The 144,179-nt window shown below is 39.9% G+C and overlaps 3 protein-coding genes across 4 annotated transcripts in view; 1 reads left to right on the forward strand and 2 right to left on the reverse strand.

Moving 5' to 3' along the window:
- Window positions 1-648: 648 nt before the first annotated feature.
- On the reverse strand, window positions 649-38,187 carry LOC127572208 (glyoxylate reductase/hydroxypyruvate reductase-like). The gene is made up of 9 exons (XM_052019142.1): window positions 37,904-38,187; window positions 21,095-21,225; window positions 18,238-18,310; window positions 15,632-15,748; window positions 11,314-11,402; window positions 7,118-7,222; window positions 4,245-4,380; window positions 1,060-1,190; window positions 649-914 (listed from the first exon to the last, which is right to left on the reverse strand). The coding sequence occupies exons 1-9, from the start codon at window positions 38,074-38,076 to the stop codon at window positions 793-795; spliced, it is 1,077 nt and encodes a 358-aa protein (XP_051875102.1). The 5' UTR covers window positions 38,077-38,187; the 3' UTR covers window positions 649-792.
- A 14,757-nt stretch (window positions 38,188-52,944) lies between these two features.
- Window positions 52,945-68,745, forward strand: LOC127572657 (zinc finger protein 69-like). Its single transcript, XM_052020150.1, has 6 exons — window positions 52,945-53,081; window positions 55,101-56,384; window positions 59,650-59,819; window positions 64,231-64,357; window positions 65,277-65,385; window positions 67,553-68,745. The coding sequence occupies exons 2-6, from the start codon at window positions 55,816-55,818 to the stop codon at window positions 68,021-68,023; spliced, it is 1,446 nt and encodes a 481-aa protein (XP_051876110.1). The 5' UTR covers window positions 52,945-53,081; window positions 55,101-55,815; the 3' UTR covers window positions 68,024-68,745.
- A 13,060-nt stretch (window positions 68,746-81,805) lies between these two features.
- Window positions 81,806-144,179, reverse strand: part of zcchc7 (zinc finger, CCHC domain containing 7) — a 187,213-nt gene continuing 124,839 nt past the window's right edge. For both annotated transcript variants that reach the window (XM_052020061.1, XM_052020063.1), the window contains exons 5-9: window positions 136,079-136,249; window positions 132,874-132,909; window positions 85,262-85,357; window positions 84,284-84,401; window positions 81,806-82,900 (exon numbers count right to left, since the gene is read on the reverse strand). In XM_052020061.1, the coding sequence (XP_051876021.1) occupies window positions 82,323-82,900; window positions 84,284-84,401; window positions 85,262-85,357; window positions 132,874-132,909; window positions 136,079-136,249 (999 nt within the window). In that variant the 3' untranslated portion in view covers window positions 81,806-82,322. The remainder of the gene's footprint in view (window positions 82,901-84,283; window positions 84,402-85,261; window positions 85,358-132,873; window positions 132,910-136,078; window positions 136,250-144,179) is intronic.

Genomic DNA, 144,179 nt, shown 5'->3' on the forward strand with positions numbered 1-144,179 from the left:
ACTCCCGTGGAAGGCATACTTAAGAAGAAGTGAACACAAGGTACCTTCCTAAATCATGATGCCCATTCCCCCTTCCTGTTTACATGTTGTCTTATTATGTAATGCAGTAAATGTAATATAAAGAAATCTGGGACAGGTTTAAAAAGCAATGGGAGATTTAGAACCAATGTTACCAAGAGTGATTAGCCCTTAATCAACTTCCCAGTGGATTAATTGAGATTAAATATGTCTCAAATTTTAAGAGAGAGATTGGTAGAGAAATGTTAAAGGCAGAGAGATTGACCTTGGGGTGGTACAAGATGAGGTGATTAACTTTTTCTTTCATTCCTTATTTGCCTTGGGAAAGTCATGTCATCTTTACTTAACAAAGGACCATGATTTAAAATTTTGAAAAATGTACTTCCAACAATCTCAACAGGATTCGAACAAAAAGAAAAAAGGAAACATTCCACATATTAAATGTGACTTGCACTTCAGGCTACTCACTGTCACTCTGCACCAATAACTTGACAACTGCAAGATCACAACAGGTTGTAGATCAGTTTCAGAATGGCTGCTTCAGGATATTTAGCCTTGCCTTTAAAATATTTGGAAAAGAATTAAATTGCATAAAATATGAATTTTAATGACTTGAAATAAGTGACTTGCTATGAGGACTTCCATTTTATTGGATACAAGATTGTTTCTTCAAAGCAGCTGAACAGACTTTTACAATTATACAATGGGAGTCAAAGATTCAGGGCACAGGTCAGACACAGAAGAACTCCTTGCAGCCACAAGATGCCTTGCACATTACAGGATCAGCTCTTTCGGCATTGGTTCATCTTTGATACCAGCCAGGAGGTTATTAGCTGTCAGCACAGCCATGGCAGTGCGAGTGGTGATTGTGGCACTTGCAACATGTGGTAGAATAACTGGAACATAAAATAAACAATTTTTAGACATTACCCATAATTCACTTCAAGCAATTTAGAAATTGTGCAGAAACCAGAGAATATAACAAAGCAAAATCAAAACAACACAGAACATTAATGAACCCAATGTTTTCCAGTAACTTACCACAGTTTTTCAGTGACAATAGAGGATGGTCAGTGGGCAATGGCTCAGGAACTGTGACGTCCATCCCTGCTGCAGCGATCTGACCAGTGGTCAGAGCCTTATAAAGGTCATCCTGGTTTACCACTGCTCCCCTGTGGAAGACAAGATGACTTAAAAATTCAGTGGATCTGACATGTTTTCCAAAGCACTGAAGAAGTGATTTGAATTAGACCATTATTTTATTTTACAATTTGCAGGTTGAAACTCAGGCTAATGCAAAGACGATGTCAGACTTGTTCAAAGCTTTGTAATTGCTGGTTAGAGCTTGCTCAAAAACAACCCAGGGTCCAGCACTGAAGTTCTCACAAATATGCAATTTCTCTTGTACTTTCAAATACAGTTGGTTTTCTTTATGATTCTATTTATACTCACAGGGGATTATGTATTTCAATCACTTGATCCCGCTATTCATTCACACCCTTCAGCATCTTTGTCATTGTATATTCCCATTCCTTGCTTTTCCTTCCAAAATGCTTACCTCACATTTATCCACTTTAAATTCATGCTTGTCTCCCTGTTGGGCCAACCAGCCTATTTTATGTTGTTTTCACTGTTGGCCAGATCTATAATTTTGTGTTGATAGCAAATGTTCTGCCCTCATACAAATCATCTTGCTTATATAACTCTTGGGATATGCCACTTCTAAATATTTATCCTAGAAACACCCATCTGCCCTTACCAACCAATGCTGCTATATTTCTCCTTGCACAATGGATCTTAAAGGAGACCTGAGAGGCAAGTTTTTCACACGGAGGATGGTGGGTATATGGAATGAACTGCCAGAGGAACAACACAGATAATTCATTTAAATAACGTCTATTATATTCTCTTCTGTTTCCAATCAGCTATTTCTTTAAAAATTCACAACTTGGCTTTAACAAATGTATGCTGGTTCCCCTGTAACAGAACAAATGCATACAAGTTTTACCTGACATGGTTTCTAAGAGTTTTCCCATAATACATGTTAGACCAACTGATCTGGAGCAGTCTTTATCCAATAAAATTTTAAATATAAAATGCCTTTCAAACAAATCAAGTAAATCTGCTTTACACTCAACAAACACAGTAAACAACAACCAAAAACACTTGCACAACCAAAAACACTCGCACACTCTGTTTCTCATCTTGTGAAGAAATGCACAAAAATGTTCAAGTTCCACATTCATATACAATGCAAATAGATTACTTAGACCACTGAGTGAAATTGTCCAATACTTTTTAGTAGCAATTAATCACACCCAGGTTCCTGATCACATCAGGAAAATAATCTGGTATCACTTGGCTCAATCTCATAGAGTGAAAATGGAAAGAAATCCAAGATTGTATAATCCAATTATTTCAAAAGGATGATTGTTGTGGGAAGTTAAGAGAGAGAGAACAAGATTATTTACTAATATAGATTAGAGGAAATGTTATATTGCAAAACACTGATCGTAAGTGACCTGAAATATCCATTGTTGTCACGGAGCAGAAAAAAAATTGAGGAAATGCTATAGCTTCATCCTGAGATCCCACATGTTGATGATATGTAAACTCATACACAGAGTCTACCTGAAGCCAGAATCCACTTTATATACAGAATGCAAGAATAGCCTTGGGGATTATATTCACTCACAGAGGGAAGTACATCTTGATACCTTTATAATTTGTCAATAGAATTAAAGAACAGCTCTGGAGAAAGAACATTCTCTGGTAAGGAAGATCTGTATTCATGGCAATGCTAGTTCATAACTGGTGAAAAGCACCATAGTAGTAATACTTGGACTTTTGTTTAAAAGACGAGAATTAAGGTAAATTTTTAGCCAGTCTACTGAATTCATAGAGCTTTAAAAAATGCATCTGAAAACTCCTCAATAAGCCATTGCATCAGTGTTTCAGCTGAAAACACCTCAGTACACTCCTGCATTCACATCTCATATATTCATAGAGTTAAATAGCATGGAAACAGGCCATTCAGCCCAACTTGTCCATGCTGACCAAGGTGCCTTCCTGAGCTAGTTCCATTTGCTGGCATTTGGCCCATATCCCTCTAAACCTTTCCTATGCATGAACCTGTCTAAATGTCTTTTAAACATTGTAATTGTAGCCTCCTCTACCACTTCCTCTGGCAGCTTATTCCATATAGCCATACCCTCTGTGTGAAAAACTTGCCTCCCAGGTCTCCTTTAAATCTTTCCCCTCTCACATTAAACCTATGCTCTCAAGTTTTAAACTCTCCGACCCTGGGAAAATGACTGTGACCATCCATCTTATCTGCACCTCATGAATTCATAAACATCTGTTAAGTCATCCCTTAGCCTCCTTTGCCCCGGGGAATACAGTCCCAGCCGATCCATCTCTCCTCATAACTTAAGCCCTCCAGATCTGGCAACATCTTTGTGAATCTTTTCTGCACCCTCTCTATCTTAAACACATCCTTCCTATTGTATGGCGACCAGAACTGCACACAGTATTCCACGTGCGGTCTCAGTAATGTCCTATACAGTTGTAACATGATGTCCCAACTCTTGTACTCAACACCCCATCCTATGAAGGCAAGCATGCCAAATGCCTTCTTTACCACTTTGCCTACCTGTGTTGCCACTTTCAGGGAACTATGTACTTGTACCCCTAGGTTTCTCTGTTCTACATCACACCCCAGGGCCCTGTTATTTACTGTGTAAGTCCTGTCCTGGTTTAACTTACCAAAATGCATCGCTATCCACTTGTCTGAGTTAAATTCCATCTGCCATTCCTTTGCCCACTTTCCCAGTTGATCTAGATCCCGTTGTAACCTTAGACAACATTTTTTGCTGTCCACCACACCACCAACCTTGGTGTCATCCACAAACACGCCACCAAATTCTCATTCAAATTGTTAATATATATGACAAACAACAAGGGACCCAGCACTGATCCCTGAAGCACGCCACTGATCATAGGCCTCCAATCTGAAAATCAACCATTCACTATCATCCTCTGACTCTTTCTATCAACCAAATTTTGTACCCAACTGGCTAACTCACCCTGGATCCCATGTGATCTCACCTTCCCGACCTTGTCAAAAGCCTTGCTGAAGTCCATCTCACCTGAAAACACCTCAGTCAACTGCTGCGTTTGTGATTTACTTGAAAATAACTTAATAAATTGCTGCATTCACTTCTTACCTGCTTGTGTTGATAAATATTGATGTCTTTTTCATTTTTGAAAACAAATTTTTGTTGCACATGGCTTTTGTCTCAGGTGTCAAAGCACAGTGCACTGTCACGAAGTCTGATTCCTCTGCTAGTTTATCCAAAGGCACTGCGATGAAAGAGCCAACATTAGTATTTTTATTAGCTGAAAAGAATTAACCTAGAATTTTCAACACCTTCCTTTGCCTATTAGACTCTTCACCTTGTCTTTCAGTGTAGCCATGCAGCTGTCAGAATTACTTTGCATAGTAAGTGGGATATTGATTCAATAGCACAATGAATGGAAAAGAAGACATTTTCTGATTTTATTGTATTTTCTGTATATATTTTTTATGAATAAACTATATTTTTGAAATAAAGAAGTATCAGAATGACTTTGTCTGTTAGTTCCAATTTAAGTTATTTACCTTCCTGCCACTGTGCAAATGCAAAACTATGAAATACATTTTTTGCTCCTTTGCTATAATTTAGCTTGCCCACAATGAGCCAAGCACCTTATCAGTAATGGAGTCTTCCAATGCAATTTGTAACCAGCCAATACATCCACTGGAGTGTTGCCTGGGCTGACTAACCTTCAAAACTTTACACCAAACATCTGAAAAGATCATTTACCCAGCCAAAGTAGCTCATGCTGTCTTGTGAGAATTTAGTGGCTTAAATCTACAATGAAAAAATGGCTTACTATTCCACACCTTTGTAGAAAATTGCTCAAGCATGTTCAGTCCACAAAAAAACAGAATAAATCCAATCAGATCATATCACCGTCTTAACCTACTCCCAATCAATGAAGTGATATTGTAACCTCCAGCAAACAGAACATTCTCTGATAAGGAACTTCTTTATTTATGAGAGTACTAGACAGCCATTCACAGTTGGCCACAAACATCACTGTAAATGCTTTGTAATGATGACCAGTGTATTAGTAATGCCCATCTATCAATAATGCAGAAGCAAGAAAATTCTTTATACAACTGAATAACTGTATTTAATTCTAGCCACCAACAAACAAGGAAACACGAAGGCACTGAGGGGGGTGAAAACTCATGTAGGACATAAGTAGACATAACACTGGGGAGAGGGGGGAGGGGGAGAGATTGAAGGATTGTTCTGGCCAGTAAAATAAGTTGGATGTATGGAAGTGGTCAGAATACGGAGTAATATAGAGCACAGTTGTTATATTTATTTGCTAATCTGGCCTTTGGGCCTTGGAATGTGGCTTTTAAAAGAAGAATCCACATCACTGTAGTCCCTTCCAAATTACTGAGGCTAATCAGAAAGTGGCTTTGACTGAGTCATGGTTTCAGACTGGAGGTCAATGACTGGTCTTTTTTTTAATCTGCACAAAATATGGTGTCTTGCATTGGTGTACGCGTGTTATAAACAACACATTCATATGGTGCACACATTTCTTCATTCTCAAACAAAGCATCTTCTCACAGTGTTACTCAGAATGCAATAAATCCACAAAAGGGTGTTAGACTTAAATAAAGGAGACAGAAGGATTATAATCCTGGAATTGCGCATTTTCAATTATTAATGGGTTTGCTGGATATTGGTTTGCATTTGCTGCTGCCCATTTGCAGAGCACCTGATCTCAGCAATGTTCATTGAAGGGGCCACCATTATGATGACAATGTAATGGCATAGAGCAAAGGAAGGGGAAAGGATGCACACAAGGCCTGCAGTTCTAGTCTACTGCATTAAAAACTCAGTGTCGCTCTATCAGAAAGGTCCTCTGTATAGAGCAGCTGCTCAGTTTGGCTCATTAACTCAGTAAGGAGAAATTTGATAAAATTGGAAATTTAAAGTATACGAAATTGAAAAAACAAACATTTAGTTGTCACTTAACAATGTTACAAATAGCAAGATTTAAAAACTAATAACATTGTATAGGCACTGTGCCCTCTGTTGGTGAATGTGCCACAGTTCAGAAGAATTAAGAGGGAAATTTACTAAAAATATTAAGTATGGATGAAAATCTTAATTCAACTTAAATATAAATTTCTTGTGATGGTTCAATGGTATGCACTGGAAAATCCCAGGTTCAGTTCCTGGTCTGTGATGATTAGCAATTCCCATAAAGATGCTGTTTCACTTTTGATAAAGCCATATAGAAGAAAACCATATTGGCTGAGGGCAGGATTGGCAATGGCTAACCTTGGTTAAGCAGCCCATGGCTGAGACTCGCACAGGAATAGCTACTTGAGCAAAGTATTGGAGGGTGGCCTCTGTGCAATGAAACTTTTTCAAGGTATCAACTCAGCAGCATCAAGCAAAAAGGGCACGTGGGAGAGGTAGAAAACAAAAGGATTTGATGCAAAATAAAACATTTCTGTTTAAATATATAATTTATTTTAATTATTAGCTGTGAATTATGGTTCTAATAATGGATCATGAGACAAGGAACTTTAAATAATTTCAATTTGGAATTCAATAGAACCTTGGTTTGGAATGAGATCAAGGCTAATAGAAGTCCAAAAGTCGATGTTTGACTTAGAGTGATTAAAGATCTTTTGCTGCTTGAAACTATTGCAATTTTTAAATAAAAATAATTTTCAATTTGTGGGAACTTCTGATAATGCAAGTATTTAGTGCCCATTCCACATTGCTTTTGATGAGAAAGTGTGGGTTGTTTTCTTGAACTGCAGGTCAAGTGGGTTGCAAGGATTCGATGCAAGACTGGAGTCACAAAGGCCAGGAGGAGGCCAGTTTCCTTCCCTAAAGCATATTCAGTGAATCAGCTCGATTTTTACTACAAACCCAATTGATTACTGTAATCTGATTCACCCACATCCACCAACATTCTCTCATTATTATCATTATTACCCACTGTCACTTGTCCTCACCATATTCAGCCTGTATCTCGGCAGCAACCTCTGGCTTTGGCTCAAAATCCGAGTATAGAAATTTCTTCACACCAAATGACTTCAATCGCTGTGCGACGGCTAAACCTTTGAGACAGACAAAAAAAGCACAAATATTCACCCTTCTTTCCATTAAACCTCTCTCAAACATGGGCTGACCTTTTATGTTGTTGCTCGCAGAGCTGTCAAACTTTTCCACTACTGTGTAAAATTTTGTCCCCATTTTATAGTTAGACTGTTTATCTTTTACTTTAGATCTTTAAGGTTGTAATCATAAATCTATTTTCTCCCCTATCCTTACGCAAACCCAACACTGTCCATTTTCATTTCAGAAATCCATATACAGAAAAAGAAAGTTAACAACATCTCTTCATCCCAATCTTACAGTTGCAACCATCAATTCAGCTATTAAAACATAGAACAGTACAGCACAGGAACAGATCCTTTGGGCCACAATGTCTGCACCAAACTTGATGCCAAAGCACTGACATATTTTAGGGGCAGCATAAAGGAAGCATCTGCATTTGCAATAACCAGGTGGTATAGCGTAGCTGCCAGTTTACCAGAGGACAAGGTTGCATATTAGTTCCTTTACAGAGCAGCCAGCCCATGAAGGGGCAGCCGACAGCTGGCAGCTAATCAAATACTTGATGAATTTGAAAACCTGCTAGAAAGCCTGCACATAATGTCTAAGATCACTGAGAAGTCCAATTTTAATGTGGCCCAGTTTTTTTCATAATTTTTATTTTAAATTTATTATTAAAATTAAAATAACCACCATCAACATACCTGTGGAATTCATGATGATACAATATATACTGTCCAATATCAATCCTTCCAAGGGCAGTATAAACTCCTTCCAAATATCTCATTACCTTACATGTTCAACTGGTGCGATTATGGCTCTGGAGACCATTCTCCAAAGGACCTTTCAGGGTATCCTAGCAGTCCTCAATTTATTCTCTAATGGATCAGCAGGCCTGTTGGGACTTGGGACAGTGGCAGTGATTCCATGAATCACAAACCTGCTGTTCTTTCACAATACCAGCGTCGTTGCTCCCACCCTGCCACTCCCCCAGTCCCCCTACTGTTGCCTGTCAGCAGCCCACCTAGACTTCTGTAATACACATTAAATGGTGTCTCAAGACAAATTCCCTGGGCCCACAGGTTACTTTCCAACAGTACTTGCAGGTTCCACAATTAATGGTCATCCGGACTGCAAAACAGCTATGGGAGCAGCGGAAAACATGAAGACACACAAGGCAAGCTCCAAGGGAATACAGAAGAGTGATTAAAATATGTTTATAAACATTGTGAAATGATCGAAATTATGAGATTGGATCAGAATGTGAATTTGCTGATGATATTTAATACGTTGTCAGTGAGAGGATGATATGGTGGTTGATGACAGAAGAGGGGTAAGGAATGTAGAACTGTTGGTAAATGGGGTGGTGTAGTTGAGGTTACTGGTATAACTCATCAATCTTATGATAAAACGCCCATGTGGAAAGGGGCTGTATATATCATGGTCTCTCCTAGTTTTCCTCTGCTTTCTGATCAAGGCACTGGAAGGATTGCTTGACCAGGCCAATGATGTACTCTTTAATGTTTCGAACAGCAGCATAATTTTCATTATAAGCTTGCTCTGTTCTTGGAAATGGGAAACCTTGTTCCTCAGTAGCCAGTCTTGCTCTGCTGGGTCAAATGCAGGCAGTATGGGGAGTTGCTGCATATTTTCATAAGGAAAAGACTATTCACCCGCATGATGCACTACACGGATGGTCTCAGACCATCTGCACATGTAAATCGGTTCATGAAAATGGTAGAGTTTAAGAAGTATATGCCAGGCAACGAGCCTGGAGCCAATGACACCCTCAATCATGGTGAAGCCTACAACCCTTACACATTTGTTCTCACTCTGCCTGCCTGCCTCTGAAAAGAGAAAATGAAATGAAATTATCTCTTTGTAGAGGGCCCCAGTGACACCTCTCCACTGCAGACTGTAAGGTGTTGCTATATTCCCAGCAGCAGCCAGGAAGCAGCAGTGTCACTTTGGCTGCTCAGTGTCGTCTATGTCCCGTTTTGAGAATTACAGTTGTGGCTACGGCAGTTGGTGGATTTCAGTTATGATCTCCTTTGGGATGAAGATATCTCATATATGTGGTCACTGAAACTGAGGCAAAAGCATGGCTCCTTCAGCATTCTTATAGCTTTCGCTCAAAAACATCTTTCATTGTTACTGTCCTCTCTCCCTCTCCTCTTCCTGCAGCTTGCTTTGTCCTCTGTGGGTTTGCTTCATTCTCCAGGCCATCCTCGACTTCTCAAGGAGACCTTAAAAGGTCATTACTGTCTGGAAGCAATTTGTTTCAGTACAACCTTTTAAGTGAACAGAAGTGTATTTCAGCACCAACTAGATCACTCCTTATGGATGGCTCAAGCTTTTGCCAAGTATAGGAGAGTTCCAAGACATGGAAAATTGCATCATCAGTAGGAAGAAAAGAAATCAGCAACTAACCAGTAAATAGTTCATAATCCCTGAAAATGGAGCTTCTGCTGTGGGAGTAAGGGCCCTTTGTGTTCAGCTAGGCAAGGTTAAGACAACCTAGATCATAGAGTTCAAACCTGTAGGGGTGGCAGCATATTATAACTGCACATTGATCTATGCACACTCTGCTTGTTCTGTATGCTGCAGATGATCATTAATTCTTATCAGAACGGAATGCATTTTGGACTAGATTTGTGAGTGTGACCTTACAGCCAGGCACAACTCACACCAGTTTAGCCACTGCACCAACAAAAATTATTAGTAAAATCAAGTAATTAAAGCAACTCGATCTGAAAATCTGTCAGCATCATATTGGCACAGAGCACAAAAGAGTGCTGACTCAGCACAATGTTGTAGCCTCTGAAGTGACAATCAACTTGTATATTGATTTGAATGTGGAGAAATCAAAGTGAAGTGTGGACAAGAAGAGATTTAAGTTTGAGAGATTTATGTTTGGGCCTGAATATTCATCTACGCCTGCAGAGGAGAGTAAATCAATTGCTAGACATTGCTTGGAAGTTCAGTAGTACCCAAAGTGTGAGGTGCCAGGCATTACTGAACTGGTCTTGCACCTTTTATGCCTTGTGACAGTGAAAAGCACACAAAAGAAATCAGATAAGGTGGGGTCTGTGATCCAGGGGAAAAAAAGTCAGAGATAGGTCAGTACGGTGGGAAGGAGAGGCAATGAAAAAGCAGATCAACCTAAGTTACAGCACCAGGCTGGGACCTACTCGGGGAGGTGCCCGTTAAACTGAGCTGCTGGAGAGCAACTGGTGCTATTGAAACAGTTGTGCTGGAAGCACCATATAACAGGCACAGTTGAGAATAACATGTGGTAAGTTCTCTAAGCATTGATATAAATATATGCTACACACAGAATGATAACAAATGTATACATCCAAAGTGAAAATGGCTGACCTGCAGAAGCATGATTCATAACAGGAAGAGCATGGTCAAATTTCCTGACTGCTGTCACTCACCCAGAAAACAATCGTGATCGTACTCCATTCCGGGACACATTGATTTTCATATGTGTGGTGCTGGGACAGGGAATGCTACGTGACTGAGTTTCTAGACCACACACTTTCCAAAGGCTTTTTTAAACAAAATGCTCCCTTTTCCACCTTAAAGGCTATGTAAAAATCACTAACATTAGTACCATCAGCTTTGTTAATTTTTTTGTACATATAAAATTAACAATATATATATCTATTGTGTGTTGAATTTCTAGTGGGTCTGGTTTTCAGTTTGAGCAACAAACAATCTGCTGATCTGCTGGAGGAACTCAACGGGTCAAGCAGCATCTGTGGAGAATCTTCCCACAGATGCCGCTCAATCTGCTGAGTTCCTCCAGCACATTGTTTGTTGCTCCAGATTCCAGCATCTGCAGTCCCTTATGTTTTCATTTTGAGGGTTGTTCTTCAAAGTGTACTTGTATTTTTTCTCTGTGCCATACACTATGCTTGCCCAGAGAATGAGACCTATATCCACCTGCTCATGTCCAATCAAAAGCTCAAGGTGACTCACCTTCCCTTCTTTCCCTGTCGAAGAGGATCTCTGGGAGGACAGATTAAAGTTGGTTCAAATGGCCTTTCAATCCACAATTATTTTGAGACCTTAATCAATGACTCACCTATTCTTCCCAGCCCCACAATCCCCACAGTGCTGTCAGACAGTCCAAAGCCACAAAGCCACAAGGGTTTCCATGTGCCCCAGCCGCCACTGGAAGTAGAAAGGTTTCGGGTTACAGGATGACCACAACTTAAACTAAAGCAACTTGAATCCATTATTAAAATTGGATATTTTAAAACAAAGATGAAAGAACAATTCTAATGCATAAACCTGCTGAGCTCTTAAAAATTATTTCCAGAAGTTGATTGCAGACATTGTTTGACTCAACCAAGTGGCTTGTGGACAGTTTATGCTCAGGCCTTAGACCTCATTTACACCATTTGGACAAAATGCCAAATAATCAAACATCCATGATAGTGCAGCAGTTAGTGCTGCTGTCTCATAGTTCCAGGGACCTGAGCTTGTTCCTGACCTCGAATGCTGCCTATGTGGAGTTTGCACATTCTCCATGTAATTGTATGGGTTTCCACTGGGGCCTCCAGTTTTCTCCCACATCCCAAAAACATTCTGACAGGTTAATTATCAACTGTAAAATTTACCCCTTAGTATAGATAAGTACCAAGTAGAATCAAAGATGACTTGATGAGCATGTGAGAGGGAATAAGTTGCAGAGCTATGGGGAAATAAGGAGAGGAGGAATGGGAGTTGATGGGGCAAATTACCTCCTTCAGAGTCATAATAATTAGGCAAGTACCTAGCTCATTGACAGCAGCTTCAGAATGGGTTCTGGGTGCTTCTGTAGCAACAGCAAAGGAGGCCCAATTATGAAAACTACAGAGCTAAATGGGAGCAATTGCTTCTTCTCTTGGCCCCACAGCAATGTATTCTAATCCAGGCAGAACTGCCCTGATCTGGGTTGTGATAGCTAATTTAAAAAACAAGTGTTAATTAAGCAAAAATGGGCACAGCAACATTGAGTTTCAATCCCACAGTTTTCTTTTGCATGCACACCCATGCATCAATGGTTCATATCTAAATCTTGATATTTCCTAGCCAGAATTAATAAAGAATTATCCTTCAGATGAACAGTAACTTGAGGTGAAATACATGGAGATAGATTTTAACTGATTTCTTTGGTGGGAAGCTGCACTATGAGGGGCTGAGCCTTGTCACAGGCTATGAGGTACGAAACAGCACCATGTTGTAGCTTGCCAGCACAATATCATGTACTAGGCAGACTGATCTCTTGTGTTGGATAGTGGGTAGAGTGAGGGTGTTGCTGTTTATGTAGGGCCTGGTTCTGCTATGTTATTTTTGTGAAGCTCAGAGGATCACTCCAGACCTTCCCAACTTCCCAAATTGTTTAAAACACCTCTGCTGATTACGGCCATGTAAAATTAAATATGAGATCAACAATGGGCCACCCACCACCTTGCAGCCAAATTTGTTCATTAGTGAGGGCATGGGATCTTCAACAGCTTAGCAGAAGGTTCCTATCAAAATAAATGTGGCCAGTGTTCTAATGTAAGTTCAACCTTTGTCAACCTGTAATTTGGCAGCCTGACTTAGGATTCACACTGAGGCTTCATTATTCAACATCCACTGAATTTAAAAGGGTACACTCAGTGTGCCAGCTCTCTGTGGCAAGGATGAAGGAGATGTGTTTGCAGAGCAAGGAAATTAAAAGCAAACACTATAGCCTTGAGATTCACTATTGCTACTGAAAGGGTGTATTCACAATGTGCTACTGAGTCTAGCTCTGAGGAGTTGGGAGAAATCTGGGGAGGAGAATTGGGATGGTTCTTTTGAGTCGGGTTACAGGGAAGATTGTGTTGAGATGGGATGGTGAAGGGAACAGATATTGTAGCACCTATCGTGGGCCTCAGTCAATGGAGAAGCAGGGGTCCGGAGAATGAAATCACAGCAGGAGAAAAGAATGGTGAGGTTTGTAAGGGAAGGGGGCTAAAGACAAAAGAAGTCTGGGTCTGGGTTGCTTGGGGTGGAGTGGGGGTTAGGGAGAGGATAAAAGAGAGAGATTTGATCAGTGCAATGTGAAGAAGCGGGCTGTAGTAGACTTGCCCCAATGGAGTCCCACTCCAGAAATGCATTAAGATGGTCCAGTTCTACTGTGATGGTGGTTCCCAGGAGAATGCTCTAATTTTCTCTGCAATGCTCTTCAAGTGGTAAGATTTGATCTAGAAATGGGCACAATCACATTCTATTGAGGGGAAAAATATTTTTGGAAGCATGAAACAAAAAAAAGTATTACATGTCCAAATTTCTCATCTTCCTGTTTTCTCTGCCCAGACTGGCAGTAATCTCTATGTGAGACACAGAGAGTTGTGGACACAGCCCAGTGCATCACGGACACCAGCCTCCCCTCCTTGGACTCTGTCTTTACCTCTCGTTGTCTTGGTGTAGCAGCCAGCATAATCAAAGACCCCACCCACCCGAGACATTCTCTCTTCTCTCCTCTTCCATCGGGTAGAAGATACAGGAGCCTGAGGGCACATACCACCAGATTTAAGGACAGCTTCTACGCTACTGTGATAAGACTATTGAACGGTTCCCTTATGCAATGAGATGGAATATGACCTCATGATTTACCTTGTTGTGACCTTGCACCTTATTGCACTGCACTTTCTCTGTAGCTGTGACACTTTACTCTGTACTGTTATTGTTTTTTACCTGTACTACATCAATGCACTCTGTACTAACTCAATGTAACTGCACTGTGTAATGAATTGACCTGTACGATCGGTTTGTAAGACAAGCTTTTCACTGTACCTCAGTACAAGTGACAATAATAAACCAATACCAATACTGTACCTATGTCCTGTTGTCCCTGAACTGAGGTTGTGGGGAATCAACCACATTGCTGGGTCTGGGATTGTACGGAGATCATACTGAGTAAGAACTACAATTTTTTAACATGGACACTAATGAACTAGGTTTTTATGACAATCTCAGTAGTTTCATGATTATCATTCATAACAAATTCATTTCGGGTTTAATTACTTTAATTTAAAATCCTCAGCTGCCATGTTAGGATGGTCCAGGCCTCTGGATACTAGTCTCAAAACTTAGTATTTTAATCATTAGTTACTAACATTTACTGAAAGAACTGTGCAGTTCCAAAACCAATGGTATTATCAGGCTGCCCCTTTGTCAGACCCTGTCTTCTGGCAGTAAACCAAATAGGAGTAAAAAACATATGAAAAAGAGGAGAACCGAAAAATGAGAAATAAAATGAGGCACACATAATTCAGAAGCATTTATCTTAGAGAGATCTAGGAGAAAGTTATAAGCCGTGTACTATGAACACAGACACTTTGCAATTATGAAAGATTCTGGACCATCTGAACACCGGCTGCTCTTCCAATTGATACACTTCAACCATTCTCATAATTTGAGAGGAGGCTTCACAAGCTGACTTCAAATTTTGGAAAAACTTCACTCAGGATTGAATTTTTAATATTTCTGCAAGGCATCTATTTGAAGTTGTTCAAAAACGAAATTGTATGTAAGTCTTTACAAGAAAATTAGGAGAGAAGGGAACAGCGGTAGGTACATTTTATATACATTCTGGGGATGTGGACATGACTCCCAAAGCAGGGTTTTATTCCTCATTCACAGTTGCCCATAAAATGAGTTGGTGAACAGTCTTCTTAAACCATTCCAATCAGTGTAATGTAATGAGAGTGCTCCCATTATACTGTTGTTGGGCAGGGAGTTCCACGACTTTGACCTGGCAACAATGAAAGAATAGTGATATATGTCCAAATTAGATTTTACTTTCAAATCTGTATTCATCATTCAGAGGTGAAAACTCAGCCTGTGCCCAAGTCCTAAATAAATGTAAATCCCTTTGCTGAAGGCAATACTTCAATGCACTCAAGTCTTCACGTATTCCAAAAATCACAAAGTTTAATATTCAGAGTGTTTATCTCTCTAAAAACTAAATACAGGTGACCCCCACGTTACAGCCATTCGGGTAACAGAAATTTGCTCTTACAGAATTCACAGATCACTACCCAAAAATTTGAGATACTGAATAAAATTCGCTCACACAGAATTTATGTGAACAAATAAGTAAATAAATAAACACAATTATTTTCAACTTGCAATTCCTGGCACATGCGCAGATAACACTACATTATGGAAAATTGCAATATGGACCATTTTCTAGGAATGCAAAGCCCTGTAACGTGGGGATCGCCTGTACACTGAAAGACAGGACAAAGTAAATCTGAATTTGATAGATGTTGTCTTAGATACAGCTGACATGTAACAGACATGGCTGAATATAATCACATTTACTTTCGATAAAAATGAAACATTTTAGGAAATATCCATTCTTTAAAAAAAAGCAAGCTTACTTTTTGACTTCAGCTACTGCTTCCATCAGTCGACGAGATGTAGCCAGGAGCAAGGCTACAGTGAGTTCAGCAGTGGCATTGGTCAGGACATCAGGAGTGTAGCCCACTCGAATTCCCCTTCAAACAGAGTATGGAAGTCAGTTTTCTTCGTTACAACAGTCTCAGTGGTCAAAATTAAAACAAGTATGTTTTAAATATCATTGTAAAAGTAAAGGCAGGGGTAGTCTTCATGCCTGTAAAGTCAAGACGGCCAGCAATCAGCACTGCAGCACATCCTTTGTTTTTATCCTTAGTCTGCTTTGGCATTCCCAACTGTGAGAAACATCTAACCTGCACTACATCTTTGACTAGATTTTACCTGAAAGAAAGCTGAATTGCAGACAGAAAAATTCAGACTTTGACCCACAGTGAACTCATAAAAATATCTGGACTTTGGTGCTAAAGAGAAAAAGGAGATATATATACACACACACAGGGATGATTTGGGGGGAGGGGAGTGCTGCTTGAACGAACCATGGAGAAAGAGACCAGGTGGAGATTTTCCTGGTTTAGTCATAAATGAGAAACTGATTTATGGGAAAAAAGACTTCATACTGTTGAAGGCACAGAGTGCATCATTATTAAAATTGTGCTTTATATGTGCTTTAGTTTGTACAAATTGACTTGAATGTGTGGTGTTGGTATTAATATCATCTGGAACAACCAGGAATAAAGTCTGAGATTTGGCATGGGAAAGAAAGTTCAGGGGAACCCAAAAGGCCCATACTTTTTGCAGAAATCTGATAAGATGCAGCTTCGGAATTGAAGAGGTTGCATGGTGAACAGTGATAATATAAAAACACAATTAGAAGTAGCACCAAAGTAAGTTGTTAAAATGCAGTTTGTATGTTGCTAACAAAAAATTTTAAATCTCTCAATTTACTTAAAAATGTCAAAAATGAAACAAAGTTGTATAGGGAGTTCCAATTATTTTTCCATTTAATAATTATCAGTTTTGTTTGAACACAGAGAAATAACTGATCCTGACAGTCAGAATGAGTAAATTTGCCGTATAACTGAATAGCCCAGGCTGCATGCAGGTCAGTTTGTTCTTGACTGCCTTGCCCACACATTGCAATGGGAAGTAAGAAATGCATCTGAACTTCCACTCTGCTGCTGGACTTATTGAGTCCAGGGGCAGAGCACAAACATACTGAGCTGAAGTATTGGATGAAGTTTGCAGATATTTGATTTTATTCTTTCATTTACTTAATGCTATCAATTACTTTCTAGCTGTCAAAGGCCATTAGATCAGTCTAAGGTCAGCCGCAAGATCTACCACCTGAGGCCTAGTCACAATGGATTTCTTCACTCAGGACAGCCACAGCAGCAAGGCCTCATTTGGACCTAGGGGACTGGAGAAAATGCAGTTAAACGTAAAGCACGGGGAGTGAGCATTAGCTGAGTTGAGCATGATGCATCCCATAACCTGGTTTCATGCTGATCACTAAATCCGTGGTGATAATTGCTGAATGTTTGATGATGTTCACTGAGCACTCATAGTTTGATGACACACTCATGCTAATTTCTCTCCCATACATGCCGGATCCCTCAGTTTCTCAGTACCAAACATCAGAGTTCTCCAATAAAGCAAGGACATTCAGTAAAGAGAAAAAACAGACAGGAAAAAAAAATCACCATGGTTTGTAACTCCTTAGTTTTTAAAAAGGCTTATGATGGAGAAAATCATCTGGAAGATCATTTTCCAGAGCAACACGACAGAAAATAAGCGATATACCAACTGGATAATTTATTGAAATCAATATTTTACATTGATTGCAACAGACCCAGTGGTCAAGTTTCTTTATAAAATTAAAATGCATATCTTTTATGTATTAACTTAACATTGAAAGAAGTGTTCATCTTCATGGCTGGAAATTCAAGATGTTCATTTTGAATTTTTAATCTCATTATTTGCTTTATCAATAAGGAAGCAGCTTGTTCGCCTCTTCCAATTCCAGGCAACCAGTATTAAACACCTCCAGGTACATCACATGTTAGATACAGAGTAAAGACCTCAATGTGCTGTCCCACCAGATGCTCCCAGGACAGATGCAGCACAGATTAGATATAGACCACTGTCTCAAAACTTCCATGTACAGCCTAGTTAGATGCAGAGGAAAACTAACAACATACTTGGAACAGAAGTATATCACTTGCTCCACAAATCTAACATTTTTTTCTTTTTCCCATACCAGCCATTTTGAACTTTGTCAGTGTACCAAATCAGGGCAGTTTGTGCCCGTGTCCTCCTGGATTCTTACAGGGGACAGACAGAACGGTTTTCTTCTTATTGGTTTGTGGTGAATTTGAACTATGGTTCCAGAGGTGAAAGTCTGGCATCTAATCCTCTGTGTCACCTCGTTCAAGATTATATTTGTTAAGAATGAAGGTATCAGATACCATACTTACAATTAAGTAAATTGTCTAGAGACAAAAACATTGCACAACTTTCACTTCTTAGTTATTAAACTCTGCAACGTTTATCCTGTCACTAATTTAAATAACATCGTACCACAGAGACTCTCAACTGCAAAATCTGTAATATTGATATTAAAATATTTTACCTTTTTTTGATTTCTTCCAGAGAGAGATGATCAAACCCCACAGACATGGTGCTGATAACTTTCAGGTTAGGTCCTTTATCAAGAACAATGTTAAAATATAACATTAACTTAGCATTTCTGTAGAATATTGACTTTAACCTCAGAATTAAAGAGTTTTCATCTTCTATTGTATAGAATTTTACTAAAAACAATGTGAGTTGTTATTACATTTCAAGCTTCGAACTGAAGGACAGACTGAGCAGTGGTCCATAAAAATAACTTCCATCTCAGAGTTGGAAAGCAATGGGATTCACATATTGAACTGATATCCAGTAGGGTATTTGCATCTAACAGCAACAGTGTGGCCCATCTCGTCACCTCTAGCCATTTTCCAGGTTAATTAGTGGGATGGAAGTGATTGTCCAATGAGGAGAGATTAAGCAGATGGAAAGAGAGGTGATCATAATGATATAAAATTCTCATGGGCATTGAGAGAGTAGATTCAGGGTTGAAGTATCTCTTGGCTGGGTGTGTCCAGAACCAGGGATCAGTTGCAAAGTAAAGGATCAGCTAAGGAATTTCTTCACCCAGAGGCTAGTAAGTTTTTGGAATTGTCTGTGGCGTCTCTATGTGAGGTACCTGGCTATATTCAAGACAGATTGAATTTTTATAATGTTTATGTTACAAAGGGATGTGCAGTTATTACATGAGTGACAGCAAGGTAATGGATCAGACATAACCTTACTGAATGACACAGCAGGTACAAAGGGCCAGATGGCCTATTCTTGCTTTTATTTCTTATTTTCTTACATTCTTCTGATGGTAAGTTGGGGATCAGGGTAATACCTGTTAGATATTTAATTCAGGTGCAATCTGTTGGATGTAAAAGGACTGGAGAAAATAGTTGCCTCATGCATCATTAAACACTGAGAAGAGCTAAAGGAAAGCAAGGTCACATTCAGTGACATCCCATTTTGATGACAACAGATTACTAGAACTACACTGTGTTTACTCGAATCAATAACTTTCCCCAATTGGTGAAGCCTGTGTAACTGAAGAATACAGACTATATAGTTCTGGCGCCCATCTGCAGTAGCTAATCTCAGTCTGGCAATATAGGAGTCCTCAGTGGGAAATGCGGACAAAGTCAACTGCTAAGCTCCATCCAGTGAGATGTACTGAAAGTTGCAGGTGGTGTAGTCATTGGGGAAGGATGAGATCTGGCTCAAAATACTGCAGATGCAGGAAATCTAAAATAAAATAGAAATTGCTGGAAATATTCATCATGTTAGATAGCATCTGTGGAGAGAAAAACAGTTAATATTTCAAGCAATGATCATTCATCAGAATTAGCAATATCTGTTTTATTTTAAGATCTAACTGCTGAATTGTCTGCTAATGTTGAAGTCACTGGAGAGAGACAAATGTAAATGTGGGAATCTTTGTTTTGGGGAGGGCATAAGAGGGAAAGCGTGACACTAACTGAATCCTCCTGGTGGACAGGCAATGTAAAATGACTACAAATTTTATATTTTAAAATAATTCTTCATTATTAAGAACAGCTAACAGTAAAACAAAAAACCTCACAATTTTGCATACTTCAAAAGCTATCATAAGTTATCATAATATCATACTATCAAAAAGCCATCATACTATCAAAAGCAGAATTTAGCTTAATTTACTCAAGACAAAGCAATATTCCTAATTAAAGTAACTTGATGGTTAAAGTACTGAACAAACAATCTCTAGCAAGCTGGATTTAATAAATTGGTAATCTGTGTATGGGAACCAGGGTTATTGAGCTGGATGATGCTGGAAACCATCAGATTGTTGTAAAAACTTAATTGGTTCACTAAGTGAATATGCACTTCTCACATCCGATCCAATCTGTTGTACCATGCGATTAACTTAATTGGCAATAAACACTGATAATAGTCTAGTAATTATGCTATTGGACTAGTAATCCAGAGAAAACCAGTTCAATTCCTACCATGATAAGATCACAAAATCTTAAAATCTTACAGATGAGGTTATTCAAGCCATTATGTCTACGTCATCTCTTTGAAAGAAGTATCCAATTAGCTTGATACGGCCATTCTTTCCCCATAGGCTCAAGTATTGAATTCAAAATTTTGTTTTTAAAGTAGAAAAACCTGACAAATAAAAACATATGTGACCATGAAACTGAGAGAGTATAGTCAAAATCTAACTGGTTCATTATTGTCTCCTGGGACAATAAAATCTTCCATTCCTAACAGGTCTGGCCAATACATGAAACCATTCCCACATCAACATGATTGATTCTTAACTGGCATTTGAAATACTGGGTAATTCCTTGATTTAAAACACAATACCTAAGAGCAAATAGGGATGGAAACCATTGATCACACTCTATTGTTACCCACATCCTAAAATTAAAAAAAAATCAGTTCAGGAGCACATTTATGCATCATGGGACCAGTGGTTTATGCTGACAATGAAAAATACACTAGAATCATAGAAAATAAAAAATTCTACTTAATTTATTTTGTCAGCACAAACCTTGACATCTTGTGAAGTTTCATTGAAAAATGAGGATAATGAACAAAAAAGGACTTGCTGAATTGATCTAATAAATTGGTAAATTGGTTTATTATTGTCACAGGTACCGAGGTACAGTGAAAAACTTTGTTTCTCATGCCATTCATACAAACCATTTCATTACAACAGTGCATTGAAGTAGTACAAGGGAAAACAATAACAGAATGCAGAATAAAGTGCTACAGAGAAAGTGGAGTGCAGGCAGACAAAAAGGTACAAAACCATAATGCGGTAAAGAGTACAGCTCAAGTTTTCAAATTTTCAAATTTTAAACAACTGTGAAGCACCTTAATCATACCTGCAACATCTAACAGTTCTTTGTCTATTTTCTCAGTCAATAAACAATACAGTCCATGTGCTCCAGCAACTCCTTTGAGCAACTCTGAACGAGGAACAGGGTCATCAGAATCCCACTGCTTAATATCACAGCTGAAACAAAAGAAAACAAAGATGGATTTGGACCAATTTAGCTATATCACTTCTGCTTGAATGTCAGAAGATCATGGGTTCAAGCCTTTCAATTCTATCAAATCTTCTTAGCATTCTATCCTTAAGGAAAGCAACCGTAACTTCCCCAAGGAACCAAACCAGGTTTTCCATTATCTCCACATATCTCCCGTTTTTCATCCCTGGTACTAGTAAGTTTCCCCTGCACACTAACCAAGGTCTTGAGATATTTCCTAAAAGGTGATACCCAAAATTGGGGAAATTACTCCAAGGCCTAGATTTAGCATTAACTTCCTTTCCTTTATATGCCAGACTACTGTTTATAAAGCCAAGGTTCCTGTATGTCTTTTTAAACAGTTTTCTTGACTTAGATTTCCACATTCAAAAATTATTTATGTAAAACCCTTATGCATTTATACTCGGACCAATCTTAAAATTGAGCCATTTGGTTTAAATTGTCTCTCCTACATTGAAAATGCATCACGTTACACATAACTACATTTAATATCATCTACCGTGTGTCTGTCCATTTTATCAGTCCATATCTATTTAGTCCTCATTTATCCATGTTTATTAGTTCTGACCAAAGATACCTGACCTGGAACACTAATTCTGTTTCTCTTTGCATAAATGCTGCATGATCTGCTGATTATTTCCAGCATTTTCCATTTTTATTTCAGTTTTCCAGTATCTGCATTTTGATTTTCTTTAGCTGTTGTATTATTATTCCCCTTACTCTTATCTAAGTTTTGCATCATTTGAATATTTTGAAATAATGTTCAGTAAATCCAAGTTCAGCATTAATATTTAGCAAAAGAGCACTAATAATAATATTGATCCCCATGGAACACAACTTTTGTATCCAGGCAGCATTTGTTCCTTTAAACCCAATGGGGCATATGGATGCTATCTTGGGGTATTTTGTTATAATCCATTTTAAGTCTACAGGTACTACGTCAGCTGTTTTACTCTCAAACAACTCAGTTAAATTAGTAAAACATGACTTGTCTTTAACAAATCCATGCTGACGTTCATTAACCCATATTTTTCCAAGTAGCAATTAATTTTGTCCTATATATTACTGTTTATAGAAGTATAAAAGTATTGCTTCTAAAATGTTTCCCTATTACAACCATCAGGTTGATCAGCATATAGTTGACAAATTTATTCCTCGCCTCTTTTTTTGAACAGGGGTTTAACATTTGCAGTCCTCCAAGCCATTTCCACCATCCACAGAACTGAAGAAGGACTGAAAAGTTATGGCCAGAAAGTCCACAATTTCCATCTTTACTTCATTCAACAATTAGGATCGGATAACCTTTCTACTTTGAGCACTGCAATCTTTTAATTGCAATCTTACGCAATTTTCTCACCAACTTTCAAATTTACTGTAGCATTAACATTAGTGAGGATAAGCGCAGAGTAGTCATTTAATATTTAAACCATGCCCTCTGCCTCCACAAGAACATGTCCTTATAGTCCCTGATCAGGGCAACTCTTCCTTTGACAATTCGTTTTGAGAACAAAAAATAGCAGCAGGACTAGGTCATTCATCCCCTCAAGCCTTCTCCACCATTCAACAACATTATGGCTGATCCTCTACCTCTGAGGCAATTTTCCTGCCCTGTCTCCTTATCCCTTGATTCCTTTAACATCCAGAACCCTAACAATGTGTTTTGAATGACTGAACATTGACTTTTTCTATTTTTCCTACTTAAGTTGATAACCTCATATTTTTTCACATGGTATTCCATCAATCATGTTGTTGCCCACTCACTTATCTTGTCTACATCCTTTGAAACTTCTTTGCATCTTCATTACTAATCCCCATTCCCATTTAGTTTCCTTGTCATCAGCAAACATAAAAATATTACATTTGGTCCCCTCAGTCAGAGCTTCTAAAGGTATGTAAAAAGATCAGCAAAGGCAAATGTGGGTCCTTACAGACAAAATTCAGAGAAATTATAATGGTAAATAAGGAAATAGCAGAGCAGTTAAACGAACACTTTGTATCTGTCTTCACGGAAAAAGACTCAAAAACTTCCAGAAACACCATAAAACCAAGGGCCCATTGAGAATGAGGAACTGAAGGAAATTAGTCTTAGTAAAAAAATTACTGGAGAAGTTGTTGAGTCCGAAGGTTGACAAATCCCAAGGCCTAATGATCAATGTCCCAGAGTTTTGAAAGAGGTGGATAGAGAGTTAATGGATGCATTGGCAATTCAAAATTCTAGATTCTGGAATGATTCCTATAGAAAGTAGCAAACGTGCACACATTATGTAAGAAGAGAGGGGGTAGAAGGAATTACCAACCTGTTAACCTAACATCAGTAGTTGGGAAATGATAAAATCTATAATAATAGAAGTAATAACAAAATATCTAGAAAAGAAAAAAAAGACAAATGTTGGAGATAAACCTATTTTTATTTCAGATTTCCAGTAGTTGTGATTTTTAGCTTTTCAGTTTCAAAAAATAATAAGATTGAGCAGGGTTGAGATGGATTTATGAAAGGAAAATCATGGTTGATTGAGTTCATTGAGGATATCACTAGTAGAATACAAAAGGAGAACCAGTGAATATGGTATATTTTCAGGTTTTCCCACATAAGAGATTGGTAAACAAAGTTAAAGCACACAACTTGGGATGATATACAAGCATTCATTGAGAATTATGTTAACAGACAGAAAGCAAAGAGTAGGAATACATGTACCTTTCCAGGTTGCCATGATCGGTGAATTACCACAGAGATCTGTGTTTGGGTCCCAGGCATACAGAATCTATAATGATTTGGCTGAGGAGAACAAATGTCATATTTGCAAGTTTGCTGTCGATACATAACTAGGTGTGGTAGTGAGATCAGAGAAGGATGTAAAGAGGGGATAGAGGCAAGCTAATAAAGTGGCTGAGGATATGGAAAATGGAATATAATGTGGAAAAATGTGAGGTTATCCAGAAAAGGAGAGTACTTTTTAAATGCTGAGAGATTGGGAAATGAATATGTTCAAAGTGGCTTGGGTATCTTTGTACAAAAGTCACTGACAGCCAATATGTAACTGCAGCAAACAATTAGGAAGGCAACTGGGATATTGGCCTTTATCACAAGGTGATTTGAGCACAGAAATAAACATGTCTTACTGCAATTATATATGGTCTTGGCAAGACCACACCTAGAGTTATTCTATACTGTTTTGGTCGCATTACCTAAAAAAGATACAATGAAAATTCACCAGACTGCTTCCTTGGAATGTTGGTTTGATCTGTGATGAGAGATAGCGCAGACTCGGCCTGTAGACTCTGGAGTTCAGAAGAATGAAACATTTTCTCTTTTAAACTTACGAAGTTCTTATAGGGCTCAGCAGCCTGAATACAGAGTGAATTCTTCACTCAGAGTGTGGTGAACCTTTGGAATTCTCTACCACAGAGGGCGATGGAGGCTTTGTCATTGAGTTCATTCAAAATGGAGATTATTAGAGGCTTCAGGAGAATCTAAAAAAGTTAAGTGAGTGAACAATATGGAAGAACGTGCAATTGTCCACCTCAGTAGACAAAAGGAAACGTGAATGTTTTTTAAATGGTAAGAGATTCAGAAATGTTGATGTTCAAAGGGACATGAGACAATGAAAGCTAATGTGCAGGCAATTAGGAAGGCACATTGTATGTTGGCCTTTATTGCTATAGGATTTGAGTACAAGAGTAAATTTCACTAAAATTATTTAGGCCTTGGTGAAACCAGACCTGGAGTATTGTGTACAATTTTGATCTCCTTACCTATTGGAGGAGTGTTTGGATATTAAAGGAATCAAGGGATATGGGGAAAGTGCAGAAAGATGGGAGGTGAAATGGAAGACCAGCTATGATTTGGATGAATGATGGAGCAGGTTCATGGGACTAAGTGGCCTATTTCTGCTCCTATTTTTTATATTCTTATGCAGATTTTGAATAGTTGGGATTGAAGTGGTGTCTGAGCAGTCAGTCTGAGAAGGATCTGTTCATTCCTACTCTTGTCTACTCTTGTTTTCTACTTGCTAACCAACTCTAAATCCACACTAGTACAGTATATTACCACCAATTCCATGTGCTCTAGCATTATTCACCAACCTCCTCTGGGAGACCCTATCAAAAGCCTTATGAAAATCCAAATACTCCACCTCTGCTGGTTCCCCCTCACGTACTCTACCAGATACATAGAACAGAGAACATTACAGCACACTACGGCCCCTTCAGTCCATGATGTTGTGCCGACATTTTATCCTGCTCTAATATCTATCGAACCCTTCCCTTCCACATACCCCTCCATTTTTCCATCATTCATGTGGCTATCCTCAAAGAATTCCAACAAATTAGTCAAATATGATTTCCTTTCTTAAATTCATCTTGATTCTCATCATTCATATTAATATTTTCTGTGTTTTAATATCATATCCATTCTTCTAGATTCCAGCATCTTCCCTCCTGCCAATGTCAAGCTAACCAGTTGGTAGTTCCATGTTTTCTCTGTCCTTCCTTTCTTAAATAGTGATGTCACATGTTTTCAATTTCCAATTTGCAGGAACCATTCTGGAATCTATGGAATTTTGGAAGATGATACCCAGAGCAACCGCTATCCACATAGCCACCTCTGCAGCTCAGGTCCTTGGGATTTAACAGCCTTTAGTCTCATTGACTTTCCTGGTGATACTTCCTTATTACTACTTTTTTTTATTTCCACATCTGCACTGCGCCCTGGTTCTCCAATATTTCTGGGAAGATTTTGATTTCCTTCATGAAGACAGACCTTGTTAGTCTTTTCCCTTACACTTACCTAGAGAAGATTTTACAGTTTGTTTTTATGTTCCTTGTTGGCTTACTCTTATGTTCTGTTTTCTATTTCTTTAACAATTTCTTTGTCGATCTTTACTGAATTATAAAATGCTCCCAATCCTCAAGCATGCTGCTCTTTCTAGTAACTTTGTTAGCCCTTTCCTTAGATTTAACATTATCTTCAATTTTTCCTGTAATCCATGGTTTGACCTCTTCCTATTGTGTTTTTTGTGCCTTCAAGGAATGTATATTTGTTGGAAATCACTTATCATTTCTTTAATTCTAGACATTGCCTGTCCACAGTCATACCCTTTAAGGTAGTTTCCTCAACTTTCTTAGCCAACCTTGCACTGATATCTTCATAGTTTCCTTTTTATCATTTATAAGTTTATATCAAAACATTGGACTCCCTTTTATGTTAGCAGCAAACCTACTCTCCTTGGTTCATACATCTTTTATTTTTCATTTCCTGCTTTACTTTTTGTATTTAGTTTGGTTCTATAATGAATCATAAACTTCCCTAAAATGTAGCGGCTGCTATTGCGATGCGAGAATAAAGACACGAGTCTGCAAGCTGTGGAACAAGACTGATTTATTTACCTGCTTTGCACGGGCCTTTTAAGCCGTGTGGTTCCGGCCTTCCGAAAACGGAAATGACGTACGTGCTATGTCATTGAAATCTTTTCGCGCACGTGGGTTCTCCCCCGTCACTCGGGGAAGACAAAGGCCCAGTGCCATCTTGGGCCCCACCACTCTGAGGACGTGCGCCCCGACCGCCGAGCCGGTTTGCCTGCGCGGACGATGAGTCGCCACACAACCACGCCCCCCCCCGAACTGGCAGAACCGGCGATACGGTCCCCAAAGTTCGCTGGCTGTGCTAGCCGTTGCTTAGGTGGAAACGTTCTACCAACCCATTTGACTGAGGGTGGTAGGCCGTGGTGGTGTGCAGCTGCGTTCCTAGCATGTTTGCTAATGCAGACCATAGGCTGGAGGTAAACTGGGCGCCTCTGTCTGAAGTGATGTGGGCCGGAACACCAAAGCGCGAGACCCAAGTTGTGAGCAGCGCCCGGGCGCAGGAATTGGTCGTGATGTCTGAGAGAGGGGTTGCCTCTGGCCACCTCGTGAACCAGTCCACGATGGTAAGGAGGTACTGCACTCCTCTTGAAACTGGCAGGGGACCAACAAGGTCGACATGAATGTGGTCGAACCTTCTACGGGTAGGCTCGAACTGCTGCGGCGGGACCTTGGTGTGTCGTTGGATTTTAGATGTCTGGCAGTGCGGACAAGTCTTGGCACACTCACTGACCTGTTTGCGCAGGCCGTGCCAGACGAACTTGCTGGCGACTGGTCGGACAGTTGATCTGATGGATGGGTGCGCCAACCCGTGTACCAAGTCGAAAACGCGTTTCCGCCAGGCTGCGGGAACTATAGGGCGGGGTTGACCTGTTGCGATGTCGCACAGGAGGGTCCACTGACCTGGGCTAACTACAAAATCTTGGAGCTGCAGGCCTGAGACTGCAGTTCTGTAGCTGGGCAGCTCGTCGTCGGCTTGCTGTGCGTCAGTCAGGGCCGTGTAGTCTACACCCAGGGACAGGCTGTGGATGGTCGGTCTGGAGAACGCGTCAGCAACGACATTGTCCTTTCCGGAGACATGTTGGATATCCGTTGAGAACTCGGAAATGTAGGACAAATGTCGCTGCTGGCGGGCTGCCCATGGATCGGAGATCTTAGAGAAGGCAAAAGACAATGGCTTGTTGTCAGTGAATGTGGTGAAAGGCCTGCCTTCTAAAAAGTACCGGAAATGCCAGATTGCCAGGTACAGCGCTAGTAGTTCTCGATCAAAAGCGCTGTATTTGAGTTCAGGTGGCCTAAGGTGCCTGCTGAAAAACACCAAGGGTTGCCAATGGCCTTCGATTACTTGTTCCAGTACCCCACCAATCACGGTGTTGGATGCATCCACCGTGAGGGCGGTTGGGACGTCTGTCCTGGGGTGTACCAGCATCGCGGCGTCTGCTAGGGCTTCTTTGGCCTTAACGAAGGCAGCCGTGGCCTCATCGTCTCAGGCGATGTCCTTGCCCTTGCCAGACATCAGCGAGAACAAAGGGCACATGACACAGGCTGCTGCAGGGATGAAACGATGGTAAAAGTTGACCATCCCAATGAACTCCTGCAGGCCTTTGACTGTGTTGGGACGGGCAAAATGGCAGATAGCGTCTACCTTGGCGGGTAGGGGTGTTGCTCCCTCGTTGGTGATTCTGTGGCCGAGAAAATTGATAGAGTCGAGGCCGAATTGGCACTTGGCTGGGTTGATAGTGAGGCCGAAATCACTGAGGTGGGAGTACAGTTGGAAGAGGTGGGAAAGGTGGTCTTGGCGGTTACGGCTGGCGATGAGAATGTCATCTAAGTAAATGAACACGAAGTCCAGGTTGCGGCCTACCGTGTTTATCAGCCGCTGGAAGGTCTGCGCGGCGTTCTTAAGGCCAAACAGCATTCGAAGGAATTCGAAGAGGTCGAACGGAGTGATGAGCGCAGTTCTGGGGACGTCGTCAGGGTGGACCGGGATTTGGTGGTATCCCCGGAGGAGGTCCACCTTGGAGAAGATGTGGGCCCCATGTAGGTTTGCCACGAAGTCCCAAATGAATAGGAGGCTGTGTTGGTGGCCAGCTGCTGTAGCCATCAGCAGCGGCTGGCCCTGGCATTTCCCTGAAACTTGCAGGGTGGGCAGCATTGACGGGACTCCGCGCCCCACCTCTGATGGTAGAAACACAGCTGGTCGTCAGTGTCATCGTCTGTTTTTCTGGGGTGTGGTCGCCCGGCTGCTGGGACTGGATTAGGTAGGCCTTGGGCACTCGGTCTGGTGATTTGGCCGACGGATGAACTGCTCTCGCGTTTGGCCTTCCACAGGACATCTGCCCAGGCGGCTACCTCACGTGGGTTGCTGAAGTCGGCGTCGGCCAACAGCAGGTGAATGTCATCGGGCAGCTGTTCGAGGAAGGCCTGCTCAAACATCAGGCAGGGCTTGTGTCCCTCAGCCAAGGCCAACATCTCGTTCATCAGGGCCGATGGAGATCTGTCCTCCAGGCCATCGAGATGAAGCAGGTGGGTGGCGCACTCACGACGGGAGAGGCCAAAGGTCCGAATGAGAAGGGCCTTGAAAGCCAGGTACTTGCCTTCCTCTGGAGGAGACTGGATGAAGTCTCTGACCTGGGTGGCTGTCTCCTGGTCCAGGGAGCTGACCACGTGGTAGTACTGTGTGGAGTCGGAGGTGATCTGTCGAAGTTAGAACTGGGCTTCGGCCTGGTCGAACCACACGCGGGGCCAAAGCATCCAAAAGATGGGCAGCTTGAGCGCCACTGCATTGGCTGCTGCGTTGTCATTCATTGTGTGGGTCCAAAATCCATTTGGACCGTCGGGGTCACCAATGTAGCAGCTGCTACCGCGATGCGAGAATAAAGACACAAGTCTGCAAGCTGTGGAACAAGACTGATTTATTTACCCGCCTTGTGCGGGCCTTTTAAGCTGCGTGGTTCCGGCCTTCTGAAAATGGAAATGACGTACGTGCTACATCATCGAAATCTTTTCACGCGCACGGGTTCTCCCCTGTCACTCGGGGAAGACAAAGGCCCAGCGCCATCTTGGGCCCCGCCGCTCCAACGACGCGTGCCCCGACCGCCGAGCTGGTTCGCCTACGCAGACGATGAGTCGCCACAAAAACACCAATAATCTGGCACGCTCAGGACTTTCAATATGTTACACAGTCTCATAATAACTTTTCTATCGAACCCAGTAAGTTTATAAGCAGCGTGGGAACCTAGGACCCCAGGGAGTGTCTGGGACAGGGCAGTGAACCCGGGATCCAGTGAGTATCTGGGTGGGACAGGGATCCTGGACCTTGGGGAGTGTCAAGGGAGCCCGGGAAACATTCCCTGTGAGCTGGGTGCTGAGTAGTCAGGATTTCCAAATACTCAGATACTAGATTATTGCAGTTTTACTGTATTTATGGCGGCCATAATTTTTTTTCATTTTAATCTCCATATTTTTTTAACTGATCTTAGTGTTGGCTGCCTTTCCTTTTTCCTCCTGTCAAAAATGTGTCAAGCATTTGTTTATACCATCTCATCTTTTATCAGAGCTATAAGAACAGGTCATTTTGGCCCTTTAAGTTTGCTCCACCATTCAGAGATGATATCTGATCTTCTACCTCAATGCCCTTTTCCTGCATTATCCGCACATCACTTGATTCCCTTATAATCCAGAAACCTACTGATCTCTGTTTTGAATAAACTGAGACTCCACAGCGTTCTGGGTTAGAGGATTCCAAAGACTCACCACCTTCTGCATGAATAAGTTTCTCCTTATCTCAGTCCCAGATGGTCAACCCTTATTCTGAGACTGTGACCCCTGGTTCCAGACTTCTCCACCATGAGAAATATCCTCCTTTCTTCTAGGTTTCCAAGCCCTAAAAGAATTATGAACTTTCAGAGAGAACTGCTTTCATTCAAAAATGGGTGGTTGATGGTTGGTGTAGACTCTTTGGGCTGAAGGGCTTGTGTCCATACTGTTTCTTTCAATGACTCTATGACTCTTCTTAACTCTAGAGAATACAGGTTAGTCTACTCAAGCTCTCCTAATACAGCACACCTGCTATCCCTGGAACCAGTCATCTGAATCTTCACTGCATTCTATGGCAAGTAGATATTTTTTAGATAAGGAGACCAAAACCATGAACAATACCCCTGGTGCAGTATCTCCAAAACCTTTATAAACACAGGAAGACATCTTTGCTCCTGTATTCAAACCCTCTCGTAATAAAGACCAACATCCCATTCACATTCCTAATCACTTGCTGCAACTACGCCTATAATTCTATATCTATAAATTCACCGATGACACCATTGCTGTTGGTAAAATCTCAGATGGTGATGAGGGGGTGTATAGGAGCGAGAAAGATCGGTTGGTTGAGTGGTGTCGCAACAACAACCTTGCACTCAACGTCAGCAAGACCAAGGAATTGATTGTGGACTTCAGGAAGGGGAAGCCAGGAGAACACACACCAGTCTTCATTGAGGGGTCAGCAGTGGAAAGGGTGAGCAGCTTTAAGTTCCTGGGCATCAACATCTCAGATGATCTATCCTGGGCCCAACACATCGATGTAATCATGAAGAAGGCATGGCAACAGCTCTACTTCATTAGAAATTTGAGGTGATTCGGTATGTCATCAAAGACTCTTAAAAATTCCAATAGATGTATGGTGGAGAGCATACTGACTGGTTGCATCACCGCCTGGTATGGAGACTCCAATGCACAGGATCGCAAGAGGCTGCAGAGGGTTGTAGACTCAGCCAGCTCCATCATGGGCACAACCCTCCCCACGATCGAGGGTATCTTCAAGGCACGGTGCCTCAAGAAGGCAGCATCCATCACTAAAGACCCACACCATCCAGGACATGCCCTCTTCTCATTATTACCATCGGGGAGGAGGTACAGGAGCCTGAAGACCCACACTCAATGATTCAGAAACAGCTTCTTCTCCTCCGCCATCAGATACCTGAACGGTTCATGAACCCATGAACACTACCTCGTTATTCCTTCTTTTTGCTCTATTTATATATTTTTGTAATTTATAGCAATTTTCCCTGTTTGCACTGTACTACTGCTGCAAAACAACAAATTTCACATCATTTATGTCAGTGATAATAAATCTGATTCTGATGTTTGCTTTCAGTGAATTGCATGCCTTTGTACGTCAACCTTACCCAGTTTCCCGCCATTTAAAAAGTACTTTGCTTTTCTGTTTTATCCACCAAAATGGATACATGGTGTTGCCCACTCACTCAACTTATCTTTATCCTCTTGAAGCTTCTTTATTTTCTCTCCCCTACTCAAAAAGTATTATTCATTTCAATATATTCTGTTTCTATATCATTCATTATAGATTTCAGCAAAGGCTAACAGTGGTTCCCTGCTTTCTCTCTTCCTCCTACCTTAAATGGTGGGTCACATTAGTTACCTTCCTATTTATGTGAACAATTCCAGAATCTATAACATTTTGAAAGATGGTAAGCAGAATATTTATTATTTCTATAGCCACCAGTAATCCAACAGAAATAATTGACAAGCAACTTGTATTGCTATAGAGGTGCTGCTATAATCACTGCATGATTTTAGTAAAGGACACTGTACAATTACATAATTATGTATTGCTTTTTATGGTTAAAGTTCAGATGCATAAACTATATTACATTAAGCATTGAGCTTAGGTGCTCAGAGACACAATTAACCTCTTGCATGGTGGTTAATGAATAGAACATGTAGGTTTATGTTTATTAAGAGGTTTAATATCTCATTCAAAAGATGGAATCTTTAACTCAGCAGCAAAGTCCACTTTGGGAAGAAGTTCAAAGTTCACCCAAAATTCCTTGAAAAAAGTAATTGTCAAACAAACTGTATCACTGATTATGATGATAATGAGAGTGGGAAATTATTTATGAAAACTAGGAGCACATTTTCAAAAAGGTGTCAACACTCTCATAACATTTCAGGGTTGTGTGGATTTTAATGTGATATTTTATTTTTTTGAATCAGAATCAGGTTTATTATCACTGACATATGTCATGAAATTTGTTATTTTGCAGCAGCAGTACAGTGCAAGACATAAAGACATAAAAATTACTATAAGTTACAAAAACAGAAAATATTTCACCTCCGTCAGTGTGTCCAGGTTAACCACACAAAGAGGACAATTGCTGTATGTGACATATGCGATGTGTAAAATGGCTGTTGCACTTCCTCACAAACAACACTGAACATAAAGATAATTCATTGAGTTTGAAACACTTGGAGATAATTGAGAGATCTAATATGGCTCTGTATGAATGTGTAATTTTATAAAAAATCGTCACATATAATTCTATATAGTGGAAATTCAGCTTCCCATGAAGTAAGCATTTTATACATACTGTATATACATTGCATCTTGCATGTTCAGGACATACAAACTCTGTACAGTTCACAGACTATGCACACTCCCTCTATACCAATGTATTATGACAACAGTGTGTACAATCTATGGGATACAGTGACTCACTACCTTCTTCTTAGGCACTCACCCAGGATTGAGGATGATTTACTTCCATTCTGGTTTTGTGGGTTCTGAGATGGCTAATGAGGTGAATGTGGGAATTACAGACTCTTCCACAGATGGAGCAGATGGTGTGCAAAAGCAGAGTTTGAGAGGTATTCCGCTCTTTCCACCACTTATGCAGAGCCTCTGTATGCTCCCGAGATATGGGCTCGAGGTTCTCAATACTATCCTGAATGCACCTTCTCCACTGTGACCATTTGCATTTGCATTTCTTCAAGGAGACTTTGAGCATATTCTTGAAAATTTTCCTCTATCCACCATGTAATCTCTTCCAGTGACAGAGCTCAGAATAGAATATATATTTCAGAGGTCTGGTGCTAGGCGTGTGAATGTTGTGACCCGCCTAGTGAGCCCACTGAGTGTAACTAGGGCCTCAGTACAGTGGATGTTGACCTGGGATGGAGCATTGATGTTGGTTCACTTGCCCTGCCCATGAATTTTGAAGATTCTGTGGAGACTGAGGTTGGTGGTAATTTCCCAGTGCATTGAGATGCCAGCTGGAGTTAATATTGGCCTTGTGAGTTACCAGAGTTTCTTTGACAGTACCAAATTTACTGGTACTAACAGTTTCATGGGCAGGGAGGACTGAATCGGAGAGGTTGGCCCTGATTACACAAACTCAAGACTGTCTTCTATGCCTCTACATTTATATCGTTCCAGAGAACATCCAGTGATTTGTGTCATGTTAACTCACTTCTGCAGCTGGAGAGCCACTTCAAGAGAGCTGAATAGATCACAACCTTCACAATGGAACCAGAGAAACAAAGACAGAAAGCACTCCTGTTCATTGGATGCATAGTGGTTTACCAGAGCGACAGGAAGAAATCAACGGAACTTGTGCTGTTTAAAGAACTCTTGAAAACCTCTGCTTTTTGAATGAAAAGGGTTTCCATTCCAGCATTACGTGGTTAATGTATGATAGTATTTATTTAAGCCCACATCAGGCTGGATATCCAGGAAGATGTTTTGGCTCATTCGTCGTAGAGTCCACCAATTCAGCTCCAAGACTACTTAAATAGCCCATGCAACAAGTATGTAAGAGCATATAATAGACATGGAAAGAACAGGCAAAGCAAGCACAGTTCAACTGAGAAACCACAGATTTCAATGAATAAAGACTGACTCCAAATAAAGTTATTCCATATCTGTCTATTTGTCCATCTAAAGCCAAGTCCCTCACCATCAAGCTTTCACTGAAACAGTCAATGATAGCTCAGTAGTATGTACCACCAATACCTCTGACAAGAGGTCATGGGTTAAAACCTCCCTTCAAGGTTCTGAGCACATAATGTAGGTAGGATTTTCACTGCAGCACTGAGAGAATGATGTAAGGCGAATGAAGGATCTTTTCAAAAGGACTATCTGACATTGTGTCACATTTGGGAAAAGATCCTCTTGGGATTCTGAATAGTGAAGGCTATGCAATTGTTTTCCATAATTTTCTGTAGTGGCGCAATTGAAACAGATAAGAAATTTAGATTTGTGATTACAATGTGGGCTTATGTCGGGAGTGATTCGAGTCTGTAAACAGCTGCTCGTCGAAGGCTTGATAAGAGTTTGGAGATAACAAAGAGGGAATGGTTTGTATTAAAATTCATTTGTACAGCATGAAGGATTTTGTGATGGCCTTCAGCTAAAGTGTTTTGGGATCTTGATTCTCTTATCATGGCCAGATTTTTAATCTGTTGTTGGTGAATGTTTTGTAGGAATTATTTACATTTCCTAAAGAGCAAAGTCTGAACCCATCTCCAAACATGCTTCCTCACATGCCTTCTCTGCTGTGTTGAAAATGCCACTCACATTGTTTCCTAATCTAACCGACTTACTCTCAGAGCACAACTACTCACGTTACTCTTTATCTCCCTCAGTCTTGCCTTCTTCATACTATATTAAGGCTTTTAAAACTACCTACCCAATTTGCTTCACTTTTTTTCATATCTTTTCACTCCAAACCTCGGTCCTACATCTTACTTTCCTCATTAATTAAAAAAAAAGAACAATGAAGAAGTTAAGCAATAGTAAATCAAGTTACAAACCAAGCTGAGGAGAGTTCACCAACATATCAACCACTCCCAAATCCCACTCCTCCCTTCCCTAACTCCAAAATAGCTACATGGTTCTCAGGGTTTCCTGTTCCCTTATAGCTTTAAAAGTAAAAACAAATAATTACATCTATTTTTAAACTGTATAATTATAATGACATTGTTGTCACAACTACATGACCAGCTCAATACCTTGTAAATGTGAGATGTGATCACAACTAAATTCTTCTAATATTTTAATGTAAGCACAGTTCTGCAAGAAATCTTTACAGCAGTTAATGTAGCAATGGTCACTGCATCACAAAATAATTTATCCCCCAGGTGTATTTTTTTTTATGATGAGTTATGGAGAAAGCATTTAAAAAGTGTGCTTTTAGTCATCTAGTGGATGAGGGGAAAAATGTAAGTGGGGAGGAGTGAATTTCTTTGAAGTTTCTCCCATTCCACTAACAAAACTTCACAGTAAGTTCAATAAAGAAACCTACACACTGGGAAATCTGAATTTCCAAGGTTTTGGTGATCACCCCACCCCCTCTACTCCACAAGTGGTCAAAATCTGATCTGTAGCTGAAACCAACATAGGCCATATTGAAGGCGAATGAGTGGCATTAAATACTGTCTTCTAATGAACCAAATTTCTGATTCTTCAAACACATGCCAGGAATTCCCATGGCACTTTTTCTCCCCCAAGACTTCACTACTTGTTAACAGGGTTTCTATTGATTGTGCCACAAACCTTGAGGGAGGGACTTATTAAATTCCTTGAAATGTAACACATATTAATCATAATTTTAACATACAAATCTTAACATTGTGACTTTAGCTAGCAGAGGGCTCCTTTTCGTAGGAAGTATAATGGGACCATCCCCTACACAGCTCTCTGCTTATCCACAAACTAGTATATAAATGACAACTCCTTAAAGCAGCTCTACATAATGCTGTCCAGTAATAAGACCTACACTGGACAAGATTAAAGCTATATTGCTGTTTATTTTTTAATGAACTAGGAGCAATTAGAAGTTGTTATCTTTTACATGGAATTGATTACTTTTTTCCTTCAAAGTTTAAACTTCCTCCACATAGTACCTTCTCATATCAATCAGAAACACACCAAAGCATTTCTAATACAATGAAGGTATTATGTAGGCAAATCTGGATTTGCCCTTAGTACATAATGGTCATTGTGTTGTGAATTAAGAAATGCACAGATCAGAGCTGATGTATTTCAATCATCTTCAGCACACAGCAATGGAAAACAGCATTCAATATTTGGCCCTGAACAATACATTTAGGAGCACTAATTGATTCTACATCATATTATTTTAAAATTACAAATAAATAATTAGAACTTACTTGCTCTTTTTTCATCTTTGAGAATCAATGGATATTAAACTAATTAGATAGAATAAATCAAGTAAGGGCTTTCAAAGTAACCAAAAAGCCTTTCTTCATTCCCCAAACCTTTTACAGATAGAGCAAGGTCATGACTGGCTAGCTGAAACTCTACATTAAATCAGCAGTTACTACTTTTCTTTATACTACAGAGTCTCAGAAAGATTTGTGATCCTCCCTCACTGCTGAAGGCATTAACTCTCCTCACGGGAGTCTAGCTTCCCTGACAAGTTTCTGATATCTGCCAGACTGACCTTTCTTCATATATGAACATGCAATATCAAAGACGAGTTCAAACAAAAAACAGAAAATGCTGGAAGCACTCAAGTAACATCTGGGGAAAGATAGAGAAGTCAGAGACCCTTCATCAGATTTCCAGCATCAGCAGTTTTTAATGATTTTCAAAGACTACTCAATCCTAACTTCACCCCATAATCACACATGCTTAATTCCAGCAATTATCCCTGGATGGACACCATGAGAATTTAATTTTCTCCCATATATAACAGTGATGCATTCATCAATTGCAGAATACCTTGGATGACAGGCTGTTCTGCATGGCTCAGGTAGCAATAAAGTTTAATTAACATAGATCCCTGCCAAAAAGGCAAGTGTATATGCCTGTTTGTGTATACACATGCGTGTGTGTTTTGGGAGGGGGAACTATGTTGGGATGTAATGTTTCTTTGCTCTGTCAGCGTTCCTCTGAAGTTTGCACATGGTCAAGTGAATACGGTACTGAGAAAGCTTTTAGCGCTAAACATCATCATTCTTTTTCACATCTGTTGCTAACTGATCTGCTGTCTGTTTCCAGCGTTTGTTATTTTTCTTTTCTGAAACTGCATCCACACGGGGAACATTGAGTCAAAGGCAACCCCGGGGAAAGCGGAGATCCGGGGGTGAAAATGGGGGGTAAATGTTATAACGGAAAAAGTACAGAAATCAACGAATTTTTTCAACGGGTTGAAAATGCAGAAAATCTTTAAGCTCTGAAGACTTCATTAACAGGATCAGTGTCTCTCCGTGTTGTTTCCTGAATCTGCATGGCTGTTCTCCATGCACTGTCCAACTGATCAAATGCCTCCAGTACAAAGTTTATTTTAAACTACAAGTCCTTCCCCTTTCGCAGCCTTTGGGTGATTATAGGCCACAGAAGGATTATTCCGACAAGTGAAATTTAGAAAATCAATGTTTCCCCCCCCCAGCAGCGGAATACGACAGGAATATAGACACTGACACCTGCTCCATCACCTGACTTTTAGTCCACTATTCCTTACTCACATGCCCGAGTCCCGCAGCACCTGCAAGCCCTTCTGTGGGACCCGCCGGGTCACGTACACCCGCGCCAGCTGCTGATTGCTCTGCATGTCCTGTCCCGCTTCACTGGTCACAGCTCGGCTCAGCTCTGACAGCACACGGCAGCTTAAACCCCTCGCATTGCTCCTCAGCCACATCCTGCCAACGCGTATCGCCAATGCAAACAGGGACTTTGAGACCTTCTCTCCTGACTGAGTTCATTCAAACAAGGGGAGTCTCGCGAACTGACCAATATTTGATGGAGCCCATGTCGTCACTGGACGGGTTAGTGGATTTGTAAAGGACTTTGGTTTCCCGGGGTCAAACATAAGCGCCTGGGTATTCCTGTCTACCTCATCCGCCCCGCAAAAACTTCCACTCTGCATTACTCTCTTATATTAACTCTGTAGAAACCAAAAGATAAACCTTCTACTGATTGGCTTTTACAATTGGGGGAGGGAGGGCGAACATATTTGGCGTGACGGAAAATAACAGCCTTTCTTTATATACCACCTTCATGGTAGCAAAAGTGGTCCCAAGGCTTCACCACGGGTGGCAGGGCTCTCAAATACAACTGTATCTTTCTCGCACTTTTACCCTCATCCCCTCTGCTCCCAAATGGAGCAATGATAAAGTTCTCCACACTTTCCATCCCAACAGCTTCCACATTCAAAGGCTTATCGTTCCAAGTTTCCAACACCTCCAATGTGATGCAACTGGAACATCTTCCCCTTCCCTTCCCTTTCAGCACTCCAAAGGGACTATTAGTTGAATCTTGAATGCGGACTGTCCTTCCCACAGCACTTTTCACTGCAATTGCACTGAATGACTCCTGACCAGGAAGTGGAGGAAATTTTCTATTTCTATTTCAGATTTCCACCATCTTCCTCTAGCAGCACTGATATTTTGATCTTTGGGATTTATTATAATAACCCTGCCTACTTCCTATCTGAAACATTGGGACATAGATGGGAAAGGGATTTTAGTCTCACAAAATTACAGCTTGTGTCTGTCCCCAGCTAAGAGGAAGGGGGAATGGGAAAAACTAGTCCAGGACAAAAGAGGGGCTGTGGGATGCAGAGAAGTTCTTCTAGCCCTACTCCTAGTCCCCCTAAAGGAAAATAAGAAAACAAACTTTTCTGGCTCTCTACAGGTCCCAGTCACCCCAACTTGTGTCACCCTGCTGAGATCCAACTTTAAATGTCAAACAGATACTCATTGTTATAATAAATTCTCTGAGATCTCCCGACATATCTTCTTCCAAGATGTGGACAATGAGATTGCGGATTTAGACTGAAGCTCTTCACCACCAATTTTAGGATGTCAGGAGAGATACATTTTGCTTCTGAAGCCTTGTTGTTTTTGAGTAGAGATATGGACTTCTTGTCATTCAGGAATGGCAGCAAGGCAAGCCTGAATAGATAACTATGGGAGGAGTCCAGGACATTCACATTGTGGACAGAGTCCTGATTAAATCCTTTAAGGGTTCTTTCCAGTGGGCAATGGTTGCCTCCCTGTCTCTAATGAGTTCATCCCATTCTTGGCTCTTGGGGGTGGGTGTTGCTGTTGAAAATATCTATGATGGTCCTGACATTCCAGGTCTCAAACTTCATATTTTGGAGTGGACGTTACTTGTGTGCAGTTTCTTTTAACATTGGGTAGCCATTGCACACAAGGGCTTCACAGCCTAAGGTCTTGATCCAATGGCAAAGGGGACCTGGACAACTGGAGACCAGGCTCTGCTGCATGCTTATTAATGTTTATATACAACAGTGGGCTTGTGCACACTTGCTCACACACACAAATCTGGGCTTGGGCACAGCAGCCCTTGCCCAATGTCTCCCTCCTGGAACCCATTCCCAGTCCCTGGTTCTGGCCATAAACCTACCTATGCTTCCATCCCTGGCTTAAGCTGCACATCCACTCATGATCCCACCCCTCAGCTCCAGCACACACCTCTTGCATGTTCCTAAACCCCTGCTCCAACTGCACACCTGGCCCATGTTCCCAACTGAGAAATCTTCCTGCTGACTGCCATAGGGAAAGCCATTGCCAGAGTTCTCCTCAACCATCTCCTCCCAGTGGCTGAAAATAAGCTCCCCAAGTCACAGTGTGTACTCCATTCCATTTAGGAGTGGACATGATCTTCACCTTGCAGCAACTCTCAAGAAAAATGCAGGGAGCAGCAGTAGCCTTCTGCGACCTCACAAAAGGCTTTGACTTCATCAGTTGGGAGGGACTGAGGAACACTCTTCTCAAATTCAGCTGACCACAAAATTTGCCTCTATCTTACACTTGCTGCACAACAACGTGCAAGGCATGATATGAACCAACAGGTCTACAACAAAACTAATCTCAACAAAAACAAAGAAGACTTCAACATTCTTCTCAATCTTTCCTGTTGCAATGTTACACCTCACCTATAACAAATTTCCCATGGGAATGAAGTTAATCTTCAGAACTAATGGAAAGCTGTAATTACACTTCAGAACAAAGGTCACCCAACTCTCAGTCGTCAAGCAGCAGTATGCAAACAATGTATCTGTGCATGCTTGGAGGCCAAGGTCTGGAATATTGATGACTTATTCATCAAAGCATATGAGAGGATGGTCCTCTACCAACTGCTCTCACTGCACCTCCGACAATAAAGATTTATGGTGAGATCCTGGAAAACGTGAACCACTTCCCATATCTTGGGAGCCACTTCTCATTGAAACCACACATCTCTGATGAAATTCACCATTGCAATCAAGGTGCCAGTGCTGCCAATGGTCAATTGAACAAAAGGGTATTTGAAGCTCAAGACCTCAAACCTGGCACAAAACTCATGGATATCAGACAGCAGTAATTCCTGTGCTCCTATATGCTTTGGAGCACATCTCAAGTCACTGGAAAAATATCACCAACATTGTCTCCACAAAACCCTCCAAATTCACTGGAAAGGTCAGTGAAACAATATTAGCATCCTCTCTCAGGTCAATATCCCCAGCATTGGTACTCTAGTTATTTTCAGTTGGCCAAGATATTCATATCCTGACACCTGAAACTGACACTATATTGGAACCTCTGGTTGTGGGAGGAGATTACAGGAAAACAGAGAAAAAGGCTGAAAGATGTGCTCAAAACTTCCTTCAAGAAGTGCAGCACCTCTATGGACTCCTAGCAGCCCATGACTGCTCAAAGTGGAGAAGATTCATTCAGCATGATATTGAGAACCTCAAGACCATGCATCAGCACCACAAAGAAACCTGTGGAAGCGGCAGAAAGAGCTCACCACTCACAAACTATCCACCCACCTGCCATCAGCCACCTCCTGCCTCATCTGTGGAAGAATTTGCAATTCCTACATTGGCCTCATTAGGCACCTTAGACCCCACAAAACCAGAGTGAAAGTCACCCTTGATCCCAAGGGACAGCCTAAAAAGAAGTATATAATAAAGGCATATTAACACCTCTGATGTTAGTCAAAGAGTTATAAAGCATAGAAACATGCCCTTCAGCCCATCACATCCATGCCATCCTTTTTGTCCATCTACACTAATCCCACTAAAATTCGAATGTTCAGGAACGATGGAAGCTGCAGAGAATAACGGACTCAGCCCAATATATCACAGGCACATCATCGGTAGTATTTACAGGAGGCCCTGCCTCAAGAGGGTGACATCTATCAACAAAGGTCCCCACCATCTGGGTCATGCCATCTTCTTGCAGCTACTATTGGGCAGGAGGTACAGAAGCCTGTAGTCCCACACCACCAGGTTCACAAACAGCTACTGCCCTTCAACCATGCTGTTTTTGAACCAACCTACACAACCCCAATCACTACCTCAGTATAGCTACACTATGATCACTTTGCACTGCAATGGACTTTATTTTTTGTTCTAATTGTGTTCATTCTTGTAAAACCTGTGCAAAATTTATACTTAAGTTATGTTTTTCTTGTGAATGATGCCTATCTGATGCTATGTGCCTGTGATGCTGATGCAAGCAAGTTCTTCATTGCACCTGTTCATACATGCAATTGTGCATATGACAATAAACTTGAGTTTGATTTGCCCGCATTATCTTTCTATGCCTTGCCTATTTAAGTGTCTGTTTAAATGCCTCTACCATAATAATTGTATCTGATTCTACCACCTCCTCTGGCAGTGCAGTCCAGATATCAACCACTCTCTGTGTAAAAAAACTTGCCTCTCAGATCATCTTTAAAATTCCTTCCTCTTACCTTAAATCTATTCTGCCTTGTTTTTGATACCTCTATCATGGGAAAAAGGTTACTCTCACCCATGCCTCTCGTAATCTTATATATTTCTATCAGGTCACTCCTCAGCCTCCTTTATTCCAGGGAAAACAATCTCAGCCTACGCAATCTCTCCCCATAACTACTGTGTTAACCCAGTAGCTTTGACAAGTTCTCATGAGGAGTTAAAAATCAGGATCTATCAGCATCTGTACAGGAAATTGCTAAGTCTCCCAGTCCATTTTACTTAGTCACCTTTATCAGGCAGCTCACTCCCCACATTCCTTTCCTTTCCTACTCCCACAAGTCTCTATCCCTATTCTATCCTGCCCCCCCCACCTCATTATCCAGACTCACCATCCTCCCCACCTAGTTACATTTGCCCATCATCCACATACCTGTTTACCTGGGTTTCATCTCCATTGGTTCACCTCCTTTTTTTCATCCTCCATTTGGTTCCACCTTGCCCATCATCCCTCCCTTATCTGGTTCTACCTATCACCTACCAGCCTCTATCTTTACTTTCCCCCTCCCTTCCCCCAATTGGCTCCATCTGCCAATTTTCTTTTTCTTTTCTAATGTTTCCGCCTATCACCTTTCAGCCTCTGTTACAACATTCCCCTCATCTGGCTCCAACTGCCTATCATCCACTTCATCTGATTCTACAATGACCTACCAGCCTCTGTCTCACCCCTCCCTCTCACATTTATATATTGGCTATTTTCCCACTACATTTTCAGTCCTGATGCAGGGTCTCAGCCTGTTTGACTGATTGACCTACCGAGTTCTTCCAGCAGTTTATTTTTTACTCGCCCATCTACCAGGTTTCGATCACACTGGGAGGGTTGAATTTCCACCTAGCTCCAGAGCTTTTTCCATGGCTGAAGATAACTTGATACTATGATTATTAAGTGGGATATTAGAATGTGAAAAAGATATATCGATATATCACAGCAGTTCTTAATTTCTGCCTGTGCACATGTTGTGCCTGAGTATATCTCAGTGATATCAGAGCAATATAGCAGGATAATAAGTTTCATGATGGTTCTAGTTTTCCAGGTGATGAAATTTTGTATATCATCTGTTCTCAGATTGAAAGATATGATAGTATTTGAAAAAGCTGCAATTTATGACCATTGCTTATTTGGCACAACGTACTTACAGTTAAATCTACTTGCCAACTAACATTGCATCAGATCCAAACCTCCAATTTTGGAGGTTCAAATTCACTCCCTTGAGTCCATTTCTGCCTTATGACATATTCAGCACACCAAAAATAAATAAATAAATAAATAAATAGACAAATAGCGGTAAACAGGAGGTTAAGTTAACAGTTTGATTGATAAACAAAACATATGTTAAATCTTGCACTTAGCATGCCTTCCCTCAGTTACATGGTGATGTCCTTCTGTTTCTCTACATTAGCCTGGGGTTATGTAAACATGTAGTCTTTCCAAATTTGACTTTGTTTAATCAGTAACTTTATTGTAAATAGAGTGTTGGCTTTCTGCCTTGTAACATTATGGCTGTATTGTACAGAATACTTAAATCACACTTTGAATATTTTAAAAAATATAGTAAATGTTGCCTGATTTTTTTCCTGTATGTTCTTTCTTGCATCTTAACTTTGGTCTGTAGCGATGTTCAGAGATTTCCACTTTATGATCAGCTTGCTGAAGGTGCAATTTAAGTGTGACAAACTACACAATGTCCTTTTTCCTTCATCTCAAATGGAACATTTGACTGCTACTCAGGGTTCAAGCCAACATTTTGATGACATTGAAGCAGATCAGTGTGAATGACAGCCAGCCCCAAGAATTGATCTGACAACCTTTTAGTTGTGAGTCAAGAACTTAGCTGCTTGAGTTATCAGGCCACCCCTATTCCATTGTTACAAGTGCAACAAGACTTCCAAGCTTAATTCCTCTTCCAAATATCACACACATATTCAGGACACGGCACTGAAAAACTCAGCAACCTCTAATCCTCTGGGAGCTCCTGCAGCATTTTTGACATTGAAATCAAAAGTCACTTTTGTTTTCAAAAGTTTATTTCCTGGCTACTCTGAATTAAAGAATTACTACCACTTCAGCTCAACACTCCACCATAAATATCATGTAATTTTCAAATAATTTTAATGTCTTTTTAATTTGTAGTAATTTTAATGGGAACAATTACCAGAGCAGAAAATGCTTAACATCTCCACTTGGATTGTCTCTCTTCAACTTAGGAACCAGGCCAATGAAGAAACAAACATTATATTTGTCAGGCTGATTCAAAAGTCTACCTCCAAGCTAAGTAGGGAAAAACAAATAAAATCCCTATGCAAGTAATATTATTAGTGTTCTGGATACTTACAAACTCTGCTAAAGTTTTCTTGCATGATTACTTGATTGTCTATAGTGAAAGGAATGCACACAATTCTAACCGAACCTGTGTTCTCTTATGAAGAAGTCTAGATGGCATAGCAGTTAGTGCTGCTGCCTCACAGGCTCCAAGGACCTGGGATCAGTCCTCACCATGGGTGTTGTCTGCATGGAGCTTGCATGTGACTGTGTGGGTTTCTACTAGGTGCTCCAGTTTTTTTCCCCACATCCTGAAGATGCGCTGGTATATTAATCAGCTGTAGTAAACTCCCCTTAGTTTAGGTAAGTGTCAAAGGAATCAAAAGGGAGTTGGTGGGTGTATGACAGAAAATAAGTTCCAGGGAGATGAGTAAAAGGGGAATTGCTCTTGCTAGGAGCTGGCATGGACCTGATGAGCTGAATGGCCTCCTTTTGAATTGAAATAAGTAATTATGCTGTTTAATGACTTTGTCAGGTGGAATGAAGATGATTGGGATACATCCTCAATAAAACACACTATGCATACTACTGAAGGTGGGTTGGGATGATTTATACAACTGATGTAAATATAACTAACCTCCACCTACTGCAATTTTCTGGGGAAGTGCCCTGCTTTTATAAGAGGAGTGTGATGTAATTTCTGTTTTCTCTACATTTTAAAGAAGCTGGGCTAAAAATCTGTCTGCACAAGAGCAAAAAAAATATGGAGTTGCAATGTTGAAAATTAATGTGGAGTGATGCAATTATGTTCTTGGGTGCCACTGACATCATCTTGTCAGGAGATGCAGTCCTTCCAAGTGAAGCAGAGATTCACATGCACCCCCTCCAACCTCAACCATTGCATTCAGTGCTCTCAATATGGCCTCCTCTACATCGACAACACCAAGCTTAGATTAGGTGACCATTTTCCAGAGCACCTGCAGTCTATCCACAATGACCATCTTGAGCTTCCAGTTGCATGATATTTCAATTCCCCTTCCCATTCCCACACTGACCCGTCATCAGCCTTCTCCACTGCCACAGTGAGGGCGAACGCAAACTAGGTGAACAGCACTAATATTCCATTTGGGTAACCTACAACCCAATGGTATGAACATTGAATTTCCCAATTTCATGTAATCCACACCCCCTGTGTTCCTTTCCCACTCTTACCGGTCCTCCTAGGTTCCCTTACCCTTTATTCAGCTTTTCCATCCCCCTCCCCCCTTTACCTAGATTTGTTAACCTTTCCCACCTGATTTCACCTACCCATCACCCACACACCTATCAACTTGGGTTTCTTCTCCCTTGGCCTATCTCTCCTATCCCATCCCCCATCTAATTCCATCTGGCTACCACCCCTCCCTTATTTGGTTCCACATCACCTTCCATCCTCTATTTCTACCTTCCCCTCCCCTCCCCCCAAGCTCGCTCCATCTGCACATTTTTTTTCCCTTACCCATTTCCACCCACCAGCCACAGTCTCAACTATGTCCCCTCCCCCACCTGGATCTATCTGCCCATCATCCCCCACCTCACCTGATTCCACCTATCGCCTATCAGTCCCTGTTTCATCCCTCCCTCCCACCTCTTAATATGAACTATCTCCTTTCTCTACTCCTAGTCCTGATGCCAAGTCTCGGCCCAAACATTGACCATTCCTTTGCCTCCACAGATGCTGCTTGACCTGCTGAGTTCCTCCAGCGGTTTGTTTTTTTGGATCATATTGTCATTTTGGTTGAAATTTTCTTGTTTGATATCAAGTTCACTCAATTGACATCAACAGTAGTGCAATACCCAAAAGTTGTCTCACTATTTTCTGCCACATTGGTCCAAATAACAACAGTTGATGTTAATTCACAGATGAAACAGCTCTTACTAACACTGAAGGCTCAAAGGTGTTATTTAAAGAGACAACTACACTCGACCTGCATTCATAGCCAACTTGCTGCACACCACACTACGTACTCTCCGCTTAGTCTGTATACAGTTCACACATAAGACCAAGCCTTCCTTGCAGCTTCAAATACTTTGCTGCAACGAAAAGAGATTTATATGCTGATTTATCAAGATCCAAGACTTTCCTTCATGGATGACATAATGTCTCGCAGGCACCACTGGCATGAGGCATGCAAGGGCTCAGCATCCATAACTTATCCACTCAGCCTTCATAGGGAGCTATGTTTTTACCTACACTTCTTGCAGGCCACACTTACACACTCACATGCCTGAAACTCACATATATGCCCTAGATTTTCTGACAGTCATAACAAGATCACCCTCTTTGTCAACTTCCATGTCTCAGGATTATTTCCGCCCCATAAGCTGGTATATACCCATATATCAGTTTGCTGATCACTGCCTGCATTGGGGAGGTCATTCATATTCTACTCCACAAAGTTCTTCTATTTCCCTGTCAGGATCAGGAGGACTAGCTGTAGGCATTTGCTTGCCATTGCAAGTTTCCTGAAATGCAGGATTTCTTAAACAGTCTTTTTTACAAATACCACCTGGTAATTTCCTGCTGGAGTGCTGAGATATGGACTGTGTCTCTGTGGCCAGCTTGAATAAAGAACATCCCTCTGGTGAGGGATGTGATCTACTTGCCTCTTCCCAGTAAACTTTGGAAAATGTTCACTGCTATCTGCAAGTAAGCATTCACTATCCAGTAACTGGAAGAGCGCAAATGGTGTTGTCCTTGTGTACCTTTAAGGTTGATAAGCTGTCAGGTATACATTTAAGCACTGCAATTGGGAGAAAATTTGATTAGAGCTTTCCAGTAACGCCTGTTGTTTCCAAGCAGCATGACATATAACAAGGGAGCCTCAATAAGTTTATTTTATAATGATGCTGTTGAATATCACAAAGAGCCTATTAAAACTGCATTGTGGAGACATGCAACAAAGCCAAAATATGATACAAATGAATCTCTAGGCCACTCTGTTTGCTCGAGCAAGTTGACTTGTTTGGTGCATCATAGACTGCTTGCTGTGAGTCGTATATTTCACCACCTCTAACTAATGAGCTATCATGGAATTAATAAATATTCTGTGTGAAAGAAGCCTTTGAGCTATATGAATACAATACAGAAACAGACCATTGGCCCTAATGCCACTATATTGTTATTTATAGCCCAAAGAAGTCTTCTTCCATTATCCAGCCCAAACATGCTGCGTCCTCTAATACAACAGAAAATGCTGGAAATACTCAGCCTCAAATGTTAACTTTGTTTCCCTTCCCACAGATGCAGCCTGACTGGCAGAGAAATTCAACATTTTCTGGTTTTTATTTTTAGATTTCCACCATTTGCAGTTTTTTTTTTATTTTCCCTCTGGGTCCTGATTGTCTCCATCAGGACACATGGCTTTTCTACTTCAGATGAGGCATCTTTGATCAATTTCTTGTAACTGCACGATTTATTTATCCCAGCCCAACAACTACCCCATTTCTGGAAAAGCCTAGAAAGTTCTCCCTGTATCAATTACAAGTATACATTTAAGCAACTTGTTTTCTAGCCTTGGTGTTCTATTCACAATAAAGCCATTGACTCGGATCAACCACACAATTCTTCCTTGGCTCCAGCAAAGCCCTTACTTCCCTCCCATCATAAAATTACAGAAAACATAGCTAAAAGGCTGTTCAGTCCGTCATATCTGTGTTGGTTCTTTGAAACAATTATATAATTAATCTACTCTCCTGCTTTTCTCCACAGTTCTTCAAATGTATTTCCTTCAAGTAGTTATCCGATTTTCTTTTGAAAATTGAGCATTATACTGACTTTCTATCACCCTTTTTTAGTGAGTGCATTCCAGATCATAACAATTTATTGAATGAAAATATTTCCCATGGTACCTCTAGTGCTTTTGCCAATTACTTTAAATCTACGTCCTTTGGTTACCCTTTGTAAGTGAAAGTAGTTTCTCCCTATTTACTCCATCCAAACACTCATGATTTTGAATAGCTTGACCAAATATTCCTCATTTTATTCTGAACAAGCCCAGTTCTGGGTTCTTCTTGCATCTGAAGTCTTCCACATCTGATACTGTTCCTGCAAATATCCTCTGCACTTTCTGTAAGGCCTTGGTACACTTTTCATAAAATAATGCCCAGAGTTAGTCACACTATTCCTGCTAGTGCCAATATTTTATAAAAGTTTTGAGTAATTATCTGTTTATAAGGCCACAAGTCCATAATACTTCCTACAGCCTTCTCACCCTTGCTCTACCGCCTTTGTGTACCCTGCGTCCCTCTGTTCCTGCATTCCCCTTTAAAATTTTACAATTTAATTTATATAATTTTCCCCCAATCTTTGTACCAAAATGTATCACGTTGGACGTTTGGTCATTTTCCCCCTCTCTTCCCCCCTCCCCCACCCCATTTAGTTCTTCAAATCCTAAGAGTGGCAAACTTGAGCATGTCTGGCATACAAATGGTTTCACCATCCATCATTGGATCTGAAGGATTACATCAATACTATTGGGTCAAAGTTTCCTCCATCAAAATCACCTATCCTCCAAATCATCATGGAGAACAAAAATAGACCACTGCTACATCTTTTTCCCACAACCAATCACCTTCAACTATTTACATCCACACTATTCACTAACAACTCCAGAAACAAATGCAAAGAGCCCATGTCCTCTTTTGTTACAAGATCAAGACCATCTATTACTTCAGCTACCTCTTCTACATCCCCTCATCCTTGCCCACCAACTGAAGTTTCTTCCAAGATTTTATTCCAGCTCTGTCCCTTGTCTTTGTGTCTTTCTATAACTTCTTTACTCGTCATTTTACTTTTAAAAACCAATTTTGTCATGGGACTTGCATCTTGTACCTCCGACTCAATTACCACCAAATTACTAACACACCCTGTTCAATAACTAAATGATTTATCTAAATAGTTGTTTCTCCTCACGCACTGTTGCCCTCCCTATCAAAGGCTCTATCACAAGCTCCAAAAGAGACCTATCAATCCCTGAGTCCTGCCAAACTAGTAAAACTAGTAAACCATCCTTCCTTTTAATTTCTGAGATCTTGACTGTATTATCACTACCAAAGTTCATATTTATCTCTCTGTTATTCCACATCTCTAATCAGGTTTCTGCCCCAATACAGCCCTTAAATAGTTTTAATCAGTCAGTTATATTGGGTAGACCAGGTTGTTCTGACCTGATTCCTGAAAAAGAAACTCTACTCCACGAACTTTTGAGGGAGGAGATTACCAGGGGTATGGAGGAAAAAAGTTAAGGACATGCTCAAAGCTTCCTTCAAGCATTGCAGCATCTCCTGGGAATGTCTGGTCCATAACCACTGAAAGTGGGAAAGGAATATTCAGGAAGATATTAATGAGAACTTCAAGACCATGCATGGAGAACAAACAAAAGTCCTGTGTAAGCAGTGGATGGAATGCACCACCTCACAAACTATTCACCTGCCCATCCTGCCCCATTTGCGGAAGAGTCTGCAGTTCCCTCATTGGTTTCATAAGCCACTTCGGAACACACAAAACTAAGGACTGGATTTTTGCTGCCACTTCCATGTGCTTTATACACAAGCACATGAAAGATGCTGGCATCCACAATGTAATGGAGTACAATGCTCAAACATTCTATTGTACACACACATCCCACAAGAATGTTATTTCAGATCTTAACTAGAGGGCAGTGGTTAAAGTGCCCTACCATACCTGGGTTGCCATTGGAACATCTAAAGCATCAATCTTCTTCCAAATACAGGAGAAGATCACTGGGGTTAGTGATTGCATTATTAGTGATTCAAATATTCTTCAACTCCTTGCAGCCAGTATCCTAATAGACACTCATTAACTTCCTAATACCCCCTGTCATCTGCCCACCACAGGATTATCTGCCATACTCAACATTCAAGTTTTTTTCCCGATCCCTTCACCCCAGTGGTCCTTTTTCCAACTCACATTCTCTGCTCCCTCCATTCTCTGCAATGATGGGGTTTGCTGAGGAAGGACTTATTTTACCATGTTGTTGGTGGGCCATAGTTTTGGTTTCCCTGGTCGAGGCACCTTGGTGTAAAATTCATTTCCTAAACTCTTCTCCCTCTCTATCCTCAAATAGGATGCTGGTTAAAACCCATCCATTTAACAGATAATATGGTTATCTGTCCTTGACTTTCCATATTTATCCAATTATGCTTGGTGTGGTGACAATTTGACATTAAAGGTGTTTATCAGCGTTAAAGGTGCTTGATCAGCCATGATTGAGTGGCGGGGTGGACTCAAAGGGCCAAATGGCCTAATTCTGCTCCTATGTCTTATGGTCTAATAAATGCAAGTTGTTGCTTTTGTTTGAAAATTAAATAGGAAACTACAGAACAAATAATTTATCTTTAATTACAGTGTTTCCAAGATTGTTCCTACTTGCATCCTTAGGTCCATACATGGAGTCTCAAGGGTCATAGCTTAAGTCCCAGTTTTAGTTAATGTTGAATTGCCTGAAGTTCAGGATACTAACAGATCTGAGAATTTATCAGTCAATGAAGCAACAGCACTCACATATCTTTCCAAGCATACAGGTCCACTTGACAGCCAATGAGTGTAAAACTACTAAACACGAAGAATAAGACTTTAGGAGAAACATTATGAGATCATATGTCCTTCTCTGGCTTATAGTTGTACATTCTGGCCTTATGTCAGAGTCTTATATACCAGACAAACCCAGAATCCCATTGGTGAGTAAAATTAACTTGGTCTTATTGTGCAACTCATATCAAAATCATTCACCACAGGTTAAATAAGTGAACACACATGCATTTTTTCACCAGAAAGAAATATTATTGGGATACTTCAATTTCCACAGTTAGTTTCATTGTTCCAGTATGTCTGGAGTGTTTTAGAGTTTCCATGATCAGAATGCTGGTTGTAGTTGCCGGGTAGTACATGCATAAAATGTCCACATGCACTCAAGAATGAATAAACAAAGGCATAGTCTTATCTCTGAAGTTAGCTTCTCTCTTTGAGGGGATTACACATTGGTACCTCACAAAAGCAATAGAAAGCAATTATGAGAAACAAGTTTATGTATGCAGTAGTTCCAGATGTATATATTTTATTTTAGTCCATAGATTCCTTAGCTTGGAGAAAAGATGAGAAACTTTGATTTAATTATAGTGCTTGCATCAAATTGCATATTGAGATATAATATATTCGAGGCATCATTTGGAGTGGCACTAGTTGTGACTGTCCAGTCCTTGCTAATAGACTGATCTCAAAGAAAAATTGCAGGATTTTAGATATTAAGGGAATTAAAGGATGTGAGGTTAGTACAGGAAAGTGGCACTGAGGTAAAAGAGCATACATGATCTTATTGAATAGCAAAGCAGACAAGAAGACAGGAAGGCACAAATGGTCAACTCCTATTTCTATTTCTTATGTTCTGAGCTTGGCTCGATTTGTAGTAAGCTTTCCTTTGAGCCAGTGGATCATGGATTCATTCTCCTCCTTCAGCATGTTCATAATCTGTTGGTACTTTGATGCAATATTTAGAGGCAGTGGTGCACTCTCATTAATGTTTCTTTTGTATAAGATTTTGAACTGACCCCCCCACCCCCCCAGCATACAGTTACACCTCATTATGAAACTTGTGAATTCTCCTGATTTCTGGTTGACTTTTCCCCTCAATAACATACTAAAACATACTTGGCTCTGTTGAAGGCTAATTGATATACTTATTTGCAGAGACTAATCCAACATAGTCACTGTTTTATCTGAAGTGGTCAAAAGTGAACCAATATTGGTCTTGCTCTTTCTCTTCCACGTCTTTGTCCTTTACCTGATCCCATCAACATCTCACAAAGATGCTTGAGCTGAGTGTTACAGAAACTCATCAGTCAACCACAGTTTGCTGGGAAGAACCTCACTGTAGATAGGTCATATAGCATTTTCTCAGGAGTCAGTTTGCGGTGCCCTCCTTGTGTATCCAGTCACAAGCGATCACCCCTTCTCCTGAGGGCCGTCATCTGTCCCCCATCACACCTAGCAAATTCAGTGTCCTGCCTACCACCCATAGCAGATCCAGCCATCTATACACTGCTCCATGTTCCTACCCAATCCAATCGCCCATCAATGCCACCCTTATGAACCCATAAGCGACCCCTTCTTGCTGCGGGTCCTATTACTGGCAGCTATCCTCCCCCTTGCCAACACACCGAACCCACCAACTACCACCCTTCGTGAATCCAATCACACAGCAACTGCCCTCTGACCTCAATGGATCCTGTCGCCGTGCAACCATCACCCATCGTGAGTCTAGTGCCCAAGCAGCAGCCAAATTTTAGCAACCGCTCTTCCTTCCCAACATCCACCCCCTCTGCCAACCCCAGTCACCCCCGCGACTGCCAGTCTGGCGAATCCGCTTCCTCCCCCCGCGAGTCTGATGGCCGAGCAAAGTTTTCCTTCACGTCAATACGCCCGGTTTCCTAGCAACCGCTGCCTCCGAAATCTCCTAGCAACCCCCCACCGTACCGCGGACCCGGCCTTTCAGTCACCTCCCCTCCGGCGAACCTCACCACTGCCCCCGGGATTGGAGGGGGGAGCGGCCTGTGGCCGGTGGAAACGACCGATGAGGAGGTGAGTGGGGAAATCGGGGACGGGCGAAAGTGGAGGCGTGAGTGTCCAACCCTGAGGGTGGAAGTTGCGGCCTGTGGGTCTGCTTCGGGGAGAGCGTCGGCTCGCCGCCGGGCTGCTGCGAGGGAAGGCCGCCGTCATGCCGCACCTCAAGGCGCGGCGGCGGAGGGTGGTTGGCAGAACCCACTTCAGACGCGCTTGAACCCACGGCCAGACTAAGACCCATGGGGTCCGCTCAGTTGCACCCTCGCTGCAGTTTTGTAGCCCTCATTCAAAGTGTCGTTCCTCAGGAAAACGTGTGAAATTTGCTGCACGGAATAGGTTGAAACACTGTGTTCTACTTAATAAAATGTAATTTAACGAGAACAAGGGAATCTCATTTGACGAGTAGTTTTTAATAGTTGTATTTTACAAAACAAAGCTAGAATTGAAATATAATTGTAGCATCCAGGATGCCCTCCAGACCTTGTAGGCGTGACGGTCGCAGATCTCTTAGCATAATGGTAGTTCGAATTAGCTGAAAGGTGGTCAGATGGACGGACTTCTCTTCAGCTCAGCTTGGACTTGTGGATGGTCACTTTGGCAGCCCAAGAGTAGTCTGATGAGTAAGTCCCACGGTCACTCCACGTTTGTTCTTCACCGTTACCCAAAGATCAGGAGTCTGGGACTCCAGCCAAAACGTGAGCATCAGCCCCTCTGGAAGAGGAGCAGCAACTTCTCCCATCGCTATTAATTTATGAAATATTCCAGGCCTCAGAAATTATTTACTGAAATGAGGTAGGAAGAAGCTTTGCCCCCTGAATTAATGTATTGATTAAAAACAACCACCTCACTTGTTAAAATACTTTTTGCCACTGTAGAGAATTAGAGAAAGTTTTGAAACTTGCTTGATCCAATATCTTTTATAATTTGAAAGAAAAAAATAGACTGCATTATCCTGTAAAGATAATACGTGACCATGTCCATACATGCACGAGTTTTCTAAGTGAAAACACCATGCAAACTCGAATTTCTGGATTACCATGGAGATGGTATGATTGCAACACTGCAATTTAGGAGTGGTGTTTTCTGGGAACCATTGGAAATGCACTTGCATCTATAATGCGGCAAACCTGACTCCCAAATATGACCCCCAGTCTGGTTTTATAAACCTATATTGGTCCATGAACCCATGAACACGACTTCGTTATTCCTTTTTTTTGCACTTTATTTATTTTGTAATTTATAGTAATTTTTATGTCTCTTGCACTATACTGCTGCTGCTAAACAACAAATTTCACAACATTTAAGTCAGTGATAACAAACTGATTCTGATGCTTGTGCCCTGTTGGTAAACTAGTTTCTAAACATCTAGAAGATGCCTTATTTTTGGGGGGATTAATTGGGTAGACTACATATCTCAACCAGCAAGCTGAAAATTCCCCAAGCTTAAAGTTTTACAGTCGAATCAAGGAAAACCTGACAATAAATGGTTGAATGAAACATTGAGGCTGAAACCCTAGTGGCGCCAGTGTGCAGTAGTCATTTAAGGTACTTGGTGCATATGCACATGTACTTGTGTATGGCACAGTGCAGCAGCAGGTAATGCTGCTGTCTTGCAGCTCCAGGGACCCAGGTTCAATCCTGACCTCAGGGCTATCTATGCTGAATTTATGCATTCTTTTTTGTGCTCATGTGAGTTTCTTCCAGCTGCTCTGGTTTCTTCTCCCAGCACAAAGATATACATACAAATTAATTGGCTACCATGAATTAGTATAGGTTAATGGCAAAAAGGATTAAAGGGCAGCTGATGTGTTTATGAGAGATAGAATATGTTTCAAGGATGCAGGGAATAAGGAGAGGAGGAATTGCTCCCCTGGGAGCAGGCGTGGACCTGATGGGTTGTATAGCCTCCTGCGTCATTATAAGTAAATAAGATGGAGATGCATAACTAAGACTCTAGATGTTGTTTGTCCATGGGAATTTAAAGTAATGAATGTTACTTATAATTATTTGTTGCTATTTTACATGGTTTACTTTCAGAACTTTGGTTATGGACGAACAACATCCTCTGAGGAATGGTGTGCACAGTGGAACATGGATAAACAATAAAAATTAAACTTTTGAAGTATTAAATGCCTGACTGTGGTCCAACTTTAGTGATGTGTCTTAATAAGACTTGATGAAGGTCCAGATCCATTGAATGTCTTTGGGGAAAATGGATAATCCAACCTGTATCAAGGAACGTTACAATCACTGTCAAGCTATTCTTCAAAAACTTTACGAACAGCGAAACATGGGCTTGTTTTGTGACATTGCTGTTGTGGTAGAGGGAAAGACTTTTCATGCTCACAAAAATATTCTGTCTGCATGTAGCAGTTACTTTTACACAACCTTGAGCAAGAACAATCAGGAATGCACAGTATTTTTGGATACAGTCAGCTTGGATGGTTTAGTCATTTGTTAGAGTTTTTTTTATACTTCTCAGGTCCCAGGTTGTCACATGAATGACTTCCTTTCAGCTGCTCAGAGTCTGAATGTTTGTTATACCAGCAAAGCTTCACTTTGATACTGATGATATAAACGGGACATGGATTAGGATCAAGCCAAGAAGCCTGTAAAATACAGAATATTTCTATAAGCAACCATGAAGTGGAGTTAGATTTAGAAGATCTTGAACTGTTAACAGAACAAAGAAGGAGAACCCTGTAGAGACAACAAGTCTGCAGTGTACAGATGACGTGAAAATGGATCAGTCATGAGCAGAAAGGTACGTGGTGCTTGCCTGGCCAAAATCAAAACTCGACTGCAGACTGCCAGATTATCTGGAGCAATCAATTCTAGTAGAAAATTGCCCCATCCTCAGACCAGGCTAGTTCATGTAAATGGGAGGAAGAAGAGGCAAGAGAATGATGCAAAGTCTGATCATTGCACAACTCCATGTCAGTGGACTAAAGTTAAAACAAATGGATCTCAGCAAAAGTCTGCATCTGGAACATCAAACGTTCCCCTGGAGGCAATAGACCTGAGCTATGACATTCACAATAATGCCAGGAATAGCAGCAATCTTTTAACATCTTTAAATGTGGAATATTCACCAGCACCAGAGAGTAGCCAACCAAACAAATCAAGGAAGGAGTCAAGGGAAGCCTCTGTATTGATAACCCAAGACCTTGCTGGAGCTGGAGATAACATTCTGGATGGGAAACGAGTAAGGTGTGAAGGCTGTAAGAAGTTGCTGACTTATACTCGCTTCCTTTCCCATCAAGTTTCTGCTGGTGAGGAGTCTTTCAACTGTGATGTCTGTGAGAAATTATTCAATTACAGGTGAGTTTTTTTGCCTCTAAGGAATTCAGGATCACTATGGGGATGTATCTCATTTTGCAGCCAGTTAGCTATCTTTCAGTTCACACAGTATACTGGGATGTATTGTTAGGATGTTATAGGACAACCTCCTTGAAGCGGATTGTTACAATTGATTGACCAAAAGACAATTAGAAGTTCACCATATGGTATAATAGGCAAGAATGGCAAAAGACAACAAAACTGGATTTTATAATTATCCTGCAACTTAATTTGTACTTTTACCAATAAAGCTTTTTAGAGTCAGAAAGTCATCAAGTTGTACAACACAGAAATGGTTCCTGCAGCCCACCACATCCATGCCAACTGTCTTGCCTAACTATACTAATTCCATTTGCCTGCATTATGTCTGCATCCTTGCCTGTTCAACTGCTTGTCTGAAAGCCTCTTAAATGTAGTGATCGTATAAGCCTCCACCACCACCTCTGGCAGTGAGTTCCAGATATCAAGTACTCTCTGTGTGGAAAAATTTACCCTCAGATCCCTTTTAAATCTCCTTCCTCTTGCCTTAAACCTGTTCCCTCTTGTTTATGACACCCCTGCCACGGGAAAAAGATTCTGACTTTTACCCTATCTATGCCTATCATAATTTTACATACTTCCATGTGGTCACACTTCAGTCTTTTTCACTCCAGGGAAAGCAAACCCAGCCCATCTTATTTCTCCCAGTAACTAAAGTCCTTCAATCAGAACACATCCTGATGAATCTCCTTTTGCATCCTCTCCAGCACAATTACATCCTTTCTATAGTGTGATGAACAGAACTTCACACAACACTCTAAATGCAGCCTAACCAGTGTTTTCTAAAGTAGCAACATGATGTCCCAACTCTTATCTTGTATGCTTTGAGCTATGAAGGCAAGTGTGCCGTATGCCTTCTTCACCACCCTATCTACCTGTGTTGCCGCTTTCAGGGAACTCTGGACTTATACCCCAATGTCCCTCTGTTCACCAACATTCCTTTGGGTCCTACCATTTACTACTTATGTCCTACCCTTATTTGACTTCCCAAAATACATCACCTTGCACCTGTTGAGATTAAATTCCATCTGCCATTGCTCTGCACAACTTTCCCTTGGATCTATATCCTGCTGTGGCCTTAGACAACTTTCTTCAAAATCCACTACACCACCAATTTTTGTGTCCTCCACAGATTTACTAATCCTGTGTCCTACATCCAAGTTGTTCCACCTAAGTAAAGCCCTGCACTAAAGTATTCACAGTCAATATTGCTCAAGTTAAGGGCGGCATGGTAGTGTAGTGGTTAGCACGACGCTATTACAGCACCAGCGATTGGGGTTCGATTCCCGTCGCTGTCTGTAAGGAGTTTGTACGTCCTCCTGTGTCTGCGTGGGTTTCCTCCGGGTGCTCTGGTTTCCTCCCACATTGCAAAGACGTACGGGTAGGTTAATTTGTGTTTAAAATGGGCGGCGCAGACTCGTTGGGCCGGAAGGGCCTGTTACTATGCTGTAATTAAAATTTAAAAAATTTTTTTTTTAAATTTAAGATCCCCCGCTACCATAACCCTTTTGCTCTTACCCCTTTCTGCAATTTGTTTACATATCTGTTTCTCTAATTCCCATTGATTATTAGGACATCTGTAGTACAGCCCCTCTCTTCATCCTAAGTTCTACCCATTTGGCCTTGTTTGATGATCCCTCCAGGATATGCCCTCTGGGTACTGCTGTGTTGTTTTAATATTTCTGAAAAAAAAAGAATTTAGATTCTCAAAGTTTGAATATGTTTTCTGAATGAATTATCCAATAATAAAATCACTACATTGGTGTCTTAGTGAAACACAAGTTTTTCTTTTTATTTCCTTCTAATCTCTTTCAGGCTATGTGCAGTATTAAGCTCTCAATATTTAACAAAAGCTTCCCTCTTTTGCTTTACGTTATTGTCTTTGCAACTCGTATCCAAGCGGGCTCTAGATTTGGCTGTCCCACCCTTTATCTTTGTGGGAGCATATTTACCCAATCTTGAACCTTGAATCTAATTTTAAATGCTTCGCCTTTTTAACATTTCAAGTAGCAGTCTCCAGTCCACTTTTGAGGAATCGCTTCTTGGCCTTGTAAAGTTTTGGCCTTATCCCAGTTTAAAAATTTTATTCATATTTTTGCTAAATTTACTTGAGTTAAATTTAACTGAGTTAAATTTCCCTCTGATACTTCTTTCTTGATCCCATTTCCGTTACCTAAAATAAATCCAGAAATCCCTCTATATTTTTTGGGTTTGATGAGCATTGGTTAAAAATAGTTCTGAATGCAATTTAGGAATTCTGTGCCTACTATACCTTGTTGATTTTCCCAGATCATGTTAGGGTAACTGAGTTGTCCATCTAGCCAGGTAGACCACCAAAGATGGTGGCAAAGTTGGATTTGGATGGGAGGGACTCCACATTGAGTCTGGATTCCATGATGTCTCACTGCATTGGGTCAAACGTAGGCAAGCAAACCCAGTGAATTAATGTTTCCTATTATATAATGTATATAATTTGGAGAAAACAGTAAGGGATTAAATGTACTCTGCGGGCCATCAATTTCCATGGTAGTCTGAGAGCACTGTGGACTGGGCCAGGAGAGTTTTAATCGACACAGCTGCCAGACTTTGGTAGGTGATGGGAGAACTAACACAAGGAGAAAACCTACTTGACCATGTATTGATAGGAGTGATACAGTTCTCAGTCCTGTGCATTTGTCACATACAATTTTGCTGACCTGCTTATTTCTGGATAAAAGCAAGTTGTTGAAAAAAATATTTTAAGGTAGTGTCCAAATAAGTCTGAACAGAACAATTTAAATTGGTTGTAACATTTCTGGACTTTTTTATAATAGTAGTAACAAAGTAAGTATGGAGAGGAATTGAGAATTGGTGCCAAATGGTAAGTAAATTGGATTTTTTTATTTTAAAAGGGAACCTCAAATTGTCAAAGGATTTAATGTTCTTGAAGCTTTCTGGCTATTTAATATGAGTTGTCATCTTTCAGGTGATTTGCCTTCAAACCTAATTAGGTTGCAGTCAGGTCTGAGTTTTCTAGCAACTTTGAGACCAAATTTCCTCCCATTCTCTTCATACACAACTTAGTTGCCTCTGAATGAAAGAATTGTTGATCTTGCATAGCCATGCCACTGTCTCCTTGAGTACCCTGAGCAAATGTAATGATATTTTGTTACTAGGGGCTATTCTATTGTTTGATAAAGTGGCTAATTGAAAGATACCATTTCTCTAGTTGCCAGCTAAGCCAGCACCAGAAAACCCACCACAGCAAGAAGTTATATCAATGTGACCAGTGTGGCAAACAGCTCAGATCTATGGAGAAACTGCGTGACCATGTGGCCTACCATGGAGAAGCTAGGCCTCATCAATGCAACCTGTGTGACAAGGCGTACAAGGTAAAAAGTAAGTACGAGTGGCTGGCAGCTCATTTATCTTTCAGGTGAATCTGTACTGGTGTACTTACAATTATATTTCACAACATAGTGCATTATTGCAGTGAAGATCCATCTATTGACTATTCCCTATCTTCCCCCTGAAATGAGTGATTTGCTAAGCCATTTCAGAGGCCAGTTAAGGGTTAGCCACATCGATCAGTTTGGAATCTTAATAAAGGCCAGAGCAGATAAAGGCGTTAGAATAAGGTACATTTCTACTTGAATTTAAATTCCCCAGCTGCTTTAATGTGATTTGAGTTTGTATCAACTTGGCCATAAGGTCAAGGATGACTTGCTTCCACATGAGTTCTTGGGAGTCCAGAGATGGCTGGTGAGATCTACAGACTCTGCCACAGGGAGGGAAGGTGGTGCTTCACATGATAAGTAGGTGGTGGTTTGAGCTGCTGTGAGCTCCTTTGCTCAGATCGAAGAATTTTGAAGTACTTAGTTCCTTTCCAACTTCTCCCCCCAATCCCAGTTTGAACAGTTTGGAATAGAGACTCTTCTGAATTAATGTTGACATTGAATAATTTCAGGGAGGTTTTGAGAACATTCTTGTAGTATTTTCTCTGTTCTGGAGATCTCTGCCATAACAAGTGTTCTGAAAAGAGGTCTTGATTTGAGGGTTTGGCACATGGATAATGTGGCCCACTTAGTGGAGCTGATTGAATTTATTCTCTGCGTTATTGGCCTGAGAGAGGACAGTTTAGAGGATTTCTTGGAGATGGCCTTGGAGTGCCCTCTTCAGTGCTTTGAGGTGCTTGCTATACAAATGCCTAATGCCTGTGTCTCCAAGGCCTGAGGGAGGGTTGCCAAAGCCAGGTGTTAGTTTTCTAATTTTCCTTTCTCGACTTTCTTAAACAGCAGTGCCACCTTCAAATCTGCTGGACAGTTCAAAAATCTGGGGAATTTAGGAAGATCATTACAATTGCATCATAGATTCTTAGAGACTCATACAGCATGGAAGCAGGCCCTTTGGCCCAATTTATTCACAATGACCAAGATGCCTATCGACATTAATCCCATTTGCCTGTGTTTAGCCCGTATCCCGCTAAACCTTTCCTCTCCATGTACCTGTCCAAATATCTTTTAAACATCATAATTTTTCCTGATTTTATCACCTCATCTGGCAACTTGCCCCTCAAATCCCCTTTAAATCTTTCCCCTCTTACTTTAAATCTTTGCCCTCTAGTTTTAGACTCCCTTGCCCTGGGAAAAAGACAGCGACTGTCTACCCTATCTATGCCTCTCATAATTTTATACACCTTTATCATGCCACCTGTCAGCCTCCTTTGCTCCAGGGAAAACAGTCCCTGCCTATCCAATTTCTCAAGCCCTTCAGTCCAGGGAACATCCTTGTGAATCTTCTTTGTACCCACTGTAGCTGAATCACATCCTTCCTATAGCGTCGTGACCAGAATTACACACAATACACCAACTGCAGCCTAAGCAACAATTTATACAATTGCAACATGACACCCCAACCCCAATACTCAAAGCCTCAATGGATGAAGGCAAGCATATAATATGCCTTCTTCACCACCCTGTCTACCTGTGTTTCTACTTTCAGGGAACTATGTCCTTGTACCCCGAGGTGTCACTGTTCAACGACACCCCCAAGGGCCCTGCCATTCACTGTGTATGTCCTGGTCTGGTTTAACTTCCCAAAATGCATCACTTCACACTTGTCTGAGTTAAATTCCATCAGCCGTTCCCTCACCCTCTTCCCCAGTTGATCTAGATCCAGTTGTAACCTTAGCTTAATTCATTATACACTATACCACTAATTTTGATGTCATTTGCAAACTTGCTGATCATGCCATCTACATTCTCTTTCAAATCATTAGTATATATGATGAATAATAAAGGACCCCACACCAATTTCTGCAGCACACCACTGGTTATAGGTCTCCAATCTGAAAAGCAACCCTCCACTACCACCTTTTGTCTCCTACCACCAAGCAAATTTCGTATCTAGTTTGCTATCTCACCCTGGATCCCATGCATTCTAATCTTCTAGGCTAGTCTACCATGTGGAACTTTGTCAATGGCCTTGCTAAAGTCCATACCCACCGCCTTGCCCTCATCAATCGTCTTGCACATCTCTTCAAAAAAAACTCCATTAAATTTGTAAGACATGATCTCCCACAAACAAAGCCATGCTGACTATCCGTAATCAGGCAGTCCTTGCCTTTCCAAACGCAAGTAAGTCCTGACTCTCAGAATCCCTTCCAGTAACCTTCCCACTACTGATGTAAGACTCACCGGCCTGCAGTTCCCTGACTTGTTCTTGCAGCCCTTCTTAAATAAACATGCAATATTAATCATCATCCAGTCTTCTAGTATGCCACTTGTAGCTAACAAAGACACAAAAATCTCTCTTGGGGCCCCATCAATCTCCTCTCTTTCTTCCCACAATGTCCTGTGATACACCAACGTCTCCTGCTCCATAATGTTCATATGATTCAGGATATCACTGTTTGCTTCCCTGAACATGCTAGCTTCCATGTCCTTCTCCATAATAAATACAGATGAGAAGTATTAATTTAAGACCTAGTCCACCTCCCATGGTTCCACACATAAAGTACCACACTAATCCTTAAGGGGACCTACTCTCCCTGGTATCCCTTTTGCTCTTAATATACTTGTAGAATCTTTTGGGATTCCCCTTTACCTTATCTGCCAGGGACATATCATATCCCCATTTTACCCTCCTAATTTCATTCGTAAGTGTACTCCTATATCCCTTATACTCCTCAAGGGACTCACTTGATCCCAGCTGCCTATACCTGATATATTCCTCCTTTTTCCTGACCAGATCCTCAATTCCCTCATCAGCCAGTGATCCCTAATCTTGCCAGCCTTGACCTTCACTCTAACAGGAATATGCTGGCCCTGAGCTCTTCCTATCTCACCTTTAAAAGCTTCCCACTTGCCAGACATCCCTTTACTTGCAAATAGCTTCTCCTAATCAAACTTTGCAAGTTCCTGTCTAATGCCTTGCCCCAAATTAGGACTTCAATTTGTGGAATCATACTATTTTTTATTATAATTATCTTGAAACTAATGGAATTATGGTCACTGGTTCCAAAGTGCTCCATCACTGAGACATCAGCCACATGTTCAGCTTCATTTCCTAAAAGGAGACTGAGTGTAACCCCTTCTCTAATGGGACCATCTACATATTGCTTCAGAAAACGATCCTTGACTCACTTAAGAAATTGTGCCCCATCTAATCCTTGAGCATTCCCAGTCAATATTAGGGAAGTCGAAATCATCTACGATTACAACCCTAATATACCTACACCTATCTGCGATTACCTTGTGTATTTGCTCCCCTAATTCCTGCTGACTATTGCAGGGGTGGGGGCTATAGTATAATCCCATCAAAGTGATCTTCCTCTTTTTTATTTCTAAGTTCTACTCATATGGCCTTGCTGGATGTTCTTCCCAAGATATCGTCTCTAAGTACTGCTATGATGTTCTCTCTAATCAATAGTGCAACTCCCCCTCCTCTCTTACCTTCACCTCTGTTATGCTGAAAGCATCAGTAACCCAGAACATTGAGCTGCCAGTCCTGCCTATCCCTGAACTACGTAGGTTTCTGTAATGGCTATAATTCACCATTCCTTGTGCCGATCCATGCCGAGTTAATTTGTGTTATCCATCAGGCTTCTTGCATTAAAATAAATGCAGTTTAGCTTATCAGACTTTCCTTGTTCCCTGCTTTTGAGATGGGGAGTGAATTCTGGCTTTGGAATGAATAATTAATATTCATTCCAAATATTAATTGTTTATGAAGGATAACCCTTTGCTCTAATGCCCCTTTCCCTAGCTAAAGAGCATGGCATTGTTAACTCTCACAAATCACTCTCGAAAAATGTCAAGAGCCATGCGTGAGATTTAAATGTAACTGCTTTATGACACTTCAAATGGATGTTTAACATTCACAGGTTTGCATCCAAATTGGGTTTGATGATTATGGTGGGGGGCGGTTCCTATGCCCCTGCTGCCTGCTTCCCCCCCACCCCCGCCCCACAGCACCATTCAGGGTGCTGTCTGTGTGGAGTTTGCATGTTCTTGTGACCGTGTGGGTTTCCTCCAGGTGCTCCGGTTACCTCCAACAATCCAAAGACATGGGTTGGTAGGCCACTGTGATTTGCTCCGAATATATATAGTTGTATGGTAGAATCTGGAGGTAGTTGATGAGAATGTGGGGGGATTAAAAAGAAGGATTAATGTAGGATTAGTGTAAATGAGTGGTGTATGGTTGGTGCAGACTTGGTAGATCAAAGGGCCAATTTCTGTGCTGTATGTCCGTATGAAATATAATTTGTTACACCACAGCAAGTTGACAGGAGTTTAAAATATCTTTGCAGATGACCTCACGCAGCACATCCGTGTCAAACACATGGAAGCATCAAAGGGGAAGCCACCTCTGGTACAACTGTGTGAATTTTGTGGTCAGGCTGTGAAACATTACAAGAGCCATAAGATTTTCTGCAGGTAAAAACTGATTTAAGAAGTGACACTGCTGGGAGTGACTGTTAATCTGCAGTTGGCTTTAGGTTTGGCCTCTGGATATTCCAAATAGTGTGCAAGCATAGTGTTTGTAATGTAGATAAATGTGGAAACTGGTTAGTGTATAGAAAGATTTATTTTTAGTAACGATGGTTTAAAATACATATTGACTAACAGAAATAACCTGCTCTCTTCCAACTAACACTTTAGAATTTTTTTGTTTTTACTTGAAAAGGCAGAAGGAGCCTTGGGTTAGCATTTCAAGTGATAACTTTGACAGTGCAGCATTCTCTCAGCTTTGTACTGAAGTGTCGGGCTGGAGTTTGTGCTTGCATCTTGAGGTTACTTAAAAAAACAAACTAGAATTCTGCAACCAAGGCCACAAGTTACACCCACTGTGATAAATTATGATGACAGATTGTATAAATGTGGCTTGTATTTCCTTGACTGTTGAGGGTTTAAGTGTGACCAAGTTAGCATCTAGAAAATGATAGACATTAGTATGAATAGATAGAGAATATTTCCTCTATTGTGGATCTAGAACAACAGCACACAAACTTTATGTTAGACTTGAATAATTTAGCAGTGAAATCAGGAAGCACATTTTTACATTAAAGGTAGTAGAAATCAGGAATTCACTTCCTTTTGGATGCAGAGATAATTGACATTTTTGTTACTGAGGATCTTGTATTTTTGTTGGAAGAGGGAATTGAGGGATATACAAGACTGGCAAAGGGAGTTCAAGGCATAATCCAACAAAGACCTAATTGAACAAGCAAGTTTGAGAGGCCGTATAGCCTGTTGCTGATGATTTGATGGAGTTTTTTTACACCTGTGATATCACTCTGCAGAAGTCCATTGTATAACGTGCTGCTGTCATTTCTTTACTATTCTTTGTTTACAGTGGCATTAAGAAGTTCCAGTGTAAGTTCTGTCTGCAAGCATTCTATCGCTTGTCTGAGCTGAAGAGGCATACATGGACCCATACAGGGGAGTTACCTTATCAGTGCCGGGTAATTGCTTGTTATAAACAATCAGATTTGTAAAGGTGATATAGGCTACAACAACCAGAGTTTGTGTAAAGGTGAAAGGTATATTACACTGAGCTGCAGGGAGGGTTTATGTAAAACTAAGCTGCAGATGGTTTTATGTAATGGTGATGTTCACCTTGATCCTCAGTAGTTTTAGGTTCTGAGGCACCCAGTGCCATCACTGGATCAGCTGGAACACATGGATTCAACTTGTGGTTGCCCTCTTTCTCAGATTACTCTAGTATGTATTTTTTCCTCTGTCTTTCAAGCTGATGTCCAGTGGTTTGGATTTTGGAGATTTTTGGTTTGATCTGAACTAATGCACAAATTATATGAATATCTGCACATTTAATAATAGTGTTGAGGTTCAGCTGAATTGCCAATCTGGGCTGGCACACACCAGCATATGTCTTCTATGATTTAGAATTTCTGACTTCCGACACAAAAGATTTCCTGATTTGTGAGGGACTAAAAGTGAGTTGGAGTCATTCTAAAAAGTTGAAATAACCTGATGAAATTTATTTGTACTTGGTGGTACACTTTTCAACACACACACATACACACGTTTTGTACCAAGAACAGAACGCTGTTAGAACTCAGCCAGTCAAACAGCATATGTAGAGGCAAAAGGTGTATGCGCCGTTTCAGGTCGAGACCCTGCATCAGGACACAGAGGGAAGAGGAAAATTTGCCAGTATTTAGCAGTACAAGGGAGAGGTGGGACAGAGGCTGGTAGGTGGAACCAGATGGGGATGGAACCAGGTGGGGGGAGGGGGGAGGAGATGGGAAAGGTGAACAAAAGGAGAAGAAAACTGGGTGGACAAATGAGTGTGTGTGGGAGGAGAGCACTGGGTGTGTGGGGGTTGCTTGAAATACAATGTTTGTACCATTGGGTTGTAAGCTATCCAAGCAGAATATAAGATATTGTTCTTCTAATTTGTGTTTGGCTTCTCTATTGGTTTTACCAATGTAGAGGAATCCACACTGTGAGCACTGAATGCTCTTGACTAGGTTAGAAGAATTGCAGATGATCCTCTGCCTCACTTGGAAGGGTTGTGTTTGTGGTGAGGGAGGAGGTGAAGGGACAGGTGTTTGACTTATGGTTGCAGGGCAAGGTGCCAGGGGACACAGAGGGGTGGGTGGGGAACGATGAGCAGAGCAGGGAGTCACAAATAGTGTGATCCTGGTGGAAAGCATAATGGGGGGAGGGTAAGATGTGATTAGTGGTGAGATCACATTGGAGCTAGTGTCATTTCCTCTCCCTTCTCAGTCTTGATGGAGGGTTTCAACTGAAGTATCAACATATGCCTTTTGCCTCCGCAGATGCTGCTTAACCTGCTGAATTCTTCCAACATTCTGTTTTCTTTTGCTTGAGATTCCAGCATCTGCAATCTCTTTTGGTTTTGCATTACACTGAGAAACTTAACTCTGAAGAAAAAATTAACGATTTTTTTTATAAATCCAAGAGATTGATAGATGAATTGTTGGTAGACAAGGCTGCAGAAGGTTATCAAAGTTAGTAGGTAAGGAATTCTGTGACCCTTGTAATTGTTCAAGTTCCTTAAAATCAAAAAAAACATAGTTAAGTTGTTAACTATTGTTTCCTGGAGTTTGCTTTTTGCCACACGGAGTTGAGTTGGCATTTTCAGACTAGTCCTGGCATTCCCCTTTTTTTATTTGCTTTCTTCATATTCTTGAGGACTGGTGAATATGGAGCATAAAACTGCAGATTAGACAGGGTTAAGATTCTAGGGCTGATGGGCTTTCCTGTCTTGTCTTTTCATAAACAAATATCAAATCTCCACTTGCTTTGTTATATGTGGCACTGGTGCTTAGTCACCTGTAATTTGGCAGGAAAAGGAGTCTTCCATAAAACTTTCATTGTTAAGATTTAGGACTTGGAATTTCTTACAAATCCAATTATAGGAAAGGGACATTTTGATAAGAGTTACCAACTTTGTACTGATAAGAAGTGAAATACTAATTAAATAAAATTAATTTGTTAAGCTAGTCTTGCATTTCCACTGCAGTAATTTTAATTTCACCACATGGCTTCCTGTACCACTTCTTGTTTTCCTGTACTGCTTGCGTAATTTTTGCTTGTCTACAGTGTTACTGCATTAACCCTGGTATTCTGCTTTTACACTAGGTATGTGGAAAACGCTGCCGCCATCCCAGTAACCTAAAGAAGCACATCAGAACAGTTCATAAAGAGGAGATCAGAGTGCAGATCGACAAGGAGCACGCTTCCCCTAAACTTCTGAAGGACTTTCTACCTCAAGAAATAGAGAGTAATCAGCTGATTATGGGAAAAATGGAATTGGGGAATGGCAGTTTTTTGAATATAACTGAATCCAGTGCTCAGTTGGGTGGCTCAGCCCCCTCTACAAAATCCACTTTCACAACTGCTGTAGCAGTCCATGGCACAGTACCTAGCATGTCACATGCACTCTGCACTACTCCTGTTAATTCCAATGCTATCATCCCATCTATGCACACAAGTTTGCCTACTGCTTTACAACAGCATCACAAAGTGGCAAGTCCACTCCCATCTTTCAAGTCTCTCCTGACCAGTCCCCATGTGGATATGCTGCAGAATTCCTTTCATCAGAAAACATGAGAATAGAAGCTCCAGTAACTGTACTTTGACCCATAGTTCTGTGGGAAACACATTGCACAAGGTGAAATTATACAGCTGCTCTAGACTAGCTAATGTATTTTACTTACAATAATACAATGCTGTTCTGCTCACATACAGCTGACATGCTGTCGGAGCAATTGGCTTGATGGAGTCTTCAAATGGACCTGATACATTATATTTTTCTGTTTTAAATATTTCTTATTTGTAACAGCTTGCAATTTTCCTTCTGCGTCTGTTACAGTATGAATTTGTCATGCTAGTTAATGATACAGGAATTAATTTAAGAGACAAAAAGGCAGATTTAGTGATGAATTTGTCAATGACTGGTCTTTCATCTGCCTCAACCACATCATCCCCAGCCCATCTCTATTCCACCCATCTCAATACCTCCGGTAAGAAACTTTGTTAAAATTTATGTTGATATGATTCAATGAACCTTGGTATTTTTGAATATATAAATTCTCTGAAACAACATAAAACAAAAAAAGTTGTTCCACAATGTTCCCAAAAAACACATGCTGATTGATAGTTCTCTGGAATCCCTTTTTTTCCCTTTTGTGTAAGAGATGTGATAGTGAATTTATTATTTTTAGCCCTTATTTTTATCAGCCACTGTAACGAGTCAAACATAATTGACCTTGAATGCCTGGCAGACATGGTGTATATTATGTGATCCAAAAACATTAAAACTATTAAACTACAAAATCTGCTTTGTTTTTCTGCAACTCCTACCCCTCTTCACCATGAGTTGGATTTCAAAAATGCCTCTTCACAAGATGCGGTTACTGCATGTACTTCCTTTGAGGGTTGGTATTGCTTGTTGGTCCTCCTTCCCCACAGCCCTAAACAAAGAATGTGCCTTGATTGCTAATCTACAGTGGATCTGGCTGATTTCTGTACGGTGGGGGAGGTGCAGTATTGCTGCATGTGAGATAACTTGTTTTTTTAAAAGATTTTGTTTTGATTAAGTGTAGATTTTTTTTCGTTACATAGAAAATACAAATTTTGAGTAGGTTTTATCTCCAATTTTTTTTGTGGAAAAAAAGGGCAAATATATTAGATCATTAGAAATAAAATGCTGTAACATTTTTTTATTAGATGAATTCGGTAGAGAATGGTTGCTATTAATTAATAACAGAGGAATATAGGAAAAAGCAGGATTACTCCATCTGGCCCCTGGAGCTTGCTCTGCCTCTCAATAAGATCATGGCTGATCTAATCTTAGCCTTAAGCTGCACGCTCCTGCCTGTTCCCATAACTGTTGACTGTCCTAGATACCAAAATTCTGTCTTTCTGGCCTTGAATATTCTTAGTGCTTCAGTCTCCTGAGTGTTCTAGGATAGAGAATTCCAGTGAGTCGTGAGCCAAGAAAAAAGTGTTTTGGTCTCCTTACTTTGCACCGGAGGCAATGAAGAGCATGACTCCTGGGATGAAGGGGTTCATTTATGAGGAAAGGTTGAACAAGTAAGCCTACACTCATTTGAGGGGGCTTTAATGGGTAGGTACAGGGCAGATGAATGTAGCTTTTATTTGCTCAGTCTTTCCTTTTAAGAGGTCCCATCAACCCCAGAATCAACCGAATGAACATTCTTAATACTGCCTCCAATGCAAGTATGGAGACCAAAACTGTACACAATATTCAGTTGTAATATCACATTTGTAGTAAGATTTCCCTATTTGTATACTCCAGCCCCTTGGCAATAGAATCTAGCATTCAGTTTGTTTTCATGATTACTTGTACCTGCATGCCAACTTTGTATTTCATGTACAAGAACACACATCTTTCTGTGCTACAACACCTTGTTGATGTTCTCCATTTAATCAATATTGTGCTTTCTGTTCTTCCCACTGGAGAAGAAAACCTCACATTTTCTTAAATTATCCTTCATCTGCCAGATATTTACTCATTGAGTTAACATATCTATTTATTTGAAGACTCTTTGTATCTTCCTCAAAATTTGTTTTCCCACCCATCTTTGTGTTGTCAGTAAATTTGGCTACATAGAGTCCCTAAATCTAAATAATTAATATGTACAGTACTTGAGATCCTGGCTTTTATCCCTTTTATCCCAATCCTCCATTAGTTACAGCTTGCCAAACTGAACGTGACCCATTTATCTCAACTCTTGTCTGATAGTTAGCTAATCCTCTCTCCATGTTAATGTACATTATAAAGCGATGAGCTCTTAGATTGTGCAGTAACCTTTTATATGGCACCTATCAAATGGCATTTGGAAATGCAAGTACATTAAATCTACTACTTCCCTTTAACCTTTCCTTTTACTATGTCCTCAAAAAAACTAATAAATTTGTCAAACACTATTTTCCCCCGTAACTATGTTGACTCTGTTTACTTGTATTATGATTTTTAAATGTTCTGGGATGATCTTAATCCATTCCAGGATTTTCCCAATTATAGATGTTGCCGAACTGATCTTTAGTTTCTTGCTTTCAGTCTTCATGTTTTCTTTGAATTTTTTCATCACATTTGCAATTTTTCAATTTGCTGGGACCTTTCCAGAATCTAGGGAATGTCACAACCAATGCATCAACTTTTTCTGCAGCCACTGCTTTTAAGACCCTTGGATGCATGCCAACAGGTCAAGGGAACTTGTCAACATTAGAGTGCTTTGATTCCCCTCTCCCCTTCCCTATGGATTTTATATTATTATGGGATGCTTTTAATGTCTTCTACAGTGAAGAAGAAACAGAATTGTTGTTCAAGTCTCTGTCACTTTATTTTCCATTATTAATTTGCAGTCTCGTGCTCTAAGTTTACCTTTGCTTCTCTCTTTTTGTATATACTTATCCAAGCTCTTACAGTTTGTTTTAATAATTCTTGTTTGCTTATTCTAATAATCTATCTAAGCCTTTTTATATATTTTTCTTCCAATCAGTCTTTGCTGGTTTCTAAACATTCCTCAACCTTCTGGTCTACCACTTATTCTCGCAACGCTGCAAGCCATTTTCAATATAACTCCACCCTGAATTTCCTTAGCCATGATGGATCATCCCTCCTGCTGAATCTTTATTTCTCAGTGGAAAAGATCTTTGATGAGACTTGAAATACCTCCATAAATCAGAATCAGGTTTATTATCATGTCATGAAATGTGTTGTTTTGCAGCAGCAGTACAGTGCAAAGACATAAAATTACTATAAATTACAAAATAAATAAATAGTGCAAGAAAAAAAGGAATAACGAGTAGTGTTCATGGATTCATGGTGGTGGAGAGGAAGAAGCTGTTCCTAAATCACTGAGTGTAGCCACTGTTTATCTACCATCTTACCAGTTCACTTTACCATTGTAATTGCCTTTATTTAGGTTCATGACACTGGTTTCAGACTTAGAATTTAATGTTCTGTTTAACAGTGAGAAACTTATCATGATCATTCAGTCCCAGAGGATCCTTTACCATAATTATTAATTAATTCTATCACACATGAGCCAGAACCAAAATCACTTTTTTCTTGGTTGGTTCCACAATGTATCCTAACAAACTGTCCCAAATACATTTCATGAGCTTAAGTTCCAGACAACCTTTACTAATGCATTTGTCCAATCATCATGAAGATTAAAGTCACCCAAGATTATTGCAATATCTTTCCTGCAAGCCTCCATTATTTTTTGATTTACATTTTGTCCAACAGTGCAGTTGCTGTTGGGGATGGTGGGGGAGGGGGGGGGGAGGCGGCGAAGCGGTATCTCCTTTGCTATTTTCCACTCACGGGTATACTGCTTCATGTCCAATCCAGATTAATGAATTGACCAAAACATATTACAGTTTCCTAAAATTAAAATGTGTACATTGTTAATAGATCTCTGTTTTAAACTGCAACTTGTAAAACATGAAGATAAATCTCTGTAGCAGTGTAACATTGTAAAATTTTCAATGATGTATCACAGATGTATAATAAGAAAGAAAATTTGACACCAAGCTCCTTGAGATATTAGGACGAGCCACCAAAGGTTTGATTGAAAGGGGAAATTTTAAGGAGCATCTTGAAAGGGATTAATGGAAGAGCAGGGGGTCTTAGCAACCAGTGGTGGAGTGATTTTAAAATAGTGGATGCTGAAAAGGTCAAAATTATTGGAAAGCAGAGTTTATAGAGTCATAGAGTTGTACTTCATGGAAACAGGCCCTTTGGTCCAACTTGACCATACTGAACAAGTTGTCTACTTAAGCTAGTCCCACTTGCCTGTGTTTGGTCCGCATCCCTCTAAACCTTTTCTATCCATATATCTTTCCAAATGCCTTTTAAACATTGTAAACCTGCCTTTAGCACCTCTGCTGTCAGCTTGTTCCACATGCCCACCACCCTCTGGAAAAAGTTTCCCTTCCAGTCCCCTTTAAATCTTTCCCTGCTCACATTAAATCCATGCCCTCTAGTTTTAGACTCCTCTATCCTGGGAAAAAGACTATGCCCATTCACCTTGTTTATGCCCCTCATGATTTTATAAACCTCTATGAGGTCACCGCTCAGCCTCCTATGCTCCAGAGGAAAAGCCCCAGCCTACCCAGTCTCTCCTTGGAACTCTAGCCTTCCAGTCCCAGTAACACCCTTGTGAATATTTTCTGTACCCTATCCAGTTTAAAGACATACTTCCCACAGCTAGGTGACCAGCATATCACGCAGTACTCCAAGTATGTTCTCACCAACACCTTATGCACTTGTAACATGATGTCCCAATTCTTGTACTCAGTGCCCTGACCAATGAAGGCAAACATGCCAAATGCCTTCTTCACCACCCCGTTGACCTGTGTTGCCACTTTCAGGGTAACATGTACTTGTATCCCTAGGTCTCTCTGTTCTCAAATACTTTCAATGGCCCAACCCTTTACTGTGAAAGTCCTGCCCTGGTTTAACTTATCAAAATAAAACACTTCCCACTTGTCTGAGTTAAATTCCAACTGCCATTCCTTGGCTCACTTTCCCAGTTGATCTTGTTCCCATTGTCATCCTGGATGACCTTCTTCACTGTCAACTATACTACCAATTTTGGTGTCATCCACAAACTTACAAACCATGCCACCTACATTCTCATCCAAATCATTAATATAGATGACAAACAACAGGGGACCCAGCACCTGGCCTCCAAATTGAAAAACAATCCCATATTACCACCCTCTTGACTCCTACCACCAAGCCAGTTTTGTATCCAATAGGCTAGCTCACCCTGGATCCCATGTGATCTAACCTTCCGGATCAGCCTACCATGCAGGACCTTGTCAAAGGCCTTGCTGAAGTCCATATAGACAATGTCTACCACCCTGGCCCCATCCATCCTCTTGGCCAACTCTTCAAAAAGCTCAGTCAAATTTGTGACATGATTTCTCAAGCACAAAACCATGCTGACTATCCCTAGTCAGTCCTTGCCTTTCCAAATGCAGGTAGAACCTGCCTCTCAGAATCCTGTCCAGTAACTTTCCCACCACTGATACCAGGCTCAATGGCCGGCAGTTCCCTGGCTTGTCCTTGCATCCCTTCTCAAATGAAGGCACAACCTTAGCTGCCCTCCAGTCTTCCAGCACCTCACATGTGGCTAGTGATGATACAAATAACTCTGCCAGGGCACCAGCAATTTCTTTCCCTACTTTCCCATAATGGCTTGCTTGGTCAGGCCATGGGGATTTCTTTATGCAGTTTAAGACTGCCATCACCTCCTCTTTTGTAATGTGGACATGTTTCAAGACATCACTATAACCTCCTCCACTTTAAATACTGACAAGAAATATTCACTTAAGCTCTTGGCCATCCGTTGTGAAACAGATTCAGGGTCTCAGAAGGCAAGGACTCTGAACACAGTCTGGAGATAAATGATTTATTTACAAAAGACAAACGTGGGAAAATGGTAACGGGGATAACACACCCACACACACAGTTTATAGCGAGCGTGGGAAAATCACAACGGGGGTAAAATACACACACACACACACACACACACACACACAAACAAAACAAACTAGGTACAGACAATCAAGGAAAGACAATACGATACCCGCCACCCCTTGACTCAGTGCAGGCACAGCTCTATGCTACTAGGGACACTAACTAAGATGCTCCCAACCCTTTAACAGTGCACACCTCACCAATGATTCCTCCAGTGCCGTTTCATGGTGCTCGGCCTGGAGTGAAGCAGGGTGATCCCTCGAAGCAGACAGAGGAAGAGCTGAGCACATGTGGCACTCTTTATAGTGCTGGAGGGCTGGGGGGGTCCAGCCCAGGTAATTTGCAAAGGCCAATGGCCCGGTGCCAGCAAGGACTAATTGATTACAAAGGCCAATGGTCAGGTGTGCGCTGATGGGTGGGGTGAGGCCAAACCTTGATTGGCAGTGGTGTGTCTTCCGACCAGGTAGGGAGTAGTGCTGTCACGTGACAGCCACGATCCTCCACAATACACCATTTCCTGTGGCTTCAAACATGGATGACCACATTGACCCTTAAGAGGCCCTGTTCTCTCCCTAGTTACCCTATTGCTCTTAATATACCTATAGAATCTAATAGAATTCTCTCTTATCTACCAAAGCTATCATGTCCTCCTTTTCCCCTCCTGATTTTCCTCCTACGTCCCTTATATGTCCCTTGTACTCTTAGATCCTTTATACGCTTCAAGGGGTTTGTTTTGATCCCAGCTGCCTATACCTGACTTATACCTCCTTTTTCTTGACTGGACCTCAATATCCCGCGTCAACCAGAGTTCCCTAATCCTGCCAGACTTGCCCTTCACTCCAACAGTAGTATGCTGGCCCTAAGCTCTTCTGATCTCACTTTTAAAAGCTTCCCAATTGCCGGATGTCCCTTTATGTGCAAACAGCCTCTCCCAATCAACCTTTACAAGTTCCAGCCTAATGTCATGAAAATTAGCCATGCCCTAATTTAGGATTTTAACTTGTGGACCAGTCCTATTTTAAAACTGATAGAATTATGGTCACTGGTCCCAAAGTGCTCCCCCACTGACACTTCAGTCATTTGCCCTACCTCATTTCCCAATTGGAGATCCAGTGTTGCCCCCTCTCTAGTGGGGCCATCTGCATATTGCTTGAGAAAATATTCCTGAATGCACTCAACAAATTCAGCCCCATCCAAGCCCTTAGCACTACAGCAGTCGCAGTCAATATTATGGAAGTTAAAATTACTTACTATCACAACGCTATTATTCTTATAGCTTTCTGCAATCTCCTCTATTTCCTGCTGACCATTGAAAGTCTAAAGTACAATCCCATCAAACTGCTTACCCCCTTCTTATTTTTGAGTTCCACCCATATAGCCTCACTGGACAGTCCCCCAGGAATATCCTAAGTACTGCCATGATGTTCTCCCTAATCAAAAAAGCAACTACCCCTCTTCTCTTACCCCCACCTCCATCACACCTGTAGCATCTGTACTCTGGGACACTGAGCCGCCAGTTCTGCCCATCTATCAACCATGTTTCTGTAATAGCTATAATATCCCAGTCCCATGTAACTACCTCCCCCAACCCTTTTATTCTGGCTTCTGCCCTCTTCCTTTCCACACCCAATGAAGGGCCTTGGCCCAATATGTTGACTGTTCATTTTCCTCCATAGATGCTGCCTGACCCACTGAGTTCCTCCAGCATTTTGTGTTTGTTGCCCATGTAATATCCACGCCCTGAACTCATCTGTTTTACTAGTCAGACTTTTTGCATTACAATAAAATACATTTCAGCCTATCAGACCTTTCACACTCCCTGTCCTGCTCCTGCATGTCCTGCCTACCGAAGTTCTCAGAGGAGTGGAGGGAATTGTGTAATTGGGGGGGGGGGGGCAAAACCATGTAGGGATTTTAAAACAAATGACATTTTCAAAAACTTAGCTCCTGCTGGAATAGATGAAGGGCAAATGTGAAGGTGTGAGTTAGGATGTGAGCAGCAGAGGTTTGGATGCACTCACATTCTTGAAAAATTGAGTGGTGTGCAGGAGACCATTTGAATAGTTGAGTTTATAACAAATAAAGTTAAGGATGAGCTGATGAAAAAGTGGAGTCAAGCAATGGGGCAAGAGAGTGGATTAAATAAAAAGGAATTAAAAGGAGTGCTAATTTAAGTCCAAATACCTGAATGGTGTTAATAAGTGCAAAGCACAACTCTTTGTTAGAAAGAAAAAATCATTAAGGTTTTAGAGTGACTCTTGGTTGGGGGATTCACACACTTTGAATTCTACACAATAGGGATTATTGTAGTTCTTCAAGTAAGAGTACAGTGAGTGAGATGCTTTTCCAAGATATGGGGATGGAATTCGTCACTTAGACCTTTTCTCAAGTATTTTTAGTAATGCATCCTTCATGCAATTTGGATGCACACTTCTAAAATTCAGATGCAAGTAATAATTGCACTTTTCAAGCATTTGTGTGAACTGATTTACTGAGCAATGTATATTACTTGTCCAATGGCCCTCACAAAGGTCAATTTGAAAGATATCCCACAGTTGCATTTCTCCTTATTATAAGATCCTGCCCAATTTTGTTGTACCTGGGAGGTCAGGATTGGTAAAAACATCTTAAAACTAAAGTCTCATTAATGATAAAAAGCTTTACTTCCATCAAATGTAACTTCCGTGAGGATGCTTTGCATGGCCATCACTTCACCAGTCTGGCCATATTTAAAAGCTAAAATAAAATCAAATTGCTGGAAATATTCATCAGGTCAGGCAGCATTCTGTATGGAAAGAAACAGAGCTAATGCTTCAGATCAATGAATCTCCACCAGAACTGGAGAGGTGAGGAAACAAATGGGTTTTAAATTGCAGGGAGGGACAAGGGTGGAAAGAACAAAGGGAATGTCTGCAATAGAGCCCAGACCAAGGGTTGACAGAAGACACATTGGGTTTTGGATGTGAACTACCTGGATATGTGATTTAATTAGTTCATTCTTCCATCTCCACCAACCATTCCCTTCTCATGGACTTCCCTATGCAACCACAGGAGTCACAACACCAGTCCTTTCACATCCAGGAACTCAAACATCTTTCTAGATGAAGCAATGATTCACTTGCACTTCTTCCTCTTGTGTATTGCATTTAGTGCTTATGATGCAGTCTCCCCTACACTGAAAAGACCAAACACAGTAGAGTAACTGAGAGTACCTCTGTTCAGTCTGCCAGGGTGACCCTAAGTTTCTTGTTGCTGTCAACTCCCACTTCTGTTGTTGGTCTCCTGCACTGTTCCAGCAAACCTTAGGTAAGCTCAAACAACAGCACCCTGTCTTCCATCTAGGCACATTGCAGCCTTGAGGATTCACTATTGAATTCAATTATTTCAGATAACCACGTTTGTATCAGAACCAGCCAGTTCTGATGTACAGTTATCCATCATAACTCAGTTTTTCCTGTCTGCATAAATGCTCTGGGTATTTTCAGCATTCTAGAAAATTGGAAAACACAAGTTTCATAATTCTAGCCATAACTGTGGTCTATCTCTTGCTATTATAGCATGTGCTTTTGTGTTTTATTCTCTAACTGCCCTCATTCATCTGTTAATTAGATGGCTTCAAAGGCACTGGGTTAGCTGCACAACCTCAATCCACATTCCTGTTGCTCTCCCTACTCCTCCTGTCTCTGCAACTTAAACACACTTGTTCTCCCACTTCTCTGGTTCTGACGAAAGGTCATTTAACATTTCAGGTCACTTTGTTTCTGTATCCACAGAATGATGTCTTATGGGCTATTTCCAGCACTTCGTTTTTACTTCCGATTTCTAGTCTTTGCAGTTTTTTGATACTTATATTTAAAGGCTAACTATTCTTCTTACCATCCAACCATGAGGGAACACCCCAATTAATATCAAAGGGAATGCCTCCAAAATGAATGAGCTTTTGGATTGCAATGCCTATTCCAAATATTTCTGATTATATCAAGCCAAATTCAAGGAGCAACTTGGTGCACACACCCCTTTCAATTACATCCAAATCAGTGCAAATGAAAAAGCTGAAGCATTTGAAAGAATCTTCAGCCAGAGGTGCCAAGTGGATGATCCATCTCGGCCTCCTCCAGTAATGGCTAAAGGCATTGGATACGGCCAAAGCTATGGGCCCTGATGACATTCCAGCAATAGCACTGAAGACTTGTGCTCCAGAACTTGCCATGGGCTCTTGGTCAAGCTGTTCTAGCACAGTTCCATCACTGGCATCTACCTGACAACGTGGCAAGTTGTCCAGGTGGGTTCTGTCCTCAACAAGCAGGACAAATCCAACCCGGCCAATTACTGCCCCCATTACTCTACTCTCGATCATCTGCAAAGCGATTGGAGAGGTAATAGTACTATCAAGCAGCACTTGCTTAGCAACAACCTGCTCACAGAAGCTCAGTTTGAGTTCTGCCAAGTTCATTCAGCTTCTGACCTCATTAAAGCCTTGATGCAAACATGGACAAAAGAGCTGAACACGAGAGGTAAAGTAAGGGCAACTACCCTTAACATCTACCAGCTAGAAGGACAAGGGCAGCAAAAGCATTGGAACACCACCATCTGGAAGTTGGTCTCCAAGCCCCCACACACCATCCTGACTCAGAAATATATCACCATTTCTTTGCTGCTAGGTCAAAATCCTGGAACTCTCTCCTAAACAGCATTGTGGGTATACCCACAGCTCAAGGACAGCAACAGTTCAAGAAGGCAGCTCACCACCCCTTCTCAAGGGAACTAGAATGGGCAATTAAGTGCTGGCTCAGTCCGTGAAGCCCACATTCCTTGAGTGAATATATAAAAAAGTCTCAAACGCTTTTGCTTAATTAGGGAAATAACAAAGATGGCAGGTGTGCAGGTTCTAGTCAGGGGGAAATGAAGATTTACTAGAATGGATCTAGGGATAATGGATTTCAGCTACAGTATTATGCTGGAATAACTGGAATGATTCTCCTTGGATTAATGGTGGTTGAGGAGAGATTTAAGGAAATGTACAAGTTTGTGATGGGCTTGGACAGGCTGAATAGAAGCTATTTCCATTAGTGTATGGTTTAGGGACCAGGGAGCACATAATCAAAATGATGGGAAAAAGAACAGGGAGGATGATTTTATGCAATGAGGTATTATGATCTGGAACTCAATGCCTTAGAAACAAGAGTCAGTCAGGGATTGTAAAAGAGAACTGAACAAAAGAATCATTTGCAGAACTGTGGGGAAAAATCCAGGGACTGGGGATAATTGAATTGGTCTACAGCAAGCTGGTACTTATTGCATTGCTCTAAAGACAGGAAGCATTGACTGAATGGTCTTCTTCAGTGATGTAATGACTCTATATAAGCTAATTCATATAAGCTAATTTTCCTAATTTAAAAGTTAATAAGGGTATGAAAGCAACCTGACAGGAATTGTGTAAGCCACTGGCATTTTGCCAAGGAAGTGGATAGGGCTCCACAACAAAATCTTTTATAAGGAACATTTTACTTCAGACGAAATTTTTACACAAAAGTTGCCATCTCTAAAGAACCTGTCCACTCCAAATGGTCAACAAATTCCAGAAGGAATTTGTTGACTAATGGGGACTCCATACAAGAGATCCTTTTGTTCTCAGAGCTCCATATAAGATCGCCGTTTTCCAGATATCTTCTCCATTCTTGCAACAGTCTGTATCTAGACCATTTACAAACTTGGTGCCATTTCTGAACCCTGCATCCCACCCCTTCCTGGTGACCATCTACTTCTGGCCCCATGCTAACCTCAGCTCTCTGTGGCTGTAATCATTAGCCTTTGCTACCTCTTCCACAACCCACCCTCAATCTCGAGCTCATCCAAAACTGCTGCCCATATAACACGCATCATCTCATTCACTCATATCCCTGTACTTGCTGACTTACATTGATTCCTGATCTGGCAGTACCTCAGTGTTTAACTTCTTATTCTTCCCTTCAAATCACCATTTCTGGGTTGCTCCACACAAGTTGGAGGATTCAACTGGGTACTTCCTGGCAGCAGGGGAGGGCATGATTACATCATTCTGTGTTTAACATTCTTTTTGTTGGGGAACCTGGGACTATCACTGGGCACTCATAGGATAACCTATGTTGGCAAATCACCCCCATTCCCCCCCCCCCAACAATGTGCCAGTCTTTACACCCCCAATCCTCTCCCAGATCCAAGTAGTAATCTTTGCCCAATCATTGTAGTATTTTAATGCACCAAAATGGATGCAAAAGAATTTTTGGTTCCGCTACCTGCAGCAACTCCTAAAATCTGCAACCCAATCCCCACCCTCATTCTCCCAACTTTCCACTTTAGCTCTTCTACATCCCCACTATAATTGTCTTTAGCTGCCTAAACCCTTAGGTCCAGAACACTCCCTGTACACTTCTCTGTCCCCTTTTCACTCTGTTCTGATACCTCATCTGGCTTAGTGTCTATTTTATATCAAGCTGACATGATACACCTTGAGATGTTTTATGTGAAGCCAAATTACTTTTACAATACATGAGGCAGCCACTAGTCCCACTGGATCTGTGGTGGTCGACCCCATTAGTCCCATTCCCCTTTTCATTTCTGCGCAGCCTGATAATTTATACTCTCTCACATGCCCATCAATTCCCTTTTGACTCTTTTGCCATTTGCTTACCCTAAGGGGTAATTTGCAATAGTCAACTAGGAGATGTGGAAGGAAACTGGAGCTCCTGGCAGTCACAGGGAAAACATCCAAACTCCACAGACAGCACTGGAGATCAGGATCAAATCTGGTACCTTGGAGCTATAAGGCATCAGTGTGCTGCCTTATTTTGCAAAGGATCTGCCAACTCCAAATTGAAATCTTTACAAAAGGTCTCTAATCTCAAGATCTTTTGAGGGGATCCATCAAATCCTATACAAGGGACCTGTCAATTCTTACTGAAACTCTCTACAAGAAATCTCCTGACTGCCACTTAAATCTTCTAAGATGGATGTGTTGTTTTCCTTTGGACAAGACATTTTCCCTAGTACATGAGATCCATTAATTTGCACTACAGTCTAATGGAAAATGCCTGCAATTAAGTGTGTGCATGATGCAAATTTAATTTTTAAAATTACTCCATTTATGTTTGAAAGGAGTGGATGGATGAATGCGAAATCTTCTCCCGAACCCTCTCTCAGAGCGGAAGGTGAGAGCAAGTCAGTAACCACTGCTTGTTTCTTCAAACTTTAACATTCAGTTTCTGGAATGTATTTATGAAGAATCTTTAAGCTTTATAGAAGCATAATGATCCAAGGGTGGAGGTGATAAGGGGGATGTAATCAAAGGCCTGGTCAAAACTAAATTTAAAGGAAGGTCAAATGAGGTCAGGTTCACCTCTGGAGCAACCCACAAGATGCTGGAGGAACTCAGCAGGTCAGGCAGTATCTACGGAGGGAAATGATGACTGTCCATTTCCTTCCATAGATGCTGCCTGACCCACTAAATTCCTCCAGCATCTTGTGTGTTGCTCCAGATTCTAGCATCTGCAGTCTCTTGTGTCTCCAGGTTCACCTCTGGTTCAGAAAGTGTGCCAAAATCGTAACGGACCTGGCTTAACCCAGATTTGGCCAGGGACAGTGACAGAATTGGTGGTGAGAGTAGGTGATGATAAACTTCCCAAAGGTTAATTGGAGTCAAATGGGACTAATTCCATGCCACTTATTTCTCCAACATTTAGTTTCTAGAATGTTCCTTCTCACACGTTCTCAAGTAACATTCATAGAACATCTTTTATGTGGAATTAGGAAGTAAAATAAAAATCAGGATCTTGAAGACTATAACCTCAGGATTAAACAGGAAAAGATAACAAATCTTGTGGTGAAGCTGAAGATTCCACATGAAGAAATTTATTACACAAGGAATGCTGAAATATTTAATAACTTGTAAGGTGACAGCACAAGCAATAAGTCATTTTGCAGGTTATAACTTAAAGAACAATATATAACTTCACAGCATGTAATTGTGGTTAAAATTTATCAAATCTTTATTAAATGAAACTATTAATCTAGTTGAAAAATAGCAAGTTGCTCCTTTCCTGTACAATAATTTTGGGCCTTTGTTTAGAGACTATGTGGATTGCCTGCATTCTGGTTTTGGTGCCTCTTTCTTTCCAGAACATGCAAAAGCAGTCCATGGTGAACCATTGTCAATTTATTCATCCTCACATTTGTATAAACCTAGTTTTTGCTCAGTATCACCTAGTGGCTTGGTGACACACAGAATTCTGTGGGTATGATTCTATGAATGCCATGTCACATTAAATTAGTACCAATGATGTTTACATTATTTAATTGTTGCCATGTGGTATCTCCAGTCCAAGAAACAAATTAAACTATTTACTATTTTGACTAGTCTACAGCTTCCTGCAGTTTAATTTTAGAGTGCTTCTTGCGCTTTTTTTTCTGTTTTATTAGTAAAGCATTATTTGGGATGGGGGATGTTGTACCTTCTATGATAGATACTTTTGTTTTCTTAGCCTTTTTCCTCCCTTTCTTTATCTGCTTTATACTAGCAGTCATATGTTTTTTCTTTCTCCTTATCTTGTTCCTCTTATTGCTCATTTGATTCAGTTGTCCATCAGACTGTGGGGGATTACTGTGCACAAGCAGAAGGCTTTGGTGATTTCTGGGGTGAGCAGTCTTAGTTGCTCCTGATTTTGCTGCAAATCCCCTTGGAAAATCTTCCTCAGCACCTTCATTGAACCTTTTTGGAATAGGGGAGAAATGATGGTGAAGTTTTGTTTTGCGTTTTGTCATTGAACTGTTTCTGGTGAACTCTCCTTGCTCTTGTTCCACATATCTTTTCTTCAACAACTCTCTCTTCAGTTTTTTCTTTGATTTCTTGGAAAGTAAATCTTCGCTTGCAGACCCCTTGCACCATCTCTTAGCAGGAAAGCTGGTTTCAAGAAGCCCGGCATCTTGAAGTTCTGGAGGAGAAACAGCCAAATTAACACTGAAGAATCTTAACTTTCATTACTTTTCATCTGTCCAGTGACCTTGCCAAGTGTGGAATGTGATAGTTCCAACCATGGGCCACAATTCTTGTAATTATTATTGGGTTTAAACTAGTTGAAGAAATTTTGGTTCAAAAAATTATTCTTTCAAATTTACTGTTGGTATGGGGCCATCCCTAGTTTCCCTTTGGGCATTATGAGTTAACCATGAAGTGTAGGATTGCAGTCCGATTACTTTCTGTAGAGGACTTTACTGAAGCAACAAGCTGGTAGCCATATAGATATTTTCTGGAACCAGCCCATGGATTATAAGTTTTAAGGAATAAACTGAGTATCACATTTGAAAGAATGAACGAAAGACCTGAAATTATAGTGTTTTTCACAACTCTCATAAGATGTCCACAACACTTTACAACCAATAGAGTACTTCTACAATACAGGAAATGGAGGAAGCCAACTTGTGCAAAACAAACTCCATAAACAACAGATGATCCATATTAGTGATGTTGAATGAGTGTAAGATATTGATCAGGGCATCAGAGGTAACTCACCAATTTAGAGGAATGCAATAAACCTTGGTTTATGAGCTAATTCAGAGTTCTCTGACACAGAGGTGTCAGCCTAGATTTTTGCGCTCCAATGTCTGGAGAAAGAGTCTGAGTCACAAGGTTCTGGATTTGTAGCAAGAGTGCTACCCAATGAAATGTCCCAGGCAGCCCAATTTGCCACAGTAGATCAGAGGTCAAGATCTCTGGGGTATCAGGTTTGTTGAATTGCCTGTGGGGCAATGTCAGTAGTGAGAGGTGACATAAACTTGGTTTGTACTCCTTCAAATTTAGAAACACAAGGAGCAAGCTAATTGAGGTGTTCAAAAGGGATTCCATGGATCCTGCTGAGAAGGTTCAAGAAAACTAATAGAAAATTCAGAAGCATCATACATACACTATCTTAAAATTAAAGTCAGGCCATTCAGGAGTGAATTCAGGAAGGATACTGTCCCCACATAGGAGCTAATAGAAATCTGGTACAGTCTCTTTCAAAATGCTGTGGATACCAGGTTAATTATTCAATGCAGAATTTGATAGATTTTATCAATGGTTACGCTGGTCTCCCACAGCTCCATTGATGCTGCTCATCAGCTGGTTGTTCTCAGTTCAGTGACAGTGGCCTTTTGTTGGTTCTCTTCATCTTATCTCCTATAAAGTAATGCTTTTGCAATTGGGGACTCAACCCACGTCCCTGCATTCCACAGAAATCTAATGTGCAAGTCACATTACAAATCAAAAAAATCAGAACTGAACAGTTTCTTTTTTGAGACTGATGCAAGCTTTATCTCCAACATTAAAAAGGACTAACCTTCAACTTTCCTCTGTATCCTCCGTTCTCTATTTTTTATGTCCTTCTCAGTATCATAGTAGTATACAAGTGGTGATGCAGGAAAGATGTGCTTATTCATCCATTTGCTTGAACATTCCTATAAGTTACCCAAACACAGTTCTTTAGTATAAAGAAAATCATAAAATGCATTCTCAATCCAGGATACAGGAAGATATTTGCCGGTTTGCACAAATTTACCCTGCTATTTTCCTGTCCTCCATGTATCACTGCAATGGAAGCCATTAGTAGTTGACACTTTGATTTCTGTATTGCAAACATGCAGTAACATCACAGTAAATAAATTAGGAAATTGAACTGAACCAAAGAATCGTGCAAATTTCTACGGATATACAGTGGAGAGCATTCTGACTGGTTGCATCACCGCCTGGTATGGAGGTTCCAATGTGCAGGATCGAAAGAGGCTGCAGAGGGTTGTAGATTCAGCCAGCTCCATTACGGGCACAACCTTCCCCACCATCGAGGACATCTTCAAGAGGTGCTGCCTCAAGAAGGCGGCATCCATCATTAAGGACCCTCACCACCTGGGACATGCCCTCTTCACATTACTACCATCCAGGAGGAGGTACAGGAGCCTGAAAATCCACACTCAACGTTTCAGGAACAGCTTCTTCCCCTCCGCCATCAGATTTCTGAACAGTCCATGAACCCATGAACACTACCTCGTTATTCCTCTTTTGCATTATTTATTATTGTAACTTGCAGTAATTTTTATGTCTTTGTCTTGTACTGTACTGCAGCCGCAAAACAACAAATTTCACGACATTTGTCAGTGATAATAAACCTGATTCTGATTTTTTTGAGACGGTAACATTTCAGATAATACATTCTGGCTCTGTCTTAAGTATCTTAAATGCAGTTTGACAATCATTGGGTTTGTTTTAATTGCATTACACTTGAAGCACAAATGATACAAATGGATTAATGATTGACGCTTACATGACCATAATGTCCTCTTTTTGCACAATTGTAGCAATACACAGATTTCTTCGAAGCAGGCTGGATAGATCCACTTACTATTGGTCCTTGGCTGGTCTGCAACATGGAAAGCAGTAATTTTTAGAATCACTCAGAAACCACCAACAGAAATATGATGCCATAAGATATTTAAATAAAAAGTTGCTGTCACTGTAAAAGGATTGCATTTTTGGGCTCATCTACATGAAAACTACTTTTCATTTTTGCCAGTTGGTATCATTAGGTTGACCAAGGGGGGGGGGGGGGGTGAAGGTGGGGAATGAAATTGGGTGATGTAGAAAATATGCAATGGAACCTTAAAATTTGTGCTGCCATCTCGTTATCGAGACTTCAGCCACCAGGTACTGCTAATCATGCTTTTTATTGCCTTAGTGCTATCTACATGTTGCGATAATAAAAGCAGAAATTATGGGGGCATTCAGCAGGTCAGGCAGCATCAATAGAAAGAGAAACAGGGGGAAATGTTTCAGGTCAAGATCCATTTCATTAGAACCAGGAAAGTGACAAACAAGAAGTCACATTCTGGTAGGACACGTAGAGTAAATGGCAGGGGGACCTTGGAGTGCAAGTCCAAAGCCTAATGAAAGTGGCAACACAGTTTTATACGGCAGTGAAGAAGGCATTTGGTATGTTTGGCTTCTTAAGCCTGGGCAATGAGTATAAGAATTGGGATGTCATGTTGCAGCTGTACATAACACTGATAAGACTGCATCTGCAGTGTTGTCTACAGTTCTGGTCAACATATTACAGGAAGAATGTGGCAGCAATGGAGAGAGTGCAAAAGAGTTTCACCAGGATGTTGCCTGGAATGGAGGGCTGTAGTTACAAGGAGAGATTAGACAGGCTGGGTTTAATCTCACTGGAATGTAGGAGGCCGAGGGTGGCCTTATAGATGTTTATAAAATTATGAGGGGCATAAATAAGATAGATAGAGTCTTTTACGCAGTGCAAGGGGTTCTAGAACTAGAGAGCACAGGTTTAAGGTGAGAGGGAAGAGATCTGAGGGGCAAGTTTTTCCATAGAGGGTGGTGGTTGTCTTGAATGAGATGCCAGAGGAGGTGGTAGGGGTAGATACAATTACAACATTTAAAATGCATTTGGACAGATACTTAGATAGAAAAGGCATAGAGGTATATGGGCCTAATGTAGGCAAAAGGGATTAGCATAGATAGGCATCGAGGTCAGCATGGACGAGTTGGGCCAAAGGGGCCTGTTTCTGGATGGTACAAGGATTCTCTGAAGCACGTTAAAATGCAGAGAGGGAGAGGAGTTTTTTGACGAAGGATGCTTGACCCAAAATAATAATTCTGTTTCTCTTCCCTTTGATGCCTTTGATCTGTTGAGTACTTCCAGCATTTTCCATTTTTATTTCAGACTTCCAGCATCTGCAGTTTTTTGCTATGATCACTGAAATGGAAACTGCGTATAGTCTACAGATAGTGAAGGCTGGCACAGGCCATTGCAAAACACAGAAGACAGTTGGCACCCTGAATTGCTTCATCTCCGTATCAGGCTGGCAGACAAGGTGGAGAGAAGAAAAGCAGTCCTCTACCCACAGGGCCAAGGAGCTCTCCAGTATCAAGATAACTGAAGGTTAAACACAAGCTGAAAATGAAAGAAAATTGAAAGATGATTCACTGGAAAGTAAAATTAAAGAAATTAAAAATAAAGACCAAGGCCAATAGGTTCCAAAAAAGGTAATGTATGTCTGGAGGTAGAAGATGTGGATAAGATGCTTAATGAATAAGTCTTTAGTCAAAGCATGTGACAACTTTAAAAATGAGCTATGCTACTCCCTCCACACTCATGACTGTGTGGCTAGGCACAGCTCAAATGTCATCTATAAATTTGCCGATGACAGCACGGTTGTTGGTAAAATTTCAAATGGTGATGAGGAGGCATATAGGAATAAGATAGATCGGTTGGTCAAGTGGTGTCACAACAACAACTTTGCACTAAATGTCAGCAAGACCAAGGAATTCATTGTGGACTTCAGGAAGGGGAAGTCAGGAGAACACACACCAGTTCTCATCAAAGGGTCAGCGGTGGAAAGGGAGAGCAGCTTCAAGTTCCTGGGCGTCAACATCTCAGAGGATCTATCTTGGGCCCAATATGTTAATACAATCATGAAGAAGGCACACCAGTGGCTCTACTTCATTAGGAGTTTGAGGAGATTTGGTACGTCACCAAAGACTCTTACAAATTTCTATAGATGTACGGTAGGGAGCATTTTGACTGGCTGCATCACCGCCTGGTATGGAGGCTCCAATGTGCCGGATCGAAAGAGGCTGCAGAGGGTTATCGACTCAGCCAGCTCTATCACGGGCATAACCCTCCCCGCCATTGAGGACATCTTTAAGAGGCTGTGCCTCAAGAAGGCGGCATCCATCATTAAGGACCCTCACCACCTGGGACATGCCCTCTTCTCATTACTACTGTTGGGGAGGAGGTACAGGAGCCTGAAGACCCACACTCAATGTTTCAGGAACAGCTTCTTCCCCTCCGCCATCAAATTTCTGAACGGTCCATGAACAGTACCTTGTTATTCCTCTTTTGCACTATTTACTTATTTTTGTAACTTATAGTAATTTTTATGTCTTACACTGTACTGTTGCCGCAAAACAACAAATTTCATGATATGTCCGTGATTCTGATTCTGCTAATAAAATTCAATTTGGAAGCAAGTTTTTCTACAGCAGTTGTGGAAGTCATTCCAAATACAGCAGAAAATATTGTGATTGAGAAATGCAGAAGTGCATCGAAACTTAAATGAGAAAGAAAATAGGTATTGAATTTCAGCAGAAATATTTTTTTAACCAAAAACTAAGATTAAAATTCAGAGTAGATGAGATTAAAACTGAACTTTTATTTTGGGGATAAAATAGGATGGATCAGCGTACACAATTTTTTAGAACACAAAACATAGAAAACCTACAGCACAATTCAGGCCCTTCGGCCCACAAAGTTGTGCCGAACATGTCCCTACCCTAGAAATTACTAGGCTTACCCATAGCCCTCTATCTTTCTCAGCTCCATGTACCTATCCAGAAGTCTCTTAAATGACCCTATCGTATCCACCTCCACCACCATTGCCGGTAGCCCATTCCACTCACTCACCACTCTCTGAGTAAAAAACTTACCCCTGACATCTCCTCTGTACGTACTCCCCAGCACCTTAAACCTATGTCCTCTTGTGGCAACGATTTCAGCCCTGGGAAAAGACCTCTGACTACCTACCCGATCAATGCCTCTTATCATCTTATACACCTCTATCAGGTCCCCCCGTCATCCTCCGTCACTCCAAGGAGAAAAGACCAAGTTCCGTCAACCTGCTTTTCATAAGGCATGCTCTGCAATCCAGGCAGCATCCTTGTAAATCTCCTCTGCACCCTTTCTATGGCTTCCACATCCTTCCTGTAGTGGTGACCAGAACTGAGCACAGTACTCCAAGTGGGGTCTGACCAGGGTCCTATATAGCTGCAACAATACCTCCTGGCACCTAAATTCTATTCCACGATTGATGAAGGACAATACAACATATGCCTTCTTAACCACAGAGTCAACTTGTGCAGCTGCTTTAAGCGTTCTATGGACTCGGACCCCAAGATCCCTCTGATCCTCCACATTGTCAAGAGTCTTACCATTAATACTATACTCTGCCATCATATTTGACATACCAAGATGAACCACCTCACGCTTATCTGGGTTGAATTCCATCTGCCACTTCTCAGCCCAGCTTTGCATCCTATCTATGTCCCGCTGTAACCTCTGACAGCCCTCCATTCTATCCACAACACCTCCAACCTTTGTGTCATCCGCAAACTTACTAACCCATCCCTCCACTTCCTCATCCAGGTCGTTAATAAAAATCACAAAGAGTAAGGGTCCGAGAACAGATCCCTGAGGTACACCACTGGTCACCGACCTCCATGCAGAATATGACCCTTCAACAACCACTCTTTGCCTTCTGTGGGCCAGCCAGTTCTGGATCCACAATGCAATGTTCCCTTAGATCCCATGCCTCCTTACTTTCTCAATAAGCCTTGCATGGGGTACCTTATCAAACGCCTTGCTGAAATCCATATACACTACATCTACTCTCTTCCTTCATCGATGTGTTTAGTCACATCCTCAAAAAATTCAATCAGGTTCATAAGGCAGGACCTACCCTTGACAAAGCTATGCTGACTATTCCTAATCATATTATACCTCTCCAAATGTTCGTAAATCCTGCATCTCAGGATCTTCTCCATCAGCTTACCAACCACTGAAGTAAGACTCACTGGTCTATAATTTCCTGGGCTATCTCTACTCCCTTTCTTGAATAAGGGAACAATATCCGCAACCCTCCAATCCTCTGGAACCTCTCCTGTCTCCATCGATTATGCAAAGTTCATCGTCAGAGGCTCCGCAATCTCCCCCCTCACCTCCCACAGCAGCCTGGGGTACATCCCATCCGGTCCCGGCGACTTATCCAACTTGATGCTTTCCAAAAGTTCCAGCACCTCCTCTTTCTTAATATCTACATGCTCAAGCTTTTCAGCCTGCTGCAAGTCCTCACTACAATCCCCCAGATCTTTTTCCATAGTGAATACTGATGTAAAGTATTCATTAAGTACCTCCGCTATTTCTTCCAGATCCATATACACTTTCCCACTGTTGCACTTGGTAGCAACTTGCTGCACTGTTGCCTATTCTTTCACACCTTAACCTTTTGCTCTTCACATACTTGTAGAATGCCTTGGGGTTTTCCTTAATCCTGCCCGCCAAGGCCTTCTCATGTCCCCTTCTGGCTCTCCTAATTTCCTTCTTAAGCTCCTTCCTGTTAGCCTTACACTCTTCCAGATCTCTAACATTACCTAGCTCTCTGAACCTTTTGTAAACTTTTCTTTTCCTTTTGACTAGATTTATTATAACCTTTGTACACCACAGTTCCTGTATCCTATTGTAACTTCCCTGTCTCATTGGAACATGCCTATGCAGAACTCCACACAAATATCCCCTGAACATTCGCCACATTTCTTCTGTACTGAATACTGCAAGTGCCATTAATTATTTCAATGAACATTTTGGAAGTGATAGCAAGAAATACATGTAAATCAACTAGTAAAGAACAAACTGCCGGAGAAACTCAGTGGGTCAAGAGCCCATGTGAAGGGAAAGGAATGTCAAGGTGTCAGGTTGAGAGCCTGCATCAGGACTGAAAGTGGAAAGGGAAGATAGCCAGTATAAAGAGGAGAGGGGGTGGGATCACACGGAGGTTGGTAGATGTTAGGAGGACCAAGGAGGAGTGAGAGATGATGGGCAGAAGGAGCCAGGTAGATGAGGGGGAGGGGTGGAGCTGGGAGACAGAGGCAGGTGGATGATGGTTAGAAGCAACAAGGAAAAAAAGAGGCAAATGGAACCAGGTGGGGGAGAGGAGGGGAAGGTGGAGACAGAGGGAGGTTGGAAGGTGATAAGCAGGGACACAAAGGCTACAAGTGCTGGAGTCTGATGTAAGGAATATGATAATGGGAATCATTAAGGGAGAGTTGAGGGCAGATGGACCCAGATGGGCAATGGAGAGGGGGACAAAAATAGGTGATGGGGGGGCAGGAGGGATCGGGGTATGGGAAAGGCAGCAAAATGGGAGAGGGAGAGGTAGAGGGGGAGAGAGAGAGAGAGAGAGAGAGAGAGAGAGAGAGAGAGAGAGAGAGAGAGAGAGAGAGAGAGAGGGAGAGAGAGAGAGAGAGAGAGAGAGACAGGGGGGTGGGAGGGAGGGAGGGAGAGGAGAACATAGGAGGTTCAGTTACCTGAAATTGGAAAATTCAATGTTCATGCCATTGGGTTCTAGACTACCCAGGCAGAATATGAGGGGTTGTTCTTCTAGTTTGCACTGGGCCTCACCCAGGCAGTAGAGAAGACCAAGGACATACTGTATAGGCAGGTGTGGGAATGGGAAGGGGAGTTGGAAATGACATGCAACTGGGAGCTCTGAACAGCCATTGCAGACAGAGTGCAGGTGCTCTGCAAACTGGTCACTTAGTTGCACTTGGTCACATCAATGTCATATTGGGAGCACCAAATGTAGTAGATGAAGTTGGAGGAGGTGGACATGAATCTTTGCCTCATCTGGAAGGGCTATTTAGGCCCCTGGATGGTGGTGAGGGAGGAGGTATAGGGAAAAAGTGCTGCAACTCCTTTGGTTACAGGGATAAGTGCCAGAGGTCAGGGAAAGATGGGTGGGGAGGGATGAGTGGATCAGGGAGTCACAGGGAGAGTGGTCCCTGCAGAAGGCAGAAACCAGTGGGGAAGTAAAGATGTGGATAGTGGTGGGATCCCACTGCAGCTGGCGGAAATGACAAAGGATGACATGCTGGATGTGGAGGCTAGTAGGGTGAAACATGAGGACCAGGGAACTCTATCTCTGTTCTGTTTGGAAGTGGAGGGGGTGAGAGAAGTCTGGGAAACAAAGGAAATGTGAGAGAGGGCTCCATCAACCACAGTAGAATGGAAGCCACATTTCTTGAAAAAGGAGGACATTTCATACGTCTTGGAATGGAAGGCCTCATCTTGAGAACACATGCAATGGAGACGGAGAAACTGAGAGAAAGAGATCTCAAGCCCAACATATTTCCTCAGAGGTCTGTCTGATGTCCAGTTACAGATAACCCTTCCTAACCCTGTCACCATCTTGTTGCAGATCCCCAACTTCCTCGAGAAGCCATTTTGTGGCCAAACTTTCTGCCACTGCTTGCTACCACATTCCCAAAGATGCCCTAATTGTAATTTTGCCATGGATCCTCACCACCCGGCCATGCCCTGTGGTTGTAACATTGTTGTGGGACCATCCAGCCTTAGCAAAAGAAAGAAACTGAGTTTCAAAAAAAAAGTTAAGATTTACAATTACTCCCAAGAGCCTGCCATTTGTCTCAGGTACCTTGGCCTGCTGCTAATCCCTGATGTTTTATTAGTTTTACATTGGACCATTGAAAAATCATTTATAAGCAAAGTGAATTCCTCTGGGGAGTTAAAGACAATGCAGAGTCCATTGTTTATTAGTACAATTAAAATGACTGTTAATACTTGATTATTCTTAAATTCCACAATCAATTGATTAACTCTTTTAAGCACCTGAACAAACCTGGTTTTATTTAAATGTATTTGGTTTACAATTCACTGAAAGACAAGATCAATACCACAAATTCATTTGCACATTTATCTGTATAAATGAATTAAGAGCCCAATCCACCATTCAACAAATTTTGGCTGATCTGTAATCTAAACTCCGCATTGCAACCTACCCCAGGAACCTTTCATTTCTCAAGAATATCTCCATCCACCTTAAAAATATTCAAAGACTGCTTTAGCCACCCTTTGAGGAAGAGAGTTCCAAAGATTCCTGGCATATTGAAAGAAAAAAAAGTCTCACCTTTCATAAATGGGTGACCCATTATTTTCAAACAGTGACCTCTAGTTCCAGATTCTCCCACAAGAGAATAAATCTTGTCAAGATCCCTCAGGATCTCAGAATTCACTAGAACAAGTGATTTTAAGGTAACGCCGCATTTCTTATCTGCCTCATTTTATTTGTTATTTGGTTGAGAAGCAATGCTCAGTCTGAAGATCTTTGTTCTTCACTGAAAATCTTAACTAAATTAATAAAACCTGTGGTGTAGGTTTTATTAGATGAATACATTTGCATTTACGTAGAGCCTGTGATATCCTTGTATCCCAACATATTACAATGTTTTTGTTTGACACACACTCATTATTTTCAATTGGGCAAATCCAACATCCAATGTTATTAAAGTGTATAATTCAGTACATTGATCTGGCTACAAACCACTGTGAATAAAAGTTAACTAATACAGATTATATGACTTTAGTAAGGGGAGAGAAACGGGAATGTAAGAATAACAGCAATAATGACACAATCACATTGGCAGAAGAAAAGCATTTCAGTAGGGATGATCAGGGAATGGAAATCCTATTGATTAAACCTGAGAATGACAAAGGATGTAAGCTCTGGTGGGAACTAATTGTTGTTGTTTTCTTTTTGGGCTCTACCTTGGGATCGAGGATGATTCATTTCAACTACAGTTCTATGGGTTCTTGGATGGCTGATGAGACCACTGTGGTACCCACAGACTCTGCCATGAGTGAGACAGCATGTACTCTGTGAGGCATCTAGGTGAATACTTCAGAAAAACAAAGGACTGTGGATGCTGGAATCTAGATGAAAAAATTACAATTCTGGTGGAACTCAGCAGGCCAGGCAGCATCTGTGGAGAAAAGCAGGCTGTCACCGTTTCGGGTCAGGACCCTTCTTCAGGACTGAAGGGTCCTGACATGAAACGTTGACAGCCTGCTTTTCTCCATGGATGCTGCATGACCTGCTGAGTTCCTCCAGCATCATAGGTGAATACTTCACTCATTTGCCTTTTACACAGAATTTCTGTGTGCTCCCAAAAATCAGGCTCAAGGTTTAAAATGCCACCCCAAATATTCCTTCTCCATTTTATGTGGTCATCAGTCAGGATTCTCAGAATTTGATGGAAATGTTACACTTTTTCCAAGGAGCTTTGAGCACATACTTGAATTTTTTTGCCTTTGTCCACTTGGTAATTCCTTGCCTTGATGGAGTTCAAAATAGCATATCTGCTTCGTGGGCTAGTGTCAAGTATGCAAATGATGTGGTCTGCCAAATGGATGCATAATCAGGGCCTCAATGCAGTGGATCTTGGCCTGGGAGAAGTCACTGACATTGATTCACATCCTGCCAATTTCTTTAATGTGCATTGAGGTGCCTGCGATACGTAGTCCATCTCTCAGAAGCATACAGATTGGCAGGGATCACAGTTGTCTGCATGTACTTTGTGCCAAGTTTGAGGTCTTGATCCTCAAATGCTTTTCTACAAACAGTCAAAGGCTGTGCATTGAAGGCAATGTTGACATCCAACATCAATGTTTAACTTTATTGAGAGGTGACCCTGAGATGGTCCACGTGTTATGGGTTAAGTTACTATTGGTGAATGTCCCTTTAAGACATAGTGCAGTAGGGTGTGTGTGTGGCGTGATTATGACAACAACAAGGAGATAAAGGATGTGATGATGTTTTTGGGGGAGGGAGGGAGGGAGAGAGAGAGGGAGAGACCTGCCTGCTAGTCTCTGTATCGCTGGATGAAAAACAATAACTGTGTCTGTCACTACGATCCACATATGGATTTTTGGAATAATCCAGTGGAGTCCACTTTGTCATTAACCTGTAGTGGGAAACAGGTATTTGTGTGGACGGCCACGATTCGAATGCCTTTCCGGGTGGCAGGTACTTCGGAACAAAGCAGTGGAGTAGTCACTGCTGAGTAGACACTAAGGTGTCGTATGGGTTCCATAGTGGAACATTTGGATTTCGTAATTACTCTCTATTTTCTCTCCACATCTTCTCTTCAGTCAACAGTGGTTTTGAAGAAGCCTTTGCTCATGTTTCACCTTATGGCCTGCTGAACTGAACTTTGAGAACTATTCCTGGACTTGGAGTTTGGGAATTTGCCACACACACACTTCGAGTTTAGAGCTTTTGGGGTTAATGTTTAAGATCTAACCTTTTTACTTCTAACATTCTAACATTTTTACTTTTATTTTTCTTATTATCGTAAATAGTTATTAATAAAGTAGTATAAGTGTTAAAAACATGACTTGGTGTGTTTCTTTTGTTGCTGGTACGTGACAGACGTTTTCCAGGGTCTTGCCATGGTTATTTATTCTCAGAAAGCAGTGTTGTACAACAGGGGTAGGCTGATAGAGGACCCTTGATTTGCAGATGTTGAGTGTGAGATCCATTCTCTCATTAGCTTTAATAAATGAGTCACGATTACTTGGTGCTCAGCCTCCAAATATGCGCATGTGTAAGTGTTGTTTGCATACCTCAACTTGGTGACTGGAGTTGGGGTATCCCTGTTTCTGGAGTGGAGGCGAAATAGGTTGATCATTACTCCCCAACATTATCTCCACTTCAGCAGGAAGCTTGTTGTGAGGTGCAGCATTCTGTCACGAATGGAGTGTTGAGGGAACGATGCAGCCTTGATTGGTACCACTCTGCACCAAGACTGGGTCACTTTGAACCCAATGCTTAAGATTATTGCTTGCATGCCGTCATATAATAGATGCAAGATGGTGATAAATTTCTGTAGCAGCCATATTTGAGAAGGATTGACTCAAAAGATCAGTCTGATGCTCTCTGGGATGCAGGCTAGGGTTTTTCCCAAGGTCAGAATAGAAGTCCTCCTTGGTCATATCCTTAGCTTCCAGGATTGGGTGCATGCTGGTTCTATGATGGAATGAGTAGGATGGTCATAAGATGTTCACTTATCCCACAGGGGAGTTGCCAGACTTATTCATTCTTGATGACCAAGCTCACAACCCCTGAAGATGGCATTCTCCTTCCAGTTTGCCTTTCCACAAAGTGGTGTACCTACCACATTGTCCTTTGAGCTGACCATCTCCTGCCTGCCATGTCTCAGAGCGATGATGATATTGACAAAACATCCATTCTCCTATGCTAGATAGCAAAGCAGCATTTAGATCTGTCACCACTTTGGCTGTGCATGAAGGTCCTGAACTTCTTATTAAGCAGTGGTTGCCCGTGTATTAAAGGGGGTGCAAAGGTTGGGGCTAAGAGGATATCTATGGCATATCAGAGTGTGTGGTATTATTATGAAGCAGAGCCAGGTCTCCAGTGGCAAGGGGCAATTGTAGATTGGTTCTACTGTGTGATATTAACACACACACACTTAGGTGAGCACACAGATAAACAAGCACCCACACCCCTTGGGCTGCCAAATTTCAACCTCCTTTAGGGTCTATAAATATAAATAAATAAATAAACAAACAAACAAACCAACCCCAGAGCAGGGGTCAAAGTGTGACAGGGAGCACTGTGGTGTATCTGTTGACTCAGGATCTTCTTCTTCAGCTGCTCTGCAGTTCAGCTTACCTATTGCTGAGGGAATATTGCTGAGAAATGACATGTTGACAAAGAGTGGGGGGAGGGGCTGGTTTTCAGGGATTGTGAGAAAGGATGGCTGTAGTGAGGACTTGCAGGATGGAGAAGAAGCCCAGAGGAAAGAAAGAGAGGGTGCCTGACACTGGGAAAGTGGTAGGGTGGAAGAAAGGTAATGAGGAGGTCTGAGGGAAGAGAAGAGGCTGGTGGGGTAAACCATGGTAATTTGGTAAATTGGTTTATTGCTTTGCATGCCATCCGTACAGATCATTTCATCACATCAGTACCCTGAGATAGTACAAGGGAAAAACAATAACAGAATGCAGGATAAAATGTTACAGTTACAGAGAAAGTGCAATGCAGGCAGACAATAAGGTGCAAGGCCATAACGAGGTAGGTTGTGAGTTTAAAAGTCCATTTTATCATACAAGGGGACCATTCAATAGTATTATAACAGGCAGGACAGAAGCTGCCCTTTCGCCTGTTGGTAAGTGCTTTCAGGCTTTTGTATCTTCTGCCAGATGGGAGGGGGGAGAAGAAAGAATGTCTGGGGTGGGTGGGGTCTTTGATTACATTGGTTACTTTACTGAGGCAATGAGAAGTGTAAACAGAGTCCATGGAGGGGAGGCTGGTTTCTGTGATATGCTGAGCTGTGTCTACAAGTCTCTGCAGTTTCTTGCGGTCTTGGGCAGAGCAGCTACCAAACCAAGCCATGATGCATAGGTAATGGGCAAAGGAATAGTCTACAGAGCTCTGAGAGCACTAATATAGTAATGTACAAATAGAAATATCAGGGAAGTATGTAGCAGAAACAATGTGGTGAGAATGGGAAATTTAATTTGTTGCTCAGATAGTAGATGCTCAAGGAGTAAAACCTAGGGATATCTGGCATTTTTGGGGGCATCTTTTTGAAACAAAATGTTTCAGAATCAGTAAAGGAACCCAACTGTCAAAAGAAACTTTGTCAATCATTTGACAGTCAGAGAACATCTTGTGAAAAGTCACCATAATGATTTGTTGGGAGGTGGAAAGAGTATGGATAAAGGATATGTTCTCCAATTGGCAAGAGATGAGAAATGATGATTCCCATGAATCAGTGTCATAGCTTCAGCTTTTCATCATGCGCATTAATCAGTTGGATGAACAATAGAGTTATATCTTCAAGTGTGCAATTTACTCTTTTAGGAAGCATAGCAATTCATGCAGTTGCTTCAGTTCGAAGATTTGGCCAGACTACCCTTCGGATACCTGTGTTCAGTATTGAATACCAAACCTCTTGATAAATTGTCTGTGGAGTAGCAAAGGAAGGATTCATTAGAACAATGCCAGGTTAAAAGGGTTTTAAATTATGAGGCAAGGATGCATAAACTTGGGTTGTATTCATTTAGATTTCAGAATTCTGAAGAAAAATTATATTAACGTGTTTAAATTTAACGGAACTTGAATTGACTAGATACATACAAATGAATCCATCTGGTGATGCAATCTAGAATAGTAGACACAATCTTAACATTAGAGTTCAGCTGTTAAGGATGAAATCAGCAAGCAATATCATGCATGGGGGTGTGAAAATCTGGATTACTTCCACCCAAAAGTCATCAAGGAAATAGAACAAAATGCATACTGCATTTATGATTAGCACAAAACACAAATCTCCAAAGGGCCCCAGACTGAATATCCAAACCAATAAACATTTGATGATAATCCAGTAAAAAAAGTATATATGGATGAAGAAATAAACCACGTAACTAATATGAAACACCTTCATATTAGAAAGACACCCTATTGCTAACAAAACAAGCTCTAATGGTTATAACATGTTTCAACGCTATAGATCCTGAGGCAGAGAGAACTAGAATGGTATATTTATATGATATAGCTAATAAGATATTTCCTCCTTATGCTAGAATAAAGAATTTCAAGTTGAGATATAATAATTTGGTGTTTGGTAGATAAAACTCCTGCTCTTTTACTGAAACCAATGCACTGTCTCTTAAAAATTAGCTTCTAGGATAATTCATTGCAGGATCCTGGAAAAAATATGTATGCCTGCTTTTATCTTGCAATATTGTACAAGAAAACTTTATGCAAGAATGTCACGTAACAAGAATCTTACCAGCCACATCTGAGTGGATACTACTCTCACCAGAGTCAATAAGTCATGTGATGAAGTCTCACTTCTGAGACACTCCTGAACTGATATGAGATGTTAAGGCCCACTCTGCTATCTTGAGTACAATGTAATAATAACTATACTTCAAAAGTACTTCATTGCTACAAAGCATTTTGAGATGCCCTGTGATCAAGGCTGGTGCTAAATAAATGTAAATCTTTTAAAAATACTACCAATGTAAAAAAAAAAGAAAATGCAATAAAATAACCAGATATATGCGTGAATTTACACAGTACACAGAAAACAGCAAAATTTTTGTGTCCATAATCATGCATGTCAAAATAGTAATAAAATTATCTGTTTTGATTTTGCTTCCCATTGGAGAACAATGCATTTCAGAATTTATCTACAGGCACAGATAGAACAAGGAGAAAGGATCTATTGGTGAAAATGCCTCCATGTCATAATTTTAACAAACATTTAAATAATCTGTACTTGCAGACTGATATCTTTCAGATTACCACACTATCAAAATATAAAAGTAATAAGTCAGCAGATAGCAATACCTATAAACGATTCATCCCATCTGCTATCCTTGGTGAAAGCTTTTCATGCACCAGTAAACTCAGTAAATATCAGAAGATAAAGCATAAGCCAACTACGCCATGGATTTGCTTCTAATGTCTCCTGAAAGTGCAGCCCGATGCGATTACAAATGATTTTCTCCTAATGTCATTTTACATAACCCTTTTTCTGCATGAGTAGTTACTACGGATTGAATGAATGTCATTAAAACAGTTAATCATTATCTTGCGACACTAGCCTCCCTCCTTCTCTCACATTGGAATCTCCATGACAAAGAACCAGGGGACAAAATGCACGGGCTGTCTGGGCAACCCATCTTTGCAAGTAATTTTTTATGTAAATGCACTTGTCGGGCAGTTCCCTGGGTGACCTTGAGCTATTCATATCAAAACTGACTTAAATTCGATAAGCGTTCTCTTCAAATAAAACTCATGATTGCAAGCAGGTACCTTTAACAACAGGCATATAAAATCATTTAGGGATAATCATTTTATACAGAATTCTGTTTTGGGCATCAGTCATGGTGCACCTGTCTTTCCTTAGACCAAAAATTTAAATTCTCCAGTTTGAGCAAGCATAGAATTCTTAATGGACCACTATTTAATAAATGATTTCAGAAGCAAGTGGAGTTTGAAGTCTTACTTGCCATTGGTGCATTGGTCCAAGAATGCTGTGCTGATATATGGGCCAACAATTACTTGGTCTAAAGTCAGTGAAATCTTGAAGAAACAGTAAATGCTAGAACTAGAAGACTACAGTCAGTATGGTTTACTGAATGAATAAAAAAAATACTAAAACTAGAAGGGCAAAATTTTGCTTAAACACCAGAAATTGGTACAGATGAATCTACCTTCAGCAGGGCCAAACTCTCAAAAACTTTTGCTAAACAGTATTCCAGGGAAAATTTAAGCAGGATAATCCTAAATGCCATAACTTGTTTTTTCCTTTGCTGATACTGATTTGCCTGATATTTATTCCCTGTGTTCTCAGTTTAAACTAGTAATCTGCTTCTAGTTAAAGGATTAATTTCCTTATAAACTTCACTTACCTCCTGCAACTGCTTTTATCTTTAATTTGCATGTGTAGGTGATACAAATGCACATTGTCAACATTTAAAGACTGGGAAAATAAAACAACTAATCTTCCTTTCTCTTGCCATGCCAATTGCTAACTGTGCAACACAATGTATGGTCACCTTGATCTGCATTTAATATGCAGTCATTTTATGTTCATTGTTTTGATATGGGTATAAGTGTTGAATACATTAACAAGAATAAACAACTATGAATCAACCCCTTGCCCACTGTACATTCCCAAGTGTACAATTCACATTAGTAGAAGAACAAACCTGAATAAACAATGGTTGCCACATTTAAATTGGATTATTGTATGTTTGTGTATTTAAAATGATTGCATAACCACAAATGTATACCTGTTATTATAGGAAATACTACCTTCAAAAGATTTGCAATGTGTACCCACAATAGTGATTTCCAAAAACACTTTTCATTTTATTTTCACAATCCTCCTTAGACTACTGGGTAACAACAATAAGTATAGTTTTCACTGAAGGCAGAATTAGAGGGCAGGAATAGTTATCCAGGGTTTGTGGATCTAAAACAACTCCAATCTCTAATTTAAATTATTACACCTTTCTGTATCCCCTGTACATTCCTACATCCACAAGTACGATGGAAAGAGTTTTTGGAAATTTGTTGCAGTGTAATTATACCTTCCCACCAATGGAGGCGATGCAGTGAATGGTTTACAAAGGCAGTTCCCACTCCAAATGACCTCATGGGCATTTAAGAGTCAACAAGTTGAGAATTATAAATTTCCCCTCATCAACATCATCCAGAAAACTCAGGATCACCTTCCTCATGCATGCTGATAAGGTGATTGTACCTCACCATCAACTCCCTTGACCCCACCATTGTCTCTAAGTTTTCACCATTTGTCCAACATCTAGGACTGTAATAGAATAAATTTTGTACAATATTATGGAAAATGAATCCATTATTTTTGATGTCAATCACAAACTCCACACACAATTGTCAAGGCTTTCCCTGCAATTGATTGAATTTGAATGAGATCTAGTATCTATGTCAAATTATAAGACCACCTATTGCCAACCCCATAACATTGCCCAGGCCAGGCCCCATCTCAGCTTATCTGCTGATAAAATCCTTATCCACTGATAAAATCCTTATCCATGCCTTTCCAATTCCCAGAATGGAATACTTGGATGCAGTCCTGACTGGCTTCTCTCATTCTGCACTCTGCAAATTTAAAGACATCCAAACTTGTTTCCTGCATGTTGGCTTTTACCCTGGCTTCTTTACCCATCATTGCCTCTGGCTCCTGCTAAAGGAAAACCTCCATTTTAAAATTCTCAGTCTTACTCCAAAATTTCAGCCCTCCCTACTTCTCCCTTCTCCAATTTTATACTCCTTTGCAATATCTGCACTTCTTCAATTCTGGACTCTTACATGCCCAAATTTAATTGCTGCATTATTAGCAGCTGTGCCTTCTGCTGTCAGGACTTTAAGCCCTGGAAATTCCTCCTACACTTCTCAGCCGCTCTTTTCTCCTTGATTATATTCCTTCACATCTGCCTATTTGGTTATCTACCTTTTTAATGTGGATGGGCAGCAATCTTTTTTTTGATAATGCTCCTTTGGGATCTTATTGTTGTGTCAAAAGAGGTATGTTAAATGGAAGTGGTTGTTCTATTGTGTGATGTAACTGGGATTGCTTTATTTTGTTCTCAAGCTCAATGACACCAGCAAAACAACACTTTGGTCTAACACTAGATGCTCTGTGGTGTTGTTACTGGGTATTATTTTTGTACCACCATAGTCCTTATAGTGCCAAATAGGATTCCAACAACTTGACATAATGATGGTGCTTTATGTCCAGTTTAGTATCACTCATAGTTTATTGAAATACTGAACTGATGACTGTCTTAAAATAATTACGATTTGAATCCTCTATTTTTTCTAAACATCTTATGAACCAGCAAAAAAGAGTTACCCATTAATAGTTATGTGGACTAATGCAATAAACTGGATACCCGCATCTCCAGGACATGATCGTAGGGAAAACTAATAAAATGAAGAAATCAGGAAAAACTAATAAAAACAGAAAATATTGGAAATAATAGGTCAGACAAAAACTTTGGGGAGAGAACGGATTTAATGTTTTAGATTAATGACCTATCATCAGAACTGAATTGTTAATTCTGTTCCTCTCTCCTCAGATGAAGCATGATCTGCTGAGTAAATCCAGCATTTCCTGCTTTCATTTCATATTTTTACTATCAGCATTTTTTGTTCTTCTGCGTTGATCTTCATGACAATTTAAGTACACTTAAGAAGAAGGACATAATTTTCGGAACAGTCTGTTAACAGATGACGACCTACAACTAACACTGGCGTATGGAGTGATTAATTGATTTAATATCTAAAAGTCAATTTTATTCAATATCCTACATTAGCATTAAGAAGGTAAAACATATCTGAAGAAGGAAAAAGCACCCATCTTTCCTGGGTATCAAGTTATGCGTGAGATGGTGGAGACACTGATATCTGTTAGACTTGCAGTTACACTCAAACCATCATTCATAATGCTGGAGAAACAGCTAGTTAATACACAGATAAGATAAAAATCTGTTAAGAAATGCTTTTTTATTAAAGTTTCGCTTACACACACAGTAGAAAGGGGCACATCACACTGCAGCAATAAATAAACAAGTCTTTAGGCTGCATGCCAGATATTTCAAAGGCAAAATATTGTAGATACTGGAAAGCTTACATTAAAAACAGAAAATTTCAGAAATGCTATGGCAGACAAGAACACAAGAAAATAGCAGGAATAAGCAATCTAGCCCCTCAAGCTTTCCATGCCATTCAATATATCATGCCCCAGGCCTCAACTCTTCTGTACTAGTTCCCCATAGCCCTGAATTCCCCATATTTAAAAAATTATCTGCCTCCTCTTTAAATACTTACAATCCTCTGAGATAAAGAATTCCAGAGATTCACCATCCACTGCAAAAAGAAATTCCTATGAACCTCAGGTTGAAATGACCACCTTTTTATCTTTTAACAACATCCCCTCTTTCAAGGCAATCATGCTAGTGGAAACATCTCAACGTCCACCCTGTCATCAACCCTCTTAGGATCTTATATATTTCAATAAGATCACCCTCATTCTTTAAAACTCCATGCGTACAGATGTAGCCTCTTTAACCTTTTGTGACAGGTCAAATCTCTCATGCCAGGAATTAGCCTAGTAGATCTCTCTTGGTCAGTCTCCAATACCTGTACATCCATTCTTAAGTAAAGGGGCCAATATTGTTTATAGTACTTCAGGTACTGCACAATTGTAATAATATTTCCTAATTTCTAAACTCAAACCTGTCTGCAATGAAGGTCAATATACCCTTTGGCATCCTAACCATTTGCTGCACCTGCATGCTAACTTTTTATGATTCATGCATGAGAACACTTAAATTCCTCTGTACTTCACCCATATGCAATCTCTTTCTACTTAGATAATAGGCTGTCTTTTGATTCCTCTTACCAAAGTGCATGACTTCAGCCTTTCCCACATTAAAAAAAATCCATATGCCAAGATTTTGCCCAGTCACTCATCCCATCTACATCCTGGTGCAGAGTACAAATATCCTCATCACAACATCTGTGAAGATAGAAACAGAGTTAACGTTTGAGGTCAGTGATCTTCAGCAGAACTCCATTAGCCTCATGTCCAACTGGATCACATTCAGTTTTATGCTGGGCCCTTCTCCTTGGCAAAAATTGAAAACTGAGATAATTCTTGAACAATTTTAAACACAACTTCAAAGAACCCCATCAGTTCCTCTGACGTAAAATTTGTGGGAATTGCTGAAAAGGGTGACTTTTATTTCTATCCTTTTGTTTTAAATTAAAACCCTGACAATTATATAGGCATTTGTTCCACGTAATGGAACCTGTGTTCCATTCTAAAAGTGCTACTTTGACTTCCTGTGTTTAAATTTGGACACGGTCCAAGATTCTGTATTTGTTGATACCACTATCCCAAAAACAAAATTAAACTAATTTTACAAACATTTAGACCCTTCTACTCTCTGCCAGTAAGCATGAATAAAGAACTACATTTATACTGCCCTGTTCACAATCTCAAAGTGTTTTATAACCAAAATAATGTTTGAAGTACAGTTATTGTTGATCAGATATGGAGGTTTTAAGATTGGGGATTGAGTCCAACTCAGTCATATGACATGTCTAACTTGGCAGTCCAAGGTAGTGCCTGATAAAGTTGTTTGAAGAATTATTTCAAATGTATGCCTTTAGATATCTTGCATCCCCTATCCCTATGGTTAGCTAAATGGAATTATTCTGAGTTCTTGGGGGATTTTGTCTTGTTGCATGACAGCAATCAAACAGTAATTCCACAAATTTGGCTCAGCTGCTTGAACCTAATGTACTCTTGTGAAAAACAGTTAAGATAATCTAATACACAAAAGTGGGAGTTTAAAAGAAAGCTGCTGTGTGTTTTGGTAATACAGCGCAAGAGCTTAAAGAGTCAGGCTATGACACCTGAAAATTGAATTAAACGCTGTATCCCCTCATTCGTGTTTGTCATTAACCATCATCAGTAGAAATACCCAGATTTCTTTCCAGATCGCTCATTGTAGATGGTTGTGCTATGACATGCAAAGTATGAATGCTGGCTCAATTTGTCTATTCAAGGCCTTCTTGTTTTGAAGTCAGATATAAATTTTGTTCACAACTTTTTGAATGTTGTGAAGAATAAAGCCATGCCGGCAAACAGAATTACTGCTTAGATATTTGACAGAATACAGAGACAACATTTTCCTTTGCCTCGGACCAAAGGTCACTTTAATTGCTTGCATGCTCAAATGAACTATCAAAATAAAGTTTTTTTTGATAGTTCATTTTGTTATTGTTATTACTTTTTGCTATCAAGTTACTACACAAGGGTGTGGAATACTGAAAACCTTAGCGTAGTCACAAGCCTTACAAGTACCTTATAATGTACCACCAGTACCAACCAGCTTTTCTAAGCAACATTAAATATTTGCACAGAGGGCTACAGTGCTCTGGGAGTATATTTAGCCTTTGGCTGAATGAATAGTGAAACTATTGCTTCAGTCTTCAAGGAAGACCTCGTCAACTTTTAGCGGGTGTTAAACACTTGAATTAGTTGTATTTGTTTCTATGGATGAGTAGCCTTTGCACAAGGAAAGCCTTGGTTCTTTGTCCTCATTGTCTGTCTTTTGTTTCTTTGGCCCCATGCCTATATTAGCCACGTTAGTTTTAAAAGACTTATTTGGTCCCTGGATCCTTTTGTCCTTTTAAAAGGATGACATAAATTCACAGTCTGCTGCATTGAAAGAGTCAACAAATACTACACTTAATAAGATTAATTAGCTATACAAAAATAAAAATGTATAAAATCAGAAAATCTTAAAGAATTGGAGTAAACTTTAACAAAACAACTTTTATAAAATTACATAATTTAATTGTTTCTTCCAATGAAGGAACACAGAATATAAACCCCTACTGACTTGTGCGAGGCTGTATAAAAACTCAAAATGAAACCCTGGAATACTTCTAAGTCAGAAAAGGAAAGAGATCCCAAGCATGAACCAACTTCTCTGGCTGCAGTACATCTTCTAATTAATTTCACATTGTAAGACAGTGATAATAAATCTGATTCTTCTTCCGCACTTGGTACATGAAGATTCAAAATTAAAACCAGGACCTGCTTGTATTAAAACTATCTTATAAGGCATTTATAAGAAGTGTACAATATATTTTTATGTCAAGCTCCTCAGTGGCAAGACCCTCACCACAGACAAAAGGTTTTGGGTTCAATTATTATTAGACAACCATATAAGCTAGGTTAACACACAAACACAGCCCTATGGTACTAGAAAAGCTAACCTTTTGATGAAATATCAAACTTGAGTATCATTTGTCTGAACAGATATATAGAAGGTCCCACAACACAATTTGGAAAAAAAAGGAACTGGAACTTTCTGTGATACTGTACAAAGTTTGTGAACGTGTATTGAGATCTCATTGCTCCTTCTGCCTACTATGTATCTTTCAGGCCTATAATAAACAATAAAGCTTTATGTTAGTATTTAGACAGATAGCGTAAAAAACAGGTCACTGTGCAGGAGGTACAGACTCTCCCATCTGACTATTATAACCCTGCAATATCACACATAACCTGGTTTGTTGAACACAAAATGGCTTGTGACATTCATAAGTATACAGAAGATAGAAGTTGGAGTTTCTATCTCCTTCATATTGCCCTGCTCACACCATCTTTCTAAATAGTATCACAAAACTTTATTGTTGGACTCTTGGTATTACTTGTATAGAACCTACAAGAAAGTGAGTATGGGAGATTGTCCTTTTGATTGAGTCAAAGATTACAGTTGAAAAGGAGTGTTAAATTGGCTTTAATTGTGTGCCTGTATATCTGAAAATGGTGATGTTTATGAGTATATGTGTGTTAATTAGGGAATATGTGAATTAGAGAACATGCAATTTTGATCAAATCAAAGTGTATATAATTAAGTTGGTGGGCATGTGTATGTGCTGACAATGTTGCACTTAGGATGTGCCAGCTGTCCAAATTAAAATAAAATTGATAATGAAATCTTAAAGCAGGTATCAACATTCCCAAGCTTCAATTTGGTTTTAATGATCCCGGACAGAAAAGTAACACAGCCAGACTACTTTCCCCCCCAATTAATATTCTCCCATCAGCAAAATATGCAGAAAAATTACCTATTTGAGTTCTTGGTAATCTCAGTTTTTTTTGCTGACTTTAATTTTGCAACGTTAATAGGTAGCTTCTGTTCACATTTCAAGGAAAAACATAAGTCTAAAATAAGGTGATGGTAGCTCTCTAAGGTGCAAGTAAGATGGATGATCCATGTGATTTACAGAATTGGGAGGTTTATGCCCTTAAGTATATGATTGCGAACCACCTTTGGGCTCTTGAACACAATTGTAAGGGCCTAAGACTAACTTATATTTCTTGCATCTCATCCATGTGCATTTAAAAAACATGGTGTCCAGCAATTTTATTTTTAAAGACACAATAAAGGGTAGGATTTTTTAAAAAATGCTGCAGTCCTTTAAGGGTTAAAAAGGTGGTGACATTATTTAAATATTCAAGCACTAATATAACAGTCACGCGAGAACAACAGCATTACCACAATGACATATGCTTTAATATACAGTATGCACCATCATCAACAGGATGAATAACCTGAATATGGAACTTGATGTCATTTGGGTGTTGGGGTTTGTCAAACTGAAGAGCCCGGTGCCCTTCTAGATAACAGCTAAACTAACAAACAAGGTATTGTACTATACATCTGTAAAAAAAAATTATCATCCACATTCAATTAATATAACTTAAGCTGACACATTCAATCATTTACTAAGCAAATAACTTATGAATTTGAAGTTATGAATTTACCCAGTTCTGTAAGAATCACATGAAAGAAAGTACAGACTTTCAAGTTGTTATTTTCAATTGACAACACACACACACACACACACACACACACACACACACACACACACACACACACACACACACACACACACACACACACACACACACACACACACACACAGAGTTAAAACACACAAAAATATAAGCAACTTTTCAGGATACTGTTTAATAGATTTAAAAGATTCTATTTCTATAATATTAAAAAGATTTATCTTCCTAAATACATCTTGGTCTTTGTGGCCTTAACATTGGGCTTGTGATTCCTTTTCACACTTACAGGAGCAGATGGACTGCATAAATAAGCACATTGCTCTGAGGCTACAGACCACCGATAACCCCCTTCAATTTCCATGCCAGCTTCTTCCTTTGTAATTCAAATCTGGCCAGAAACTGGCAGCTATGAAAACTGAAACAAGCACTGCCACAAATACCTTGTAATGCTATCGACCTTGTCTGCCCATGCAGTAAGAAAAGGGAATGCATATGTGTCTGCAGTCATCCAGATAACACAACTAATTTTTGGATAACAGAAGCCTGGTCTGACTGTGCACCAAAGCAGTCATTACCAGGCAGAGAAGGAATAAGTCTCTTCAAATACAGGATGCATTTAAAACCACATACAGCAGCTCAGCCACTTTCAAGGCTGCTTTCATTACCAATTTTAATTTGCTGCTTCAGTTTGCTGGTGAGATAAACTCTTTAGTGCTGTTTTTTTTAATCTGTTTGCCACATTTTATGTTTAAGATTATAGTAATATCAGAGTGTGGAAGGAAATCCTTTTGTAGGAAATAAAGAAATAGATCCTCTTATCGGCAGCAATCAGAAAGTTCATTAATCACTATGGCTTTGTGCCCTCTAAATTGAAAGGTTAAATAATTCCTCTCAGGAATATTTCTCAGCACCTCTGCTGATTGTCCGGGAAGGCACAGTCATTCAAACACTCTGGATCACTGACAGAATATTTTTCACTGTTTTGACCGCAAACAATGATGGACAAGTGGGATGACTCTGACAGAATTCACTTGAAATAAGTAGCATAAGGTTGACTTTGTGCCTTAAATGAACAAAGTGTTCTAATACTACAAAAAGATAAATCTAAAGATGAAGAAAAAATCTTAAGTACCTCTACAGGAGATATGAAGCTTTCGCAGGCATTTAATTTGTACATACCAACTTCACAGTTATTGAATACGTCATTAATCAGTAATTAAAAGACCATTAAAATAATAAAAACAATGCCATAGATTGCATTTCCTGAAATAATTCTCAACCTGGAGAATAAAAATATACAACTTAGTGGAAGTCAAACAAAGTAAATCATTCAGATATTATGAAGTTTGAGAGCAAAGCAAGAACTTAACAAACCCCTCAACTCAAATTACAGATCCAAAACTAGTCTATATTGTTAGTTTTTTTTCCTAATTCAACTCATTCTTGTTTGTTGCTGTCATAATATAGAACACTAAATTAAGTTGGGGATTACTCTAACGAGGATAGATATCTCAGGGTTTTGACCTTGGTATTTATTAGAAGCATGGCAAGATTCTGATAAATAATACTTAATGATAAATTTCCCATTCCCATTGTGAGATTTAGGAACCATAATTCAGCAAATGACAACTAACTCTGCATCTAACTACTTTCCCCTATTTTATCTTCACCAATTGTGCCACTTTTATCAAAAGACGGCTAAGCTTTGATGGCATCAGATGTCCCAGATACCAAATGGTCTCTTGCTTCTTGCCCAAGTAAGTACAATAAAAGCTCAGTTATCTGGCTTTTCACTGTCATATTCTGGTAAGTGATACTACAGAGATGGCATTGGAGCAGCACTTAGGGAGCTCCCGGGCTGAACATGGGGTTCATCAGCACAACTGATTAACGGGCACCTTTCAAATCTTGCATCTGCCAGATAATCGCGTTTTTATTCTATTGGCAATTAGAGAAGGGAGAAAGACCAAAAGCAGGACAAGTTAGCTTAACATTTGTCATAGGAAAATGTTAGAAGCTTTTATTAAAGAATTTACAGCATGGGACTTTGAAAAAAAATCAATAGGACTTCGAAAAAAAATCAAAGTAATTGGGCAAAGTAAAAATGATTTTGGGAAGGGGAATCATATTTGACAAATTTGTCAGAATTCTTCGAGGTAACATGTTCCATGGATAAATGGGAATGGGTGAATGTACAATACTTAGATTTCCACAAGGCAATCAAGAAGCTGCCATATTAAAGGTTATTGTGGAAAATAAAAGTTTACGGTTGTGAGGATAAAGATTGATTGGATAACAAGAAATAGAGTAGGCATAAATGGTTCTTTTTCTGGTTGGTAAGATATAACATGTGTCACAGGGATTGGTGTTGGGACGTCAACTTTTTACAACTTATATACATGGCTTGGATAAAGGCTTGAAGGTATGGCTAATAAATTTACTGATGATGCAAAGGTGGAAAGGGAAGTAAATTGTGAAGAGTGTATAAGGAAGCCACAAAGGGATTCCATGAGTGGATGCAAAGATCTGGCAAATGGAAAACGTGAGAAAAAATTGAAATTGTGCATCTTGGCAGGGAATGTAAAATCAAACCATATTACCTAAATGGTGAGAAATTGCAGAGTTCTGAGAAGCAGAGGGGTCTGGGTGTCCTCATGAAATATTTGCAAAAACTAGTATGCAGAGATAGTAAATGATTAGGAAAGCTAATACAGGTGACCCATGTAACATCCACTTGGGTTATGGAAATTTGCCCTTAAAGAATTCAAATATCACAACCCAAAGATTTAAGATACAGAATAATTTGGTCTCCTCCTCACTGACAATCAACACAGGTGCACCTCAAGGATGTGTGCTTAACCCTCTGCTCTACTCTCTCTACACTCATGACTGTGTGGCTAAGCTCTGCTCAAACAGCATCTATAAATTTGCTGATGACACCACTGTTGTTGGTAGAATCTTATACGGTGATGAGGTGGCATACAGGAGTGAGATAGATCGGCTAGTTGAGTGGTGTCACAACAACAACCTCGCACTCAACATCAGCCAGACCAAGGAATTGATTGTGGATTTCAGGAAGGGGAAATTGGGAGAAAACACACCAGTCCTCATTGAGGGGTCAGTGGTGGAAAGGGTGAACAGCTTCAAGTTCCTGGGCGTCAACATCTCAAATGATTTATCCTGGGCCCAACACATTGATGCAATCATGAAAAAGGCATGCCAACAGCTCTACTTCAATAGAAATTTGAGGTGATTCAGTATGTCACCAAAGACTCTTACAAATTTCTTTAGCAGTATGGTGGAGAGCATTCATACTGGTTGCATCACAACCTGGTATGGAGGCTTCAATGCACAGGATCGCAAGAAGCTGCAGATGGTTAACCCTCAGCCAGCTCCATCTCAGTCATAACTCTCCCACCATCGAGGACATCTTCAAGAGGCGGTGCCTCAAGAAAGTGGCATCCACCACTAAGGACTCTAAACATCTGAGACATGCCCGCTTCTCATTACTACAATAGGGGAGGAGGTATGAGAGACTGGAGACCCACACTCAACGATTCAGAAACAACTTCTTCGCCATCAGATTTCTGAACGTTCCATAAACCCATGAACACTACCTCATTATTCCTTTTTTTGCATTATTTATTTTGTAATTAATAGCAATTTTATGTCTTTGCACTGTACTGCTGCCACAAAACGACAAATTTCATGTCACCCAAGTCAGTGATAATAAATCTGATTCTGATTCTGTGGGGAAAAAATAGAAAATAAATCAACACATTTTTTTGCAACTCATTTTTTTAAAATCAGGCCTGTGACACTATTAACGTTTTCCCTCTACCTTTCCTCTCCAACCCAAGAACAGAAGAAATTACCAGACAGCACATTCTTGGTGCCTAATATGTTTTTCGGCCAAGGGCCAATAGCTGAAATGGTTGCTGGCCCACTAGTAAGTGTATCTAGTGCACTCATTAAGCTACACTAGAATTTCTAGTTGAGTGTATTACAGATGCCCTAACTATAATCTTCCAAAATTATCTTGATTTTGAAGCTGGTTCCTAAGATCAGATTTCTGTGCATGTCACACCATCTATTTAAGAAATGTGACTGAGGAACATCAGGGAATTTTAGATCAGTTAACTTAACATCTGTTGATGGGGAAATTACTTGATTCAATTAAAGAATAGAACAGCTGAACACCTTCAGAATTTTCAGTTGATCAGAGAGAGCCAGCAAGAATTTGTAAAGATTAGATCATGCCTTTGTTAGTTTTTACCTTTTTGTATGCCTTTTCTCTCTTAGTTTTATGTTGTCTCTGACCTCGTAATCCATGGCTGGCTTACTTGGAGCTCTCACCTTGTAGCCAAATTTGGAATCTTAGTAATTGTTTCAAATTTCTCCATTTGTACATTGTATTGAATTCAATGCTTATGCAATTTTAGGCTGTTAACAAAATCTGGCTCAACACGTATACTAAATCTAATTTGGTTTGCTTCCACTTTGGTTTTATGCACATTGCTGCAGAAGCCACCTTGAACACACTCTAGAAGTTGATCATGCTACAGACATGAGCTCATCTGCTTATCTCAACCTACATGAAAGTTAAAAATCCCTTTCTAAAAGATCCAACCATCAGTAAATGTGTGCCTAATTTCTGCAATTATATATTTTGCCACTTCATCTGTGCTACTAGGGGACCGCCCATTTAAGTTTTAAATGATTTTCTATTTTTTGATTCTTTCAAGAGTCTCTGCTGCCTACCAACGTCTTAGTTTCTCATCATCAATGGTATTTCATCATTAATTACTAAGGCTACTGCCCCCTTCTACCATTTTCCCTATCTGCCCTGTTACCATATAATCTGGTCTACTTAGTCCCCAGATTTAACAGTTGTGAGCCATGGCTCAATAATGGCCACCAGGTTACACGCTGTTTTGAATTTTAACTGGCAATGATTTTGTGACCCAATGACTATAACCTGACATTGACCTACACTAAAGTTTTTGTCACATATTTCTTTTTCTTTTATTGGTTCATCATTTTACGTTCTCTAGTTTTCTTTTAACCAGCAGTGCCTGAAGTATCATTTCTGTTAGCTTACTTTTCTGCCTTGTTTGGGAAGTTTATTAATACTGTCTTCACCCCAAGTCCTTTCTCCTCATTTATTAGTTTGAAGGTCCTGTAAGGACATTGTTTATTCTTATAACCAGGACCATAAGACCATAAGACATAGGAGCAGAATTAGGCCATTCAGCCCATCGTGTCTGCTCCACCATTCAATCATGGCTGATTTATTTTTTCCTTCTCAGTCCCATTCTTTTGCCTTCACCCCGTAACCTTTGTCACCCTTACTAATCAAGAACTTATCAACCTCCACTTTCAATATACCCAATGACTTGACCTCCACAGCTGTCCTGTAGCAATGAATTCCACAGATTCACCACCCTCTGGTTACAGAAATTCCTCCTCATCTCTGTTCTAAAGGGATGTCCTTCTATTTTGAGGCTGTGCCCTCTGGTCCTAGACTCTCCCACTACTGGAAATATCCTCTCCACGTCCACTCTATCCAGGCCTTTCAATATTCAATGAGATTCCCCCCACCCCCATCCTTCTAAGCTCCAGTGAGGACAGGCCCACAGCCATCAAATGCGCCTCACACATTAACCCTTTCGTTCCCAGGATCATTCTCATAAACCTCCTCTGGATCCTCTCCAATGCCAGCACATCCTTTCTTAGATATGGGGCCCAAAACTGCTCTCAATACTCCAAATGTGGTCTGACCAACACCTTATAAGTCTCAGCATTACATCCTTGCTTTTATATTCTAGTCCTCTTGAAATGAATGCTAACATTGCATTTGCCTTCCTTATTACTGACTCAACTTGCTTGTTAACCTTTAGGGAATCCTGCATTAGGACTCCCAAGTCCCTTTGCACCTAAGCCTTTATTCCTTCTACCAAAGTGCATGACCATACACTTCCCTACACTGTATTCCATCTGCCACTTCTTTGCCTATTCTCCCAACCTGTCCAAGTCCTTCTGCAGACTCCCTGCTTCCTCAACACTACTTGCCCCTCCACCTATCTTTGTATCATCTGCAAACATAGCCACAAAGCCATCAATTCCGTCATCCAAATCATTAACGTATAACGTGAAAAGTAGTGGACCCAACACCAACTCCTGCAGAACACCACTAGTCACCAGCAGCCAACTAGAAAAGGCCCCCTTTATTCCCACTCTTTGTCTTCTGCCAGTCAGCCAATCTTCTATCCATACTAGTATTTTTCCTGTAATACCACGGGCTCCTATCTTGTTTAGCAGCTTCATGTGCAGCACCTTATCAAAGGCCTTCTGAAAATCTAAGTAAACAACATCCACTGACTCTCCTTGTCTTTCCTGCCTGTTACTTCCTCAAAGAATTCCAACAGATATGTCAGGTAAGATTTTCCCCTTAAGGAAACCATGCTAACTTCAGCCTATTTTATCAAGTTCCCTGAAACCTCATCCTTAATAATGGGCTCTAACATCATACCGACCACTCAAGTCAGGCTAACTGGCCTATAATTTCCTGTCTTTTGCCTCCCTCCGTTCTTAAAGAGTAGTGAGATTTGTGATTTTCCAGTCCTCCGGAACCATTCCTGAATCTAGTGATTCTTGAAAGATCAGTACTAATGCCTCCACAATCTCTTCAGCTACCTCTTTCAGAACCCTGGGGTGGAGTCCATCGGTCCAGGTGACTTATCTACCTTCAGACCTTTCAGCTTCCCAAGCACCTTCTCCAAGTTAAGAAGGGAAACAGCATTGGCCTTTACATAGAACACAGAGCAGTGCAGCACAGGATCAGGGCTTTCACGATGTCTGTGCCAATGATGACAAATTAAACTAAAGCTACCTGCCCGCACATGATCCATATCCCTCCATTCCTAAATGCCTCTTAAATACCACTATTGTGTCTGCTTCCACCACCACCCATGGCAGCTCATTCCAGGCACCTACCACCTTCTTTGTAAAAAAAAGTTACCCCATACATCTCTTTTGAACTTTCCCCCTCTCACCTTAAAACTATGTCCTCTAGTATTTGACTTTTCTACCCTACGAAAAACACTCTATCTCCCTTAGCCATGCCTCTAATAATTTTATAAACCTCTATCAGGTCTCCCCTCAGCCTCTGATGCTCCAGGGAAAAGAAGTTTGTCCATCCTCTCCTTATAGCTAATACTCTCTGATCTAGGCATCATCCTGGTGAACCTCTTCTGCAACCCCTCCAAAGCCTCCACATCCTTCCTGTAATGGGGCAATCAGTACTGAACACAATTATTCCAAGCAGTTGGAGTTTAGAAGTAGGAAGGTACAGGGTGTTGGTGAGGCCACACCTGGAATGCTGTACGCAGTTTTAGTCCCCTTATTTAAAATGTATAGAGGGCCATCCAAAAAAGATTCACCAGGCTGATTCCTGGAATGAGAGGATTGTACTAACATGAGAAGCTAAAGAAGTTGGATCTGTATATTTTTGAAAAGTGAGGGGTGATTTTATGAAACACACAAGATCCTAAGGGGGCATACACTCAGCTCTGGAGCATCTGGACAGTAAAGGCACATACGTTAGACTATTGTTTATTGACTACAGCTCTGCCTTCAATACAATAATTCCAAGCAAGCTTGTCACCAGACTCAGACCTGGGACCCAACACCTCCCTCTGTTACTGGATCCTTGACTTTCTAACCAACACACCGCAATCAATGTGGATAGACAGCAATACCTCCGGCGCGATTATTCTCAACACTGATGCCCCGCAAGGCTGCTTCATCAGCCCTCTACTCTACTTCCCTATACACTCACGGTTGTGTGGCCAGATTCTGCTCTAACTCCATCTACAAGTTTGCAGATGATACCACCGTTGTAGGCCGTATCTCAAACAGCGATGAGTCGGAGTACAGGAAGGAGATAGAGAGCTTAGTGGAATGGTATCATGACAACAACCTTTCCCTCAATGTCAACAAAACAAAAGAGCTGGTCACTGACTTCAGGAAAGGGGGGCAGTATACATGCACCTGTCTACATCAATGGTGCTGAGGTCGAGAGGGTTGAGAGCTTCAAGTTCCTGGGTGTGAACATCACCAACAGCCTGTCCTGGTCAAATCACGTAGATGCCACGGCCAAGAAAGCTCACCAGTGCCTCTACTTCCTCAGGAGGCTAAAGAAATTTGGTTTGTCCCCTTTGACTCTCACCAACTTTTACCGATGCACCATAGAAAGCATCCTGTCTGGATGTATCACGGCTTGGTACGGCAAACTGCTCTGTCCAGGACTGCAAGAAACTGCAGAGAGTTGTGGACACAGCCCCAGTGCATCACGGATACCAGCCTCCCCCTCCTTGGGCTCCTTCTTTACCTCTCATTGTCTTGGTGTAGCAGCCAGCATAATCAACGACCCCACCCATCCGGGACATTCTCTCTTCTCTCCTCTTCCATCGGGTAGAAGATACATGTGCCTGAGGGCACGTACCACCAGTCTTAAGGACAGCTTCTACGCCACTGTGATAAAACTATTGAACGGTTCCCTTATACAATGAGATGGACTATGACCTCACGACCTACCTTGTTGTGACCTTGCACCTTATTGCACTGCACTTCCACTGTAGCTGTGACACTTTACTTTGTACTATTACTGTTTTTACCTGTACTACATCAATGCACTTTGTACTAGCTCAATGTAACTGCACTGTGTAATGAATTGACCTGTACGATCGGTTTGTAATACAAGCTTTTCACTGTACCTCGGTACAGGTGACAATAATAAACCAATACATTAAGAGGCTGACTCTGGTGGGAGATTCTCAAATGAGGGGACAGAGTTATAAGAAAAGGGGAGGTGGGTCACAAAATCAAAGTGTATAGAAATTTCTTCTTCCAGAGGGTAGTGAATCTTTGGAATTCTTTGCCTTGAAGGGTTGGGGAGGCTAGATTATTGGAGGTATTTAAAGAGGAGGCAGATGAATTTTGAATGATTGTGGAATTGAGGGCAATGGGGAACTGGCACAGAAAACAAGTTAAGGCCTGAGGCAGATTAACCATGATCCTATTGAATGGCAGGGCAGGCTTGAGGGATCAGGTGGCCTACTCCTGCTCCTATTTTCTTATGTTCTTATAACTCTTGTCCCTCCCCAGTTTGATGGAGCCCAGTCTAACGATCCAGGTCTTTCCTGTCCCAGGAATGGTGAAATCAAGAGCTATATAATGAAGTGATGAGATTAAATCCAACTCCAATTTTAGCTGGATTGGATGGTTTCTCATGCATTTTTCCAACATGAACGTTTGGAGTGAATAGCTGACCTTTAATATAGCATCCCCCATTGGTTTCATTTTAGTTATATTCAGTACAAGTGAATAAACGGCAAACTAATCTACATACAAGTACTGGTGAGTTTGCCACTTATCCACAAGTAGGGATGACCACAAATAGTGAATGTATCCCATCTTAAACTAAATGGCGAGTCATTACTCAGCTGGGACATTTTATTCAGGAGGTCATGGGATAAGCTGCATTCCAGAGACTTGAGTACATAAATTAGCCCAACTTTCAGAGCAGTACAGATAGAATGCTGTACTGTTGACAAAACCAACTGTCATATAATCTGTTAAATATTTGCCTGCTCGGGTAGATAGTAAAGATCCTTTAGGTGAAAGTAGTCAAAGAACACAAGCCAAGTTCTCCTGCTGTGCTGACCAACATTAAACAGTCAACATTACCAAAAATTGGTCATTTACTACATTGCTTATATATGGGGACCAAAAGTGGCTTCCTATTTGCCAAATAACTGTTGTGTTTGCCCATTGCACAACTGGGAGTGCACTTCAAAGGCCATGATGTGTTGCATAATATTTGGAGGATGTGCAAGTGCTACATAAACAGAGATCCTTTCTTTCTATCAAATAGAACATCAGTTACGTTAAGGAAAGCAAGTAATCACGTATACTTATTGTTCTATAGTCAGAACTGGCCAACAACTGCCAGAACACAAGCAATGCAAGATTAAATGAGGATGTGATACACAGGTGGAGAGCTTAAGATAGAAAGAACGAAGAACTCTTTGTTGTGATATGATGTGTTTGGTTGTGGTAATCACTAATACTCAATCATTTTCAAGACCTGCACCCACACCATTCCCCTCCTGTCAGTGGAGCAATTCACAATTTAAAATCTGAAAAGTAATCACACAGACAAACAAAACAACCAATTATGCAATGTCACATATTTAAAATTTAAACTGACAGATTTAAACTTGTGTTTCTGATCAGGCTTTAATCAACCCTTTCCAAAATGTTCTCACTGGCTCACTGACTATTTTTTCCGTAGTGTCCTGGCACACTTGTCCATGTTAAAGACTTTATAAATACTTATGGTTATGGAAATACTCAGCATATCCATTAACGCAAAAAGGTTAATGGATCAGGTAAAGATTTTACTTCAAAAAATTACTTCGCGTTTAGAAAATCCACCATATGAAATTTAGGAAGTATATAAGGTAATGTCACAAGGTTCGTTGAATCCTTGTATAAATTACCAATAAAGAATGTGAACACATACTCTTAAAAGATGTTGCAACCTATTTAATCTAACATACACAAAGGTTACTTCAGAAGAACAGTGGAAAAAGTGGTAGAGAAAAGAGTACATTACGGTACTCTTAAGAATCTAAGCAAAAATTGCAATCTGATTGGAAGAGGCATGCAAGGTCTGAAATTGCTTAAAAAATAATGTATATATCTTTCATGACCCGAGGATGACTAAAAGCATTTTACAGGAAATTAATGCTAATTCATTGCTGTAAAGTAGAAAATGGTTCAGCCAATTCAAAAAAACAGCAATGATATAAATGACCAGATCATACAAGTCTTTTGAGGTTTATTAGGAGAGAACTTAAGAAAATTAGGACAAAAAGGGGCCATGACATGATCTTGGCAAGTAGGATTAAGGAGAATCCTAACACCTATTATAAGTATATTAGAAGCAAGAGAATAGCCAGGGAAAGAGCAGGTCCCCTTGGGGGCCAACAAGGAAATCTATGTGTGGAACCAGGGGATATGAGTGGGGTCCTAAATAAATAATTCTCACCGGTATTCACCAAAGAGAAGGATGTAGAGGATGAAGAGTTAGGGGAGGGGTATGCTAATATTCTGGAACATGTTTATATCAAGAGGAGGAAGTGTTAAAGACACTGACACTCATTAAGGTGCGTAAATCCCCAGGGCCTGATGGGATCAACCCTAGGATGCTGTGAGAAGCAAGGGAGGGCACTGAAAGAGATTTTTGCATCTTCGTTAGCCTTGGGCGACGTAGCAGAAGACTGGAGGATAGCAAATGTTGTTCCCTTGTTCAAATGGGCAGGAGGGATAAGCCAGGAAACTACAGGCCAGTGAGCTTCATATCAGCAGTAGGGAAATTATTGGAAAAATTCTGGAAAGAATTTATATTCACTTGGAAAGACAGGGGCTGATTAGGGGAGTCAGCATGGTTTTGTGCAGGGATAATCCTGTCTCACAAATCTGATTAAGTTTTTTGAGGAGTTAACTAAGAAAACTGATGAAGGCAGGGACATAGATGTGGTACACATGCACTTTAGCAAGGCTTTTGACAAGGTTACACATGGGCACTGAGGTGTGTTGGCAAACTGGATCCAAAACTGGCTTGGTGAGAGGGGCAGGGGTGGAAGGTTGCTTTTCTGATTGGATATCTATAACCAGTGATGTAATGGTGTAATGCAGGGATCGATGCTGGGATCTTTGTTGTGTGTGTGTGTGTATGTATATTTTACACACACACACACACACACATTATATATATATATATATACACACACACACACACACAACATATATATATATATATATACACAAAATACACACACACACTATATATATATGTTACGTAGCATGCAAGCAGTGAAATAACAAGTCCATTGGGGGTTAGCTTTATGAGTTATGATGAATAAAAAAAATTGCTATGATGAATATGATAAGTTATGATAAATCCTATATATATATATATATATATATATATATATATGGTTTGGGTGAGAATATCCATGATCTGATTAGCAAATTTGTGGATGATATGAAAATTCGTGGAGTTGCATATAGCAAAGAAGGTTGTCCAAAGATCCAGAGGGACTGAGATTAGCTGGAAAGTTGGATGGAGTGGTGGCAGATGGAATTTAATCCAAGCAGGTGTGAGGTATTGCATCTTGGGTTGTCAAATGCTGGAAGGACATATGCAGTAAATGGCAGGGACTTGAGGAGAAGTACTATACAGAGGAATTGGGGGTGCAAAATCATAGTTCCCTGAAAATATCGACACAGGAGGAATAAGGCAGCAAAGGTGGCATTAGGCATGCTTGTCTTCAAAGGCCTAGGCACAGAATAGAAGAGTTGGGAGGTCATGTTGCAGCTGTACCAAACACTGGTTTGGCCACACTTGGAATACCATGTACAGTTCTGGTGAGATTGGATAGGCTGGGTTTGTTCTGAATGGAGTGTAGGAAGCTTAGTGGTGACTTTATACGGGTTTATAAGATTATGGGGTGCATTGATAGGATAAGCAGTCAGTCTTTTTCCTAGGATAGGGGTGTCTAAAACTAGAAGGTATAGGTTTAAGGCAAGAGAGAGAAATTTAAGATCTTAAGGGTAAGGTTTTCCACACAGAGGATGTGTTTATATGGAATGAGCTGTCAGAGGATGTGGTAGAGGCAGATGCAATTACTATGTTTAAAAGACAGGCACATGGATAGGGAAGGTTTGGAAGGTTATGGGCCAAATGCTGACAAATGGGACTAGCTTGGATGGGCAATATGGACCAGTTGGGCCGAAGGGCCCGTTTCCTTGCTGTATAACTCTTTGACTCTAGAGGGATATGGGTTTATTGCAGGCAAATTGGATTAGTATAGATAGGCATCATGTTTGGCATGAATGAGTAGGGCCAAAGGGCCCACTTCTGTGTTGTCCAGCTCTATGTGTTGATTGAGGTATATTTCTAGGATAGATTCTCCTAAGTTCAGGTTTAAAATAGTAGCATTGTATCTTTTCAAGTGACCCTATCTATTTACACACCAGGTTCACACATTCAATCAATCAATGGATTGCTCTTCATACAGAGTTAGTTTCCTACTGCAGTAAAAAATATAGAAAATTGCAGGAAACTAAGGCATTCATCAAAGAAAATTTAAAGTGATTAACATCAGGAAAGAAAAATAGAAAAAAAATTAGAATCTAATAGGAATCAAAAGCCAAAAAATCCTCTGGACTTGATAGCCTGCATCCTACAGTTTTATAAGAGGCGACTATAGAGATAATGGTTGCATTGGTTTTGATTTTCCAGAATTCTATAACGATGAATCTTGATTGGAATGTAGTGAATGCAATCCTACTATTCCAAAGACGAAGGAAGAGAGAAAGCAGGAAGCTTTAGTTAATAATCTTGATATTAGTAGGAGGAAAAATATTTGAATTGATGTAAGAACAAGGTTGCAGGACACTCGGAAACACACAATTTCATGGAAGGGAAATTGACTTTTACAAATCCATTAGGTTAGAACTCAGTAAAGCCCTATATGTTTGGAGGAAAAGTTTTTAAATCTTCTTTTCTATGAAAATGGTTAAACTGAACAATCTGTTTCTGTGTTAGATGTTTCGGGCATCTCTCTTGCTTACAAGACTTAAGTGTATATTTGTTATTTATTTTACACAGCACAAGCAAGATCTTAATCATCAAGTTAGAATATAAAAATCCAGCATTTTCTGAAACAGTAGAGTTCTGGTTTAGGTCAAACAAACCAATCTTTTTTTCAAAAATCAAATGGAGCTCACTGCTTCTCAAGTTTCCTTTAATCCATATTTTTTTCCACAGCTAATGAAAGTAGAGCAATTTTTTAATTCATCATAACTCATAAAGCTAACTCCAATGGACTTGCTACTTCACTGCTTGCATGCTACTCAACCACTCAATGTACAGATGTCCCTTTCACCCCATCTCCTTCACCTAGATGGCATGCAACTTGGTTGCTTCTAGGTTTTGCCTACTTCACAGCGAGCTAGCTGCCAGAAGTTGCAGAAGACTTGTCAAGGAATAACACCTGTACCAATTTCCACTCCCTGAAGGAATGTTCTTGGGCCCCTCTTATTGCACTCAGCTGAAAATGGAAGTTTAGCAGCACAAAGTGTTAAGACACAAGACTTTGCTGCCAGTGGCCTCTTTATTGTTTACTTTGACAATGAATGTTGGAAGTATTGCCAGCTACTGGGTATTTTTCTTCCTCCTTGCAAGTACTCTCACTTCTTCACCTTCCCCCTCTCACCTGGACTCACCTATCACCTGAACTCACCAATTCCCTGCCTGAGTGTACTCCTCCCCCTTCCTCCCACCTTCTTATTCTGGCTTTCTGCCCTCTTCCTTTCCAGTCTTGATGAAGGGTCTCAGCCCGAAACATCGACTGTTTATTTCCCTGTATGGATGCTGCCTGACCTGCTGAGTTCCTCCAGCACTTTGTGTATTGCTCCAGATTCCAGCACCTGCAGAATTTCTGTGTCTCACTTAAAAGATAGCAGCTTTCATTTTACACCTTCCGTGGTAAACTCCCAGAATACAATCAGGTGGTCAAGAGCAGCATGCAATTATTTGCATTAGCTTCTGTATGAAACAGTTAACTTATTGCTTGTATACAAGAATCACATAATCACAGCTAGTTTCCTGGAAGTTACTAAACCAAAAAGCTCTCACCATCAGTCCAGCTAGTTTCCATATGACACTTCTGGAACACTGTGTATTCACAGCAGAGTAAAATGACGGCCTCACTAGCACCTGAATAGGTATTTAAAGAAGTAACAGAACTGTGATGAACCTACCCAATATCTAATCCTACTGAGTAGCATGAATACCATGATTATCAATACACAATTATCAGCACATATACAACTGTCAATCATAATCACAGTATATTTACAGCAATACAATTTTATCATCTTCAATACCCAAATACAGACTGAATATAAGCAGCATCATTGTATGTGTCCGGGCACAAACTCCAAAAGAAAAAAGCAAACTACCACACAAGGTCAAAATAAGACAGAAGCAGAATATGCAATTTGGTTACAAATTATTCTTCCTAGAGTCCATTGGCATAAATGCAGCAGAGGATGGATCCTGAGCAATATATCATCGATAGACTCCTCCTTACTTCACTGAGTAATTGGGTCTCAAATGCAGATGGGCTATGCAGAGGGTGTAAAGATGACAAATTAAGAAGAAGTCCATTCCTGCCCAAGCTGAACACTTATTTCTTCCAATTCAGCCAAATCTGAAAAGGGGCCATAGACTGGTTCATCAATCAAACTGTGCAGCTGTTGTTTTCTGTTAAATTATGTGATGTTGCAGACTTCCAGTGAAGGAAGTGTTGATATTGTAGCAGGAATAATCATCAGTTTTCCTTCTGCTTGTAAAGAAGAAGAATGGCGTGTTCTCTCCTTGGTCTGGCCAGCAATCCTCCTTTACCTTTTACCTTTCTCCATTCCAAGAAAATGATATTAAAAGACTGACTACTTAGTGGAAAAGGTGGGATTAGTAGATACTGCTACGGATAATAATAAAGGTGATGATAATGTGTGAACCATAGAAAGAAATTGGATAAAAATGAAAGACAAACAGAAACACATGAACATGGAAATGAACAACGAGATAAACAGAGAATTAAAAGAAGATAATCATTTAATTTTACTTTGCTAGATATAAGCTGCTTTAAGAAAATATGAACTTTAGTGGTTTATTACATCATTCATAAAAGCAATAGAGACAACTAATTTGATATGCATTCCCTTTAGCACATGGTCCTACCAATGACAAGATGTGATATATGTTGATAAGTCAAAATTGCCAAAGGCACACACATTATTTTCCCATTCATTTTTGCCGAATTGATGGGATTATCCATTTCCGTAATGAAATATTAAAATAATTTCTTATTTCATGGATTACATTGCGAACATGAACATCCAACTTTCCAATAAAGACATAAAAAGTTCTAGCAATCTTGAGTCAGGATGCATTCTTTACTTAAGTCCCTTGAAAGCCACATTCTTAATTCTACTGTGAATCTACAAAGTCCATGTACAAAGTCAAGTTTCAAATAAATAATTTTAATGATTAGATCAATTTAAGTCACCACACTCTGTTGTGTGCTGTCATAACAACAATGACAAAATCTTGCAGTTATGTCCTAGTTTTAATGATAAAAAAAAAAGTCATTCTTAAGGAAAATAGATACTGAACCAAGAAGGAAATATTACAAAGTTGACTAAAAGCTTTGAAGTGGTGATGAGGCTTGTAAAGAGGGAAAGGAAAAATAATAAGTGATTTAGGGATGGAACTTCAGGAAGCAGGCTCTATGTTAGTCCTTGTACCCAATAAGAACACTGCGGGTTCAAGACCATCTCTGGAAAGTTGGCACATAATATAGAAGGCACCATCTTTTGAAGGGAATGTTAACCTATGGCTCTATCAGCCCTCACAGGTCATTGTAATGTATCCCAGTTTTATCTAAATGTATTTTATTTCTACAGAAAAAAAAATGATTCAATGATTCTAACACTAGTGATATCAATCTGACTGTTCTATATTGCTTTTATTAAAGAGAAATCAAAAGAATTTCACCTCCAGGACCAAGGCTAAAGATCACTTCTCACTGTTGACATACATCTACTTGCAAGCAGCATTAGCTCTAATGCAATCAGGTTAATCTCCAGAAAACAAAATTAAAAACTCAAAACTACACCACATTCATCATAATTTAACAGGGTGAAAATTACACACAGGTTTCAGAAAATGAAAGATAAAATATTCCTCTAAAAATGAGCTGCATTTGATGCACATAAAAGATTTACATTTAAAGATAATGCATACAACATAGCCTATGTAACTCCTATGTTTCCCATTTAGTTATGTACATCTTTAATTGTTACAGGGACAAGGCTATCAGTGAACACACATTCTCTTTAAAGAATTCATTTGGAATGTGGTCCCGACAAAATAAACCAGAAGTCAACAAAGCCTTGAAATTCTTTGCCCAAATGCAAGGTACCTTCTCTCCAGTAGGTGGCAGAGAGTATCTTAATTATGAACATTCACTTATGTGTAAGCCTGAAGTATCTTTTCAGAACACTAGTGTCGCTTTCTGTTCAATAATACAGAAAAATATATGCCTTAGTTGATACTCTCTCAATAGAATCATGGAGTTATACAGCACAGAAATGGGTCCTTTGGTCCATCAACAAGCTTCAATTTACAATAACCCTACACTAATCCCATCTACATTCTCCCACATTCCCCACAATTTCCCCCAGGTTCTTCTACTTACTTACACAATTAGGGGAAATTTACAGTGATCAATTAACCTACCAACCCTCATGTCCTTAGAATACGGGAGGAAACCCATACAGTCACAGGAAGTACATGCGAACTCTACACAGACAACAATGAAGGATGGATCAAACCCAGAGCACTGGAGTTGTGAGGCAGCAGCTCTACCACCTGTGCCACTATGCCACCCTTGGTCTTAGGATTTTGTGTAATGTTACTGCAGGATCAAGACTCGGAACAAAATTTTTAATAAGCATGCTAAGAAAAAGAGAAGTGCAAGCTTATTAAGGCAAGAAACCAACATGTTTAATAAAGAATGAAAATCTTGCATCAACTATCATGTAGGATTATGTCAAAATAACACTGCCTAAAATACGTCAAGAGGAGTAATTTAATAGAACATAAAAAAGCAATCATGGAGAAAATAATGGGACTTAAGATGACAAATCTTTAAACTTTGATTCTTTTATTACCAAAAGTGAAGACAAACAGATTGCAGATGTATTGGTTATAATTTCCCAAACTCATGAAATTTAGAAACTGTGTCCATAGTTTGGAAAACTGCAAATGTCACTCAGATCTGGAAAAGGGAAGGAGAAAAACTGAACTACGGATCCCAGGTTTATCAGTTACGGTGACAAAGAAGTTGGACAAACCAATAACAAACTGTGTTGAGACTTCTTGTATATTAAAATCTTGAAATAGAATATCTTTAACTTACTTTCATTTTAAAATTCTTCTAGGTGTATAGAAAGAAGTGGGAACTTATACTGAAACATACTTAGATGTTGTGAGTTGGAAATGCTGGGATAAATGCAATATAATAGTCATCTACTGTTCTGAAAGCACAAATGTAGTTCTGCTGTATAAGAAAGGTGGGAGGCAGCATAAAGGAAATTACAGACCTATTAGTCTGACATCAGTGGTGGGAAAGGTATTGGAATCAATCCTCAAGGACGAGGTTATGGAATACCTAGAGATGCAAGGCAAAATAGGTCCAAGCCAGCACGGTTTCCTGAAGGGAAGATGCTGCTTGACCAACCTATTGGAGTTTTTTGAGGAAACCTCAGGTAGGGTGGATAAGGGAGAGGCTGTGGATGTTGTGTATTTAGACTTTCAAAAGGCCTTCGACAAGGTGCCGCACAAGAGACTGATTAATAAGATGAGAGCTCATGGAATTACAGGTAGGATAGTAGAATGGGTGGAGCATTGGCTGGTAGGCAGAAAGCAAAGGGTGGGAATAAAAGGATCCTGTTCTGGTTGGCTACCGGTTACTAGTGGTGTTCCGCAGGGGTCGGTGTTGGGGCCGCTTCTTTTTACTTTGTACATTAATAATTTGGATGATGAACTAAATGGTCTTGTGGCTAAGTTTGCAGACGACACCAAGATAGGTGGAGGAGTAGGGAGTATTGAAGAAACAGGAAGGTTGCAGAGAGACTTAGATAGTTTAGGAGAATAGGCAAAGAAATGGCAGATGAGATTCAATGTTGAGAAATGTGCTGTTGTACACTTTGGAAAAAGAAATAAACGGGCAGATTATTATCTAGATGGGGAGAAAATTCAAAGTACAGAAGTACAAAGGGACTTGGGGGTACTCGTGCAGGATACCCTAAAGGTACCAGGTCAGATCGGCGGTAAAGAAAGCGAATGCTACGTTGGCATTCATTTCGAGAGGTATAGTGTATAAAAGTAAGAAAGTGTTGATGAGGCTCTCTGGGGCACTGGTGAGGCCTCATTTGGAATACTGTGTGCAGTTTTGGGCCCCATATCTTAGGAAGGATGTACTGATGTTGGGGAGGGTTCAGAGGAGATTTACGAGGATGATTCCTGGAATGAAAGGGCTTACATACGAGGGGCGTTTGTCAGCTCTTGGACTGTACTCACTGGAGTACAGAAGAATGAAAGGGGACCTCACAGAAACATTTAGAATGTTGAAAGGACTGGACAGAGTAGATGTGGCTAAGCTGTTTCCCTTGGTGGGTGAGTCCAGGACCAGAGAGCACAATCTCAGAACTAGAGGGTACCGGTTTAAAACAGAGATGAGGAGAAATTTCTTTAGCCAGAGGGTAGTGAAATTATGGAATTCTTTGCCACGTACAGCTGTGGAGGCTCGATCATTGGAGGCATTTAAGGAGGAGATAGATAGGTATCTAATTAGTCAAGGTATCAAGGGATATGGAGATAAGGCCGGAAATTGGGGCTAGATAGGAATAGTTTTAGTTCAGCTCATGGAGCAGACTCGATGGGCTGAATGGCCTACTTCTGCTCCTTTGTCTTGTGATCTTGTGATGTTGGAATATTTATTTGAGAGAAAGAGAGAGAGAGAGAGAGACAGAGAGAGAGAGAGAGAGACAGAGAGAGAGAGAGACAGAGAGAGAGAGAGAGAGACAGAGAGAGAGAGAGAGACAGAGAGAGAGAGAGAGAGAGAGAGACAGACAGAGAGAGAGAGAGACAGACAGAGAGAGAGAGAGAGACAGACAGAGAGAGAGAGAGACAGACAGAGAGAGAGAGAGACAGAGAGAGAGAGAGACAGACAGAGAGAGAGAGAGAGAGAGAGAGAGAGACAGGCAGAGAGACAGAGAGAGACAGGCAGAGAGAGAGAGAGACAGACAGAGAGAGAGAGAGACAGACAGAGAGAGGAGCTATGAAGGAGGGAAAGGAACTGGACGGCCATGTACACAAATTACCAAGAGCTGGCAAGCAAATACAAATAATAAAGGATAATGGAGTGTTGTGCCTTCTTGAAATTCATCTGAACATGTCATGGAATCACAGAAAGCTGGGCACTAAAGGAAGCCGTTCAGCCCTTAGCGTCCCTGTTGGCTATTCAAAAGAGCAGTTATGCTTATTGCCACATCATTTTTATTTGTATCCTATAAACTACTCATTGTCAAATAGCTATTCAAAAACCTTTTTTTCCTCTATCAACTATCAAAACTTCTCAACTTGAAAGCCTCACTATCAGGTTAAATGTTAATCTTCCCTGTTCTTATGACAATAGGTCTTCATTTTCCAACCTCACCTCCTAAATAATGTCCCCCATCCCAGATAGCATCTTGGTATGCCTCTTCTGTACCCCCTCTAAGGACTTCAGATTTTTCCATAATTATGATAACCAGAAATGCCCATAGAACTGCAGTGCTTTTATCTGCCATACAAAAAAATGTTTGCACTTTTAGTACATTCAGTAGACATAACACACAAATGCATGAGACAATGAGGCACACATTGCACAGCAAACAGTACCTGATTGATGTCACTGGAGTGAAATTCGACTGCATACGCAAGTCCCACAAACAGTGCAGGCCTCCAACAGCAACATTAATCTTAATCTGAGCATTGAGGCTTGCTTCAGCATTGGCTATAGGCTGATTTTACCTGGGCTGCAGAAGCAAGTCAATTTCTTTTCTAATGAGTTACCTTTTTAGCTTTTTATAGTCAAATAAGATTTCCCAACCTTTTCAAAACCAACGAGGCATGAGGAAGCAATCTTTCACTGGTAAAAGTCTTGTTGACACCCAACCTGGTGTGTGCTTTAGATATGGGCACCAAGGTTAAGGAAAAGTACACGGGTCATGGGATAATGCAAATTCACATAATGGGTCTTGGAAATCCCAAATTCCCTCCCCAAAAAGGCTGTTCTTTCAGGGGGAAAAATTCCATTGCAATTTTATCATATTATTTTAACATTGCAATGTGTTTCTGTGGACTAGGCGCATATATGGAGTTAATATATGAAGATTTCTGTTTTAGGTGAAGATGGCTTAACATCAACGTTGCATGAAATGTGTTTCTCATGCAAAGTGTAGTGCTACACAAAATACCCTATGCTATGGATGCAATAGGAGGTGAGGACCTTGACATAATCACTGTCACTAAAGAAGTAGTGATGAGCACACTAGTGGGCCTAAAGGTAGACAAGTCCCCTGCCCCTGATGGAGTGCATCCCAGGGTACTGAAAAAAATGGCGAGAAAGTTATAGTAGAGGCATTTGTGATAATTTACCAAAATTCTCTGGACTCTAGGCATCTCCCAGCGGATTGGAAGACAGTGAATGTCACACCGCTATTTGAAAGAGGATGTAGGCAAAAGGCAGGTAACTATAGGCCAGTTAGCTTAATGTCTGTAGTCGGAAAATGTTTGAAGCTATCATTAAGGAAGAAATAGCGAGACATCTGGATAGAAGTGATTCCATCAGGCAGACACAGCATGGATTCAGGAAGGGCAGGTCCTGCTTGACAAACTTACTGGAGTTCTTTGAGGATATAATGAGCGCAGTGGATGGAGGGGAACAGGTGGATGTTGTATACTTGGATTTCTAGAAGTCGTTCGGTAAGGTGCCGCATAAAAGACTTATCCATAAGATAAAGGTGCATGGAGTTGGGGGTAATGTATTAGCATGGATAGAGGATTGGTTAACCAATAGAAGGCAGAGAGTTGGGATAAATGGGTGTTTCTCCGGTTGGCAATCACTGGTGAGCAGGGTGCTGCAGGGTTGGTGCTGGGCCCTGCAACTGTTCACGATATACATTAACGATTTGGAATAGGGGACCGAGTGTAGTGCATCTAAGTTTGCTGATGACACTAAATGAGTAGAAAAGCAAATTGTGCACGAGGATGTGGAGAGTCTGCAGAGAGATATAGGTGTGTTAAGTGAGTGGGCAAGGGTCTGGCAGATGGAATACAATGTTCGTAAATGCGAGGTCATCCACTTTGGAAGGAAGAATAGAAGATCAGATTATTATTTAAATGATGAAAGACTGCAGCATGCTATTGTGCAGAGGGACTTGGGAATGCTGGTGCATGAATCGTAAAAGGTTGATTTGCAGGTGCAAAAGGTTATCAAGGAGGTAAATGGAGTGTTGGCCTTCATTGCTGGAGGGATTGAATTTAAGGGCAGGAGGTTATGCTGCAACTGTCCAGGGTACTGGTGAGGCCACACTGGAGTACCGCGTGCAGTTTTGGTCCCCTTACTTAAGGAAGAACTACACTGCCTTTGGAGGTGGTGCAGAGGAGGTTCACCAGGTTGATTCCGGAGATGAGAGGGACAGCCTAATGAGGAGAGATTGAGTCACTTGGGGACTATTACTCGCTGGAATTCAGAAGAATGAGAGGGGATCTTATAGAAACATATAAAATTATGAAAGGGATAGATAAGATAGAGGCAGGAAGGTTGTCCTCCACTGGTAGGTGAGACTAGAACTAGGGACATAGCCTCAAGATTCGAGGGAATAGATTTAGTTTGGAGATGAGGAGAAACTGCTTTTCCCAGAGAGTAGTGAACCTGTGGAATTCTGTGGCCAGGGAAGCAGTAGAGGCTACCTTATTAAATATATTTAAGACGTGAGTAGATTTTTGCATAGTAGGGGAATTAAGGTTTATGGGAAAAGGCAGGTAGGTGGAGATGAGTCCATGGACCAGGTCAGCCCATGATCTTATTTGAGTGGCGGAGCAGGCTCGACAGACCAGATGGCCTACTCCTGCTCCTATTTCTTATGTTCTTATGACACTATTTAAAATATGGGTTGATTTGCATTTACTTAATAGCCATTTTAACTTTTACAGAAGTTATATTACTATATATTTGCCTTCTTTTGATGCGTAGTACTTGGTTGGAATTAAAACAGACTAAGTTCACAGTGGACAAAATGAACTCTTAAAGCTTGCAAACCGTGCAAATATTTAAATACATTGTGTTACAACTATTTAACATCTGTTTGTCAAAAAGTAATCTTAATGCACCTTATTACTCAATTATTGATACCACAATGACATTTCAAACAAACAGATGAATATTTTTTCTGGCTGACTGCTTAACTTAAAGGAAGGAAGAAAATCAAATTCACATGATCTGACACTGAAGGCAGAAAACAAAGTTAATGCATTTAACAATAAACATTAATGAATTTCATACAGGAATTTTACACATCCTGTTTAAATCTAGTTTAAAAAAAACATTAATTTAGAGCACACAAATAGATATATTGCAGTCCAATATTTTAACTAAGGTCAAAGAAACAAAAAAATTGAGTTCTTTGAGAATTGGTAACATTTTTACACAAATGCAAATGTCAGTTATTTTTGTTTATTCAGAGCATAATATTGTGGATCTATTCATGAGATCTGGAATTCTGAATTCCACTAAAAATTCAAATGTTTATATTTTAAATTTACAGTAATTCTACAGAAGTACAGACATCAGAATCTGTGGAAGTCCTCTAGCGTCTCAGAATGTTAATTCTGTCCCTGGCTTTTCTGTAAGCATTAATACGTAAACATGTCCTGTAGGAGGATCTTACTTATTATGGGAGCTTAACTATGCTATTCCCTATTTTATCTAATATGCTGCAGGCTCTCAATTTTTTTTATTTTGTTTAAATATTATTCATTTAAATTGCCATCTTTAACAAAGACTGGAGGGCTTATTTGAGGGCCTTATTTACCTGCTGCTGCAAGGATGCAAATCTATCCCAGGCTAAAAAAAATTACAGGAATCAGCATGAAAGGTCAGTCACCAAGAAGAATCTAACCAATTTCCAATTATGTGTTATTTATGCAATATTCCAATATATTACTTTTGTAAGTAGACATTTACAAATGTATCTACTACAGATAAGTTTCAAGTCATTGAGGTATTGACGATGCCACTAATTCTACATGCAGAAGATGTGATCAACGGCTCGTACTTTGCTATTACCAAAAAAGGATGCATTTCATTATTTGTATTTTCTCATGTACATTAAAGCTGTGCAAATTTGTCTCAATTAAAAACATCAAAACAACAGACATTAAAAGGCCTTTTTAATAAAAATGGAATGACATAATAAAAAAATGAAAATATAACATGTTCATATTTATGGATTAGATTAGTATGTATGCCATAGTCAAAAGTAAACAAGAGTTAAAACTTACATCAATTTTACTAATCTGGTTATTTCTTTTATAAAGCTATGCTTTCTTGTTTTGACAGTTACTCGATTAATGTAAACAATCAACCTTTATTATTTAAAATCTCATAGCATTACAGCTAATTAAGCTAAGGTAAATTTCAGGAAACATTTCAAGATGAAGTATACCAGAATTAAAAATTTTTAAAAATTAAGATTTATAAACCAAAAAACTACTTCAAATTTTGCATAAACAAAAGATTTGGTTGTTTTGGTGGGAGACAATTTTGCGAAGAAACTTCCCTGCAGGGTTTACTTTGTTTTAGGATATTGCTCTTTTGACAAAGGCCAAGACTTGTTAGTCACTTGCAGAGTCTGCCAGTTACAACAACTAAGTTCAGTCAGCCACCAAATGACAAACAAAAAAAATTCATAATACTGGCCTTAGAAGTTAACATGGACATAGAATAAACATAATTTCTACCCCTTAACATTTTAGCATAGTAATTTGAATGATCTCAAACATAGATCATACAAATTATGATGTGTTGGATAAAAGGAGAGACTGAAAATAGGAGTATCACTCAAGGTATGTACTCCAATATGGCAAGAGAATCACAGAAGGAAATTGAGTTCTCTCTGAATGATCTGATTGGAAATATATGCAAGGATGAGCACATGCAGAACTTTTCCCTTAACAAAAAAATGAAATTAATTTCATCCCCCCCAAAAAAAATACATCGTAGACACACTTGCTACCTTGCTCTATCATGAGCAGTACTAATACACGCCCATTTTATTCAATGGATTCTACCTGAATAGACATTGCTTGAAAAAAAATAAGGAAATAAATACGATTGCTGCTCCACCCATGTAATGCCATTCATTGATACACTATGATAACTACTTTAACATCAAGTCATGCCATATAAAAATAACTCTGACAATAATAATACGTGATTAAAACTTAAAACCCTATGACAGTTTTTTTTTAAACGACAGTAAAACTGAAATGAGGACATGGTATAAAAAAAAGTTTACCGTTAAGTGGTACTGCCTCCATATTTCAGGACAAGCCTATAAGAGAAAGGGAAAAAAACACCATCAGCTCAGGGCAACAGATACACCGGCTTAACAGGGCAGATGTTTTGGTCTAATAGACAGCCACTGATCTTTATTTGAAAAAGGTTTGACCGAAAAAGATTTGATTAGAGCTTTAGAAATGCAAACATTTCTGCGCCAGTTGACAGTTTAATAGTATTTCAGATGACATTGTTAATATATCAAGGATCTAAGTAATTTGAAATTAATAGTTCTTTGAAACATTCAGTGGAGTGTTTAAAATTTAGACAAAAGGACAAGCAAAAAACTGTCAATGTTGGTCAGATGACCATTAGATACAGACAATTCCACTTCTTGTAGTGAACTTTGCTCTGAACCCCATCAGAGGGATAATAAGCAGCAACCTTCTAACGAACTGCAACAAACCATTGAAAAATGGTCAAGATATAATGTCTAATATAAAGATCCTAAAAATTAAGAATTCTGTATATTTTCAAACTAACAGAATGATCACTTGAAACCATCAGATCTGCTGTTTTCTATTTGGTTAAGAACTGGAACAACCCAAGATTTTTTCTTCCTCTGGTATCAAAGCCCACCAACAATACCCCACTCAAAATAAACTGAACTATGAAATTAAGATACTTTTGATCGCAAGGAAATGCCACAAAATGTTTGCTTATTTTGTGTATTTGAAACTGTTTTAAATTAAGTGGTTAAGTAAAACAAATTACTTAAGATAGTCTTTTACACTATTAAACTCAAATATTTCGAAAGATTATTTGAAGCATTCAATTTTATTCATGATCCAAGCAGCATCTACTTATTGTACAATAATGTAGAACATGTATGGAAATTAGTAACTCTTTTAGTAAGACATTGCTGGTAAAATTAATTTAAAATTTCTTACAACAAAACTTCAAATTTTGTTAATCTTTTAAAAGCAACAATGGATACGAAAAATTAAGCCTCTGGGAGAACATCTATACCCTAATCAGATAGGAATAAAAGCTTTCATTTACATTAACTCAATTACTATAATAAATTTTTGCTTTGTGGTTTTAGATGCTGATCTGATTTTCCCTGAACCTAAAATAGTAAATATTAGAAACAAGAAAAAGTTAATTCTACAGATTTCTCAAAATGCTATTTTACTTTCATTCCAATTTTAAACAAATTGAAGCTTCAACATAAATGTATTAATTTGGTGATGAAATAATTCAAATTTTGAATAAAAATGAAGCAAACCTTCCGTTTGGTGCATTTCAGACATTCAACATGACATCATCCGTTTTATTCCAAAAACGTAGAGTATACATATGTCTTTCTTTTTATAAATGGAGCCCGTAAAAAAAAGTGGATTAGTCTTTACCACAGGTCAACTTTTAAGAAGATGAATGGGTTAAACTGCCCTCTGACTGTTTCTTCATTATCGTTAGCTATTAATAGAAGGATAATAAATGCTGGCCTTGCAAGTGAAACCAGAATCTAAAAAGAAAGTAATAAATGGACACATTTTTATGGGGAAAAAATAGGTTATTTTCTTGCTGGAGGTTAATTTCCATGTACATAATACTTGAATCACTAAATTTCCTTCCATTTTCTTGTATAGTGACAGCAGATCATAGTTGGGGTAAATAAGTGGTGCTCCATCTGCATTCCATCTAAATATTTTCTTCTTATAAACACAAGAAATTGTTGATTTTGTCAATTCTCCCTTATATATATTTTTCTTTCCCTAATGTCCTAATGTTAAACACAACTGTGTTCTCTTGATTTGCATTTACTGTGTTTTTTTGGTGTGTGCTAAGTATTTATTTTTGTAACTTTGGCAGGAAATGCACACTTTACAGTTTTCAAGATACCTCTGCAGAAAATTTGTTTTCATGCTTAAGACACTGCCTCAGCTCACATTTTCTCTGTATAATTCATTAGCTGTGAAGTACAATTTAAAAAAATAAAATACAGCCTTTACATCTGCTGTTTAATTCCTACTTCCCTATTCTCAAATGTGAACATCAAAGAAAATAAAAAACACAATTTTGAACAGGCCCCGACAGCTGACAGAGACTTGAGTGCTCAATAGACAGGGCCCTTGCCACCAGTTCGCATATTTCCACAACAATGAACAAACACAAAACACCACTAAATGGCCTTTCCTTCATCCAGCTATCCTTAGACAGTTGTCTGTCTTGTACTAGAGGACCTTTATACAAAATCTTGCTGAGAAAAGAACAGAGGAAATCTTAACCCACTGTTTTGTGACTTGCAGAAAAAGGAAATTCCTAAATTCATATACAAACTTGCAAACTTCACGTATTTGTAACCGCGAATGGATAAATTAGCAAAAATCCTAATTTGCCAGCAGGTCTCTGGAAGAAAACATTGCTGTGATGACTGACAGGGCTTTCAGAAAATATGTTCACAATCACAGACAGTGAAGGCCATGACCTAGATCGTTTAAGAGCTTGTCTTGTCAAATTATCAAAAGCTTCTTCCTTTCTGAATAAAGAGTGACATAAGTGAGTGTCAGGAAACGGCACACTGACATGCAGAGCTTACAATAACAGAATGCACGTCACATACATGCATAACATTGGTATTGGTAATGGCAGGTCCTAATGAGTGAGCGACTTGCCCAGGAGACTTGGGACCCTGCAGCTACATCCGTTCCACTCAGAAAAAGTCTTGCAGCACTAACTGATCTATGGCATGGCACCAGGACTACAATCACTGTAGACAACTTACATTTCTATTTTTACTGCAATCTCTGGTGTTTTGTCAGCTTGGTTTTTGTTAAGAATGCCCCACTGCATGCTGTAAGTCAGCTCAACACAGCAAGGTCAAGCCCTCTGGAAGTTGCTTTATGGGAATCAGTGTATTGTTTTACACTTCAGTGCTGCAATACATCTAATCAACCCATACCCTTAAAACCTAAATATCTTTAAAAATATTTTGTGTTGCGCATCGCAATGTGGAAGAATAAATCTTAATGTAGCATCAAAGCATTCCACATGAACAGCAGGTCAGCATTCAAAAAATATTGCAGTTAGAAAACAAAAAGAACACAACTATAAACAGAAAGATATATGATCAAACTGATTTCATGAGTGTATTTTTCCTTCTCATTTTAAATAGGTGTATCCTCGACAATCTTTATTTCTTTATTGAGTAGAATACTTACATCAGCATAGTGGCCAGTCATGTTACAACGATGACACTTTTTTTTCCAGCATGCCCTTTCAATGCAGTCCTTAAACCAGTGGCCAGGCATGTTGCAGTTTGTACAATATCTCTCTGGGCAACATCTCTTAAGATGACCTCTAACTCCACACAAAGAGCAAGGAGGAAATTTCTGCAAGAGAAAAGAATTTACCACTTGTAACGAATAAGATAAAACAGATTATAAAATATTACTTTGTAAACAGATATTATAGCCAAGAACTGCCATTCACCATTGACTTCCTTTAGCTTTTGGTCAAATTATTTGGTGACTGTTCTTGAAAATTCAAGCATGATAATAAATATAAAAATGTCAAAGACAATGAGCACTGTGATTTTATATTTACAAATTTAGACAATATAAAATGTAAATAAAATGCTGTAAACTTGACAGGTATATTTAATAAATTTAAAACACAGGCTCCTCTAATAATTATCTTTGGTCAGTTTGATATGGGTGCTCACCATTTCACCTGTACAGTCTATTGTTTTGAGTTTTGACAAAGTGGCAAATAATGGGAATGAAAGCTTTGTTGTTGATATAAATGTTATTTAGTTTCATAACCCCAACCTGATGAATAATATATTTAACTGGTGGAACTCCGGTGCTATAGCTTAGGGTATACAGTTTTATGACAAATAATTACAATGAAAATATATTGAAAGAAAAAAGGATTCATGGAAACACAGGAACTACAGTGTATGTGCATTGCCCTGATTTTTAAAAGAAAAACATTTCTACGAAAAATAAGGCAGCTCAGTTGGAAAAAAGGGGCAGCACTAAGTGGTAAATAATTCTTGACAGGGAAAATATATAAATGTAAAAATCAAAGGAAAAATTGGACAAACTGAATGGCCAACTTTAAGGCAAATAAAAGTGTCTTAACAAAAATGAAAATGAGCTGAGACAGAGTCAATAAAGCTACTAAAGCTTCAAAAACAGGTCCCACAGAAAACACAGTGATCTACGCATTATGTTGATAGCTCCACTCATTTTGTGGTTGCATTTTAAGGTGTGTGTTTGGGGGTGGGGAAGCGAAAATATTTGCAACTCCTAAGGACATGTGGAAAGGAAGACAAATTCATTTTTAATTTGCATACCCCATCCTAACATACTAGTTTCAAGTTATACAGGAGGTGGGCAGGACACCAATGAATTCTCAGAAGAGGGTAGTCACCAAACTTTTTTAAGAAAGGTGCTACCCCCTTTTAACTCAGCTTTCATGCATTATTTGAGGGTCAGAAGAAACAATTCCTCTTCAGGGATAATAAACCTACATCCATGCAGGTAGCCAACACACCACAAAGTCATGGTCATTTGTCACTCATGATTTTGAATTCATTGCTGCCTCTCAGTTTCAATCCCCATTCCCAAGCTCCAGATATCTCCAACTCATGCTGCCATCTCTCTCTTTTTCCCCTGCATATCTGTATCTCAGCCCTTTCTACATTCAACCATAATGTCAACAAAATCCACCACTCTCCCCCCCACCAACCCTACCACCAGTTCCTCCCCAAGCTGCATTCTTTCCGATACACAGAAAGCTTGTAAATTGACCTGGTGACAAGTGAGAAACCTAATATTTGAAACCACCCTGCCATTAAATTTGTCAGGAAATGCTAACTTTAGAATTCCCTATCCACAAATCCTCTCAATCCCTTTCTCAATTCCAAGTAAAGACTTGGGCCCTAATTTCAGTAAGTCTTTTTTTGTTTTACAGAAGGTAACTGGTTAATTAAGTTTGTTTGAAACAAAAACTTTCCTAATTGCTCAAATGAAGGGATACTGGTGCAGCAATGTTAATCTCCTTTACCAAAGAAAGAAAAGGATAGAAAAAGAAACTAAGCAAATCACTAAGGAAATAGGTTGAGACTTCACATGGACTCGTTAGGCTGGAAGGGCCTGTTACCACACTGTAAATAAAATTTTAAAAAAATAAAAAATTAAAAAAAAGAATGAGGGTGGGAAAGAGTACACTTAGACAGCTAGAAAAAGCGGTAAGAAAGAAAATTATTCAAAAGAACAAACAAAAGAATAGGCTTCTGTAACACATTGATCACTGATGAATGAATGAATCAGAGGAATAAGAACAGCATCAAAAATATTTTAAGCTTTTTTATTAAAATGGATCCTAAGTAACTTTGAATACCTTTGAATATTGATGACCACCTAACTTAAGTGAATGATAAGTGTGGGGGCTCACCAGCTGTCAAGACTGTCCTGCCAGTGCAGCAAGCAACTTGTGTTGGGAGAGGCTCTGAGATAACCTAGGCCACACCGACATGCTGGGAAGTGACCTCTCAGCAGAAGACTGTGTACTATGGATTACACAGGATGAAATAGTGTGCTTTTGATCACTGGCAAACTAACAATCTCTAGGCAGCTGAAGATATTCCTCAAAAATTCCATTGGACATTTAAGTAATGTCATTAATGTTAAATCTTGATTGCAAAGTACTAACCTGGGCCTATAACTAAAACACTGGGCAAGACATTGCTCCTTAGGGTGCTTTTGGACATTTGGTGTTAGAAGTCTTTCAGCAGGAACTATTTTCATATAATTCTATTGTTCCCTTATGATTGGATTTTTAGCACTCATACACTTGAACTACTTTGTGCTCTAACCGATTATGGGAATTGGTCTAGCAATGGAAACCTTTGAACTGTAGAGAACTAACTGTGCCAACCCACTCCTTTATTGTTCTGGTTGGTACAAAGACATGCAAAATTCATAGATATACTATATAATTTTAATGTGATCTGCCAATATCACTCTCATCTTAATTTGTACTTCTTTAATTCTCTCACACCAAACTCTCATTCTCTGTCAAACAATTATTGTGCTGTCCAATACAGTTAGAATTTTGTTAGCAGAGGGCAAGACTACATTTAGCCTTTATTAAATCTCATCGTCCCTTTAAAATAGGTAGCACTGAATAATCAGCAACTGGACCTGAAGCTTCCCCTGACCGTCCTATCTCATTGGCTGGGGCACAGTTTACAAAATGCTCTGAGAAGCTATTTCCTGCATCTCAGTTTTTCAGTCCTTACTCTTCGTATGGGGGGGATAGGTGGGGGGTGAATGTTTAACAGCAAATTATTGTTCATTCTCCACTGGGACTTTATTGGTTTAAGAGGAAAGATCAAATGAAAGCAAACTAATGCAATCAACATTTGCTCAGAATCTGTACACAGTCATAATATCAATTTCTTCTGATACAATTTTCAATTCAGTTCATCCATCCAGAGTTGACTCAGCTTTTTCCATATGGAAAAGGAAGGGAATAGTATGTTTCATTGTTAAATGTTTTTCATCTTTTGAACAACTGTCTAACAAATACAATTTGCCTAGATCACACTTTTTTCGATATTTGCAGATCAGAAATTTTTTAAAAGCTTCTATACCCTCTTTTTCAACACCTTACAAAACTGAAACTATGGAAAAAATTTTAGATCTTAATCCTTATCAGAAAGGCTTGATAGCAATAATCTATGATTTAATTATGAAAATACGTCCAGAATCACTGGACAAAATTAAGAATGAATGGGAAAGTGAACTCCAGACATCTATACCTACAGAGACTTGGAAGAAAATTCTTCATTTAGTTAATACATCTTCAATGTGTGCCAGACACTCGTTGATACAGTTTAAGGTATTTCACAGGACCCATATGTCCAAAGATAAGCTAGCTCGTTTTTATAACCATATACATCCTATATGTGATAGATGTAAATTGAATGTGGCTTCTTCGACACATATGTTTTGGTCCTGTCCTCTTTTGGAAAAATATTGGAAAGACATTTTTAACATTATTCAAATGTATTGAAGATTGATTTACAACCTCACCCTATCACTGCAATTTTTGGATTACCAAGGATAGTCTGGCCATTTATCTGCTTCCGCTAACCATATGATTGCTTTTGTTACATTAATGGCCAAATAATCCATTTTGCTTAAATGGAAGGATCCAATACCCCCTACTACTTTTCAATGGTTCTCTCAAACTATATCATGTTTAAACTTGGAACAAATTAGGAGTGGTACTGTTGATCCTTCGCTTAAATTTGAAGATATTTGGAGTCCATTTATTCAATATTTTCACATGATGTCGATCCCCTTTCAATAACTTTCCAACTTAGAGGAATGGAATTGATGACATAATATTGCTCTGTTTCTACTGAGAAATTTTAGTCCAGTCTTTTTTCCTCCTTGTTTTTTAAAAAATGTTTCTGTTTAGTTTAGTTTATATTGTTCATAATTTTTCTTATTGATTTGGGTTTTTTTTCTCCTTTTTTTAAATTTATATAATAAATCTTTTTCTTTCCTCTCTTTTATATTATATTCATTTACTAAGAGATCCTTGGATCTACAGATGTTTTTTATATTTTATTGTTCTTTATGATTATCTACATCAATGATTGTTATCCAGATCTCTTTGTATTACATGTACAAACATTGATGCTATATATTAATCTGTATTAATTTGAAAACTAATAAAAAGATTGAAAGAGAACAATTTTCAATTCAGGAGTGTAGGTAAGGCATGGTGAATAACAGGTAAAACAGAAAGGAAGGTAATTTCCATTTATTTATCAAATCAATGAACATCCTTACATCCTCGGTTTGTCACAGTTTTCTCAAGAAAACTCAGACCAAAAAAATTTAAGCCCTAAACTAAAGGAAAAGGAGTTGGTCATTTGGCCCCTTGAGATTATAACTGATCTGTAACCCCTGTTTGTTAACAAATCTCAAAATTCAACATTAACCTGGGATCTGATATTGATTGCCATTTACAGAAAAAAGTTGTAAGCTTTTCTTTACACGCAGAACTGCACAGAGAACTATTTACTAATTTCGCTCTTGGAAGATCTGGCTCTAATTTTAGACCCTATCCTCTACTCTTAGAGTCACCAAAGAATGTAAATTGTTTCTACTTAGCCCATCAGTTCATCTAAATATCTTGATAATGTTGACCCAATCATCTCGTAACCTTTCAATTTCCAGGGAATACGAGCCTAGTTTACATTACTTCTTGTAATTTAACCTTTGGAATCAAGGTATCTATACTGAACTCCCAAGTCAATGAACCTTTCTAGAATTTCTCGTGTATTCCAGAGGAGGTCTAACCAAAGATTTGTACAGGTGTAGTAGAACTTGAACACACGTTCCTTGTCCTGCATGTGCAATGGCTAGTATTCTTTCTATTAGAGGTTTCAAATTATTTCCTCATTCTACCATTGATATTTTTGATGATCTTTGAGCTAGGATCCTTAATCTCTTTGAACTTCTATCATATCTACCCTTTCAACATCCAGAAAAATATCTGCTTACGCCGAACTCTATCTGCTTCAATTTTTCCCATTCATGTTGTTAACAGTTTTTCTGGAATTTTAGCATTTAGTCTACCTCACTTAATGTTTTTCATCTTTGTGCCAATAGCAAACTTGGATGTGTAGCTTTCTACCTTATTTTAAATACAGCGCATTATTGGGACCCTGAGTTGATTGTTGTGGAAGGCCACCATTCACATCAATCCACTGATGCTGCCTGGCATGTTGAGTGCTGCCTTTCTAAACCCATACTGGTTATCTGGTTAGCTTAACATTTTCAAAGTGTTTAGTCTCAGTATCTTTAATTATAGATTCTAATAATTTAAAATAATGTTCTCATGTCCCATGTCACAGCTCACTGAAATTTTGTCATTTTACCCATTGACATATTTGGCAAGTTTACTCTGACAAGTTTCATCCCACAGATGTCAGCTTTATCTACATCCAAAAATTTTGTTTGCTTGTTTGTATCTTTTCAAAATCACTATCTTGAACATATTTATGTTCATTCATCATAAGGCTGTGAAGTAAATCTGGCTCATTACTCTTTATTAATTCTAAAATAGCTCTTTTGTTGGTTTTAGAACACATGGTTCCAGAAAAATATCCTGAAAACACTCGAAATTCACCATCTTTCTGTCAGAAGAGATTCTACTTATCCTAATATATCCGAAAGTTAAAAACACCAATTAAAAAAACTCTGCCTTTTACTGCATGCTTGTTCAATCTGCTTTTCTAGATGTGCCCACCCATTACATAGCTACTACGAGGTGGCCTGTACATAGTTCCCACTACAGTCACAATTCCTTTGCTATTTCTTAATTCTTCCCATAAGTTCTCCATTGTTCAGATACCTCTTGATTTTTTTTTTATAATTTCCCTCTTTCCCTACAATATAGAAAGGAAGTGGTCATCTAGCCATCGTGTCAATTTCAACTCACAGAGCAATCCAATCCCACATTAATTTTCCCTGTAACCTATTCTCCCCACATTCCCATCAATGTGCCCCAGATTCTACCACTCACTTACACACTAGTGGCATTTTTTTGTCCTTAATACTTCATCACCAAAATTGCTCTCCAATATTCCCCATCTTACCTTGTAACTTGTACATCTGGTTGTTAGTTTATTGTCATGTTATAATAATAGCCACCATATCACATATTTAAAACTACATCCCATAACTAGTCCATCTGTTCAAATTTAATCAGTTATTTTTCTCTCTAGTTAATTACTTTATCATCAACTGAAGTTTGGCTAAATCTTTAACAATAAGTATGCACCCCTCCAGTTACTCATTGTAAACCTTTTCCCTTGGAGCTCTTCACATATTTCAGTTATTGCTTGTACATAAATCTATGTTCTTACACTCTCTTCTAAGATATAGGAACAGGAAGAGTTATTTGGTTGCTGGTGCCTGCTCTGCCATTCAATAAGATTATGACTTCTTTTACCTCTGTGCCACTTTCCTGCACTAAATCCATATCCCTTGTGTCCTTTAATCTATTAATATGTGTCCTTTAATCATTAATCTATCAATATGCTGCTTTTGAAAATACATGGTGTTTTAAGCTTTAAGGACACTTTCTCCTCTAAATCAGTCTCCTATATAAAAAGAGCAACTCCAGTCTTAATTGACTTAAATGTTGTAGAATTTTAATTGTTTGACTGGATTTTGGATTCCATTCATATTCCAAGATACCATCTTAATGTGGAATCACATACCATCATTAAATCTGTCTGAATTTTGAATTTTACAGCTTTCAATCACTTAACTTAATCCAAAACTTCAGCATGGATGGTCAATGTGATACTTAACTTTCTACCATAAGCATAATTGTTTTTAATCAATGAAATGGCGTTGCTCAGCCAAAGTTAAATTTCATTGATATTGAAAGCAATTTATTTTGTATATGTGAACATGGTAAAAATCTCCATGGCAATCCTAACATTGATTAATACAATTCCTTTCACTTTTCCCTTCTAATAGCATAAATGAAATAGTCCCATAGATGTACAGTAAGTAAAATTTGGAAACTGTTACTAATTAAGGGTTGATGGAGTTAACAGATTGTTTAAAAGGTCAATAAGAACCAGATAGAATTTATCCTAATTCACTCTCAACATTGTTATTTTAGAAAATAAGCAGCGAGGAGGACTCAAAGCCCGCAAGGAAGTATGTAGGGAAAGTAAATGAATGTTGTTCCACAAGGAGAGTCAAAACAGACTAATTTATATTCAGTAGTGTTTAGAAGATTGAAAGGTTGATGTGATTGATGCTAAGAAGTTGTTGCCCTGGTTGGAGATCTAGAACTGGGGGGTGGGGAGGGGAGTGTAATCTTAGGATGAGGGATAGCCCTTTAAGATGAGGAGCAAATCATTGAGGGTTGAGAAACTTTGGAATTTCAAGTGTAGAGCACTATGGATTGTCAGTCATAAATAAATTCAAGACTGGGGTGAACACATTTCTGTACTCTTGAAGGAATCATGAGGTATGAGATACAGAGATGGAGAAGAGACTAAGATTTGGAGAGGTGGTATAGCATCCTGTTCCTATTTCATGTTCTTCTGATTTCTGAAATGTAATTAAAGTTTTACCACACAATTTGTAATACTGTAGCTCTTACTGTAAGCTACATCAATAAAGTAAATTATTGTGTCAGCATCTCCCTCCCACCCTGACTGATTGGATTACAGTACAGAAAAAAAGGCTGTGACAGTTCAATGCTGGT

This window comes from Pristis pectinata, chromosome 7 (genome assembly GCF_009764475.1).
Source record: "Pristis pectinata isolate sPriPec2 chromosome 7, sPriPec2.1.pri, whole genome shotgun sequence".
Classification (NCBI taxonomy): Eukaryota; Metazoa; Chordata; class Chondrichthyes; order Rhinopristiformes; family Pristidae; genus Pristis; species Pristis pectinata.

Coding starts and splice junctions, on each gene's coding strand:
- LOC127572208 (XM_052019142.1), bottom strand. CDS start 38,076: ATGTGGCTGAGGAGCAATGCGAGGGGTTTAAGCTGCCGTGTGCTGTCA. Junction 15,749..18,237: donor CTGGAAGAAATCAAAAAAAG/GTAAAATATTTT, acceptor CTCTGTTTGAAG/GGGAATTCGAGTGGGCTACA. Junction 7,223..11,313: donor TGTGGGGCTGGGAAGAATAG/GTGAGTCATTGA, acceptor TCTGTCTCAAAG/GTTTAGCCGTCGCACAGCGA.
- LOC127572657 (XM_052020150.1), top strand. CDS start 55,816: ATGAGCAGAAAGGTACGTGGTGCTTGCCTGGCCAAAATCAAAACTCGA. Junction 56,385..59,649: donor GAGAAATTATTCAATTACAG/GTGAGTTTTTTT, acceptor CCATTTCTCTAG/TTGCCAGCTAAGCCAGCACC. Junction 64,358..65,276: donor AGCCATAAGATTTTCTGCAG/GTAAAAACTGAT, acceptor CTTTGTTTACAG/TGGCATTAAGAAGTTCCAGT.